At 36.5% G+C, this 144179-nt stretch overlaps 1 protein-coding gene across 1 annotated transcript; it reads left to right on the forward strand.

The window, feature by feature from the left end:
* The first annotated feature begins 1581 nt into the window (after positions 1-1581).
* On the forward strand, positions 1582-76220 carry GRB14 (growth factor receptor-bound protein 14). Its single transcript, XM_011990996.1, has 13 exons — positions 1582-1805; positions 20220-20376; positions 41927-42048; positions 43997-44071; positions 46941-47078; positions 60186-60296; positions 60488-60583; positions 66731-66811; positions 71576-71692; positions 71783-71855; positions 71971-72058; positions 74519-74612; positions 75862-76220. The coding sequence occupies exons 1-13, from the start codon at positions 1743-1745 to the stop codon at positions 76006-76008; spliced, it is 1362 nt and encodes a 453-aa protein (XP_011846386.1). The 5' UTR covers positions 1582-1742; the 3' UTR covers positions 76009-76220.
* Positions 76221-144179: the final 67959 nt, after the last annotated feature.

The raw sequence follows: 144179 nt of genomic DNA on the forward strand, positions 1-144179 counted from the left end.
AATTTTTTGTATTTTTAGTAGAGGTGGGGTTTTGCAGTGTTAGTCAGGATGCAGAGATAACACTTTGTAATATTTGAAGGCTGAATTGAGAAAAGATAGATAAGGCCAAATATTATGGATGATATTCTTGAAATTGTTAGTTACCATAGTCTTTGTTATTGTTGGCTTGCTGAAAAGTAGCTCAAGGTTACAACAGAATCTTTTGCTTCACAAATGCTAACCCCCCATCACTGTGTTAGTCGATATTTTCATTTTCTTTCCTGGTAATTTTCTTTTAAAAGATTATGATAAACCTAACTGGATAAGGATCAAATTAATTAATTCTTCCAAACTAGATCTGTGACTTTTTATATTCAGCACATTACCGCCACTCCCAACTACCATTCTGAGGGAGTTTTGGTTTTGAAATTCAAAGCAGAGAACCTTGGAGTTGTAGTGTCTCTTTTTTTCTTTTGAGGAATATGAGCTCACCATGCATATTAAACCCACTTATGTGTAAAGCAGTAAAGTGAGCCCTGCCTAGTAGCAGTCAAGATAATGCAATGGAAAGTTTGTGTCTGTGTTGCTGAGAATCTTGCTTTTGCATTGTTACTACAACAATCACATTGTAATCTAGAAATTAGGAGTTCTTCTCCTGCTGAAGGCAGTGGGTCAGGATTGAAGAGCATTGAGCAATTCAGTAAAGCTTGTCCAGATGTCAGTCCAGAAGAGATTTTACAATTGTAAAAGCTCAGATTAGTTTTAACATTGCAATCCTTTTTGTCATTTTTGCATGTTTCTTTCATTTTTTATGTAGACTTCATTGAAATTTTTTTTGTTAGTTATAGATATTTTCCGTTGTAAACCTCCTCCAGCCTCCCTCCCCTAGAAACGTTAGAATAAAATTTTCAGTTTTTATGAGAAGAAATGCAAAATGGTCATTAAAATTTTGAGAAAGCTTTGGCAGTGGTTGTTTTTTAAATGCTTTTAATGGAATGAAATGTGCTACATCACACACATTTGTGCTTTTTTAAAACTTAAGTATTCGAGATTGATACATTGTAGTTTAATTCCCTCTTTGTATTTAACACTATTATTTAAGTTTATTGTTAAAATAATATTTAACAGCATGTGATATCAAGGATAGCTGGAAGGTTTATAATACAAAAATTTTAGTGTTTAGGAAATGAAAGATATTAACATATATTAAAACTATTTTATTAAAATATAGAAATTAACACTTTGTGCCAATTCTAACCTCAGGATTATTTTTTGTGCCTCGGGTATGTTCCAATTGATCTCTTCATCAATTTTATGAATAGCATAAGTAAATTTAGTTCATTAATGTATTTATATACTTTAAATGGACCAATGTAAACAGCTTCTTATCTGCCATATGTTGAAATGCTTTAGTAAAGACATAACTGCCTGGTCAACAAAGATGGCATTGAATTGCACTGTTTTGGAAAAAAAGTTGCGCGAACTAGATGCCTGTTAATCTGGTTCTTTAAATATCATAAACAAAAGTATCAGAATGTGTTTCCAAGGACAAAGGCGGGGTTTTCCGGGCTTTGATTGGTTGCTGCCTTGTCCTGTCCCACGGCCATCCTTAATTGGCTTTGGGTAGATTGGAATCACATAAGCAGGGTGACATTTATTACTTTCCTAGTTGTTTCATTGCACTGAGCCCTGAGATTCCCGTAAAAGATTTCTTTTATTTTGTCCATGACCTACAAGAGAGGATCATTCTAAGAAGAGCAGGCATGAGTTTGAGTGCAAGAAGAGTCACTCTGCCTGCAATAACGCCAATAATTCTACAGAAAAGGGTATGTGACTTCTTTTTCCTTTTTTTCTTTAATTTTTCTTGCTGCTTTTTTCCCCGTCACTGTGTGTTTATTAATACATAGGAAGTTTTACTTACATACCCTTGAAAGAGCTTGTAATTCATTAAAGTTCTAGGTAAAATTAAAGGATATATTATTGGAATTGAACTAGGAAAAGTAATACTGCGCTAGAACATCACTATAGCTAAAGACTTTCATCTAAAAGAAGTTTGATCTCGATTTCAGGTCATTGGGATTTAGAGACTGTATTGAAACTTTTTCTTGTTTGTCTTTCTACTGTAACTTCAAGCCTCTTTGTTTTAAGTTCAGTAGGAAATCTGCTATTATGTCTTATATTTGTTCACTAAGGAATAGTTTCTTTGTTTCACCGTAATTCATAATATATCAATCTCTTCATTGTTGAATAGACTATACAATTATTTTACTGTTTAAACAAGTGTTACCAGTTTATTCTCAAGTTTCTACCCATTTCTATTGAGCTTCTGCGTATTTGCTTAAGAAAAACTTTCCATTAAATTCCCCTGTTAAAGGGCTTTCTGTTAATTATTAATGCAGTCAATCCTGTGTATGAAAATATTTTATTTATTAGTTTTTTGTAAAGATTATTTTTATGTCTCATTTACGGCATTGCATTTTACAAGGTTGTATGTGCAACCATGTCATGTAGCCGTAGTAAACTTCTCTTGTAAATCTCCAAAATAAGAACATTGCATTGGACTTCTCAAAGAATCAAATCTGTCTCACTGAGAAGGAAAGCACTAAAACTCAGTTTTGGCAATATGCTTTCCAAATGGTTTTGGTGACACTAGAAACCGTAGTGTTTATTTTTGAACTCAACTTTTAATAGTTAACTTTTAACTATCAGTGCATTCCATTAAGTCAAAGGTCATATTGCAATTTATTTGAAACATGGCAAATCTAACAGTTAAAGTGGCTATATTTTTTAAAAAGGAAGTGTCTCTTTACTATTTTTAATTTTTAGATTTTCAGCTTATTTTCTTATCCAGTCAACCATTTATTTACTGAGAATATTTTATTTGGCATTGGAACAGCTATATGATAATTTTGCCAACATGAGTTCTTTATCTTTCTTGAGGCCTTTTGCTAATTGTAAGCAAATTTAATTAAAAATATTTTGCTTTGGGCTTTAACTTTTATTTTGAATTGGACTTAGCAGTGCATTAATAATGACAATATAGGTTTGTGGACTTACCGAGGATGCGAAAAGGCATATTAACATTTATCAAGTCTATGTTCTCATGTTTGAATTCTTCTTTATCCAGTTAATACTGCAGTTTACATTGACTAAGAAACTTCTATCATATGGTTTGTTTTTGAAGACATGTTGGTATGATGGAAAGTGTACTATTCGGACTCTCCATTTACTAGCCCTGTGACTTTGGGCAAATCCAGTAAACTCTTGGAGTCCTTACTTCCTCATCTGTATAACAAACTGAGGAGTTTTCAGTAGATAATATCTTCAGTCTTATTTGTGTCTATAATTCTGTGAACCAAATATTTTATATTTTCATGGTTATAGTAAAGTATGTAAATTATTTTTATTATTTTAGAGAGATTATAAAACATTAGGAAAGAATGCTATAATGTTCAAGGAGTTTGAGCAATTAGTCTAGGAGAAATTGATTATGGCAAAACTTGGATAGAAAAATAACTTTGAGCACTATCTGATAAGTAGGAAAACAAGATTATTCTGGAAAGCTGTGGTTATTATTGGTATCACATCTGAGCTGCCAATGGTCACATCATTGTGATTTATCATGGTATTTTAATAATAAGCTTCTTGTCAAGTTTCTATTATAATATTTATAAAAGTCAAAATTCCCTAGACTCAAATCTATGCTATTTTTTTTCAATGAGTGCACATATTTAGGTGTTTATATAATTCAGCACACCGTTATTTGCTTCTCCTGATATTTTAACTCCCAAAAGACCTATTTTTGTCTATTTGATTGTTCTGAAAATCTTAATATCTTTTATTTTAGGAGTCGGGTATTTTCTGATTTAAAAATCATCCATCTGCTCTGGTCACACCATGATTAATTTTTTCTTCCAATATAAGAAGTTATTTCATACTTGTAATTAACTTATTTTCCATATATGCCATAATTTTAAATGATCTTATAAATCAGCACAAGCATTTCTCAGAGAATTTGGGGAGCAACTTCTCATTTTCCCATGAAGGCAGGTGCTTTTTCTACAGGTTTGAGGTAAAGTTTGCTCATCCTGAATGAGTGGCCCTTGACAAATAATTTATCAAATGGAATCCTAATCATTTAAAAGGCTGAGAGCATTTCTGAAAATGCTCCATAGCAATAGGGAGTAATTTTCGTATCATCTAGTGTGTCTGATCCAAGTGGCTGTAAGAGTCTCTGGTAGTGATTAGGAACTTGAATTTTAAACGTGGCCCTTCATGTGGTATGGATCTATTTTGTAGCAGAGAAAGTATGCCTTGATCTTTGAGAAAAAAAGGTATTTTGGTAGATTCTCTATCAAGTAAATTGGAAAGAAAATTTTCACTTCCAAATTCTATTAGGATCTGATTTCTCTGATTTAAGTGAATTAAGATTCTGGTGAAGAAGGCTTCCTCATGTGCCTCAGAAACAATCACATCCTCAGCAAACCTTGTGAATGAGTATGTTACCGCATCGCATTTTTCTCAGATCAGCACTAGGTTGTAGCTTTTTATTTTTTCAAATGAGAAGACTGAGTCTCTTGGGTGTTGAGTGACTTATGCAAGGTCACCCAGAAGGTCAGTGGCAGAGCTAGAAATAGAATCTAGATCTTGTGACTTCCAGTATGCTTCTCCTAGATACGTGTTACCTCCTGAAATTAATATGGTAATGAAATTGCCTTATGGTGGGTATAATTGCCATTCAAGTCTGGAATTAGCTTAGGCAAATCCTTTCATCTTCCTCTGCACCTCCACCAACTCCCTTATGCTCTAGCATAGAAAACATTTTATTCAGAAAGCAATTGTAAGTAGCCAAGTGTGTATGTGTGTGAGTGTGTGATAGAAAGTTTATACCTGGAACTCCAGATTGGCACATTACATAAAGAAAACATTTTAAGGTCCCAGAGAGTTAACATAAGGCTCAAGTACTGTAAAGTACAAACTAAGTATAATATAAAATTCACATTCTTTTATAGAAACATTACCAGATCAGAAAACCTTATGTCCATATCCTGATTCGCTGGGTTAGGCATATTTCATGTCTCTATCAGGTTAATATTTTTTGTTTGTTTGATTATTTTTTTGTTTTTTGAGATTGAGTCTCGCTCTGTCACCCAGGCTGGAGTGCAGTGGCGCCATCTTGGCTCACTGCACCCTCTATCTCCTGGATTCAAGTGATTCTCCTGCCTCAGCCTCCTGAGTAGCTGGGACTACAGGTGTGTGCCACCACACCTAGCTAAATTTTTGTATTTTTAGTAGAGAAGGGGCTTCGCCATGTTGGCCAGGATGGTCTCCATCTCCTGACCTTGAGATCTGCCTACCTCGGCCTCCCAAAGTGCTGGGATTACAAGTGTGAGCCACTGCGCCCAGCCAACATTGTTTTTAAGTTACGTTTGCAAGCATTTTTGCATTCTTCATCCATGCTACAATTACAGGAGTTGTTCATAAGCACACAAGATCCTGAAGTATCTTCTGAAATCTCAGAGGAAAAAAAGGGATACTTTTAATGATATATATTTTTTAAGATTCAAATCCTTTTGAAAATTGTAAATTCATGAGTGTAATATGGAACAATGCCATTTATGAGAAGATCTAATTCCCCATTCATATAAGAGAATAGTTCATGTTATAGTCATTTCTTTCCTCATACAATTAGAGTCATTGCTATGATTTTCTAAAAGTGATTTAGTGGAGGAAAGAACACATATCATCACATCACTATTTTTCCCAGAATCTTTTAAACATGTACAAAATCAGTCCAAACTTCCTTAGCATTTGCCGTGCTCCAGGGCCTGCCTGGCCCTCAGCCTGCCCAGCTTCCCTTGAAGCCTTCACTGCAGCATGTTGTTTACCTCCTTGTGCTTCAAACAGCTTTTTTTTTTTTTTAAGTGTGGATTTATTTATTTATTTATTTATTTATTTTTTTATTATTATTATACTTTAAGTTCTAGGGTACATGTGCATAACGTGCAGGTTTGTTACATATGTATACTTGTGCCATGTTGGTGTGCTGCACCCATCAACTCGTCAGCACCCATCAACTCGTCATTTACATCAGGTATAACTCCCAATGCAATCCCTCCCCCTTCCCCCCTTCCCCCCTTCCCATGATAGGCCCCGGTGTGTGATGTTCACTTGGACTCGGGAAGAGGAACATCAAACAGCTTTTAACATCTGTATCTCTGCACTTCTGCTGCCAGGATTGTGCTCTGCAGCCTATAGACAACTCCAGGCCCGTTTGCTTTCCCAAATGCTGTGTATTGTCTAAGTGTCAGCTCAGGCTGTGGTCTCATCCTAAAGCCTTCTAAGACTCTTTTGCTTTACATTTACTTTCATGGTGCCTTGATTTAGTATCAGTGGACACACCTTTGTCACTCATTTGTCAATTCCGCCACTACAGCCCTGTAACATCAATTTTATTATTACTTTACATGGCTGTCCATAGGTGTGTACAATGTAACTTTCAATTGCTCTATCTTGTTTATTTTTGTATATCTTGGACCACCATTCGGTTTCTAAAAGTTGTCTTTTGATTTTTGGTCTTACAACTAGATCTTAGTATTTTAAGGGGAGAAATTTTTAAATAAAATGTTTTGTCAGTTATGGGCAGAATGTAATTTCATGTAACCAAAAAACACAAAGGACTGTGGATTAAGGAGGAAAAGAGATTTATTTTTCTTTCACTTTACAAGGATCAGTCCAAAGCTAATGTTGCAGCCCCACAATGTCCTCAGGCAACTGACCTCCTTCTTGCTATTATTTCTTCTCTAGTGTGGGTCCTTTTTCCTTTTATGGAAAGATAAATGTAAATTTCCAGTCGTCCTGTTTACAGTCTTTGCACAGAGAATGTGAAGGGCCAAGAACAGGCTCATGAGTTTTATACCAGTTAACATGCCATTGTGGAGTAACCAGGAGTTTCTGCTTACGTCTTATTGGCCAACTCTGGATACAAGGAAAGTCAGGAAATGCGGGCCTGGAGTGTAGCACACTGCCCTCCTCACCAGAATCCGGATTCATCAGGAAGGAAGAGAGGAAGCGTGGATATTAGTGGGTAACTCGCCAGCTCCTCTACAAGTGCCTTGGACATACTAGACATTTAGTAAATATTTGTCTGGGATTTTTATTATTCTGGTGCCAGATATGAAATGTGGCTATGCTTTTTAAGCAAATAATATTCTATTACTTGGATAGGGATTGTAGGTATGGTAATAAGTGGGGAGGGAGCAGATTTCCTGAGCAGAAGAAGTTGTGGAAGGCCATGGATGGTGGTCTAAGTTTAGATGGTGGACTTGCTTGGAAGGTGGTAGTGGGCATTGTTACTGCTTTTTATCCAGAGTTCTCATTCTTGCTAAACCTTGATATTTCTCCTGCCCTTTTTACTTTTGTACAGAGTAACTTAGTTGTACACTCAACCAGGAAGGGGGTCACACAGATGAATGGTATTCGCATTTACATAAAATGTTTCTCTTCCTGAGCAGTGAGTTTTTAGGAAGTGTGATGTAGCAGATTATTTGTATGCTTTAGAGACGGGAAGCCCAGAGTTTGAGCTCAGCTTTATCACTCACCAGTGCCCTGGCTTTTGGAGCATTCTTTCCAAACTCTCTGAGAATCAGTTTCTCTGTCTTGGGGATGAGGATGCTTCCTCGCAGTACAGTTGTGAGGATTCAACAGGATAAATATTTAGAAGCATTTCACACACCGTAGAAGTCTAACGAACATGAATTTCCCTTTTTCCCCACCTGTGAAATGGCATGTTTTACTAGTTTCATAAAGAGTTTAAATTTCCCTATGACTGAGAATTTAAATTTTATGTGCCCTATTCTTCTAAAGTGGTTATCCAAAGATTTCATAGTAGAAAATGAGTCAAACAAAAAAATGTTTTTTCTTCATAGATTGCAGGCAGGGAGAGAAAGACAATATATCTTTCAAATGCTTGCTCCCACAGTTTTCCTTTCTGTAACTTTAGAAGGACTCCAACTTGAATTTAAAAAAATGAATCCAACTATATATGCTGATGCATACTTTGTTAAAATCTTTGGGAACATAGATTTAAATACAAGATAGGTGGTTAATTACTCCTCCTTTCAATGTCCTAGGGAGTATTAGACAGGGACTTCTGGGTTGTATGTTTGAAAGGGATAAAAGTAGGTCTAGTATTAAGACGTTGTTTCAGTAGGCAAGTGGTGTTACTATTAATAGAATCTTAGCTGTATGATGGTGAGAACTTGTTACTTTTGGTCCTCATTGGACCTCAATGCGCAGCACATAGAAGGCACAAAGTTGGTATCTAATTACCAATTAGTTGGATAAAAAAATTTGTGTAAAGGCAAGATTGAGCTCTTTAGATACTGACCTACTATTTCCTTCCTAATATTTGTCTCTCTGTTGCTTTTCCTTCATTTTTGCCGAGTTTCTCATCTTTTGGGATGAAAAGCTATCATACTCAGGCCTTTTCATTACCTTTATCTAGCTCCAACTTGCTACAGTGGGCAATTTGGTATACCCTTCACACAGAGTATTGCCCTTCACACAGCACAATAAAAAATAGCAGCTACGACATGTTCAGCTTTTATTACACATTCACTTAAACCCTCATAAGAACCCTAAATTCTTGGTGGCCAGACCCATTTTTGGATGAGGAAAATTGGCTTGGAGAGTTAAGTGTCTTTGCCAAAGCACCTTGCTCATCAATGACAGAGGCGGGACTGAGGTCCAGGCCTCTGCTCCACCTAGCACAGGAGGCTGCCTCTCAGAATTGCCTGGGCACGTGCACTCCATAGCCACTTATCACCGTGTAGCTGCAGTCATTTGTCCTTTCACCTGTAGTCTTTTCATGGGACGAATCTCACCTTTTCTGCCAATCTGCCATTTGCTCTCCTGGTTGTTTTTCCTTGCTGTGCACTCAGTTTTGCCTCAAAGACATAGTGATTCAACCATCAGTTCAGAGTTTCTTAGAATTCAACAGGACGGTAGGGTCTCTTGGGACTTATTCAGAAATGCCTTATTTTGCTTTCAAAAATTTATAATAATAATTGCTAACATTAGTTTAGTGCTATCAGTTTGCCAGCATTTTGCCCATTTTACAGTATGAGGAATCTAAAACTCATGACTAATGCTAAGTTTGGGGTCTAAGATCTGATCACAGCAGATTCCAGGGTCCCCTGTCCACTGTGAGCACCTGGGCTGAACCTCCCTGAGTACAGGTGCCGGGCAGCATGATTTTGCGCACTGTAATGCGTAGTCCACATTTGGCAGTGAAGGCTGATTAAAAATAGCTGGGCTAATGAACGGTCTCAGACTATTGCTTGGGGCGGTCTGTAGGGCTGGCTTCCCTGGCTGTGCCCCAGAACTCTAAGCCAAATATTGAAAATAATAATCTCTTTTTGGCAGAAAAAAAAGAAGCAAGACTTTTGGTAATTTCAGATTCTAAACCCCTAGAAAGGATAAAGATTTTCTACCCCTGTAGGATATTAAAAATGCTTGCCATTATGAGAATTCTCAAAGAGGAATTCAAAATTTGTTTTGGCAAGAACGGCATTGTCAGAAAGCCTCCTAATCAGACATGCATATTTGAACGTATACATTCAGGCTTTGTTTGGGAAAATACCAGGAATTATTATTTTGCAGTTTCAAAACTGAAATTTGCTTGGGTAGTTTTATCAATATTTGAAGAAAACATTTGATATTACTGTTTGAAATCCTGGCAAGAACTTCAAGTTTGAGTTCCAAGAAAGGTTCCTAGTGCGGTGACACATACGTATATATGTATACTTATGCCCCCATAATTCTTCTTATTAATGTTTAATATGTAGAAATCGTTTATCTTAAAAATTCAAATATTTAATAATTCTAAAAAAATAGATATTAACTTTGTCACAAGCTTGTGATTATATCAAACAGAAACTCCATAGGTTTAACAAGGTTGCAGTTTTCGAAACATGGTCTTGTCTCTGTTTGCACAAACTGAGAAATAAAGACTCCCTCTGCTGGCTATTTCAGTATTTGCAATTATTCTAGCGAGAAGCTGTGAAAAGTGAAAAAACAAAACAAAACAAAGGAAAACAGCCTTTTTTGACACTCAAAAAGCAAGGTGCTTTGGGATATATGTATGTATACATCTATTTATGCTCTAGTGTTTATTTTTCTAATACTTTTATCCAAGATGTCATGTAGAAGCAGCAGCTTAAAGCAGCCTAAATACTGGGCGAACAGAATGGAAAGAATACAGCATCAGGTGGGAGCCAGAAATGGGGATCTGTGGCTGGCTCGGCCAGTGACAATTTGGAGGTCTCTGAGCAGGTCGTGACTCCAGCTTCAGCTTTGTCATTTGTGAAATGGGAGGATTTAGTAGATGTTCTCCAGGAACCCTTCTAACCTTTAGTATTTTATGATTCTAACAGTATAGATTCCATTTCTTTTACAAGACTATACATGCTCTATACATGTGTTTCAGTGATATAAAATAAATATTCATGACTATACATGCTCCATACATGTCTTTCACTGATATAAAATAAATATTCAGAAAAATGTAAGCTAGTACAACCACCATGGAAAACAGTATGGAGATTCCTTAAAAAACTAAAAGTAGAACTACCATTTGACCCAGCAATCCCACTTCTGGGTATCTACCCAGAGGAAAAGAAGTTGTTATACAAAAAGGTACTTGCACATTCATGTTTATAGCAGCACAATCCACAATGGCAAAATCGTGTAACCAACCCAAATGCCCATCAATCAACAGGTAGATAAACAAACTGGTACATTTATACGATGGAATACTACTCAGCCATAAAAAGGAATGAATTAATGGCATTTGCAGCAACCTGAATGAGATTGGAGACTATTATTCTAAGTGAAGTAACTTGGGAATAAAAAATCAAGCATTGTATGTTCTCACTAATATGTAGAAGCTAAGCTATGAAGATGCAAAGGCATAAGAATGATACAATGGACTTTGGGGACTTGGGGGGAAGAGAGGGAGCAGGTGAGGGATAAAAGACCACAAATGGCGCAGTATATGCTGCTCAGGTGATGGGTGCACCAAAATCTCACAAATCACCACTAAGGAACTTACTGATGTAACCAAATACCACCTGTATCCCAATAACTCATGGAAAAATAAAATAAAATAAGAAAAGTAAATAAATATTTAGAAAAATGAAGGAAAAGTAAAATTACAAAGTGGATATAAATCTGTTGTTCTCAGTGTTGTTACTGCATGGGAATGTTAGGATCTAGAAAGTTTGTACATTATTGTAAGTTTATTAAATAATACCCCCAAAATGTCCAGGAAGGTTGAACATAGCATATTTTATTGATTGTGTGGCGCTTTAAGTTGTAAGAAGCATCATTATTTTATATACTTCCAATAAAACTATAACATGCCATTAAGGGTAAGTTACAGCCAGGTTTCAGAGAAGTTAAATGTGAAAAAAATGTGCTTTTAAAAATCAATGAAATAAGGTAGTTCCTAAAAGGGCTTCAGTTGATGCCAGACAACTCAATAATTGCAATAAAGTCTGATGTGTCTTGGGCTCTAGTAAACAGTATCTTTCTTCTCCTCACATTTTCCCTTTCTTCTAAACACTTATTCCACCCCTCCCCTACTTGTTCTTCTTTCTCACTGTGGGAACCAATTTTTAACGTTTTCACTTAGACATGTCTTATGGCTGTCCAGGGAATAAACTATTGCTTAAAAACTGAAATGAGGTACTGCAATAAGATTGTGTCCAACAGAAGCATGGCCAGTGGCGTTCTGCTTTAAATATGAATTAGCATTAGCATTTGCAGAAGTTTTCTCGTTTCCGAGATGAATTAGCGCTGCCATCTTAGTGGGAATTGCATGAGTATTAAAAACACTGAAACTTCAGAGAACACAGCTTTGATGAAATAATCGGAAACTTTAGTGTGGGATTTGTCATTTGAACCTCTCTTTATTATTCATATTGGACTTAGGTCTTAAAATAACATGTCCGTGTGTGTGTGTCTGTGTGTGGTAGCTTAGGATATTTTCTAACTTAGTTGTTAATGTTTGCCTTCTTTTGTAATGAAATTGGAGCAGTTTCTTTTGCCCTTTTTTCCTGCCACATAATAGAGCAAACTGAAAGGGCTTGAATTTCTCTCTTTGTCAAATGGAACCCCCACTTGAGTTGGAGTCCTTCTTTCTGCCTCGTAGGAAGAAAGGAGGCCCAAAGAAAGAGTACTCTTCATGGCTCTTGGCCTGAGACAAGGAGAGCAGAAAAGGTAAATAATAGAGTAGGAGGATAAAGGTGAATGGAGGGGCTTTAAGGAGGTGTCCTGAGTCTCTTCTTGCTTGCAGGCTTTTTTTTCTCTTGGTTGGAAGCCTAGATGCGGCATGCTGCTGCAGTGTCACTGCCCCAGGCTATCTAGTGTGACAGTGCTAACTTCCCTTCTGTGCCAAGTGTAGGGCATTTCCAGCAGTGAGACCACACTGGGCCTCTTTAGCCTGTTGCTGGATGGAAAATTAACGCATCATTAAACCCCATCAGGCCGGACACGGTGGCTCACACCTGTAATGCCAGCACTTTGGGAGGCCTAGGCGGGTGGATGACGAGGTCAGGAGATCGGGACCATCCTGGCTGACATGGTGAAACCCTGTCTCTACTAAAAATACAAAAAAATTAGCCGGGCACGGTGGCGGGTGCCTGTAGTCCCAGCTACTTGGGAGGCTGAGGCAGGAGAATGGCGTGAACCTGGGAGGCGGCGGAGCTTGCAGTGAGCAGAGATCACGCCACCGCACTCCAGCCTGGGTGACAGAGCGAGACTCCGTCTGAGAAAAAAACAAAAAACAAAACAAAACAAAACAAAAAAACCCAAAAAACCTCTTCTATGCATTTTGAATTCATATGCAGGACTCCTGGAAGCTCTCTGTGGATCCCCAGGAACACAGATTCTCTAATTCTGAATCTCTTTATCCAGGCATGACCCTAAAATTTACCGCAGAAATGTAATACCATGCAAATCTATAGCAGGACTGAGTTTTTACAGAGGTGGTGTGGAGATGATCCATCTTGTGACCTTAATGATAAGAGCCGTACCTCAAAGATTGTGAAAGGACAGAAAGAGCCTTGGTCAGGAGTGACTTGATGGAACTGCCTCACAAAACCCTGAGCTGCCTGCCCTGGTTTTGAATGTGAGAAGGAGATCAACCTCAATTTGGCTAGCCCATTGTAGGTAGGAGTGACTTGCTGTTATTGTAGCTGAATCCTAAGTGACTAAGTCACCATGTGGTTATTTATCCTGATTCTCTTACCACTTTGTAATCATATTCTTGTAAAACTGTCATTTTTATTATTAAATAACATTTAATTTTTAAGAATTATTTCTACATTGCCAACTTTTTAAAAAGCTACCCATCACTTGTGTATCTTTAAAAGTATTTCCTATTGTGGTGGCCCCTGGCTAGTTTGCACTGATGGAAACCAGTGTCCCACAGTACCGGGTGAAGGCACCCCCTCCTCAGGCCGCCGGGCACCCATACTTCCTCCCTGTCCTCAAAACTTAGCCCTTCTGATCTCCATTTAGTGTGGTCTGGTTACTGTTTCCTGAGCATTTTTTCTCCTTTCTTCCTCAGTGTGTTTGCTCATGTTTGTCCCACACAGGTGTTTTCTTACCTTCTTTCCTTATTCTTTCAGAATCCCAGACATAACGTGGCTCTCAGCAGTCACCTAAGCCACCTTTGTTCAGTCCACGAGTTTCATGAAAATTTGCCTAAATTTTCTCTTTGGTTCACGTGTGTCTTTTCTCCCATAGAGGTTTCCAAACTCCGTGAGGTTTCAACACTACCGTTTTGGAATTCACTAATATTGTCTCACGCAGGGCTGTGCATGATGTTTTCATTCATTACTGAAGGAATTGTTGTGATTGTCGCTGTGTGTCCCACATTGTGCTCACTGCTGGGGATATAAAGAGGAGAAAACAGTGGTCCCTGATGTCATACATCATTCTCATGGTGAAGGGCAATGCGTAGTAATTATAGTTGCACACATGCATGCATGCAAAAAGGGCCTGGACCTAAGCTGGAGGTCTTTGGAAGCTTCCTCCCAGAAATAATGGTTTATCCTAAGATATGAGGGAGCAGAAACAGTAGAGGGTAAGGAAACCATGTTCTAAGCACAAGCAGTAGCATGTGCAGGGGCCCTGTGTTGAGAAGGAGCATGACTTTTTCAAGAAGCAGAAAAAAATGTAGGATTGGAGTCAGAGGACAGGATTGTAGGGAATAAAGTTGAAAGGGGGTACAGGGATGTGGGATAAACCTGTTTGTGTCAATCAATTCTTGTAATTCTGATCTTGGTGACAGTATCTGTTTTAAGTAATGTCTTATAACTAGTTTAACACGTACTGTTCATGCTCAAGGAAAATGTGTTTCTGACTATCCCTCACAAGTGGAGAGGATCGGAGGCTTTTCTTGCAACATGATTTCTCAAAACTATATGCTTGTAAATATGTGACAGCTAGCAAAATAATACAGGATAGCAATAAGAAAGCAGTAGAGATTCTTGAGCTGTTAGGGTCTTTAGGAACAGTCTTTGTTTTTAAAATGCAAAATTTTAAAAACACAATTAAAGATTTGGAATAAGTAATAATGACTACATTGCTTCCCATTCTTTTCATTTCAAGGGAACTACTGAGTTGCTTAATTCAAGATATCTAAAAATGTCTCTTGTTATCTTAGGACACTGTGTTTCTTATTTAGAAGAATGTAAAAATTCAGGGCTACTCTGACCCTGACATAAAAATATTTTGCATGACTCAAGTACATTGCTTATCTATTAAAAATAATAAAGAAAAAATATTGAAACATTGTAAGTTATTTTATAATTTTACTGTGGTTAGATGAGAAACTTTCAAAGAGCTGTAGAAATAAGCTTAGCTTTAGGACATAGTTCAGAGCAGATTCCTGTGAGCCTTGTTTCTTATTTTTATTTTGTATTAACTATATGTTAACTATACATATATAATTAATAGATATAATACATAAATTAATGAATTTATATTTCTGTTTAAAAAATATATATGTCTCATCATGCTAAGGCCATATTTAAATGTGATATTTAAAATAAATTTAAAATGTAAAATAAATATCACGTTTAAATTATTTTAAATCAATGACTAATTAATTAATAGTAATTGAGTTGGGTTTAACTATTGAATTTGTGTTTTCCTAAAATAGAAACTTTGACACAGAAGATAACCATAGATAACTATGCCCAAATATCTTTTTCTTTCACTTTTGCTCTTTCAGTTTTTTCTTTCTCTTGCCTCATTGTATGGATTCTTACTCATGGTTTTATACTTAATCCATGCTCATTATTTTACCTGCCGAATGATGGTTCCTCTTCTCTCTCTCTTTGAAGAAACAAAGGATAAGCGAGGCAGACCTATGGCATAATTAATGACTTCCCAGTCATGACAGATCCAAAGCCCTCTTTTGCTCTGTGACATTCTCAAATGACCAGTTGACAATGCCAAGTTCATTTCAAATATTCTAGAATGAATTCACATTGAAAAGGATCTGGCTATCCCATGCCATCCCATTCCTTGAAGTCAGCAAGGAGGAGGCGAAAGGCTGACTGCTTAGCCTTTGCTCACTTTTTTCCTTAGTTAGAGCTTTCCAAATATGTTCTTAGAATTTCAGGTGATGCAGAGAAATACTAAGTATGTTTTGGGGGCAAGGTAATACATACTGACTTGACTTTATTTTGTTTATTTATTTATTTTTAGTTTCATTTTAAATATTTTGTCTCTTTTAGTCTAGAGGCTTTAAAGGCCTCAAACTTTTTTTTCTGAAAAGTTACCATTTCTTCTTGTACTTTAACATTGTTGTGTCTAGTATTCTAAAAATGGGTTGTGTTAGTTTAATCTCTTTCTTCCACTTACTTTTTATGAAGAGCAGTCTAGGGGAGGAGTTGATGTGTAAAGTGTATAAACATGCCTTGATAGAATGTCAGCCAAAACAGAGATTTGCTTCACCCACATTCCAGCATGTCTTTGCAAGGGCTGCAGTGACTACGTATTAAATTTGCATTGCTAGGTGCCATGTGCTCCTAGGGCAGTTTCTGAAGCTATAAACTACTCCAAAGGCCAAGGTTGTTGTGATTGTCAGGATTAGAGTGACACAGAAGGGCTTTCCAACACAGGCAGTGTGTACACTCTTGGCCTTCCTTGGACGCTGTATCTGTTTATGCTGGTGGGTTGTTGTAGATAAACCTTATCAGTGCCATGTTTCTCTTGCTAGTCAACTTTCAATCCTTGGATGGAACAAAATTTCTTCTTATTCTTCTTTAGGGTCCAGGAAGAATTTCTTCCTGTTGGCATCCAATTTCAAATGATCTTGTAGATAAATTGATATAAATAATATACTGCTCACTCTAAAGCAAGCTGGGAATTTGGGCCACTGCACTGGAAATGTATAATATCCCTTTATTAAAGAAATGTATAATATCCCTTTATTAAATAGCATGATTATATAATGTTTAATTTTTTTTTACCTTTTAGTATGTATAGGAAATAGAATACTAATATTTTGCTTCAGTGGTTCTTAAGAACAGCTCTGCTCTTTGTTTTTTATATGATCACAAAAGTCTTTAACTTTAACTTAGTTTTAACTCATATAGTCATGCAGTTTTTGTGATGAGTTGAATTCTTCTTAAATAGGAAGGTTTAGTATAGTAATTCTTTGGGCAAGAGGCATGTTCAACTCTACTAGAGAGTTAAGTCTTCACTTGTCTTTTCCTTTTTCATATATATATACACACACACACACACATATACACACACACACATATATATTCTTTATTGAGTCAGAGTATCGCTGTTATTGCCCAGGCTGGAGTGCAGTGGTGTGATCTTGGCTTACCACAAGCTCTGCCTCCTGACTTCAAGCGATTCTCCTGCCTCAGCCTCCTGAGTAGCTGGGATTACAGGCATGTGCCACCACTCCCAGCTAATTTTGTATTTTTAGTAGAAATGGGGTTTCTCCATGTTGGTCAGGCTGGTCTCGAACTCCTGACCTCAGGTGATCCGTCCACCTTGGCCTCCCGAAGTGCTGGGATTACAGATGTGAGCTACCACACCTGACCCTTTCATTTATTTTAAGGAGGAACAAATAGAAATATAGTGAGACTTTTTAACAAAGGCGTCCCATTCATAGTTTAAGGAATTTTCATAAATACAGAATATATCTAAGAGATGACAGAGATTTACTGCTGTGGAATATCAACCTAAATATAATTTCATTATTCATAGATGAATATGTATTTTGGATAAGTATGAGTGTTAAATAGGATTTTTAAAAAATAAGGGCTTGAAATGGATTTCAAACAAAAATACTAAGTTTTTCTCTCAGCAGGTTGTATTCATTCTAACAATGAAATATATGCAGTTATTCCAGAAACTCAAGTTGGCCTAAGCCCCTCTAAGTTTGTGCATCTCAGTTCTTGTCAACTTATGTCTAAATTTGCAGTGACATAATCTGAAGAAAATAGTGGCATATCCTGATTATTTAGTCACCTTTCTTATTTTATCCAAATTTACCTCTGGCTCTTTTCTAGCCCTTTTCTAAAAAAAATTGGTTTAGCCTTCAGAATGTCTCTAGTTTTTCATTTTCTTAGCTTCTCTGAAATAAGAGATAGAACATGCAAAATAAGAGGCGTACTTCTGTTGCCCCAGGTCAGGAGAGTTTACTGTAGGAAAACATGTGGGGGTAGTCAGGAGGTGCAGAGAACGTTTTCAGCAACCCCTAGATCATTCTTCAGTCCCCTCATTTCCTGGCATGGAATGTGCAGCAGAGAACAGAAACAGACGACAGAGAAAGCAAGAGGGAGGGGAGGGAGGTGTAGGATGCTTTTTAACAAACAGATCTCTTGGGAACTAAGAGTGAGAACTCACTCAATCCCATGAGGATGGCACCAGGACATTGTGAGGAATCTGCCCCCATGACCCAAACACCTCCTGCTAAGCTCCACCTCCAACACTGGGGATTACATTTCAACATGAGATCTGGAGAAGACAAATATCCAAACTAGATCACTCTCCTAGCAAAAACTCTTTTAAGAAAAGTCTCTGTTTATTCATAATTTATCATTGTATTACAGGAACCTACCCCAGGGTGATACATGACTCTGTTAGCCAGGCTAGAGTGCAGTGGCACAATCCTGGCTCACTGCAACCTCCACCTCCCAGGTTCAAGTGATTCTTGTGCCTCAGCCTCCCAAGTAACTGGAATTACAGGCATGTGCCACCATGCCCAGCTAATTTTTTATATTTTTAGTGGAGATGGGATTTTGCCATGTTGGCCAGGCTGGTCTTGAACTCCTGACCTCATGTGATCTGCCTGCCTAAACCTCCCAAAGTGTTGAGATTACAGACGTGAGCCACTGTGCCCCGTTATAATATTGTTAAGAGATACATAGCTTTTTCAGAGACCAAAGTGGTGGGGAAGTAATATAAATAGTTATTGAATGACCTTTAGTTTAGACAATGAAGATAATGGAAGTTGTTGGACAAAGTAGCTTTGACACATAAACAAGTCTTGGATAGGTAACATTCATTCAATGTATAAGACAATTAAATGTAGAAGACACTGTATAAGGAATTATAACTGACTAATGTTTACTGATTTACTAGAATGATATTTTAATAAAATATTTTAATAAAAAGTCTACCTATGGATTGGGAAAAAGTATTTGCAAACCATATGTAATTATAAGGGTTAATATCCAAAATTTATGAATAGCTTATACAACTCAATAACAGAAAAACAAATAACCCAATTAAAAATTAGCAAAGGACTGAGTGCGGTGGCTCCTACCTGTAACCCCAGCACTTTGGGAGGCTGAGGCAGGCAGATCACCTGAGGTCAAGTGTTCGAGACCAGCCTGACCAACATGGTGAAAGCCCGTTTCTACTAAAAAAAAAAAAAAAATACAAAATTAGCCGGGCGTGGTGGCGCATGCGTGTAATCCCAGCTACTCAGGAGGCTGAGAGAGGAGAATCATTTGAACCTGGGAGGCGGAGGCTGCAGTGAGCCAAAATTGCGCCATTGAGCTCCAGTCTGGGCAACATGAGTGAAAGAATTAAACTCCTTCTAAAAAAATTTAAAAAATAAAGCAGCAAAGGGCCTGAATAGACATTTTTCCGAAGAAGACATAAAAATGGCTAACAGGTATATGAAAAGGTGGTCAACATCACCAATCATCAGGTAAATGCAAATCAAAACCATTATGAGATATCACTTCATACCCATTAGGATGGCTGTTATCAAAAAGACAAGAGGTAACAAGTATTGGTGAAAGTATAGAAAAAGGAGAACTCTAGTACACTGTTGGTGAGAATGTGTATTGGTACAGTCATTCTGAAAAACAGTATGGATATTTGTAAAGAAATTAAAAATAGAACTGCCATATATGACACAGCAGTCTCTCTCGGATATATACCCAAAGGAGTTTAAGTCAGCATGTCACAGAGATGCCTGCACTCCCATGTTCATTGCAGCATTATTCACAATAGCTAAGATATGGAAACAACTTAAGTACCATGTCCCATTAATGGGTGTATATTTGAGCTTATATACGTAATTTATTGTATATTTGCATTACACACACATGCAGATACACACAAGGGAATACTATTCAGCCTTAAAAAATAATATGCTGCCATTTGCTACAACATGGATGAACCCGGAGGATATTATGCTTAGTGAAATAAGTCCTTTTTTCTTTTCTAGCAGAAAGAAAAATATTGCATGATCTCAGATATGTAGTCTAAAAATAAATCAAATATGCAGAGATAGAGAACAAAACAGTGGTTACCAAGGGCAGTGGTGGGGTGGAGGGAAATGAGGAGATGTAGATCAAGGATACAAAGTAGCAGATGTGTGGGATGAACACATCTAGAGCTCTAATGTACAGCATGAGAACTATAATTCATAATAATGTATTGACTTTGGAATTTTGAGAAATGAGTAGATTTTAGCTGCTCTTGCCACACTTGCAAGAAAATGGGTAACTATGTGAGGTGATAGACATGTTAATTTGTTTTACTACGTAACCAGTTTGCTATTTATTTTTATATATATATCTCATAACATCATGTTGTATACTTTAAATATACACAATAAAATTTTTTAAAAACACAAACAGGAATATTTAAGCTCTTTTTCTTGTTTTCTACCTACACAGGTGATTAAAGTATACAGTGAAGATGAAACCAGCAGGGCTTTAGATGTACCCAGTGACATAACGGCTCGAGATGTTTGTCAGCTGTTGATCCTGAAGAATCATTATATTGATGACCACAGCTGGACCCTTTTTGAGCACCTGCCTCACATAGGTGTAGGTAAGGATACAGAGTTATTGTCTCACATCATTGCTTTTCTATTTCTCGTTCAGCTCCCTCTTGAACACCAATAATTCTTAGATTTGGTCTTTTGAGGTAATTTTCCATATCTTATAGGTGATCTCAGTTCCTTTTCATTCTTTTTTCTTTTTTTCCTTCGGATCATGTATTTTCAGATAGCCAACTCATTGGTGTTTTCCTCTGCTTGATCCATTCTGCTGTTGAGAGCCTCTAATGAATTTTTCAGATCAGAGAACGTATTTCTCAGGTTCACAATTTGTTGTAATTTCAAAAAAAATCAATCTCGTTGTTAAATTTATCTTATAAATATCTGAATTGATTTTATCAATTTTATCCTGGCAATCACTGAATTTCCTTAAAGGTGCTATTTTAAATTCTTGGTCAGAGCTCACATATTGCTGTCTTGCTAGGGTCATTTACTGGTTCCTTGTGTCTGTCTGGAGAGATTGTGGTTCCCTGTTTGCTGCTGTTTTTGTGGATGCGTGTCTGTATCTTTGCACTGAAGGATTAGTTACTTGTTTGAGCCTTCTTTGCCTGGTTTCTTTTGTTTTTTTATTGGATATATTCCTTAGAGGTTTTTACCGATAGGTCATTGCCTTCTTTTTGGCTCTAGATGGCGCCTTAAGCCTAGGTTTGCCTTGGCTCTAGTAAAGGTCAGAGCACTGCACTTTCCAAATGGGAGAGGTTCCCAAAGGGGATATCCCAACACTGTGGAACAGCTGGCTAGGGGCCCATAGCCAGGGGACCTGTGGGATGAACCTCCTGCCGTGTGGTGCTGCTGAACAGCCACTCTGATTTGGTGTCTCCTTTGGCTGGGTTGCAGAGCAGAGTTTCTGGGGCTGGGAATGGTCGTCTTGCCTCCTTTTTTTTTGTCTCTGCCTGTCCTCAGGGATATTTCTCCCATCAGGCAATCACAATGCTTCCTGTGATTAAGACAGAGACAGATCTCCTGCCAGGGAACCCAAGATGGTGGGGTAGGAGGTTGTCCACCTAAATCTCACTTTTTCTGGTGTAAACACTGTGAGTTGGGGGAAAGTTTTTCACAAGCTTGTGGGAGGGGCATCGTGGTGGATACTGAAGTTTGGTTCTCTTACCGTCTGGAGTTTTTCTTCACTTTTCTGTTGCCCATGGAACTGTCTCATCTTCATATTTGAGTTCTGGGATACTTCTGGGGAAAATCTCAATGCTGTTTATTTGATTTTGGTTTTCTGTTGGGGAGAATGAAGCCAGTGGCTTCTTTGCCATTATTTTTCAGAAAGTCCTGCTTTTTCTGTTTATTTTAGTATAGATCCTATGGTGAAGATTTTCTTCAGAGGTACAAAAATAGAAAAGAATTATGAATAGTCATTTCTTTATTCTTTTTATTTTTTGTTATTTGTAGTCACAAGAGAAAGAAAGTAGCACAAAGTGGAAACAAGGATAGAAATTTTTATAATTTACACACCCCGCTACATTTAAAGAATGATCTATGGGAATTTCAGTGCTAAAACAGATCCAATTGATGGAAGAATACATTTCATAATAATTTTTATTAGCACAATGCAAAGTGTTTGAGATGTTTAAAAAAAAAAAAAAAGCTGTCATTTGGACCACGATTGGAGTCAATTGTAGCACAGACAGGTACAAGTATCCATAGCAGTGGTTCTCTTTATGAGAGTGTAGACCCTAAACTTTTCTTGAAGAAATAAGTAAGTCCTTCACATTTTAAAGACATAAACACAAGGAGTAGCCTTTTAAAAATGTTTTATTTGGAAATGCATCTCTATTATGAAGTATGAAGGGTTTAAAAAAATTCTTTTAATATGTTGTAAAGAATTTGTTCTCCTAGAGTAAAACAGGATTTGGCAACAGTTTTGTCCCCTGATTTTTTATTTTTATAGATTTGTTTTCAAAACATGTTTACATATCAGTAGATGAGACAGGAAGGAGTTTGTTATGGCGATGCCATTTGATTCTTTGAACTCTTTATTAGTTTCCTGTGGTTGCTATTCCAAATTACCACAAACTCAGCTTCAAGCAACAGAAATTTATTCTCACACTTTTGGAGGCCAGAAGACTGAAATCCATATCACTGGGTTGAAATCAAGGTGTTGTCAGGGATGTGTGTCCCCTGGAAGCCCTAATTTCTTGCCTCTTCCAGCCCTGGTGGCTGCCAGCATTTGTTGGCTTGTGGCTGCATCACCTAATCTCTGCCACTGTGGTCACATTGCTTTCTGCTCTTCTGTCTGTGTCAAGTCTCTCTCTTTCTTATAAAGCCAGTAACATTTCGGGCCCACCCAGATAATTCAGGATGATCTCCATTTCAAGATCCTTAATTTAATACTGTCTGCAAAATTTTTTTTTCCATGTGACATTCACAGGTTCTAGGAATTAAGATGTGGTTTTCTTTTGGGGGCTATAGTTCAGCCTGCCACAAACTTCGTTGCATTATATGTTTAACAACTTTTAGTAAGAAATCATCAAAATCATTTTAAATAATTTATCAGTGACTGTTCCATTAATTGCTTCAATTTGTTCAGACTTGTGAAAGAATTTTGTACATAGTCATTGGAATCATTTACTTTCTAGCATAGCTGCCAATATATAAAGTCATCCCCTTGTTTGATGCATTCGAGTTTATGCCTCAGAGCAATGTGCCAATGTAAGGTTCTGTTCAAATGAACAGCCTTTCTCTTATGAAATGGAATTAAAAATGATTTTGGCAGGAAAGGTGTGTTCTTAGAAGGCTTCATTTTTTAAAGATCTGGGAAGTGGTTTTTCTGAACACTACCTGCATTGCCTGAACTACTTAGAAAATGTTTGTACTTCTGATTTGACAACGGGTGTCCTGGGACATGCCAGAACCTCATGAAGGGGACGGAGTGAGGCCTGTGGAGAGGAAGCTAGAATTGTTCCGCAGTCTCTTTGGTTGATAGCTGATAAGCTACAATAGTGCAACTGATTTTGACAGCTCAGCCTAGATAGTTATCAATCTGCCAAGGACGCTTGCTTCTAAAGGTATGTCATACTGGCCAATACGACTTGTTGCCTCATCTTCTAGGACAGAAAAGGCTTACCATAGATTTTCTTCATGGATGTTTGTGACTAGTTTAACTTGTATTCATGATAATTAATCTCCTAGAAGTATGGTATTAATTCTCAATAGATATCTGCCATATTCCAATCTATTTCATTTAGCTCCTAATTAGCATTATATATTATTACAGTATTTTATATTCTTAAGTTTTTCTTTCGGGGGGACTTAAAATTTTTTTTTGTTATAGTCACTACCATTTATCTCTAACAAATAGCTTTGCAGTTCAGTAATAAAAATCTGCTCTGTAAATCAAGAAGTGTTTTTCACTGAAAACACTGTAAATTATTTATATTAAGGAATAAAATGTACAGGTCTTTTAATGCAAAAGCTTAAAATGGAACATTGGGAATTAATTTGATCCACATACTAAATTTAAACTTTTAGGGATCAAGTAGTAATAGAAGTTTATTTCTTTATTACTGTATTTTCTGGAAACTGCTGAAATAAAATCAAAGATAATGAGCATATTCTCATGACTTCATCAACCATGCGTTAGACCAAAGCTCATGAGAAAGAATTTTATTTCCAGAGCCTTCTTGTGTTTTTTTTTTCCTTTGGTTTTTCACTCAGATTATATATTTAAACAGAACAATTGAAAACATTAATTCTACCCCAATACTAACATGTATTAGATTTAATAGCTTCCAGTTCTTTACCGATGTAACAGGAGAGTAATCACTATTGAGGTAGTGTCATCTTCCTCAACACAAAATATAAACAGATTTGTCTTTAAAATGTTTTTTTTTTTTAGTTTTGCCTTTTTGCATAGTATATTATAATCTTGCAATATCTATTCAGTCTAATAGTGGTAGGAAGTAAAATGTTCAATTTAATTTGCATATTTAAATGAACGGAAAGAACTACAGTGGTTTTTTTCTCCTTAAATGTGATATGCAGCTGCAGATGCTCTTTGCTAACAGAATAAACCACTGATGTCTTTACTGCAAGTCGTCTGTGAGTGCTACTGATGTGAAGAACCAAAGGATGAACTATTTTCCAGAACTTTAGTGATCAGCCAGTCAGCTCTGCGTATTGTTTAAGAAACATTCTTACACTCTTTTTGTCCAAAATGATGAATTTTCAATTAAATTCAATTTGGTTTTCTGTTCCTGTGTTAACTTGCTTAGGGTAATGTCCTTATTGAATAGGGAGTCCAACATCAATGATGGCTATAGGAGTGTGGCTTTATTTCTTTTTATGCAGGACATGACTTCATTCTTTTTTTTAATGGCTTCATAGTATGCCATGATTTATATGTACCCTTTTTTTTTTTTTTTTTTTTCTGAGACAGAGTCTCGCTCTGTCACCCAGGCTGGAGTACAGTGGTGTGATCTTAGCTCACTGCAACCTCCGTCTCTCGGGCTCAAGCTATTCTTGTGCATCAACCTCCAGAGTAGCTGGGATTGCAGGCACATGACACCACACGCAGCATTTTTTTTTTTTTTTTTTTTTTTTAAGTAGAGATGAGGTTTCTCCATGTTAACCAGGCTTGTCTTCAACTCCTGAGGTCAGGTGATCCACCCACCTTGACCTCCCAAAGTGCTAGGATTACAAGTGTGAGCCACCATGCCTGGCCTGTATGTACTGCATTTTCTTTATCCAGTCCACTGTTAGTGATTCTGTGTCTTTGCTATTGTGAATAGTGCTGCAATGAACATACGAGTGCAGGTGTCTTTTTATTTATTTTGGATATATGCCCAGTAATGGGATCGCTGGGTTGGATGATAGTTCTTTTTTAAATTTTTGAGAAATCTCCAAACTGCTTTCCACAGTGGCTGAACTAATTTACATTCCACCAGCAGTGTATAAGCATTCCCTTTTCTCTGCAGCCTTGCCAGTATCTGCTGTTTTTTAACTTTTTGATAATAACCATTCTGACTGGTGGGAGATAGTATCTCATTGGAGTTTTGATTTGCATTCCTCTGATGATTAGTGATGTGGAGGAATTTTTCACGTTTGTTGGCTACTTGTATGTCTTCTTTTAAGAAGTATCTATTCATGTCCTTCACCACTTTATAATGGGTTTGTTTTTTGTTTGTTGAATTGTGTAAGTTCCTTATAGATTCTAGACATTAGACCTTTGTCAGAAGCATAGTTTGCAAATATTTTCTCCCATTCTGTAGGTTGTCTGTTTAATCTGTTGATAGTTTCCTTTACTGTGCGGAAGCTCTTTAGTTTAATTAGGTTCCACTTGTCTATTTTTGTTTTTGTTGCAATTGCTTTCAAGGACATAGTCATAAATTTTTCCTCAAGGCTGATGTCCGGAATGGTGTTTCCTAGGTTTGCTTCCAGGATTCTTATAGGTTGAGGTTTTTAATCTTTTAAATCTTTAATCCGTCTTGAGTTAATTTTTGTATATGGTGCAAGGTAGGGGTCCACTTTCCTTCTTCTGTATATGGCTAGCTAGTTTTCCCAACACCATTTATTAAATAGGGAGTCCCCTCCTTGTTGCTTATTTTTGTCAACTTTGTCAAAGATCAGATGGCTGTAGGAGTATGGCTTTATTTCTGGGTTCTCTGTTCTGTTGCGTTGGTCAATATGTCTGTTTTTGCACAGGTATCATGCTGTTTTGATTACTGTAGAATTATAATACGATTTGAAGTGGGGTAATGTGACCCTTCCAGCTTTGTTCCTTTGCTCAGGATTACTTTGGCTACTTGGTCTCTTTTTGGGTTCCGTATTAAGTGGGAGCTAAACATTGGATACTCATGGACATAGAGATGGCAACAATAGACACTGGGGTCTACTAGAGGAGGAAGAGGTGGGAGGAAGGGTTGAAAAACTAACGGTCAAGTACTGTGCTCACTTTGTGGATGACAGGTTCGATTGTATCCAAACCTCAACATCACACAGTATACCCATGTTAAAAACCTGCATATGTATATATGTATTTCTTGAATTTAAATAAAAGTTGAAATTTTAAAAAATAAATAAATAGAATTGTAAAGGGAAGGGCATAGTATCTATTTATTTACATTTAAATTCATTACTATTTTTTTTTTTAGAGACAGGATCTCACTGTTTTGCCTGAGGTGGAGTGCACTGGTGGAGTCATGGCTCACTGCAGCCTCAGATTCCTGGACTCAAACAGTCCTCCAGCCTCAGCCTCTATTATTATTATTATTATTATTATTATTATTATTATTATTGTTATTTTGAGATGGAGTTTCACTCTTGACACCCAGGCTGGAGTGCAATGGCGCAATCTTGGTTCACTGTACCCTTTGCCTCCCAAGTTCAAGTGATTCTCCTGCCTCAGCCTCCCAAGTAGCTGGGATTACAGGCACCCACCACCACGCCCAGCTAATTTTTATATTTTTTAAACTAGAGTCAGGGTTTCACCATGTTAGCCAGGCTGGTCGCGAACTCCTGACCTAAGGTGAACCACCCCGCCTCGGTCTCCCAAAGTACTGGGATTAGAGGCGTGAGCCACCACACCCGGCCTATTATTTTAAAAAATATTTTAAATACAAAAATAATCTAGCTCATTGTAAATAACTGAAAAAAAGATATCATGAAGTAAACAAAATTATTCGTAATTTCAACACTGAGCTAACTAATGTTAACATTTTTTAAAGCTCTTTAATCAGTTTCTCTACTTTAACATAGTTGCTATATGTATTAACTCTTATAGACTACCTTCTTTTTTTTCTTTTGTGCACTTAAAATATATCTTGAGTATTTGTAGTTTTTTACTTGTCATTTTACAGATTCCACAAAAATCAGTAATTCCTCTTGCCTTCTCTGGCTATGTTCCCCAAATAATTTAGCAAATATTTATTGACAATTTTGTACCAAGCCTATATTTTGTTGTAGATTCTGGGGATGCAGTATGAGCAAAACAGACAAAAAGTATTGCCCTTGTGAGTTTGCATTTTCATGGGGAGAGAGAGAGGAAACAAGGCCTAATATTTGTTATCCCATAGGAGATGATAAGCTCTGGGGAGGGAGGGCAGGAGGAAAGGGGGAGAGTGAGTGCTAGAGCAGAAGGGAGATGTACCTTATTTTTTATTTATTTATTTTGAGACGGAGTCTCATTCCATTGCCCAGGCTGGAGTGCAGTGGCACAATCTTGGCTCACTGAAATCTCCACCCCCTGGGTTCAAGCGATTCTCCTGCCTCAGCCTCCCGAGTAGCTGGGATTACAGGTGCCCACTACCTCACCCAGCTAATTTTTGTATTTTTAGTAGAGATGGAGTTTCACCATCTTGGCCACGCTTGGTCTTGAACTCCTGACCTCGTGATCCACCCGCCTCAACCTCCCAAAGCCATGGGATTACAGATATGAGCCACCGCACCTGGCTGGGAGATGCACTTTAAAGAGGCATCAGGGAAAGCCTCCCTGACTGGGAATGTTTGAGTAGAGAAATGAAGCACACAGCAGGCAGGCTGTGCAATTAAATGGAAGATTATTCTGGACAGAGGGAACAGCAGGTGGAAAGGCCTGGACGTGGCCGTGTGCTTGTGTTCAGGAAGCAGCCTCGGGGCCATTGCACCTGGAGTGGAGTCAATAAAGTGGAAGGTAATGGGAGAGGACTTCATAGAGCTGCCCCAGGACCAGATCGTGTAGGGTCTCATAGGCCAGGAAGCGGGCCTGGCATTTACACTGAGTGAGGAAAAAGCAAGGGGAGGTCTTTGAGTCAGAGAAGAATATGATGTGATTTAGTTTTAAAAGTATACTACTAAGGAGGCCAGAATGCAAGATTTGACCTTTCATTTTGCTTTTCTATCAGACTACCTGTGGCTCCCTGGAATGATCCCCACCTATCTGTCATTTCTACTAGCTGTACATGCCCCCATTGTATCATCTTCACATGTGGTCTGCGTGTTTATGAGATTTAGTGTTTGTGAGATCCTGAGGCCTCATAGGTAAGGATATTTTGACTTATAGGATAGATGAGAGTTGAGGGTTTTCTGCACTTTAGCTCACTTTTAGTGACCAAGATAAGCTTAGGCCAGTTTCGGAGACATTCCGAGTTGTTAATACATATGCTACTATAATTGCTTCTCATCTGTCTAAACCATGTCACGAACTACTAAAAGCAGAAGGGGGAATACTTGACATTCAAAATGTGGTATGTTCCTGAACCTGAAGTCTTAATTTCAGAGTTACGCTTTCTGTGGCAAAGGAAACTTTAATCTTATTAATTTTTCTCTTCTTTTTCCCGAGATAGAGTCTCCCTCTGTCACCCAGGCTGGAGTGCAGTGTGTAATCTTGGCTTATTGCCACTTCCGCCTCCCAGCTTCAAGTGATTCGTGTGCCACAGACTCCTGAGTAGCTGGGATTACAGGCGTGCACCATCATGCCTGGCTAATTTTTGTATTTTTAGTAGAGATGGGGTTTCACTATGTTGGCCAGGTTGGTCTCGAACTCCTGACCTCAAGTGATCCATCTGCCCTGGCCTCCCAAAGTGCTGGGATTACAGGTGTGAGCCACTGCGCCTGGCCATTATTAGTATTTTTAATATAAATGCATATGTGTGATAGCTACTACTAGTGTGCATAGAGTATGTATTTTCATATCTATTTACATACAGGAATACAAAGATCTAGATTCTGTCAGATTCTGTAATCTGCATTTTCCCACTGAAGCAAGTTGGTTTCTTCCCACCACAATATTTCAAGCAAATGTTCCTGAGATTCTGTGGTCGGTTTGCCTCTGTCTCACTCTACATCTCTCTCAGGAATGCTGTAATTTAAATTGTGAACCACCAAGAAAACTTTCGTATAAATGTTCCTAACCCAGGTAGTAATGAAATTACTGAGATTGAACCGAGCCAACCGAGTTCACTTTATTTATTTTGGCTGAGCAAGAGAATCATGCTAAAAATTACCTGTTTTTGAATTTGTTCAAAATATGAATTGTCTAACAATATTATGTTTGGAACTTTGAATGCAATGTCCATGTTTCATATCCTCCACCTGTAATTATTAATATATGCTGCTGAGAATTTTAATAGGCAGAGTCAATCATTGAAAACAACTAAATATCTTGATTTTGTTATGAATCTCTGAATGTCCTTATTTTGGATCATATTATTATATGGTTCTACTTGTACACACACTTTGATAGACATTGAATTTAAAATATCAGCATGTCAACAAATATTTCTCTTTTCGTGATGTAGTAAACCAGGTTTTGCAACTGGTGTGGTTCGCTTCACAGCCACTGGATGTCACTATAGTTCCCCAGATGGAGTCCTCTCTGCTGTTACAATCAGTGTAAGAGTAGGGTAGGGGAAAAACTTCAGCTTCAAGTCCTCTGAAACTTAATGGGATCCATGTTTGTCTTGCTCCCATTTTGATTCCTAATTGAAGCCATGGTATGAAGCAGTGGCAATTAACACAATACCTCAAGCGCATACCTACAGACTCCTCGGGAAGAGGAATTAATTGTATTTTAGTATCTTTGCTAGGGACAGCTGAGATTTCCATTGTGAATATCATTGTGGAGTGGCTTTAATAAGCAAAATGAATGACTGGAGGCTCTTAATGAAACCAGTTTAATGTGTGCAGCTATGCCCACGTGATCGCCTTAAGACAGAAGCAATGCACAGTGACAGTGAGGGAATGGTTCACAGCCTTCTGCTTGGAAGCTGCTCCTTCACTCTTTTTTCTTTTTTAACAAAGGAAGTACAAGTGTTTTTCCTGTTCTGGAGCTGATATGTAGTCGGACTTTCTGTGCAGTTTATAACATACCAGCCATCAGAGTTGTGACCACCCTCGTCACATCAGAAATCATTGTGAAGCCTTTGGGACATGTGGCACTGTGCTTCTTTCCATAAAGAGAATCAAGTGCCCTGACCCCCTGGGCTTTGAGGAGACATGGTGTCCTGGTAGCGCGCACAGACCGGAAATGGGCAATATTTAACTAGCAAAGATGGGAAGTGCCTATAACTAAATCTGCTTCTGATTCAGCTGATTTTTCCTTCTACATATTCTCAAAGCCTCAGCCACATAAATTCGGGTCCTGGCATCTCTCCCCTCAGGTATTATGTTAGCCTCACAACGGGTCCTCCTGCCTCTGGTAGTGCTAACATTATCCATCTGAATGCAGACCTGATTCTTTTTGCATTTGGGTCCAAGGTCCTCTGTGGGGCTTGTAGCATCTTGTGACCTGTCTACCCTTCATAGCTGCAGCCTTAATGTCCCACCCTTCCCTCCTTTTAGTTTATATGTTAGAGAACTGCCTGCAGATGCCTGCATACACTACAGTTTCTACTCAGTTTTCTTGTTTATGCTGTTAAGAGTCACAGGAAACCCTTTCCTGTCCATCTTTACTTGGCTAACTGCTGTTCATCTTCCTGGGCTTAGTTATTTTAGTTAAAAATGGAAGGAAAGTAAAATGTCAGCCTTTTCTTAAAAATGCTTATGACAATAAAGATGAAAACTCTCAGCTGTCCAAGCTGACTGATAGGTAACCTAGTGCCACAGTCCTGGGAGAGTGGGGAGAGAAAAGCAGTTGGAGGCATCCCATGCTCAGCCTTGTGAAGTAGAGTCACCCTTTCCATCTGACAGCAGGCCGGGAGACACATCCGCCTCTTACACATGCCTGGCTGCTGGGCGCAAACTGCTGCCGCTGCTCCAGGGCTGTTCCTTGAGATGATCAGGATGCTTGCTGCCACCACCCGTACTCATTCATCCCTGGGGATATTGCAAATCCTGAAAACAACAGAGAGCTGCAGGAGGCACTAAGAGTGTTAGTGATGAATTGTGTCCTGGGAGATGATGTTTCCACAGGATATACTATATAGGTAGGTGTGAGAAACAAGCAGTGTGGACAAGATTTAGATACAAGGTTGTTCAAAGTAGATTGTTTACAATACCAATTAACTAGACAAGTTAAAACCTAACAGTATAAAAGGAGAATACTATAAATGACAGTACATCGAAGGATGTAATGTTATGCAGCTTTTGATCATGCTTTTATTCTTCCTTTGAAGACTGATGTGGGTAAATGTAACATTGTGGTGATGATTGAATAAAATCAGTGTATAAATATATGTTTTCTAATATTATAAAAAGCGTATACACATACACTCATATAGAGCAAGAGAAAAAGACAAGAAGGGAATATATTGAAAGGTTAGGTGCTTATTCCTGATTGACAGGTTCAAAGATGTATTGTGATTGTAAGTTATCTGTATTTGCAAAATTTTCTTTAATGGAATGTATTATTTTAATACTCAGAAAAAAAGAAATAAACACAATTTTTAAAACTTTGAAAGAGATTTTTAAAGCCTTAGCTCAGACATCTTTCTGAAGCCCCAAGTTGGACAAAATGCACATCTTCTTTGTTGCTGTAACATTTTCTACAACTATTTTAATGGTGATCATATTATTAAAATTAGACAGTAATTCCATGGAGCCGGGACTCTGTACACATGCATCTTTGTAACCCAGGGTCTGAGACAAATAAACATGGTTTGAACTAAGTCATACTAAACTGTAAGGCATTTATATCAAAAAATTAAAAGGATGGATTACAAAGTACATAGAAGGAATAGGCTTGGAAAAGAAGCCAAAGAAATCACATGCCGTGCTCAGATAGAATTTACTCTGAGTCCTTAAAGAATGCTGTGAGAACCTTCAGATTAATGGAAACTGTCTGTAAGCTCTTCAGATATTTACCCAGTCAACTCGAGATCATATATATGCAGACATTTTGTGGAAAAATAAGGCTGTCTCTAAATATAAGTTGCAATGGTTGGGTCTGAGTTAATTGGAGACTATTTCCCCTTGCAGAAGAATGAACTGCAGGGCCTTTATAGCCATCAAGCTGAAGTGTCACAATTTTCCTATTATTGCACTTGGGGAGTTGAAGTGTCTGATGGCAATTTTCTGGGGGATCCTGCTGGTATTAAGTAGTATTCTTAGGTTAAGGAACCTTTTAGAAAGTGAGCTGCGTTTTATTCTTTGCTTCTCCAGTTTTTGTTTTGCTTGGCCAGAGACTGTTCATTTTTATCTGAAAATAAGATTGACAAAATGTATGTAGTTTCTACCCAGCATAGAGAAGTACAAGGACCATTTGTCTCCTGGAGTTTCCTGTAAAAAAGGTATTCAAAAAATTGTTTTCTGAGCGAATTAGAGGTAAAAGCCACTTTTGTTTCTTCTCTTATCAAGTGAGAGAAGAGTAGGGACTCAGGTTTCTATTTGAGCTCCACGCTGTACTTGGCAGTAGATTCAGCAAAGAAATCCAGGCAGAAGGTCACAGGTGAGCACTTTCCATTCTTGGAGGATTGAGGTTTTTAAAAAGACTTTGATGTTAAATCAACAGTTTCAGAAGAAACTTCTTGCTTTCTTCTTCTTTTTTCTTTTCGTTTTCTTTTTTTAAAGAAAGAGTTTCTGAAAATTTGAAAACAGAATTACATGTAGTTATCATTATTTGGTAATATTTATTTTTATTACCGTAAGACCTCACTGACGTATTAGAAACAAAAAATACAACTTAAGGCAATATGAAATTTTTGTTTCTGTTTTGAAAAAGCTTTTAAAATGCTTTTGAAGCTTTCTTTGTTTCCCCTTCTTTGTGATTGCTATGTTGAAGTAATTTAAGAGGGCTTCCCTCCTGTTTTTCTGCCTACATATGAGTGGTAGTTGACAATTGTAATTTACTTTCCAGTGCCCAAAAAATAAGTCAGAAAGTTTTATTTTCAATAGATTTGTATCTGTGAAGTTTTAATAACATGTTTTATTATAGTATTTGGATATATTTGGATGGATTTTATGAAGTTTTAAAATAAAGTATTTAAAATAATAATTTTGAATTCATGTGATTCCTACCTGTGGTCATTTCTCAAATGGTAACTCAAAAAGTACCCGAGTTCATTCTGGGTTTTGAACATTGCAGCAAAGAACCCCTAGTTGTGGAATTAATGTTGTTCCTTTTGATATTTGAAATATATGATAAATAACTTAGTAGGATTACTTAGTTGGTTAAAATTTGCTTGGTAGGAGAAAGCCATAGAAAGTTTAATAAGGCCTTTTGGTTTAGTGTTTTGTTTTGTTTGCCCTTTTCTTAGGTCTTGGTAATGACGTTTTTTGGCTAGACTGAGGCAAATGAAAGTTGGTTTTCAGCAACATTTCACCTCCTTTTGCAGCATTTTTATTTTCTTCTCGGAGTAATCCATCTAGTCATCTTGCATCTTCCTGTTGAATTTTCTGTCTACTAGGGCCTATATTTAGTCAGATATCTGCACTGAAAAAAGAAATGCTAATTTTATGTGAGATGTGATGAACTGATATTCAATTATGCCTCCCGGGGTTATTTGGATTATTGTAACATTAATCCTTTAACATAATGAGATTGGTTGGGGGAAGGTACAATGCATCCAAACTGGGATGGTGATACATACATTTAAAAAGAATATGTAATATAATCTCTAAAAATCAGATTCTATAATAAGAAAATTGTATCTTCATTACCAGGCTAGTATATAAGGTAAAAAAACTATAGCTGCATTCAATCCTCTTGACTTTTATTAGCTTCCTTAATATGTTATCTGAATTTTTGATAGAACAGTACTAGAAATCTTTTTTGAAGGAATGGAATGTATGTCTTTGGCTTTCTCACATACTCTGTTTCTTGATGGCTTTTTAAAAGACGTATTTTCTTAAGATTACCAGATTAGTTTCCTAGTGCTAGTAATTGCATTATGTAAATACTTGGTTTTATAGTTCTGTGACATTTTCTGCAAATCTTTTATCCTTTATTTTATTTTTTCAAGATTGGTATTCTGGTTTTTATTTGCATGTGGTCAACAAAACCCCTGACTAGATTCCACTTCTCAGTAACCATACATGTTACACTAGTTCTTTTTTTATATTCGGCCTCCTGAGTAGCTGGGATTACGGCCTTGAGCCACTGAACCTGCTTAGTTCTTTAGTTACGCATTTGTTATAGCTGTTCAAATGTAGTTTGATTTTTCAACCTTTTTTGTTTTATTTTCTTTTTTGATGCAGTCCAAATTCAAATGATTTGTACTTTCATGGAAAGTGAAGATTGACATAATTTGAAATCTTGCCCATTACTGTTTTGTCCCGTACACTTAAAATGTGATTTACTTTCAGTTAATTAGCAAATATTTATTGAATACCTTTCAAAATAAAAGAATTGGAAGCAACTAAGGTAGAGAATGGCAGGAGCATGAAAGAGCAATTTTAGTTGATATAGACAGAATGTGCAGGATATAAATAGATCCAGCAAAGGTGATAGGGAATGTCCCTTGGGTGAGAACATCTATAAAGTTGAAGCAATGTGTGCAGGGAAAAGAACATCAACTTGGGCTCAGACATGTGGTTGTCATTCACCCTGGGCACTTGGGACCTATAAATGGGGGCACTTGGGACCTACACCATCCAGTTACCATCCAGCTCCCTCACAGTCTCCACTCCACCAGTTTCCTTCAATAACTCTTTAACTCTGCCTCCTTTCCCAGAGGGCAGAGGGGGGGTCCATACGCTATTCTGAACCTCTGTTTCTACCTGTAAAAATGGAACTATAACTTGCTTATTAGATTATTATATTGATTTCCTAAGGCTTCTGTAACAAATTACAAATTTGGTGGCCTAAAAACTAGAAATGTATCCTTTCACAGTTCTGGAGGGTCACATTCTTTGCAAGAACCTTAGGGAGATTCCATCCCTTGCCCACAACAGCTTCTCTTGGCTACTAGCTTTCCTTGGCTTGTGATGATTTCACTTCAACCTTTGCTTCCCTGATCACATTGCTTTTCCTCTTCTGTCTGTGTTAAATCGCCTGCCTCTCTCTTAAAAGGATATTTGTGATTGGATTTAGGGTCCACCTTAATCCAGGTTATTTTCACCATTTCAATATCGTTAATTTAATGACATCTGCAAAGGCTTTACCATATAAGGCAACATTTACAGGTTCTAGAGATTAGGACCTGATATCTTTAGGGCCATTTACTTAGCTTACTACAGGTATTATAACAATTAAATACAATAATGAAACAGCTCTCAGACTCAGACATGCAGAAATGTAACTTCATTACAGTATTTTGAATTAGTTTCTAATACTGAGTCACCTGGCTTAAGAACAGACAGTTTATTCTTCTATTATTTGTTTGTTCTTTGTATTGTTCTTAGTCTTCTTGAGGAAAATAATCAATGCAATTTTTATCAATGAGTTCCATACACATTTAAAATGTGTTCAGTTGAAGGTTGAGACCTACCTTCACTCTTCCAGCACTCTGTTGGGACATTTAAATCCCCGAGGGATATCTGTCTAACTTTTATCCAACTGTTGTCTTCATGTTGTAGAAACTCCTGCTTTTTAAGCTTATTGCGTAATCATGATGACCCTTAGGTTCACAGTCTTCCTTTAGTCCTTCCATATTTCTTCTTGGGAACTTGGTACTACAATACTCTTGCCCCGTAATAGGATGCTATGGACTTGACATTGTTCTTAGTTATTGCTTCTCTGTCATGCTTGGTGAAGGACTTCTATTTAAGGCTGGAGTATAATTTCTAAGTCTATACTCTGATTTGAGCCACATACCACTGTTAAACCTATCTGGAATCTTACAACTCTTAGAGGGTTCTATTCAGGAAGGAGGCAGGATGTGTAAAGGGGTGGCCTGCCCCTCCACACCTGTGGGCGTTTCTCGTTAGGTGGAATGAGACATTTGAGGAAAGAAATGAGACACAGAGACAAAGTATAGAGAAAGAAAAAGTGGGCCCAGGGGACCGGAGCTCAGCATACAGAGGACCCACGCCGGCACCGGTCTCTGAGTTCCCTCAGTATTTATTGATCATTATCTTTACCATCTTAGAAAAAGGGAAGTGGCAGGATAATAGGATCATTGTAGGGAGAAGGTCAGCAGTAAGACATATGAATCAAGATCTCTGTGACATGAATAAGTTTAAGGAAAAGTGCTGTGCCTTGATATGCATATGCAAACATCTCCATAAACCTTTTCAGTCCATAAAGAGCAGCATTGCCGCTAGCACGTCCCACCTTCAGCCCTAAGGCGGCTTTCTCCTTTCTCAGTAAACAGAACATACAATCGGGTTTTACACTGAGATGTTCCATTGCCCAGGGACGGACAGGAGACAGATGCTTTTCTCTATCTCAACTGCCAAGAGGCCTTCTTTCCTCTTATATTAATCCTCCTTAGCACAGACCCTCTACGGGTGTCAGGCTGGGGGACGATTAGGTCTTTCCCTTCCCACGAGGCCATATTTCAGACTATCACATGGGGAGAAACTTTGGACTACACCTAGCTTTCCTAGGCAGAGGTCCCTGCGACCTTTGGCAGTGTACATGTCCCTGGGGACTTGAGATTAAGAGAATGGTGATGACTTTTCACAAGCATACTGCCTTCAGGCACTTGTTTAACAAAGCACACCCTGCACAGCCCAAAATCCGTTAAGTCACCACAGCACATGTCTCTTGCAAGGACAGGGTTGGGGGTAGGGTCACAGATTAACAGCATCTCAAATACAGAACAAAATGGACTCTCTTATGTCTACTTCTTTCTATATAGACACAGTAACAGTCTGATCTCCCTTTTCCCCACATTTCCCCCTTTTCTTTTCAACAAAACCACCATTGTCATCATGACTTGTTCTCGATGGTCACTGTCTCTTTGGAACTGTTGGGTATACCTGCAGACTAACAGCAGACAGAGCAGGCACACAAGGATTAATATGAAATTTATAATAGTAGTACTTCAGATGGTCTTAACCAAAGTGACAGGGTTAAGATTTGCAAGGCCATCAGCAACTCCTGCAATTGCCTCAGTTTCACAGTCTCATCTCTCTTTTCCCCACAATGTGGAGTCACTTGGGACCTACACCATCCAGTTACCATCTAGCTGCCTCCCAGTCTCCACTCCACCAGTTTCCTTCAATCACTCTTCAACTCTGCCTGCTTTCTCAGAGGTCAGAGGGTGGGTCCCCACAAGTGACAATGGAGGATTGGCTAGGCATGCTTCTTCCTAAACAATTATATTTGTCAAAAATGGATAAAGTCTACTGCGAAGCTCAAAAAAACCAACAAAATGCCTCTTTGCTATTTTTTCCTTTCTTTATAGTGTAGTATGAGGGCAGAATTCATAGTGTTTTCTTAGAGCTAGAGAAAGGTAATGGGTCCAAGGAAACATAGGTTGGCAAAGCAAATAAACAAGCATCTTTATTGATATCTTGAAATTGTCTCCAACTGCAGTTGCAAAGAATACAGATACAGTGCTTAGCACGTAGTGCTTTTAATAATGTGTACCTGTGTTTCATAATCTTGAAATACCAGCTGAGTTTACATGAGAAGTAAACAGAAGTAGGACAAATTTTTTTTTTTTTTTTAATACTTTAAGTTCTAGGGTACATGTACACAACAGACAGATTTTTAAGAATGCAGCTTCCCACTTGGTAGCTCAGTGATCACTGGATGTCCCTCCAGTTTGATTGTCTTGCAGTTTTTCTAGCTTATTGCTGGTAACACAGTCCTTCCAAGTGCTAAGGCTGAGAACCTTGACGTCTTCCTCAAGTACTTACTTTTTCACTCCATATCCAATCTGTCAGCAAATTCTGTTGGCCCTACCTTCAAAATAGATCAAGATTCTGTGTATTTTTTTTTTTTAACCACATCAACTGCTACCATGCTAATCTAAGCTGCATCATCTCTCCTGGGGTTAGTTCCAATAGCCTACCAAATGGTCTTTGTGCTTTCAGCCTTTTAAAATCAGTTTCTGCTCCACAGTGTGATCCTATTGAAACTTGTTAGTTCATGTTATTCCTGTGTTCAAAATGACTTCCTATCCAACACAGAGGAAAAGCCAAATCCTTACTATATAGACTGCAGGGCTTTCTACAACTCATCATCTCATCACCATTATTTCCTTAACTTCTTTTCCTGGGATAACCCCTTTTCCTCATTTAGCGTTAGCCACACAAAGCTCCTGGCTGTATTTCAAACATACCAGCCTTTCTCTCACCTCAAGGGCTTTTTTTTTTACTCCTCCTCTTTATCTGCTTGGCTCCTGTCCTCTTCTCCTTTAGGTCTCTGTTTAAACATTGTCTTCTCAATGAGGCCTTCTTGACAAGCTGTTGGAAATGGGTTCCTATCCCCTGTGTCTTCAGCACTTTCTCTCTCTTCCCTGCTCTATTTTTCCCTGTAAGGTTTGTCACCACTATTATGGTTTAAATATTTGCCCCTCCAAATTTCCTGTTGAAATGAGATCCCCAGTGTTGGAGGTAGGTCTAGTGGGAGGTGTTTGGGTCATGAAGGCAGATCCCTTGTGAATGACTTGGTGCCATCCTTGTGGTAATGAGTGAGTTCTCACTCGATTCGTTCACACAAAAACTGGTTGTCCAAGAGCCTGGCATGTCTATTGCTGTCTCTTGCCATGTGACACACCTGCTCCCCCTTCACCTTCCCGCATGATTGTAGGCTTCCTGAGTCCTCACCAGAAGCAAGTGCTGCTACCATGCTTCCTGTATAGCCATGAGCCAAATAAACCCCTTTTCTGTATAAATCACCCAACCTCGGTATTTCTTGATAGCAACAAAAAATGGACTAAGACCACCACTTTTTATGATTCACATTTTATTTATTATCCACGTATTCCCATTAGAATGAAAGCTTCATGAGGGCAGTTATTTTGTTACTGTCTTCTCCACTACAAAATTTTTCACCCTAAGATGAGTGTTTGACATACTGTGGACCTTCAGCAAATATTTGTCGAATGGATGAACAAATGACTAAGTTATAGCTGACTGCCAGACTATATGAATTTGTCTATAACAAGCAGAAGCAGACAAGCTTTTTGGGCAGGGTTCACATTCATACACATGTTTTAGGAGGTTGCTATGCTATCAGTGTCCATGTTAGATTAGAAGAATGAGAAAGGAGAGGTTTGAAGATTAGTTAGGCTGAACAAGAAAAGGCAAAGGTCTAAATTGAAATGGTGACAGTAGGACCTGGTGTGGGGGTTGTTAGTTGTGTGAGAGACACCCAGAGGAAGAATCCCTGCAATCAGAGAATTTCATGAGTAGAGGATATTGGAGTAGAGGTAGAGAAAGTTGCAAAGGTGAGCTGTAGTTCTACCTTTTTTGAGAGAGTGTGGTAAAAATGACAGTAATGGAGATAGGATAATTTAGGAAGAAAAAGCCATTTGAAAGGGAAAAATGTAGATGACTTTGTTTCATTTTTAAATTTAAAAAGTTTTTTGGTACCATTTAAAATTTTGTATATGTACAGTTCAGTGGCATTATATGAATTCACATTGTTGAATATTGTTGTGCAACCATCATGACTGGCCATCAATCTCTAAAATATTTTAATTTTCTCATACTGGAACTCTGCATCAATTAAATGATAACTGCTCATTCCCTACTCTCTCCAGCCCCTGGCAACCCCCATTCTATTTTCTGTCTCTATGAATTTCACTATTATAGGTACTTTGTATAAGTGGAATCATACAGCACTTGTTCTTTTGTATTTGTCTTATTTCTCTTAGCATAATAGCTTCAAGGTTCATCTATGTTGTAGCATGTGTCAGAATGACATTCCTTTTTAAAGCTGAATATTCCATTGTATGTACTGCATATACCACATTTGTTATCTATTCATTGTTCATGGACATGGACTTTAGGTTTTCACCTTTTGGCTATTGCGAATGATGCTGCTATGAACATTGGTATACAAATTTCTGTTCGAGTCCCTGCTTTCACTTCTTTTGAGTAAACAGCCAGAAGTGGAATTGCTGGATCCTATGGTAATTTTATGTGTCATATTTTGACTTTGGTTTTAGACACACTGTATTTGAGGTGGTGGACCGTATAGCAGTTAGGACAGGAGCATGGGTGAGAACAATTATAGTCAGAGATTTCACTTCAGAAAACCTGACAAATGAGATGATAGAAGAGGTGGGAATGGATTTGTTTATAGGGGGAGAAAGAAAGGAGTTGTACCAGGGACTGAGATAGAGGAGACGGAGCTAGTGGAGCCAGTCAATGGGATAGGAAAGGAGCAATCAGAGTTCGTAATAGAACCCCAAGTGTTGATATATACTTAGCTTAAACTCATCCATATTCATTGAACACTCTACGAGAACTTCCTTTTGGATGAATAAATGTCTATTTAAGAATGATATTACTTTCAAGAGTTTGGGTGTTGTAGGTCACAAATCACTACTGAATGTTGAATTTCTGAGGCATAAATACTATTTAAAAACATCCTAGAAACAATAAAACAGCAGAGAATTTCCATATTCCTTATTTGGTTGTTCTCCATTTCCTGTTTTGCATTGGTAATTTCCAGTTTCTTTTCTTTTCTCCGCCTTTTATTGAAGTATGGCATACATTAAGAAAAGTGTACAAACCAAGTGTGCACAACTCAGTGAACTCTCAGATATTGCATATACCAGAGTAACCAACCCCAAGATCAAGAAACAGTGTTATACTCACCCCGGTGATTCCCTTCATGCCCCCTACTTACTTAATATCTCCAAAACCCTTTCTAGCACTACAGATTAAGTTTGCTGTTTTGAACTTTATGTAAGTAGAATCATGCAGTATGCGTTATCTGTGTCTGGATTATTTAATTAAATATTGTGTTCAGGAAATGCAATATGTATCTATACTGTTGTGGGTTGTTGTAGTATATTTTCACTGTGTGCTTTTACACAATTTACTTATTCATTCTCATATCAGTGGGCATTCGGGTAGTTTCAAGTTTGGGGCTATTATGATTAATACTACTGTCAACATCCTCACAGTTTCTTATAAAAATAGGAATTTTGCATGCTATATTCACCTCTTTACAATTGCCTTTGCTAACTTCATTTAAGTGCCTTTTCTGCCAAGTGCCTTCTCACCCTACTTAATTATTCATTGTTATTACAAAATATATTTTCCTGAGTATTAGCTTTGAAATAATAAAGTGCCCCAAGGAATTGGGCTTCTTAAAAAAAATACCTATATCTACTTGTATTAAAATTTTCCTTTTAAAGCATTTATTTTAATTTTTCTCAGCTATCCAGATTAGTCTGGACAGTCTTAAATGCACATGAACCTGTCAAAATTCTTCATCTCTTAATGAAGTGAATTGTTCAACCTTGAAATAAATATTTTAATTTTGACACCATGGTAAGTTGGAGAAAAAAGTAGCTCCCATATACTTCATGCAGATTTGTTATCAAGCTTATATTATTTACACAGTAAGAAAAGGAAATTGAGATAACAAAGAGTACATTATGATATTTTATACGTTTTCTTTTTAGACAACAGTCTGCTTTGTTATAAAAATGAACATTAGTAAATTGAATATTGATGAGAAATTTTATCAATCTGGCTATTTCATAATTAAGTTGAAATCTGCTATGTTTAATAAAGACGCGTAATACATTTTATATGTTTGCATGTGTCTGTGTGTGTGTGTGTATATGTATATTTGTCTATCTGTCAACATACTCGTTGAAACATTCTTTACAGAAAGAACAATAGAAGACCATGAACTGGTGATTGAAGTGCTATCCAACTGGGGGATAGAAGAAGAAAACAAGCTATACTTTAGAAAAAATTATGCCAAATATGAGTTCTTTAAAAACCCAATGGTAAGTGAAATCCCCATTAATCGTTACGGAAAATAAATGAATCAGTTAAATTTTATGCAAAGGAGATAGTCACTATAAATAAAATACAGTCCTATTTGGTAAATTGTAGATGAAGACTCTGGTCCTTTAAAATTATACCCACATTTCTCATGCTAACAATGATTAGTGAACAATAATCACAGTAGTTCAGATACACAGTTGTAAAGCTTTTTGAAGCCCTATTGGTAAAGTCTGAATTGAGATGAATTTGGTTTATTTAATTTAAAAGTATTAGGAAACCTAATTTTGCCTTTTGTGAAAAGGAAACAATTTGATGTGGAAACAATACATTTGATGTGGAAAATGAATTTTTATAGGTTCTCAAACAGATTAAGAACAAGTGTTAAGCAAAATATTATACTTTATCACTTTCTACAGAATTTGGGAAATTTAAATAGACTTTCTAAAGTAAAAGCAGACTAATGATTGTTGAGAGTATTATAACTTAGCCAGAAATTAAGATTGACATGAATCTTGCTGTTCCAAATTATTTTGTTTCCAGTGCAGTAATTTTTTAACTAAGTAGAAAGGAGATAAAGACCAGTGCATTATCTAGTAAATACTACTTTCATTGTAGTTCTCTTTAAAAGAAAATAAATGTATGTCACATTCTAATGAAGACTAGGGATCTAGAAAAGTCAGAATAGCCTCTGGGCTCATTATTTTAAATTGTTTTTGTCTCTGAAGCTGAAGCATATTTTTACACTAAGTTTTGGATGATAATTGGATTGAAATGATTCTTTATGAAAAATATATGATACACATCATAATAGAATATTTTCAAACCCTGAAAGACCTCTCACGTTCTCTTTTATCTTAACCTATTAATAGAAACATAATGGGATGATCTTTGGCAAAGAAAATTAGTCATAATAAAAATTAAATAAATTCAAATGTGAAGGGAAAGTGTTTTCTTGTTGTGAGTCTTTATTAAAATCAAGAATTTAAAAAGGTATATTTAAAGAAATACTGTTCAATGCTTGTTTTTTATTTTACTTTTTTTATTTAAACAAGGCTAGACATTTGTTTTGTAGACCTATTGCAGTGGTTCTTAACTGGGGGGTGGTTTGACAATGTCTGGACACAGTTTTGGTTGTCACAACTGGTGGTGGGGAGGAGGACTGCTAGTGAGCAGAGGATAGGAATACTCTAAACATCTATAATATGCAGGAAAGCCCCCTCAACACAGAATTATTAGATCAAAATGTTAGTAGAACTGCTGTTGAAAAACCCTGTCCTAGAGGAAATATAGTAGAATATATTTTCCCAAACTTGTCTAATCATAAAATTTACCGAAGGGAGAGTGCTTATTATAAACACAGAATCCAGGACTTGCCTGGACCTACTGAATCAGAAACTCCAGGAATGAGGCCTGGGAATTCCTATTTTAAACAACTGCCCTGGGTAAATTTTATGATTAAAAAGTTTGGGAAAATGGTAGGTAGCAAGAACTAGACTTTTAGCTCCCCAGCTCGGTTTAAGTCCTGACCTCCACTGTGTTGTGGGCTATGACCTTGGGCATACTCTCAACTCTGTACTTCTATGAGCCTTATCTTTGTAAAATGGAATGGATAGTCCTTTTGTACCTGATAGACTGGTTGCAGGACTCAGGAAGAAGATGTGGGAGCAAGCACATTGTCGACTTCAGGACAGTGTTTTATAACTCCGGATATCTGAATCCACCCACATCTGCATTTTGTGGGGGCATTTGCTAATCTTTGCGCCCAACTCCAGACATTCTCATTAAGGTACCTATGAGTAGAGTCTGAGGACGGATCTTTTCAAAAGCACTTTGGGTGAATTTTAGTCACACCAGTTTAAAGAACTTTTGCTTTTGATTACTATATTGGTCATCATTGAATCTTTTCTAGCACAAATTTTGTGATAATTTACTGTGTCTTTTTGACAGTATTTTTTTCCAGAGCATATGGTATCTTTTGCAACTGAAACCAATGGTGAAATATCCCCCACACAGATTTTGCAGGTAAATATATTTTTATTAAAATATATAAATAATAGCATAATGAAGGAAAACTTTAAAGTCCTTTTTTAATATGCCCAGATTTTGAAAAGTTATGCTTTGAATTATTATTAATATTTTTTGCTGGAGGTAAAACTAAAAATAATAGCACCCAGGTAAAGAATGCCCTAAGTCAATAAAGCTCTTTACCAACATTCTTCTTCCCAGTTTTAGCCAATTTTCAAAGGATTTTGCATACTTAAAAATGTGTGTCTTAAAAGGAAACTTGCAATGTTGTTATGTGGTGTGTGTAAATATTATGTTAGTCTTTAGAAAAATCACAATTCTTTGTAAAACATAGATATTTTACCAATGGATACTCAGTATTAGCTTTCATAATAAATGCCCTCAATCCTATTTGTAATAAAATATTTAGCAAATAAATGAAAGGAGATAAAAGATACAGGATGCAAATGTATTCACTAGCATTTGTAATAGCTGTTATGGAAATCCTTGCATAGAATTGTGAAATATTCTTAGCTGAATTAAGAATACTAGTTATCTAATTAAAAATCTCCTTATTTTTGTTTCTATTGGACTCACTTCTTCCAAACTGGCGGTGGCTCGAAATGGTTATTTTCAAAGACATTGTTGTTACAATAAATGAATAATTTCAGTTATTTTATTTTTTGATAGATTTGTAGATTTTACATCAGAAGCTCTACAGTTGTTTTTCACAGGTTAATGTTGAGCAATGTCTTTATAATGGTTGCTGTGTGAGCTCAGCCCCATGCATCCCCAAACCCACTCAGTATTCCCTGATCTTTAATGAAGACAACTTTTAATATTTCCAGTATTGTTTGACCTTAAAAATATTAGGTTGGCAGAGCTATCATGGATTTTTCTGTGGGCTTTTTAATAGGTTATATTTCATTTTTGTGCTTCAGAATATTTTTGAAACATGATTAGTCCCCAGAGATTTTTCTAAAAGCTGCTTCTGTGCTCCTGGGTTTTTACAGAGACACCCCGTCAAAATGTTAGGTAAATGGCAGCAGCAGCTGTGCCCCAGGACTTTCAGATCTCAGCCCTCTGAATGCTTCACCACTGTATTACAACACAGTGGTGGGATGGAGTTTTTATTCCACCTCCTTTTGCAAGTCTTCCTATAGCACAGTTATATTGCTTTAATGTTAAATTATAAAAACAAGAAAAATCATAGGCTTTGGAATCAGATAGTCCTGCATGTGCCCCTGACCTCTTCTCTCCACTGAGGCAATGTTTCCACTTTTTAAAAGGTTTCTTCTTTTTCTAGTGTGACCTCTATGACTCTCTTTTTAAAATTTAATTGGTTTGGTTTAATAACTTGGAAAGCACTCAAACTAAAAAACCTACTTGCCTGTTTTGCATGTCAATTAATTAATATCTGTGGCTCATTAAATTAAATTTCTTTTAGTAATTTACTTTAAAAAACATAAATATCTACTATCAGCATTTCCTTGAGTAGCCTTTTAAAATGTGTTACGTTATTTTAGTTAATAAATTCCCTTATTTCAAGTGTTTTCCATTTGTTTATTCAGAGGAATTTCTACTTTCTTTTTTTTTTAATGAGACACTAATGCATTTCCACTGTCTTATTAAGGATGCTGAGCACAACCACTCAGTTGAGCTATTCCTTTTCATTGTCATTTTCTTGACCAACACATGCCCACTGTCTCAATTAATTATTACCAAGGAACAAACTATTCCAAGCCTTTGTGGTTTAAAGTACCCATTTACATTTTGCCAGCAATTTGTGGGACAAGCATCTGGGAAGAGTCTAGCTGGGTGGGTCACCTCTGAGGCACATTGACTCAGTGCTGGGGATTGAGGATCCCCTTGTAAGACAGTTTTTTGACTGCATGTCCTTTGACTCCTTGGTGTCTCTCTCTCTCTCCCATGTTTCCCCCCACTTTCTCTCTCTCTCTGTCTGTCTCATGGTGTCTCATCCTGCAGGGCTCTTCCAGTTGCATTGGGCTTCTTACCTGTGATGGTCTCAGGGTAGTCACATTTCTTATGTGACAGCTGGATTCCAAGGCCCAAGTCATGAAAAGCACCAGGCTAGTTAAGGACTACACCTAGAATTGGCAAAGGGTCCCTTCCACATATTGTATGGGTCAAAGCAATGACAGGCTTGCTCACATTCAAGAGAGTGGAGAAAGACTCCACCTTTTTGTGATTCAGTGACAAGATGACATTGCAGAAGAGCATGTGGGATGGAAGACATTGTTGCCATCCTCTTCGGAAAACGTGACCTACCACATTCACCCACAACTGAGAACCATAGATGACAAAGAAGAGATAGTTTTATTTGCTTTATCCTCCTCAAGGAGGTGAACTTGGCTCAACTTCCTGCTTCCCAATTGAAGTCAGGATTGTGGTCTTACTTATACCATAATGAAGTTAATAGGTCAACCTGTAATCTCAGGGAAAACCACAGAAAACAATGAAAAGTATATCAGGACTTAACGCTGTAGATGACGTCCAACTTTTTGAATGGACATTCAATTAGCTGATAATTTTGGTAGTTAGATAACGACATACTATCACTTAGAATGTATATTTTGTGAACTCATTTTCATTTGAAACATCTCAGGTTTTTAAAAGACTCTGATTTATTTTCTGTGTGTGTATGTGTGTGTGTATACACACACAGAGATAGAAAGAGAGAGAGAGAGGAGAGAGAGAGACACCAAGGACTATCAAAACACACACACATAGTTAATTACCGTAATGTTACATGTTATGATCCTGTGTGATTTTTACATGTTTATATTTGAAATCTTAATATGATTAGTATAAGGTTACCATATCATTGATTTAATCATAGTTTGAAAATATGTAAATTTTCTTTCAGATGTTTCTGAGTTCAAGCACATACCCTGAAATTCATGGTTTCTTACATGCGAAAGAACAGGGAAAGAAGTCTTGGAAAAAAATTTACTTTTTTCTAAGAAGATCTGGTTTATATTTTTCTACTAAAGGGACATCAAAGGTAAATTGAAGTATCCGTGATGTGTTATGAATGACATATTAAGCTGTAAGTTAAAACATATTTACTTTGTTGTATTTATTATTTTATTACTTGATGTTAAAGGTTGGTCTTTGATTTTTTTTATTTAAAACATTTGCCTTGATTATTTAAACACTACTCAGTTTTACTTCACACTGGTTTCAATGTACTATCTTTGATGGAATCTGGACACTCTTATTTCAGTACAACATATGTTACTCCTTTGTGCTCACTCTGAATTCACTCCTTTCTCCTCATCCTTGGCTGCAGAGTTTGAAGCCTGATGTAGTGTATATGTTTTCTTTTTACCCCAGGTCATACTGCTGATCTTTTCTACTTCTGAAACTCTGTTGATCAACATCAACAGAACAGAACAGTTAATAATAGAACAGTTAATAAAATGTTTCATCTGAGTCATTTATTGCTCTTTTATTATTGATTGATGGATTTATTTCAAGAGGTTTGTAAGGGACAGGAAGTGTTTGATTACATGAGTAAGTTCTTTAGTGGTGATTTCTGAGAGTTTGTTACACCCATCAACAGGCAGAGTACACTACTCATTGTATAGTCTTTTATCCTTCACCCCCATCCCACCTTTTCCCCGAGTCCCCAAAGTCCATTGTATCATTCTTATTCCTTTGCATTCTCATAGCTTAGCTCCCACTTATGGGTGAGAACATACGATTTTTGGTTTTACATTCGTGAGTTACTTCACGTGGAATAATGGTCTGCAGTTCCATCCAGGCAGCTGGGAATGCCATTATTTCATTCCTTTTTATGGTTCCATGGTCTGTCTATCTATCTATCTATCTATCTATCTATCTATCTATCTATCTATCTATCTATCTATCTATCTATCTATCTATCTCACAATTTCTTTATCCACTCGTTGATTGGTGGGGATTTGAGCTGGTTCCATATTTTTGCAATTGTGAATTGTGCTGCTATAAACATGCATGTGCAAGTATCTTTTTCATATAATGACTTCCTCTGGGAAGATACCCGGTAGTGGGATTGCTGGATCAAAAGGTAGTTCTACTTTTAGTTCTTTAAGGAATCTCCACACTGTTTTCCAAAGTGGTTGTACTAGTTTACATTCCCACCAACAGCATGAAAGCAACCCTTTTCACCACATCCACACCAACATCTACTGTTGTTTGTTTGTTTTTTTTGGTTATGGCCATTCTTGCAGAAGTAAGGTGGCATCACATTGTGATTTTGATTTGCATTCCCTTGATCATTAGTGATGTTGAGTATTTTTTTCATATGATTGTTGACCATCTATATATCTTCTTTTGAGAGTTTTTATTGATGTCCCTAGCCTACTTTTTGATGGGATTGCTTTTTATTGCTGATTTGTTTGAGTTCCTTGTAGATTCTGGATATTTGTCCTTTGTTAGATTTAGAAATTGCAAATATTTTCTCCTGCTCTGTGAGTTGTCTGTTTACTCTGTTGAGTGTTTCTTTTGCTGTGCAGAAGCTTTTCGTTTGATTAAATCCTATCTATTTATCTTTGTTTTTGTTTCATTTGATTTTGGGTTCTTAGTCAGGAAGTCTTTCCCTAAGCCAATATCTAGAAGGGTTTTCCTGATGTTATCTTCTAGAAACTTTTGTGGTTTCAGGTCTTAGATTTAAGTCTTTGATCCATCTTGAGTTGATTTTTGTATAAGGACAGAGATAAGGATCCACATTCATTCTTCTACATGTGACTTGCCAATTATCCCAGCACCATTTGTTGACTAGAGTGTCCTTTTTCCCACTTTTTTTTTTGTTTGTAAGTATCTGGCTTTATTTCTGTGTTATCTATCCTGTTCCATTCGTCTATGTGCCTATTTTTGTACCAGTACCTTGCTGTTTCAGTGACTATGGCCTTGTAGTATAGTCTGAAGTCAGATAATGTGATGCTGCCAGGTTTGCTCTTTTTGCTTAGTCTTGTTTTGGCTTTGCAGGCTCTTTTTTGGTTCCATGTAAATTTTAGGATTTTTTTTTTCTAGTTCTGTCAAGAATGATGATAGTATTTTGATAACAATTGCATTGAATTTACAGATTGCTTTTGGCAGTATGGTCATTTTCAAAATATTGATTCTATACATCCATGAGCATGGGATGTGTTTCCATTTGTTTGTGTCATCTATAACTTCTTTCAGCAATGTTTTGTAGTTTTCCTTGTAGAGTTCTTTCACCTTCTTGGTTAGGTATATCCTTAAGTATTTTATTTTATTTTTTACAGCTATTGCAAAAGGGGTTGAGTTCTTGATTTGATTCTCAGCTTGGTCACTGTTGGTATATAACAGAGCTATTGATTTGTGTACATTAATTTTGTATCCTGAAGCTTTGCTTAATTCATTTGTCAGTTCTAGAAGTTTTTTTGGGGAGTCTTTAGGGTTTTCTAGGTATACAATCATATAATCTGTAAACAATGACAGTTTGACTTCTTCTTTACCAGTTTAGATGCCCTTTATTTCTTTTTCTTGTCTGATTGCTCTGGCTAGGACTTCCAGTACCATGTTGAATAGAATTGGTGAGAGTGAGCATCCATTTCTTGTTCCAGTTGTCAGGGGGAATGCTTTCAGCATTTCCCCATTCAGTATAATGTTGGCTGTGGGTTTGTCGTAGATGACTTTTATTACTTTAAGGTATGTCCCTTCTATGCCAATTTTGCTGAAATTTTTAAGCATAAAGTGTTGCTGGATTTTGTCTAATGCATTTTCTGCATCTATTGAGATGATCATGTGATTTTTGTTCTAAATTCTGTTTATGTGGTGTATCACATTTATTGACTTGCATTTGTTAAATTATCCCTCCATCTCTGATATATAACCCACTTCATCATGGTGGATTATCTTTTCAATATGCCATTGGATTCAGTTGGCTAGTATTTTGTTAAGGATTTTTACATCTATGTTCATCAGGGATATTGGTCTGTAGTTTTCTTTTTTTGTTATGTCCTTTCCTGGTTTTGGTATTAGGGTTATACTGGCTTCATAGAATGATATAGGGGTAATTCCCTCTTTCTCTGTCTTGTACAATAGTGTCAATAGGATTGGTACCAATTCTTCTTTGAATGTCTGATAGAATTTAGCAGTGAATCCATCTGGTCCTGGACTTTTTTTTGTTGGTAATTTCTTTTATTACCATTTCAATCTCACTGCTTGTTATTGGTCTTTTCAGTTTCTATATCTTCCTGGTTTAATCTAGGAGGGTTATCTTTCCAGAAATTTATCCATCTTCTCTAGGTTTTCTAGTTTATGTGCATAAAGGTATTCATAGTATCCTTGAATGATCTTTTGTTTTTCTCTGGTATTGGTTGTAATATCTCCTGTTTAATTTCTAATTGACCTTATTTGGATCTTCTCTCTTCTTTTCTTGGTTAATCTTGGTTAATGGTTTATCAATTTTACTTATCTTTACAAAGGAACAGCTTTTTATTTCATTTATCTTTTGTATTGTTATATTTGTTTCAATTGTATTTAATTCTGCTCTGATCTTTGTTATTTCTTTTCTTCTGCTGAGTTTGGGTTTGGTTTGTTCTTGTTTCTCTAGTTCCTTGAGGTGTGACCTTAGGTTGCCTATTTGTGCTCTTGTAGACTTTTTGATGTAGGCATTTAAGACTATGAACTTTCCTCTTAGCACTGCCTCTCCTGTATCCCAGATGTTTTGATAGGTTGTGTCACTATCATTGTCCAGTTGAAAGAATTTTTTAATTTCCATCTTGATTTCATTGTTGACCTAACAATCATTCAGGAGCAGGTTATTTCATTTCCATGTATTTGCATGATTTTGAGGTTTCCTTTTGGAATGATTTCCAATTTATTACGCTGTGTTCTGAAAGAGTACTTGAAATAATTTCAATTTTAAAAAATTTATTGAGACTTGTTTTGTGGCATATCATAATGTCTATCTTGGAGAATGTTCTGTGTGCTGATGAATAGAATGTATATTCTATTCATGTATTAGAATATATAGTTATTCTGTATATATAGAATATATAGAATGTATATTCTATTCATATATTAGAATATATAGAATATAGTTGTTGGATAGAATGTTCAGTAAATACCTGTTAAGTTCATTTGTTTTAAGGTATGGTTTAATCCATTGTTTCTTTGTTGACCTTCTGTCTTAATGACCTGCCTAGTGCTGTTAGTGGAGTATTAAAATTCCCCACTATTATTGTGTTGCTATCGATCTCATTTCTTTATGTCTAATAGAAATTGTTTTATAGATTTGGGAGCTCCAGGATTAGGTGCATATATATATTTAGGATTGTGATTTTTTCCTACTGGACAATTCCCTTTATCATTATATAATGTAACTGCTGTTGCTTTAAAGTCTATTTTGCCTGACATAAGAATAGCTATTCCTGCTCTCTTTTGGTGTCCATTTGCATGGAATGTTTTTTCCACCCCTTTACCTTAGGTTTATGTGAGTCCTTATATGTTACATGAGTCTCTTGAAGACAGCAGATACTTGGTTGGTGAATTCTTATTTATTCTTCCATTCTGTATCTTTTAAGTGGAACATTTAGGCCATTTACAGTCAATGTTAGTATTGAGATGTGAGGTACTGAACTATTATTCTATTCATTGTGCTATTTGTTGCCTGAATACCTTGTTTCTTTTTTCATTGTGTTTTTTTTTTTTTTTTTTTTTGAGATGGAGTCTCGCTCTGTCACCCAGGCTGGAGTACAGTGGCCGGATCTCAGCTCACTGCAAGCTCTGTCTCCCAGGTTTATGCCGTTCTCCTGCCTCAGCCTCCCGAGTAGCTGGGACTACAGGCGCCCGCCACCTCGCCCGGCTAGTTTTTTGTATTTTTTAGTAGAGACGGGGTTTCACCGTGTTAGCCAGGATGGTCTCGATCTCCTGACCTCGTGATCCGTCCGTCTCGGCCTCCCAAAGTGCTGGGATTACAGGCTTGAGCCACCGCGCCCGGCCTGTGTTTTTGTTTTATAGGTCTTGTGAGCTGTGAGGTTTATTCTTTTTTTTGTAAGATGGTGATATGGTTTAGCTGTGTCCCCACCCAAATCTTGTCTTGAATTGTACTGTCATAATTCCCACGTGCTGTGTGTGGGACCCGGTGGGAGATAACTGAATCATGAGAGCAGGTCATTCCCATGCTATTCTCGTGATAGTGAATAAATCTCACAAGATCTGATGGTTTTATAAAGGGGAGTTTCCCTGCATAAGTTTTCTTGTCTACTGCCATGTGACATGTGCCTTTCACTTTCTGCTGTGATTGTGAGGCCTCCCCAGCCATGAGGAACTGTGAGTCCATTAAACCTTTTTCTTTTATAAATTTCCCAGTCTCATGCTGATAAAGTATGTCTTTATCAGCAGCATGAAAACAGACTAATACAGATGGAGTCTTGCTCTGTCACCCAGGCTGGAGTGTAGGGGCACCATCTCGGCTCACGCAACCTCCGTCTCCCAGATTCAAGTGATTCTTCTGCCTCAGCCTCCCAAGTAGCTGGGATTACAGGTGCACACCATCATGGTAGGTTTTCTTTTATAGGTTACCTGATGCTTTTGCCTCACAGCTCTTAAGATTTTTTTCCTTTGACTTGGCTTTGGATAACCTGATGACTATTTCCCTAGGTGATGGTTTTTGTGATTAATTTCCCAGGTGTTCTTTGAGTTTCTTATATTTGGAGGTCTAGATCTATAGTAGGCTGGGGAAGTTTTCTTTGATGATTCCCTCAAATATGTTTTCCAAACCAATTTCTTTTCTTCCTAGGGCATACCAGTTCTTAGGTTTGGTCATTTAAAATAATCCCAAACTTCTTGGAGGCTTTGTTCATCTTTTAAATTCTTTTTTTTTTTTTTTTTTTGTCTTTGTTGGACTAAGTTGAAAGTCTTGACTTTGAACTCTGAAGTTCTTTCTTCTACTTGTTTGATTCTATTGTTGAGACTTTCCAGAGCATTTTGCATTTCTCTTAGTGTGTTCTTTGTTTTGAAAAATTGTGATTGTTTTTTATTCATGCTATTTATTTCACTGAAGATTTTTCTCTTCATATCTTGTATCATTTTTTTTTCACTAAGTTGAACTTCACCTTTCTCTGGTGCCTTCATGATGAGCTTAATAATCAATCTTCTAAATTCTTTTTCTGACAATTCAGAGGTTTCTTCTTGGTTTGGATCCATTGCTGGTGAGCTAGTGTGATCTTTTAGGGGTATGAAATAACCTTGTTTTGTCATATTACCAATATTGTTTTTCTGGTTCCTTCTCATTTGGGTATGCTATGTCAGAAGGAAGATTTGGGGCTGAAGTGCTGCTGTTCAGATTCTTTTGTCCCACGGGGTGCTCCCTTAATGGGGTGCTCTCCCTTTCCCCCTAGGGATGTGGCTTCCTGTGAGCCAAACTGCAGTGATTGTTACTTCTCTTTTGGATCTAGCCACCCACTGGAGCTACTGGGCCTTGGGCTGGTGCTGGAGTGTCTGCAGAGAGTTCTGTGATGTGAACACAGGTCTCTCAGCCATGGATACTAGCACCTGCTCCAGTGAAGGTGGCAGGGGAGTGAAGTGGACTCTGTGAGGGTCCTTAGTTGTAGTTTTGTTTATTGTGCTACTTTTGTGTTGGTTGGCCTCCAACCCAGAGTTGGTGCTGTCAAGAGCACATCAGCTGCAGTAGTACAGGGAGGATCAGGTGGTGGATGGTGCCCTGGAGCTCCCAAAAGATTATGTCGTTTGTCTTTGGCTACCAGGGCAGGTAGAGAGAGACCATCAGGTGGGGCAGGGTTAGGCATGTCTGAGCTCAGACTCTCCTGCTGCGGCTGCTGTAGGGGATGGAGGTGCGGTTTTCAGGCCAATGGAGTTATGTTCCCAGGGGAATTATGGCTGCCTCTGCTGCATCATACAGTAGGTCACCAGAGAAGTGGTGGAAAACTGGCAGTTACAGGCCTCACCCAGCTCCTGCGCAGCCCAGAAGTTCAGGTTAGCTCCCACCATGCCCCACCAACAGCACTGAGTATTTTTCTAGGCAGCAGGTGAACAGGGCTGAGAACTTGCCCCAGGCTACCAGCCTCCCAAGTGAGAAAGCAAGCAAGGCTATCAGGTTTTGCACCTCCCAGCCTGCCACGGCTTCTGTACTGTGTTTGCACTCCTGATTCACCCCCTCCCCCAGGTTCTGTCTAGGAAACACTGAGTCAGTTGAAATTGTTACAAAGTTCAGCTGGAAGTTTCCTTCTTTCTGTGATCCTTTCCAAGTTCCTCTGGCAGCCCTCCCCAGGGACCCCTGTGAGACAGTCAGAAAAGGCTTCCCCGGGGACCAAGAGTGCCCACAGGCTTTTCCTGCTGCTTTTTCTACCCTGTATTTCGCTCAACTCTAAATTTGTCTCAGCTGTAGGTAATGTCACATCCTTCTCCTGTGATCTGGACCTTCAGGTTCCCCAGTGAGGGTGTGTGTTCAGGAGTGGTTGATCCCCCTTTTCACAGTTTGGGTACTCACAGTTTTTTGGCTGTCTTCTGGGCGCCCTGCAGCAGCAATCCATTTCCTTCAAAGGGTCTGTGGATTCTCTTGGCTTTCCTTGTATGTTCCTGCAGTAGTTCTTGGAGCAAAAGTTCACAATGTGAGTCTCCTCATGCTGTTCTGCCCACCAGAGTGGGAGCTGCAAGTTAATCCTGCCTCCTGTTCCTTTACTTCTCTTTATTTTGTGTGTGTTATTTTTTCTCCTTACATATATTGTAAATTCCTAGAGGAAGTTATGATGCTGTCATCAGGGATGAATAGATATATTTATCTACATACTTATATGTTTACCTATGCAATGGTTACATAGATATACATGTGCAGAAGTTCATATGCACATACATTATCACTTAAACATACATATGTATTCTACAGTGCTGCCTGTTTTCTGTGTCTAGTCTATGTCCATCATATTATATAGTCTTTGGCTGTAAGTGTTGACATTTTATGCAATGCATTGATGTCTTTCAAGTAAAAATTCTTTTGAGAGTTTTTATGGGTGGTTATTGTTATTCTATTTTCATGCATCTATAGTTGTCAGTGAAAGCACTGTTGCTTCTTTATGGGTTAAACTGTCTTTTTTCTCTAGCAATTTTTCAAACATTCTTATAAACATTGGCGTGCAGTAATTTCCCTGCTATATTACTAGGTGTGTTGAAATATAGTCTGCTAAATTTTGCTTGATTCTTAGCACACACATTCAATCTGAAAACTCATCTTTTTTTCATATTGGCAATGTACATCCATTATTTATTTGACTACTTCTTTTCCATTCTTGTTATATGATCTTTTGCATTTTTGTTAGGATTTTCTGTCTTGGCTAGTTATGACTTCAGATGCCCTATGGCTTGATTTATTCCAATCTCTGCCTTTGTATTCACATGGCCTTCTCCCTTCCTCTTTGTATGTCTCTTATAACAACATATGTCATTGGATTTTGGGCCCACCTGGATAATCTAGAATAATCTCATCTCAAGATCCTTAACTTAATTATATCTTCAGTGACCCTTTCTCTGAATTAAGGTTACATTTACAATTTCCTGGCATTAGGGCATGGGTATATTTTTTTGGGGGGTTACTATTCAACCCACTACAGAAAGCCATTGAAATGTTTGAAAAAGGGAGTGAAATTACCAAAAGAGTATCTTGAGATTAGTTTGGTCACAGGGAGCTTAAAAGATCAAGGAGAGCGAGATTGAAAGAGAGAAAAAGAGATTGAAGGGAAGAAGGCAAAGGAGGCAGAGAGGGAGGAGTGGAAGGGAAAGAGAGAGAGAGAAGTAGAGAGAGAGGGAATTGATTATAGACACAGATGCTAATTAGATGATCATTTCATTAATCCAGGTGGAAGCGATGGGGTCTAACCTAGGACAAGCAGTAGAGGGGAGAATAAAAGAATGGCCACAAGATTAAATGGCAAAAGGCCAGATTTGTGTGGCTGATTGATATCAAAGAAGAGGAAGCAGTAAAAAATGTTCTTAAAGACAAAAGAAAATTAAGAAATAGAAAATAAAAATAAACAGGAATAACATATTTGCTAGAAGGTAACTCTCTTAGAAGACAAATAGCAATCTCAGTTCTGGATATATTTTATTGAGGATGAAGCCAACAAATGGCAATGCTCAAAACAGCTAATGATGGAGACCAGATGTTTGCGTAATGGTCTTAATAGGAGAAATGGAGCTGGAAAATAGTTATACTTGACTTTTTCCCATATTTTCCCCCAACTGTTCTTGTATAGCTTCCGTCTTTCCCTCATACACAGTTTTCCTTTGTTGCTGTTCTTGCGTGTGGGTCTTATATGTGTGCATGTATTTCCTTGTGGTATAATGCTTCATGAGCCACTACCTGGCTACCATCTATGTTTGCTCAAGGCCCTGGGTCTCTACAGTCAGCACGTAGTGAAGCCTGCCAGGCTTGTGTCCTTCTCTCAGGGCAGCAAGTTCCCCCAGTCCCTGGGTTGGTCTCAAGATGCCATCTGGGAGCCAGGGACTATAGCCAAAATCCTTGGAAATCAGCCAGGTGTGGTGGCTCACACCTGTAATCCCAGCACTTTGGGAGGCTGAGGCGGGTGGATTACCTGAGGTCAGGAGTTAGAGACCAGCCTGGCCAACATGGTGAATCCCCATCTCTACTAAAAATAAAAAATTAGCCAGGCGTGGTGGCACAAGCCTGTAATCCCAGCTACTTGGGAGGCTGAGGCAGGAGAATCACTTAAACCTGGGTGGTGGAGGTTGCAGTGAGCCAAGATCACGCCATAGCCTTCCAGCCTGGGCAACAAGAGCAAAACTCTGTCTCAAAAAACAAAAACAAACAAACAAACAAACAAAAAGCCTTGGAAATCTACCTGTTCCATTCTACTGTGGCTTAACTGGCACTCAAACCACGAGACGCAGTCCTTCCCACTCTTCCCCTCGCTTTTCACTGGCAGAGGAGCCTCACCCCATGGTCACTATTACTACAAGTCCCCTAGGGACTGCTGATGTTCATCTGAGGCCCAAGGGCGCTTCAGTCATCTTGTGGTGAATGCCACCAGGTCTGGGACTCGCCCTTCATGGTAGTGGACTCCCCTCTGACTCAGAGCATGTCCAGAAATGTCATCCAAGAGCTGAGGCCCAGAACTGGGGAGCCCTCAGAACCATCCCGGTGCTCTACCCATCTGTGGCCGAGCTGGAATCGAACATACAAGACAAAGTCTCTTTTACTTTTCCCTCTGTTTTTCTCAAGCAGAAGGAATCTCTCCCCATAGTCACCATAACTGGAAATGTGCTGGGTTTCACCTGAAGCCAGCATATCTTAGGATCTATCTTAGGGTCTCATCCAAGTCCCATGGATTACTACCTGGGTATCACTGCAGGTTATTCAGGGCCCAAGATCTCTTAGTCAGCAGGTGATAGATCCTGCCAGGACTAGGTTTTTCCCTTCAAGGCAGTGGGTTCCCTTCTGGCTCAGACTGTGTCTAACAATGTCGTCTGGGAGCTACTTTCTGAATGGGGGCCTCACAACTCTGGCTGGTGCCCTGTCCTACTGTGGTTAAGCTGCTATCCAAGATGTAAGACAGAATCCTCTTTACTCTTCCCTCTCCTCTCAAGTGGAAGGAAGGGATCTCTTTTTGGAGCCATGAGCCGTGTTGCCTGGGGTTGTGGGAAGGGTAGTGCAAGGACTCCTGTAGCCACCCCAGCTGTTAGTCACTAGCTTGTGTGCCCTCCAAGTGCGTGGCTTCCAAGCCCAGCTCATCACTAGGACTTGCCTAGGAGTTGCAGTCCTTGCAGCCTAGACTGCCTTTCATGTCTATTTAGGGCCACAGAGTAGTTTCGTCCACAGTTGGGAGGCTTGCCAGAACTCGAGTTCCAACTGCTGGGATGGGCAGTTCCCCTCTGGTTAGGGCTGGTCTAAATCCTCCCTCTATGGGTAGGTGTCAGCTGAGTTCAGTCCAGTTTTGCTTTCCACTGTGACAGGGCAGCACCGAGTTCAATGCAAAGTCTCACAGTTACTGAGCTCGCCCTCTCCCAAGTACATAGATTCTTTCTCCTGCTGAGGAACAGGAGAGGGGAGGTGCTGACAATTTAAGACAGTCTTTGCTACCTCCTTCAGTGCCTCTTTCAGTGATCTGAAGGCCGCAGGGAGGACTGCTGGGGACTGCTGATGTTCACTTAGGGCCTAAGGGCTCTCCAGTCATCTTGGGTGAATGCACCAGGACTAAGACTCAACCTTCATGGTAGTAGGCTCCCCTCTAAAACCAGGTACTGTGAGTGCTCATCTGATTTGGTTCTTAGGAAGGTTTTTTTTTTTTTTTTTTTTTGGTGTAGATGTTAAATTTGGTGTTCCTGCTGCAGGGAGGATAGATAGAGCCTTCTGTTCAGCCATCTTGCTCTGCCCCTCCTAATGTCATATATGGCATTTCTACCTGGCAAAGAGACCATTTCCTATCCTTTTCCCTGAGGAGGTCTTGATTGGTTCTAAATTTAGTTGACCACTGCTGCAAGCCTTAAAAATGTGGTCAGGAATATATTTACAGAGAAATCTCTAAGTACCCTTCTCTCCACCCCCCCATGTCCGTACACATGGGGAGATGTACAAATGTACACATACTTATATTTTGCTAACCATGCCAATTCGACTTCATAGCCTTGTAGTGCCAGTAAGCCTTAGCATGTCTGCAGTGGTGGAACAAAAATCAATCAAGAGGAAAAACTCATCATAATCTTATTGCCTTCCAGTGTTTCTCGAGCTACCTTTTACTCTCCTTTGAATAACTGAACTATATTGACTTCTACAGCATCAGTGGACAGGGATGGTTTTATTCCATCTTCATAGATATCAAACATTTTCACCAGCAAATTAGTTTCTATCAAGGAATAAGATTTTTAAAGCCATGGAAATAAATGTACCTTTCTCCTTCCTCCTACCTTTTACCAAGGGTCCTATTCGGGGTCTTTTTAAAACAATTTTCTTTCCTGTCTTATTCTCCAATGGTGTTAGAAACTACAGTCATTCATTAGATTAAAATGCTTAAGAACAGTAACGTACAGAGCAACTCTTGGTCTCCCAGTTATCAGAGGTGGAGTAACACCGGTAAATGACAATGAAAGGTTCTTTTGGTTTTTGGATTTGAGTGGGGTTGCCTGTTTTGCTCAGTGTTCTTCTGTGGGGTGGTTTTTCTTTTTTTTTTCCCACTGCTTCTCAAATTTTAGTGCTTATGAATCACCTGGGATCTTGTTAAAATGCAGATACTGATTCAGGAGGTCTGGGATGAGCCCTGAAAGTTTGCATTTCTAACAACCTCCCAGGTGATACTAATGCTGCTGGTCTGAGACCACACTACTAGCAGCAAGGTTTTAGAGAACAAATGCATTTTGGTCAGTTTTGATTATACATTCAACCTCAGAATTAAGCACTTCTCCAAGTTATTAACCTATCACAGAGTAATATGACCTAGTGATTTCCCATGACCAGTTTTAAATCTCATGGATTTCCCAGAGAAGAAATAGCTGTTCATTATTCCACTTTGTGTTGAAAATCGGAAACATTCCTCTGCCAGCTAATTTCCCTGAACTCATCTATCTGCACAGACTTTCTTTCCTCCTTTTGTGAAGTTAGAGATTCCTGCAGTCGCTGCTTCCTGTGGCGTGTTCCGCTGTACACAAATGTGAGGGATGACTGTGTGTGAATGAAGCAGGAATCATTGTCTTGTCCTCTTTTATCTTCTCTAATGGCTATGGAAGCTCAAACCAAACTTCTCCCCTTTGTTGAGCTACCATTACTTGAAAGCTGGATGAGGAATACATTTCCAAAAGCCAATCTTTGCTAACTTTTTTCTCTCTTAGATTCCTTGAAATGGTGGTTAAAGAGAATTGGAAGTTTAAAACAGGACTTTATTTCTATTATTGGAAGTTAAATTATAAACAAAATTTTCACTTCTCAAATTAAATACAATTGTATCCAGCTCCTGGTTAATTAAAGATATAGTAACTTAGATTTCTTTTCCTCCTTTTATTTTTGTGACATCATACTGAGCTTCTGTTGGTCATAAGTTTTTGCCCAAGGTATCAATTATATAATAGAAACAAGCAAAAAAGATAATGCAAAAATATGTATCCATTTCAATACTTTTTTTTTTTTTTTAAGGAACCGCGGCATTTGCAGTTTTTCAGCGAATTTGGCAATAGTGATATTTATGTGTCACTGGCAGGCAAAAAAAAGCATGGAGCACCGACTAACTATGGATTCTGCTTTAAGGTACAGGCTTAATATTTTGATAGATGAATAAAGCAAGCCTCAGCCTTTTAGGTAAGCTTGAGTTTCTTTTAATTTCTTTTGAAAAGAGACAGCTTTCTCTTATATATAGGAGAATTTTAGTGGCTTTTATTTCAACAGGTGTTACCTTCAAGATATGCATTAACGATAAACAATGTGCTGTGGCCTTCTAGCCTAACAAAGCGGGAGGGCCCCGAGACCTGAAAATGCTCTGTGCAGAAGAAGAGCAGAGTAGGACGTGCTGGGTGACCGCGATTAGATTGCTTAAGGTAATCTCGCCGGAGGCATGAATTTCTATTAAATGCTGTGAGTACCATAAAAGTTAGAAAATATCTGTAATTCAGAATGTGAAGTCTCACTGGGTGGCTACATGAGAAAGAAGAAAAATAACCACCAAATGTGTATGTTTTTAAAATTCTAAATGATAAACATTTTGGAGTAGAATGGGATAGCCTAATATATTTCTCTTTCATATGTGGAGTAAGTATTCCATTTCTAGAAATGTTCTGATTTTTACTTTTGTGAAGGTATTACATAGCCAGTATAATTAAATGAAATGTCTCCTATACAAGACTAAGTCTGCATTCTTAAAATGTTGCCAACAATCCAAGGTAAAGTGTATTTTAAAACGTGCCCACCCTTGCGATATTTAATGTAACTGTTTTGTGTTCGATTTGTGTTTTATGAGTTGCTTTCTAGTTTAATAAGCATGACTCAAATTACTGTACAATTTTACTATGAATATATTTTTTAAACATCTACTCTTGTGCTAAGTGGAAATTACAACTTCCGTAAGCATAATTATTTGTTGCTGCTGAGCGATTTTGAAATGAGTAGCAATATTCTAATGGTAGACGCTCATAGGAAATAAAAGCAGAACTGATTTCTTCCAGTATGTATAGAATGCACATTTATTTTCAAAAACTGTTTGCCAGTAAATTGAGCAAAACTTAAAATGTATACTTATAACAATTATCAACTATTTCCTTTTAAAGATACTGATTTGGTAGTCACAGTTAGGGAGGAAATTACAAAATTTTGTTGTTGTTGTTGTTGTTGTTGTTGCTGAAAAGATACAATCCAAGCAATGTGCCTGTCCACATTAGTTAGTATTGCTGCTGCTGAAGCCAACAAAATACATAATTTATTGTTATTACTAAATTTTTGGTTTAAAATAAGAGCATTTAACATTTTCTAAGGTACTCTTTATGATTTATGCCTAGGCACTAATTTAATTTGCCAATATAATGATTATACATTTTACATGTGTATTATGTATATGTAATCCTTTTCTTACTACAGGAAGATTTAGATTATTAACAATGAGTGTACTAAAACTAGCTTTTCAATATAGTTAGAAATGAAAATCAGAGCAGCTGGAGCATTGTGAAGTCCTTAGGTTCCCCCATTTCACTTACCCTGAAGAAGGGGATGCAGTAAACTTTTCAATTGATTTGTAGTTTGTATATTTTCCAGGTGTACTTGTTTTTCTTCTGCCTTTGCCATTTTTACCTCTTCTGCTCTCTGTTGACTTCTTCCTAGCATCCGACTTAAGAGAGATCAGGGTAAAGAAGGACAGAATGTCATAATCAGAATTATTATCATACCAGGTTTAGAAGAAAGTTTTATTTTGTGTTCTTTCAATTTTTAAATTGAGGTAAAATTCACAAAATATAAAATTAATCACACTATTGTTAATGTGAATAATTCATTGGCATTTAGTGCATTCGGTTCCAAAACATTTTAATCACCTCAAAAGCAAACTCCACACCCATTAAGTGTTACTCCCAGACCCTATCAGTCACTAGTTTGCCTCTGTCTGTGTAGATTTACCTATTGTACGTATTTCATGTAAATGGAATCATACAGTATGTGACCTTCTGTTTCTGACTTTTACTTAGCATAATGTTTTGTGTTTCACCAACATTGAAGCATATGTTAGTGCTTTATTCCTTTTTATGGCTGTGTACTATTCCATTGTATGTATAGCCCTCTATATCTATTTACATGTTGGATAAACACAGTCTATCCATTTTTTCACTGATGGACATTTAGGTTGTTTCTACCTTTGACTATTGTGAATAGTGCTGCTATGAATATGTGTGTATGTATTTGTTTGAGTACAGGTTTTCAATTTTGGGGGAATACCTATAGTAATGAAATTGCTTTATGGTAATTCTATGTTTAGTTTTTTGAGAAATTGCCAAAATGTTTTTCCACAGTGGCTGAACCATTTTGTATTCCTACCAGTAATGCATGAGAGTTCCAATTTCTTCATATATTTGTCAGTACTTGTTATTTACTTTTTTTGGTTCCTGTTCTTGTTAATTATGCTCATTCTAGTAGATTTGAAGTGATATTGGAAGAAAGTTTTAAAAAATGATTTAAATGAAGCTTTTTGTTTAACTGTGAAACTTACATTCTTTTGCTGTTTTGGCAGATAGCCACTATGTTTACTTCTTTATGAGAGGTTTGCTTGTTTTTCAAATATTCTGCTGTTAAAATCACCGAGAAGCTTTCTGAATTTACATGTGGTCCCCGCCTCATCCTTAGGGATTCTGAATAAGAACTACTAACTTTGTCCAGCCATCCAATTTTACAGATAAAGAGGCTGGTACTCTTTGGAAGGCTCTACTCCATCAAGAGTTATGGTAGAGAAAATTACCTTGTGGTTTTTGGTTTTCTCTGTTTTCAAAACTGGAAATCAGGCTAGACTGCAAGGGGGATGTTCTTTAACCTTGTTAACCCATCTTCTTCTCTTCCTCCCTTGGGCTTAAAGTTTGACACCCAGCACAGAAGCAGGTGGTAAGCCTACTTCGTTTAATCAACATTTCACTTAATCTGAGAAGCTATTGGTTTTTACCAGGATACATCACTATTTTTATTAGCATTAGAAGGAAAAAAAATGATGCCAAGAAAATGATGACATGATGCTTTCATATCACTTATAATTTTTGTTTTATTTATTGAGATAGTTATGTTAGGTTTATTTAAACCTAGATTTTGTAATTTAATCACTTTTGTTTGCACACACTCAGATATATGTATATATACACACACACATATAAATGTATTTTACACATACACATATATATGCATTAAGTATATGCACACATAAATATAAAATAAAATATATAAGTAGAATGCATTAATTAAGGTATCTTTAAAACTTCTTCATATTCTAAACCTGGCTTTTCTGAATCACTTTCATCTCAGAGTCACAGATACCTGTATTTTCCACAGGATATGGCGTGGGGCTGTGTTCCACTAATATTGCGTATATAAGGTTTGATGCTGGTGATTTCTTAATCCCACCAAAGGTATCAGGCAATGACAAATCACTAGGTCCATAGTGAATATAAGATGTTATAGATTATAGGATGCAGTTAAATTTGTAGATGTTAAATTTTGAAATGCACATCTAAAAATGGATGAAATACACTAAAAACTTTCTTTAATTCTTCCATTTCCATGATGTTAGTTCCTGGAAGAATGTTCCCTTCTCACTATTTTTTCTCATCTTACTGTTCTTAAGGCATCTTTCAATCACAGATTCCCATGAAAGATTTTTCATTGTGTTGGTTTTCTACGACTGCTGTGACAAATTACCGCCAGGGTAGTGACTTAAAGCAACACAAATTTATTGTTCTTTAGTTCAGAAGCCTGAAATGAGTCTTACTGGATTAAATCAAGGTGTTGGCAGAGCTGCATTTCTTACTGAAGGCTCTAGAGGAGAATCCAGTTACCTTGTTTTTTGGCAACCTTTAAAATCCCCCCAGACTTCTTGTCTGGGGGCCCTTTCAACGTCTTCAAAGCCAACACTGTCACACCAAGTATTTCTCACACTGCCATCTCCCTGGTTCTGCCTCTTCTGCCTCTCCCTTCCACTTATTAAGGCCCCTTGTGATTACACTGGGCCCACATGGATAATCCAGGATCATCACCTCACCTCACAATCAGGTGATTGACAACCTTAATTCCTTTTTTCCATGTAGCTTAATAGAGGCTCTGGAAATTAGGATGTGGACATCTTTGGAGGACCATTATTCCACCTACCACATCCGTGTTTCCTGTTCATTTCAGTAATGGCGAAGCTTTTCCAGATGAGACTGGAGAGGGAGGAGGCATCTGTGAGGCCCCTTATGTGGAATCTATGAGAACCCAAACAGGAAAGAGATGATATGATCTCTTTTACACTATAAAATATCCAGATCACAGGAATCCAGGGCTTACTCCAGGTCTCACAACACAGACACACCTGTGGCATTCTAATGGTGGAGTGAGTTGGCTTCCCTGGCAATTTCTTGTCAGCAGGGCTCCTCCTGTTGGATCCGCCTGGCTGGTGCAGCTGGGCTCGCCAGATGGTAGAAGTGTCTCTAACACGTACTTTGTTTTCTTTTGTTGTCTACTGTGTTATTTCCAGAGTTTACCATTGTACTTAGTGGGGATAAACAAGGAGATACCATCTTGGCTGAACTGGGAGTGCCCTCTTTTTTCATCACACACCACTTGTTAGATACAACCTCCCACCAAGAACTTGGCCACTTGTTTTATTCTTATGTCCTTTTCTTTTATATGTACATTAAGTCTTCATATGGATCAGATGGAGACTCTCGTTTTCTCTTTGGATAAATTCTAATTACACATAGAATTATAGAATATCTGAGACTTAGACAATGGGAGATTTTCTTATGTGTAATGTGCTAGTTACATGTTGTCTCTTTTCCTTCCCTTTCAATTAGAACTCTGCTAGGTCCTCCCTAACATATTTTGGTCCCCTATCTGCCCCGCCATAGGATGGAGAAATGTTAAGGTGACCCCCGCCCTACCTCTTGTCCAGAGTTAAATGCCTACTAAAGACCTCCAGCAGCACAGAGGCAACTACCTAACACTGCAGGTACCAGGGACAATACATCTTTGAAGAAAACAGACTTATTAGTAGGTAGCAGGCTTTTCAATGCAGATAAATAAAAGGTGGCCAAGCAGCATGTTTCTTGTGAAAATGTTGGTTTGAGGTTATTATATATTCTCCAAAATGAATTTGACTAGGAATTAAGCTCCTCTGCCTTCTTTTTAAAGCTATTGTAGGCTTACAGTTGATTTGAAATAAATTTCATTAGGTCCCATTAATGTCAATCAAACCTTAAATTAAAAAATAATTTTTAGAAGTTGGGAAATAATTGGATAAGAAGTCAACACAGAGAATTTTAAATGAGTGTGGGTTTGCCTTCATGTTAAAAGCAAAATCTTGAAAACAGTGACTCCTCTAGACCCCCTCTGATTTTTTTTTTTTTTTTTTTTTTTTGCCTAATTACCAAATATATCCATTGTGCTAAAATTGCTTTTAAGGAAATAGTCTTTAGTAGAAAAACAGCTCTGTTGGAATGTTTAAATAGAATTTATCCTTCGGGTAAGATTTGCTTCCGTGGTGTCTATTTAATCTCTTTCATATAAAACCTAACTTTTAAGCTCATTATGGCTCTATGAAATGGACAGAATTGCAGAATATAGGGGAAAAAAGGCTGTTTATTCCATTGTTTTCTGTTTCTTTTCTTTCTTTTCTTTTCTTTTTTTTTCCACAAAATGACTTAAACCTAAAGGAGGTTAGCTTCCAAATTCAGATGTGGAAAACTCCAGAACAAGTTTGGTCTTGGCAGTTGGCATTCTTACTGTTTTTCAAACAAATAATCCAGTTATAATCCAGACCTGTTTTCCAATTCTGTCCTGCCAGCTCAGTCCATACGATGCTGCCTCCTGAAAGTGAAGACACTGAAATTCTTATCTTCTGCCACTTATATTGTACCTTGAAACCTTTTGTTTGAAATCAGCTTGATTCCCCACTATTTTGGTTTCCCTGAATTTGAAGTAAAACATTAATAATGGTATTAATAGTTTTGATATGAGGATGCTATATTGTCGATAATTTTCAACATAGGGCCATGTTTATGGATTTACCAAAGAGGGAAAGTAAATCATTAGTTGTTCGTCAGAGAGGTACAATAAATTTTGCACAGTGTTGCTTAGCATGCGTGTGAACTTTTTGGAATCTTTGTACCAGAAAGCACATCACCCTTCCCAAGTGAGTTTTTTTTTTTTTTTTTTTTTATCATGAGGCAGTGTACTACTCCAGGTAGTTGTGGTACAATTTGGTGCTAAGAATAATGAGTAGAAATGTCAGCTCCAGAACTCTGTACAGGTGAGCTGGACTTTAAGTTGTAGTTCTAAGTAAAAGACTTCAATTGTCTTTTAAAATATATTACTGCAGGGCACTAAAAGTTTATGTTTCAACATTTTGGTTGTTTACTTGTTTGCTTTAATTCCTTTTATATTTATATAGTATAATTGATGAAAGTGTTGATTTTCATCAATTATTAGATTAGTAAAAGTGGTGGGAATGTGTTTTATTTATTCTGCAGTATGGCATGCAGCTGTACCAGAATTATATGCATCCATATCAAGGTAGAAGTGGCTGCAGTTCACAGAGCATATCACCTATGGTAAGGACCAAATTCTTGAGCCTGTATTTTATTTTACATTTACATTATATTTGTTTAAATTATAGTACATAACAGTATTTTATAATAATTTACATTACTGTCTGTTAGTTAAGTAATTCTTTGGCACCATTCTAGTATAATGTTACATTGAATTTTTTATTCTTGGATTTTATTTGTTTGCTACCTATGTGATAAAATCATATCATTATACATAAAGTATTTAATAAAACATATGATAGTATATGTTAAAGTTTTAAATATTTGAAAGAATTATGTGTCTTTCTCTGTCATTACAACATTTGAAGATTAGATCTTAAAAATATAATTTACAGAACATATTCTTTGGCATTTTAGCTTATGTTTTGTTAATTGTTGGTTTTGATTGTGGTTTCATTTTTTTATTTTAATACTGATTCTGGGATTGTCACAATCTAGTATAAAGATGCCAGTGATTTGGAATTTTAAAAACTACAGTACACACATGTGAGCTCTTTTGCATTTTGGCTTTCTAACAGTAATTTTTTTAAGTTCCAGGTCCTTTAAAAGCCGACTGCTTTCCAGGAAACCCAAAAACCACAAGCCAAAATATAGGTCGTGTGTTACATTAACTCTAGCACTGCTTTTCAGACTTATACTAAATGTAACTTGGATATTTATTTGCAGACACACACAGGCACATCTTTTTCCTTCTTTAGGATCTAATTTTAATTTCATGTGCATTAACATAAGAAATGTATTTCTGAACTTAAGATTTATGTTCTGCTATTTTTGCTGCACTCCTTAAGATAGAGTATATTAGGAATTCAGATGTATGCACATGTGTTACAAATCAGTTAATGTGCATTTTTTTAAAATCTATATTTTCACTTAGGTTAAAAATATGCTCTTCATGGATGTGACCAGGGAAGGTGCATTTACCCCACGTGTAATATAGTAGATGAAATGCTCAGTTCTAGGAATGAAGCATGAAATAATGTTGATTATGAAACCTGATAGACTATATAGAAAAAGAACCCCAATTTTGTAGTTGCATCGCTTTAAGTTATGGAAGAATAACTTTTCATCTTTGTGTCGTATTACTTTTAAGTTCTAAAATAAGAAACTAAGGAACACAGTGAAGTTTTATAAAAGCAATCATGTTAGGATGAATATTTTTACATTTTTTCAGCTTACTTTTATCTTTCATTTCATATGTATATAAGAATAATAATGAATTTTATTATATTAATCCTTTCCTAAACTCCTCCAAATTTCTTTTAGAGTCCAAAGTTATTGGGATGAACATGTTAATAGCAGCCAAATATTTGGAGGCAATTATTGTTTAGTGTCCTCTTAATCATAGGAAAAATGGTTATAAAGGAAGTTCTTCCCATTCTCATCACCTTCAGCATACGTGTGTGGTGTTACCCTTGCCTTTTTCCATTGAAAGTGATGCTGCTGTTGATCAAGATGTGGATGACAGTTTAATTAGTGTGACTTTCCTTGTTCAGTGCCAGGTAGAGGAAGAGATACTCCTTGAGTGAGTTTGGTTGGGAATAGTGGTTGTAGGATGCAGGTGCCTGTGTGGTAAAGACCTATCCTGAGTGGCAGTTATCATAATCAGACACAGTAGTATGTGAGAATTACATCTTTAATATTATTAATTTACATGAAGGAAACTTAGAAGTTTTGGGAAGTAGTTGTGTTGACTTTGGTGTCTGTATAAAATCTCACTTTTCCAGATTATTTGGGAAGAATCAGGGACCTAAACGATGCCAGTACTCTTTACCAGCCTTTGTTGCTTTTCATCCAGGCGCTATTTTCAGCGATTAACACATAAGTTTTTAGTATACATTTTAGTATAAAACTTTAGTTATATTTTTAAAGGAACAATATTCTTTTCTTTCTTTTCCTAACTTTTCCAGGTATACATTTTGAGAAAGGAAATGAGAAAAAACTTCTCAAACCATAATGAACTTCTTAGCTACATATAGCATGTAACAGCCACCCCATCAGCCTTTGAAGTGAGAATCAATCAGCAGCAGACATTTCAGGAAGCCAAATATGTTTGGTCCTTTTTAGGGAAAACAAAAGATTCATTTAAAGGAACATTTATCAATATTGCCCTGGCTAGAGTGAGGGGATGGAGGTTTGGGGAAGGCGAGTCTACTCAAGCTCTTTTTATTCTTCACTTTTGACCTGAGGATAAACATTCTAAACCGCAATTTCTTCACTGTATTTCCCACTCTATGGAACATAAAAGAACCCTACACCAGACATATCTGTTACTGCTTTTACCATAAGCTGCCTGTGTGACTTTGGTCAAGTCACTGGTATCCTCCAGTGTAAAATGAGGGTGATGGTTGTATAATCTAGAAACCATTGCATTTCTGATGTCTGTAGCTTTGTATAAAGCAAATGAGAGAATAATATCTCAAGAAATTTTGTGCCTTCTTGCTAATGGTGGCACTGTAAGTTTATCTAAATCCTTCAAATGGGATGATACTGGTTGTCACCTAGCCAAACTGCCTGAAAAACCATTTTATGTGCAGCCTCACTAAGAATGAGTAGATGTGATCTCAAAGTGTGGGCTGGATAATCCAGGGTATACCCAGACCTATTTTTTTTTTTTCTTAAAAAGAAAGTCATGCCATTAAAATCATGGACCCATTTTTTAGGGCCTGCCCTGCTTATGTCCTAAGAAGGAAGAGCTAGAAAAGGGGACAAGTGTTGGAGAAATATAACCAACTCTGAATGTTATCAACATCGCTTTTCTATGTGAAAGAAACTGAGCTGAAAATGACCTTTTGAGTTTGTCAGATTCTGCTTTACTTCCATTTCTTTGTCCACCAATGATAAACTATTAATTTTTCATCCACTACCTGCCATTCAGTAGAAAACATTTGCTATAGTCCTGTGTTTTCCCTTAATCTAGTTAATGTAGCAAATGAAAATGTTCCTTAGTTGTAGTGTCATCTTCTTATGTATGTCAAGTAAATAGGGAACACAGGATCCTGTTTTATTTCCTGGCCTGCTATACTAGAGGGAGAAAAATAGGACAACTGATTATGTTTATTTTTTTCTTAATATAATGGTATTTTTATGTTGCCAGGGAGTTGAGATTACAGAACCTACCTTGGCATGTAAAGGGAGAGAGATTATAAGGATAAAGCTGTTATGATTGAGGAAACTTACTCTGCAGTTTGGGCAGGTGGATGCTTTTCATTAATGTCAGCAAAGCACAAGTATATCCGACTGGTCTGCAGACCTGCACAGAAGCTCACGGGGTGAGAAGGGCAAACTAAGGTGTGACAGCAAATAGAGATTACAGAGACAGCATCTGTGTGGAAAGAGCAGCTGTCAGTTAGAAAGGCTCCTGTAACAAATGAAAGATTGCATGCCAGATCTCTAGAAATACAGATGAACCATAATAAGATTGTAGGCCACTACAGCATAGTTTGAAGAGAAAATTACGAATGCTAATAAAGTGGAATATGTGATGCAGTGATAAAGGAGTCCTAACGTTTTTTGTCGATAAGGTTTTGTTTGAAGCCCACATTTGACTATAGTCTGTGTAACCAAGTCAGGTATAGCGGAATCCACATAAAGAGAGATAAAATGTTTTTAAGCCAGGGGGCCCCAGATGCAGTCTGGCTAGTGGTTTACTATTATAACTCCACTTTGGGTTTTGCTCTTCTATTAATTAGTAGAAAATAACTGTTATTTTCCATGGGTGTGTTTAAATTTCTTTCTTTTGGAGAATTTTAATTCCTTCTTGATGTTGTATGCACTGAGTGGGATTCTTGACTAAGGATTTTAACAATGGGCTTTCTTAGGATTCATGACTTGTTGTAGGATGGCATACTTGTTAAAAGATGGTTATAAAGTAGAGCACAAACAAACAAAAAGGAAAAATAAGATCCAGGTTTTGCATATTTTACTTTCAACTCAAATAATATAAATACATGAAGTAATTAGCAAAGACAATGACTTTATCACTTGTTTAAACTAAGTTTCTTTAAAGTTACCTTCTATGAGTTTTTATTCAGGCTATTTTTGCAGCCTGCATGTGGCCAGATGTATTCTCACAAGATGAAAATGTGTTCATATGTTAACTCATGGAAATTTTAAGATTATGGAATTATCGGGATTATTCTTTCTCTAAATTTTATTTTCTAAGATGAAAGTTGATGTGATAAACTTTTAAAATACATATTCTAGTTTGCTCCATAATAAAACTCATTAAAAATATGAGTATTATTTCTCAAGAAATGTATGTCAATCTAAGTTATAACTTTTGTGTATCTTGAATCTTAAAAACTAGTTGCTTCATAAGTAGATGGATTTGACATTTAATTGATGACTGATCTCAAAGCTTAATGGAGAGATCAATTCAGAAACTGTATCTTTTTAACCATGGGAAGAGCTATTCCTTTCTAAATGTAAGTTTTCCCATTTTACCAGAGAATATGAAAAGATAAGTTTGTTTTAGAAGAAAGACATACTTTAAAAGCTTTTAATCTGTTTATTCAACTCTTCAGATACCTTAACAAATTACCATTTAGCTTATTTAACAAAAATATTTTATAGCGCCATTGTATCTTGAATATGTATTTTCACTTTAAATTTTCTGCTAGCCACTTTGGGCACTGCCTTCTAGAATGGAAATGTACTGCCAGAAAAACACTGAGAGAAAAACACTGAAATTGACAAGCACTTTCTATTTCTTTGAAAGATAACTTTCAAATAATATTTTCATGATTCAAATGTGTTTCTTTTTTCCAGAGAAGTATATCAGAGAATTCCCTGGTAGCAATGGACTTCTCAGGCCAGAAAAGCAGAGTTATAGAAAATCCCACTGAAGCCCTTTCAGTTGCAGTTGAAGAGGGACTCGCTTGGAGGGTACAAGTAGCTTCACGTTCTTCAAAATATTTATGATTTCAGTTTGTTTCACCTAAAAACTTGAGATCTGTTTTCCCCTTCCTTGCTCAGAAAAAAGGATGTTTACGCCTGGGCACTCACGGTAGTCCCACTGCCTCTTCACAGAGCTCTGCCACAAACATGGGTATGTCTGTTCATAGTCATTGCCACTGAGTAGACGGATAGACATGGAAAGGACATGTAATGAGATTGCAGTCATCTCAAACAAAGCTTTGCATTCATCCATCTTATTTCTTTAGCTATCCACCGGTCCCAGCCATGGTTTCACCACAAAATTTCTAGAGATGAGGCTCAGCGATTGATTATTCAGCAAGGACTTGTGGATGGGTAAGTTTGGTATTTTTAATTTTGAGTACTTGTGATCTGGATTTCTCCTAGAAGCAGTAATTATTTATTCCACAGCCACAAAGAGTTCTTGATTTGGGCTTATCATAAAACAGAAGTGACATTGTTCTGTAAATGAGGTTGTCATTGTATTCTAACAGTATCTGTATTATACCTGGTACATAGTGTGTGCGTGGTATTTTTATATAAATGAACAAATAACAGAATAGAATATCTTGTTCTTAACCAGTGATCCCTAATATTACCCATTATGTGCTGATTCTAGCATCTCAGATATCAATTGATGGGGGAAAAATGAACTTGTTTTTAAGTGTCAATATTTTGATTTGAACATATAATTATGATTTCAAAGTATGGTTTATATTGTGACATTATGTCACCTGTTGTTTTTTAGGCATGATGCAATGTGTGTTAAGTAAAAAACTGTTTCGTATGTGCTTTGAACACTTTTTTTTTTCTGTTTACATCCCTATTGTCCTTTCTCTAAATTTTAACATCTTAAAGTAATATAAACCTGTGAAAAGAGTACCTTTCAACTGTTTCTCATGTTGTCTTTTAGTGGGGTACCATGGAATTCAAAAGAGAAATATAAAATGTATTATGAAAGGTTTATAATGTGAAGAATTTTATTTTTCTCAAATTACTCGATGTTTCAGATATTTTCTATAATACTGGCTGAATTCCCTTTCCAAATGCAGTACAAATGAGGGAGGTTGTATTGTGGTTTAGATGAGAAATGAAATCACTATCAATTTAAACAAGTGGTGATGGGATCTTTTATCTTCAAAAGTTGACTTCAGATAATGGCAAGGTTTCAAGGTGATTTAATACTGAAATTTGGATAAAAATGCTTCTTCACATGGAAGATTATTAATAGCAAGTCAGGATTTCCCCAGACTGTAAATAAGATATTTTAATATGTTTCTTTGCATGGAGTGCAGTCTTTTTGGACATAAATTTGAACAATCAGTAGAATTACAATCTGATGAAACCAAGAAAATAAATGAGTCACAAAGAATTATTAAAATGTTTTGAAGGATTATAATTTTCTTTATTTCTGAGCCCAGTATTTATAAAGTGAATGAAATGATCATATAAAAATGATAATATTTTATTTTTAATATTTTTGGTATTCTTTTGGAGAGGTGTGATGGTGCCAAGTGATCCACTAGGTGGTAGTGGTGATCTACTTGAGAATGGGAAGAGAATTACAGCTTGATTTCCCAGTGAAACGCCCCTTTGTCCCATTTCCCAGTGATGTAATGTCAGAATCTCACACAGTGCAAATGAAATGGATAACTTCGTCAGACATCTGTGATGCTTTAAATTTGGCACAGTGAGATTCATATTGGATTCACCAGTGGGGATCATTTACACAGTGTGTTTACTAACAATTAATACAAAACTGGTTTTGCATTGCACTGCCAGTAAATAAGAATCTACTTCTGGCAGCATTTTTCTCTTAGGCCATTAGAGGCCATGTCTTGTTTTTCTAGCCTGACATTATAGAGGCTTTTCTGCTGCATTCTTCAAGGTTAAAGTATGTGTTGATCGGATAGTTTTTTTTTTTTGCTTAAAGCATTTTGCTTAAACATTTGATAAATTCAAGATTTTTTTTAAAGCAATATATTCATTTCTTTCTTGCTATTGTGTATGTAACAGTTAAAACCAGAATCAAAAGAAAGGGTATCCAGTATAGAAGAGGGGGTTATTATAAAATAAAATTTTAGGCCAGGCATGGTGGCTCATGCCTGTAATCCCAGCACTCTGGGAGGCTGAGGCAGGTGGATCACTTGAGGTCTGGAGTTTGAAACCAGCCCAGCCAATATGGTGAAACCCTGTCTCTGCTAAAAATGCAAAAATTAGCTGGGCATGGTGGCATGTGCCTGTAGTCCCAGCTACCTGGGAGGCTGAGGTGGGAGAATTGCTTGAACCCAGGAGGCGGAGATTGCAGTGAGCCGAGAGCACTCCAGCCTGGGCGACAGAGTGAGACCCTGTTTCAAAAGACAAAAAAAAATTCATTCTAAATTCTTACCTTCTTTCAAAGCTTAACATGACCCAGAAGGTAAAATAACAATATGCAAATGCCTTAAGCTTTAGGCAGAATAGTTACATGTGAATAGCCAGTTTCCCAGTGCAAAGAGAATGTAGCACCAATTGTTGATGCAGACATAACAGTGTATTGTTTATTGTGATCAAACAATCTGACAAATGGGTTGTGTATTTAGCCTGTTAAAATTACATTAGCACCAATGTCAGCTTTATAGTACAGATTGTGTTATACCACATTGATTGCCAAGTTGGATAATACCACCCATTGAATACATAGTAAAGGAGTCCCCAGCTACATTTATGCATACACTTCTTGAATTTGTTAACACTGTAGTTCTATGAAATCCATGAGTAAATATAGAAACATTGAAATTCCTTCTCTCTCTTTAGAGTTTTCTTGGTACGGGATAGTCAGAGTAACCCCAAAACTTTCGTACTATCAATGAGTCATGGACAAAAAATAAAGCACTTTCAAATTATACCAGTAAGTAATTTGTGATTTCCCATTTGTATATTAGAAATGATCTTAATGTATAAGCTTTTGATCTTAATGCATAAGCTTTTGGAAACTTTGGTTTTCTTTTGGTCTTTTTATTAAATATAATTTGGGAGCTTGTGCTTTGACTATAGTTAACTTTGGCAGAAATGATTTTATGAGCCTGAATTAATATAAGAAATACAGGAATTGTAAAAATTAAATTTTCCTTTTTCTGTGAAATATGATTTAGCAATATTGTATAGACCCCATGCCACCTATTGTTAAAAGGGCACCAAAGCTTCTTTCTCCTGAATTCTACTAACAGCTCTTTAGAAAACATTACTTTAAAGCCCTTTCTCTTCTCTTTTCTCAAAATTTTTTGTTTTGTTTTTAATGCCTTTGGCTAGAAACAGAGATTCTATGGAACTGGTGAAGACTGAAAGCACTCTGAACATATTTTTAAAAGTTCTGTGCTTGGGCTTCTCTGTGGCACACAACTTGCTTTGGGATTTCTGTTGCCTCTGCTGCTGTGTGTCTGTGTGGGTGTGCCTGTATGTATGCAATGTGTGTAGTATATTGGAACTGAATGGTGTGGAATGAAGATTCAGTCTTTTTGGAAAGGTATTCCGTAATATTGCTAAATTACTAGTGCATCCTTTTGAATTGCCTCTTTTTTGGAATTATCCAAAGGCTATATAAAGTATCCTCCCTACTTCTTTTATTTTGTGATCAATGTCCCTAGCAAATATGAATTGTTTAGTACCAGAAGACTTCCCTGATTTAAAAAAAAGACAACTGACAAAATGACATTCTATTAGCATAATATGTGATTGCTTCAGAATAAATCTACTAATAAAATTATGTAAATATTCATTTTTGTGGCTAAGTAGATAACATTTAGAAAAGCAAATTAATTTCTCTAAGTGGGAGCATTAAAATCATTTACTTTTACTTGGAATATTGTAGATTTCTTGCATTGATTCAAAATAGTCATACTGTCTTTACTAACAGAATGTTGAGAGAATTAGAACTAGATGAAGTAGAGTAGCAATGCTTATCCAGGGATCAGCTGATATTTCTTTTAAATGCAAGTGATGTTACAAAAAACAAGTAGATATGCCATAACATTCTTTTCACTGTCTTTTAGTTTGAAAAACTTGGCAATTTTGGCATGTGGAGATAGTTTGCAATAGAATATGACTGTCCTTCTGTGTAATGTACCCTCTTTACTTATTTGTTGCTTTTCCTTTTGCAGGTAGAAGATGACGGTGAAATGTTCCACACACTGGATGATGGCCACACAAGATTTACAGATCTAATACAACTGGTGGAGTTCTATCAACTCAATAAGGGCGTTCTTCCTTGCAAGTTGAAACATTATTGTGCTAGGATTGCTCTCTAGCCAAACCAGAAGTGACTTATTAAACTCTTGAAGAAAAAGGACTCAAGAAAAATAATAAAAGACCATAAATAAGGGTGAAAACGTTACCATGTGAAAAGAATGTATTTTACCTGCAAGTTACAAAAAAATAGTTTGTGTATTGCAAATAAGCAAAGACTTGGATTGACTTAACATTCATCATTTAAAATTCATTAGTTAAAATTAAACCTTAGAAAAAAATTGACTTGGTGTGTTCTTGTGTGATTTTTACATTACTATAATATTTTCTTCAAATATGCATATTAAAACATCTATTTCCCTTATTTACTATATAGCAATATCAGAATTCTCAAACACAAAATATGAAATAAATTGGGGGTCAGAAATAATTATTTGTGCACTAAATTTCAATTATACTATTTTTTAATGTTAAGAAATATGATAATTTATCAATTAAAAGAAACTATCCACAACCTGTTAATGAGAGTAAAAGCTATTTTGAATTATATATTTTCTGGGTTTATGATCTTCTTAAAATGAAATCATATTTTGAGATAGTAGCTTTAAACCATTTTGAAATATGTTGATTCTTTTCCAGGTAATTTAAAAATATTATTAAATAGTTCATTATAAAATTTATACTGGTATTGTACCCATTAGTGGCATATTGTTCATTGTATTTTCTTCCATTCATTTAATGATTGGCTAGTACTACTTGTTTTTAAAGAAGTAATTGAAATGTAGAAGAGATGTATGTAATTTGCACACACCTTCTCATGGTATATAATCTGTGACAATGTGACATTGTTACTTTAACATTTCACACTTGCCCCATTCTCTTTCAGAACACTTTTTGGATCTTTTCACTAATAGATCATTAACCAAATCTATAGATGAAATCAAAGATTCACAATCTGTAAGGATACTAATAGGGAAATCTTTGTTTTTTTCTCTTTGCCTTCCCCCTTTTCAGTTTCTTACCAGGCAATATCAAGAAGGAAGCCAAAGATTTTGAAAACTTAAAATACTAACCTTCCCTATCACTTTGTTGAAACCATCTGGGAATAGTTTTAATCTAAAAATGATTAAATGATTCTTTATAAAAATGATTTTATGATTCTTTTGTTCCCATTTTTTATGGGAAGGATTTTACTTGTTCCTAAAAATAAAGGAACAAAACATCAAATAAACATTAAAATTATACAAACTATTGGCCATCTCCTCTAACTGACCTTTACGACAACATTGCAAGAAAGATTTTTTAAAGCAATATTCATAAATGCATACTTTACTTTTAAATGAAACCTATATAATTTTTGGTGACAAAACATATGAAAGCATTCGTGAAATGCTAATAAAATAATAACTGAAAAAGAATTATTTATTAAATTTTTAAAGATTTAACTTACTTTTAGCTAATGCAAGCCTAATTACTAAAACACTGAAACTTAGAATGTTAATCTGATATTATAAAATACTGGTCTAGTTTCCGCAAAGGCTTGGAAGGCACCTAGGACTTCTCTTCTAAGAAGAACAGCATGAGTGAACACACTTGCCTCTTTCAGCCTCTCAGAATGGCCCTGAGGATTTCTGATTTAATTCTGATTTTTAAAAAGACCTGTGTTTTAAATTGGAATACATTTTCTCAGTTGTACCCAGTTTAAAGAGACAGTATCAGAAAATGTACTATTTTGAATACCAAACTCTTGTAAGTTGGCCAATTTGTGCTTATCTTTGTTATTTGTGTCTCTAACTTCATAATCTAAATGTATTATTGAGGGGCTCAGATTTTATATATAATTGCTTAATTTGATCTTAAAGTATGAGTGAAGAAGCGTTATTGAGGAAAGGTTGACAAAGGGAAATCATTATTTTCTTGTTTCCTTGTTTCCTTCTGAAAATGGGTCTTGATATGTGTGTGTGTGTGGGTGTGCGTGCGTGTATTTATGTGTCTGTGTGTGAATCTAGTATGACATGAAATCTGAGAATTTCAGACACATTCACAGTTACTACACTATTAAAGTGCATTCCCTAGTAAAATGTGAATTACCTTTGGATTACTTTCCATTTTGATTTAGCCATGTTCTGTTATCTTGCACCATTTGGGATAGGGATGAAGACAAATGGTCTCTGTTTTCTCCCATTTCTGTTCACATTGGAGGTAATATACTTCACTCTCCCGGAAAGAAGCTAGCACAGCAGACTATCTAGTAAATATTGTTTTTACAGGATAAAAATTATTAGTAGTGCTTCAATTCACAACAATTGCTTGTTTCATGTGGATAACAGTGTAAGCCCTGACTGATTTGAGGAGACTAGATGGACGTTTTTGTTTTAGCTGTTTTACAGTGGGTGACATCAGTTAATCAGAGCTCCATATGGTCTCTGGTTTTTGAACACCGATCATGACAACTCTACACATGGTAGTTGTATTCTGATGGTGATGTTAGATTATTTCCTGGATCATAACTTCTCTGAGGAGGAAAGGTTGTCATGGGTAATGGTCACAGCTTGGTGTTTCAAGCTGGCTTTACCGTCTAAAATGCTCTCTATATTGCCAGCCACTTTTAAGCTTCATGGTGCCTTGTATCCATTCAGCAGCCAGGTGAAGCCTATGGACCTCCTTCTTAGAAGGTAGAAATGCTGCCGTATTGTGACCTGCTGTGTTGATTTTACCCATATAAGACCTCCAGTTTTCCATCTTGAGTTCTTTAGACAACAGAGTGGGTGATTCCTAGTGTTACAATACCTGTGGGGCATAAAGTAGTTTGTTTGAGATTCAGGGTACTTGTTTCAAGGACCTTGTTGTTACAAGGTTATTGTAACATTGAAAATTCACTCAACGAAACCTCCATGCCTATCTCTTGTGGGATGCATCACAGCGGCCCAGTCCTGGCTCCCACGCTTACCGTCTGTGACATTCATAGGAATGTGTGGTGATATGAGCCGCAGTGCTCATAACTGGGGCACTGCTTGTAACGTTGCTAACCTCCTACTCATCAGGCCACGATACAGATTTGCATAGACATCTTGGCTGATCAAATAACTATATTCAGCTAAGAGTTCATTGCAGAGATCTGCCCAGTTGAATTTAACCAGCATAAATACTTGCCGGCGATTGGGATATCATGTAATTAGTTGTTTGCCATGTTAATATACTTTGTAAGTGTGACTAATTCAACACCACACAATACACAAAACTTTAACAACTTGAGTTAAGATTTTAGCTCTGGTATTATACCTTGTAGATTCAAATTCCAAGTCATTATATACCAGCTACGTAGCCTTGGTCAAACTAATTTCTTCATCTCTATACAGGATCACTACTACCACCATCATAACCACCACTTATTAAGTTGTCTTGCCAGTCGAATCACTGGCCTAGATCTTCACTGGTATATATGTCTATTACATTAGCGATCATACATTTAGGTGCTCTACCTCCGGGGGACATTGCTCTTTCCACTGAGTGCTATTTCATTGCTACCTCTTGTTCTTCCTGCCAGGAACAATATATTGTACATTACATATTTGCCTCTGCCCTTATTTCAGTTCTTTCTGTAAGGATGCTTTTATGGAAGTAACCATGTATTCTACAATAGGGTGCTACCCAGTCCATCAGTTGGGACTGTGTCTAAAACCATATTGTGCCCATCTGTACAAGATCGTACAGATCACCATGATTTTTGCACCTGCTGATTAAAAAGATTAAGTGTGATTTGTGATTCTCACATTCATCCTGTCCCCTTCCCCCAAATTACAGTGATTGATAGGATGGGAAATACAGAAGCTTAAAAACCTACTTTAGAGTTCATGCCTGGACAGTACAGGGCATGGGATGGTGCACGGCTGGGTCGAGGAATATGAAAAAAGCTCTTCCTAGGTGATTGATTCATCTCTGAGAAATTAATAGACTTGCTAAATGAATGTGTCCTTCTGGCTGATGATACACTCAGTATACCCTGCCCCCCTCGGAAACTCTTTTGTTGTTAGCAATCTGATTAGGAGCTGAACGTTCTTGTCTTGTATGCTTGTTAAGTTCACTTCAGGATGTATTGAGTACCTATTATGTGGAAGGCACTTTTAGAGATGCAAAATTGAATAATACAGTATAGATATACAAGTGTCTATCCTAGAAGGTAGGCTGGGTAAGTGCTATACTATAAATACAATGGGAGAGAGACATTGCTTACACTTGCTGAAAGATGGGAGGAATAAAGTGGGTTCCCGGAAGGCCTGTAGGAGTTCAATTTACAAAGCCTTAGAGAAAGGACTATATGGTCTCATCAAAGGGAGAGGGCCAATGCCAGGCAGCATGGAAAGGACACATACTGAATTTAAGAGTTTTCCTGCAAATGATAGCTTCATTGTGACTGAAGTATATGGTGCATCATAACAGAGAGGAAAGTTGTGGCAAAGAGGACTAGAAAAGCAAATGGCTGCGCATTAGGGGAACTTCAAAGCTAGGCAAAGCGGTTTCTATTTTAGTTAAGGAAAAGCATAGCCAGGTACCTCAATGCTTTACTCCATTAAATTTCTACCTGGAATGAACTTTATTCACCTTTTAATCTCTACCCTGCACATTGTAAGTTCTCAAAAATTATTTCTCAAACAAATGAGTGAATTTATTCTTCAATCTAGAGGGTAGAAGCAGGCTGATAATGTCTGGAGTTATAAGAGCAACTGTGGATAAGATGATTAAAGATGAAGAAAGGAATAAAAGGAGGGTGGCGCAGCAAAGAGCGGTTGTAATAGTCTTGCCAATAATCAGGACAGCCTGTTCTAAAGCGATGGGCATGAAACAGGGATTTTATGGAGGGTGAATCATCACTGATGTCATAAACAATTGGTCGAGAGGGATAAGAGGGAACAAAGAGAAGAGTAAAATATGATTTGTAGGTTTAGGGCCAGAGAAACCAGGAGGGTTGATATTTATGGTGGTAAAAAAAAACCTAATAATTTTAACAGATGTCATTGAAATTCTTAGAGAAAAAAATGTCTTCATTCAGAACCTTTTTCTGTAGGAAAGTGAGGCTTTAAGGATCCACGCTGGAGGAAATAGTTAAATATAGAGAACTTTATTTTGTATAGGACATTAAGAATTAGGGCACAGAAGTGAAGAAGTGAGGCAATTAGAGAATAATCAAGGGGGCTAATGAGATGGTAGGAGGCAGGAACCTGAAGAGAAAGATGGTCATTGAGAAAGTAAAGAGACCATATGGCAAAAAGATTCTTAAGAACATAGACATTGAGTACACAGTATTAATGATGTTTGCTATGTAGTTCTACAATTTAGCCACCCTTCATCCTCCAATCCTGAAAGAAAACTCTTGCACATACAACTGACCTGGAGGAGTGGTTCAGGGAAAGAAAGGGTCATACTCCACACCAAAATTTAGTTGGCATGTAAAGGTGGAATACAGGCAAATACAAGTTTAGCAGAAGTAGGAAATCCAAACTACAGGACCAACTGTCAGAAACTTTGAATTGGACATCATTGGCCTTCCGAGTGGACATACTTTTGTTTTACAGAAACCAAAAGGCAAGCTGCCGTCAGCTAACATGTAAGTTGTATTTTTTATAATAATCATTTTTTAAAAAACAACTCTTCATTGCCTTAGCAAACACTCTAACTCACTCTCTGCTTTTCTCATTCATAATCTACCTTCTTGCACATCACCCCTTCTTTACTTCCTATTACTCAAAATCACTGATGTCTCCTCAACCTCACTGAAACAGATAACTTCAGGCTTTTCTTAGTTGCCTTTTCAACAACTTTGGTGCTTTGACCACTCCCTCCTTGAACTACTTTATTCCCTTGATTTCCATGTAAAAAGAGTGCTTATATTTTTCGTGTCCTTCTGGGTACCTCTTCTTGGTGTCTCTTCCATACTCATCTTCCTCTTTGCTCCCCTTAAATGTTGCAATACTTAGCTAGGTCCTACACTCAATTCCTTTTTTTAATTTTTTCTCCATCCCTGTAGATTCTTTTCTTTATTCTCATGACTTCACATACTAAGTGACTTTTAAATCTGTGCCTCCTTCCTGAACTCTAGATCCATGTACTCAGGCATATTCCAACATCTCTATTTGTACATCTTATGGTTACATCAAACTCTACATTTCCATGGATCCCTGTCTTCCCTTTAAAACTGACCTCCAGAGCTTCAGTAAGCAGAGAATGACCATTCAGTTTCCCCAAATAGAACCCTGAAAGGTATCAAGAAACTGTCATCTTCCACACCCAAATAACTCTGAGTGCTGTTTATATATATTGTTATATTTTTGTGCTGCCCTCCACCTCTATTGCCATTACACAAATCTGGGCCACTTTCTTTTCTCCACTACTACAGAAGACTCTTGAATGGTCTTTCATCCCCTGGTCTTTCTCCACACCTACCCTCCCGCCTCCACTCTAAGACAAAGTGATCTCTCCACTTATTTGATCATAGGACTTTTACCTAAAAGCTTCAATGACTTCCCATTGCCTTTGGATAAAGTCTATTCTTCCTAGCATTGGCACATATTGTTCCCTTTATCTCCAACATATCTCTTTACCTTGTCTCCAGTTCTGTGAACTCTTTTCCTTTTCAAAAGCTCATGTAATACACCACTTCCTTTGGGACAATTCCCTTGACTATAGGCTAGGTTAAGTTGCCATAGTGTAGATTCTTTCAGCTTTTCCATTGTGATACTCATCACATTGTATGAAATTCTTTGTTAATTTTTGTTTTTCCTACTAAGCGTAAACTCCTGGCAAGGAACAAGTATCTTGTTCATAGTTACAGCCTCAGAATTTAGTCAGGTGCCTAAGGTTGATAGTAAGTGCTTAATAGAGATTTGTCAAATAAATCAATATATGAGGAAGTGACACCAGTCCTTTGGAAATGTAAATTGGAAGCTTAACAAAACAGGAAGCAATATAATGTAATTTCAAAAAAAAAAAAAAAAAAAAGGAAGGTTAAAATCTGAGGGTAAAGTGATGTTGATCACTTCCTCCACAGATTTGTAATAGTGAAAAAGTTTGTCACTTTTGTAACAGTGGAAAACATACATATACATATATATGATTTCAGACATTAGAAGATTAAAATTAGAATTCAAATATACAGTAATAGTTCCCTCTCATTCATGGTTTTCATTTCCATGGTTTCAGTTTTCCATGGCCAACTGCAGTCTAAAAATATTTCATCATAACTCTTGCACTTTAGGGCCATTATTACATAAAATAAGGTTACTTGAACACAACAAACACTGGGATATCACGACCATTGATCTGATAACTGAGACAGCTACTTGGTGACTAATGAGTGGGTAATGCATGTACAGTGTGGAGATGCTCAACAAAGGGATGATTTGTGTATGGGGTGTGAGGGAGTGGGGCAGTGTGAGATTTCATCATGCTACTCAGAAGAGTGTGCAGTTTAAAACTTAGGAGTTGCTGATTTCTGGAATTCTTTATTTACACCACAATGCCTACGTCCTTCATCTCACATCATTATGTAAGCATTTTATTATCTTATATCACCACAAGAAGAAGGGTGAATATAGTACAAAAAAATATTTTGAGACATCATATTTGCCTATTTTTATTATAGTATACAATTACAACTGTTCCATTTTATTAATTATTGTTATTAATCTGTTACTGTGCCTAATTTTTATATTAAATTTTATCATAGGTATGTATATATAAGAAAAAGCGTAGTATGTGTAAGGTTTGGTACCATCACAGTTTCAGGCACCCACTAGGGATCTTGGAACTTATCCCTCACAGATAAGAGAAACTACTGTACCCTCTTACTTTATTTTCCTTTATTGAAAATTTATATTGAACTAAAACTCATTTAAAGATAACTCTCACATTGAATTCAGTAGAAAACACCTAAGAATTTTCCATTGTTTTCCTGGACCAGTGGCACAGTGTCTTCCCCATTCTGCTTTTAAAGGTAACTGGAGTCTCAATACTCACCAAACCGATAAATTCAATACCACCCTTGTTGACAATGCCTAGTATATTTATTCCCTTAATGCAATGATTCTAACTTTGTCTACAAGAATAAACATACAAGTATATCCGAGAACATTTAGAAAATCATGGGGTGTTACTACAACACATATTAAAATATATTGTAAAATAAGAGTGATTAAAACAGCATTTAAATAAAGACATTGACATGATCATTGTTTAATTGAGCTAACAGGACTTGTTTTTCTTGTAACTGCTGAGGACTCTCCAGAGAAGAAGAAATCTCATCCTTCTACCCTGACTTCAAGAAGCATAGACCAACTTTGTGATTATAAATATCTGAGCTCCCCATCCACATTTGTCTCCTACCAATCTCCAAAGATACGGTAAAATCTTATTATTTAGGATTATGGATATTGAAAGGTAGATTATCCAAACAGGAGAAAGTGTATTACCACACTATAAGAAATGGAAGTGGCTCAATCAAAAGAGAGAGTAGTCTATTTCAGCGGAAATTAAGAAACCGATGGTTGTTAGGAGCTTTCCGTGAGGATCAGAAACCTGTGCCCCTCTTACGCACAGCTCTGTTGTTGAATGGATGATTGGAGGATGCCCAGAAGACAAGATCAAGCATTTTATATTTTAGAGCAGAGACAAGGGCTTCTGTGGCAGAACTTGTACTCAGAAGTAGACTGCCTAGAACACTAAGGGTGACCTGATGGCCGAAGACTCATTTGACATCAATTTTTTTTTTTTTTTCTTTTTAGCAAAAAGATCAAATTGCTAATCACCAAAGTAAAATACCAAGTCACAGCCCTCATTGTCTGGGACCATGCCTTGAATTTCTATAATGGTGAACACTGTTGCACTCAAGTGTCATTGAGCAAATTCATCTCTTTCAAATGGAAAAAAAAAAAGAGAAACCAGTAAAAGAATCAAGAATTTACATGGAATTTAAAATCAATAAAGAAATAGTTGATTTTTAAGTTTTGTTGGGACAACTAGCATTTGTTAACTCTACTTCACTCTATGCCATAATAAATTTCAGATAGGTCAAAAATAATACATGGTATATGAAGTCATAAAGAACTAGAAAAATAATGGATGCATATATTTTTAAAAATGTGGTTCTATTTAATCATGATATTAAAGCTAGAAACAAAGTATTGAAACATACAAAATTAAATACAAAATTAAAATATTGTACTAGTATTTCTCACGCTGCTGATAAAGACATAGTAAGACTGGGTAATTTATAAGGAAAGAGGTTTAATGGACTCATGGTTCCGTATGGCTGGGGAGGCCTCACAATCATGGCAGAAGACGAAGGAAGAGCAAAGGGACATCTTACATGGTGGCAGGCAAGGGAGCGTGTGCAGGGGAACTCCCCTTTATAAAACCATCATATCTCATGAGACTTATTCAGATCACCATCAATTACCTCCTCCCCGGTCCCTCCTACGACACATGGGAATTATGGGAGTTACAATTCAAGATGAAATTTGGACTGGGACACAGACACACCTTATCATAATATATACATACAAAAGAGAATACCACAATAAATAAGGCTTAATGACAAAATAAAAATTTGGATAAAGTATTTATAACATTAACAATAAATAAGGTTAGTATTTTTGTTATGAAAAATGCCTTACGTATCAGTAAGCCAAACATGCATTCCAGTAGAAAGAAAGCAAAGAAGTGAACTGGCAATTTCAAAAGAAGTAAATATCACCAGTAAATATATAAAAAGATGTTCAGCCTCATTAATATCCAACAACTAAAATTTAAATCAGTTATTTTGGCCTAATACATTGTTACTAAGTATTGTCAAGGGTGTGGGGGAAAATGAAACATTACCGCCATGTCATTGGAGAAAATTTCAAGTGTTACATATTTTAGGGAGAACAGTTAGGCAATATTAATAGCAAAGAGATAAGGTAAATTCTCCTTTTGCCAGAAATGTTTTTTTTTTGTTTTGTTTTGTTTTGTTTTTGATATGGAGTCTTGCTCTTCCCAGGCTGGAGTGCAGTGGCGTGAACTTGGTCACTGTAACCTCCACCTCCCAGGTTCAAGCAATTCTCCTGCCTCAGCCTCCCACATAGCTGGGATTATAGGTGTCCCACCACCACACTCGGCTAATTTTTGTATTTTTAGTGGAAATGGGGTTTCACCATGTTGGCCAGGCTGGTCTCAAACTCCTGACCTCGTGATCTGCCTGCCTCGGCCTCCCAAAGTGCTGGGATTACAGGTGTGAGCCACTGCACCCAGTCCCAAAATCTATTTCTAGAAATTTGTTCTAAGGAGAAAATTCATTAGGTAATGTATCATTGCGTATTTCTCAATTTATTTACTTGTTTGTTCATGCAGTAGATATTTTCTTAATGTCCAGTACATGTTTGACTGGGCAAAACTCAGGTACATGCAAGACATGATAACTGATTTTATATCTTGGTAAATGATACAGAAAAAAAAAAAAAACATAAAAACAAATTTAAAAATAGTTCCAAGTTACTTGTAAGGAAGTACTAACAGACATAATAGAATGGGCAATGTATATTAAACAAGAGGTCCAGAGAAGACCTCCATTTACGTGGAGACACAGTTAAAAGGTTCTAACCATGTGAGAGCCATGAGGGCAAAGAGCTTTTCAGGCAGTGGAAAGAGTGTGTGCAAAAGTCCCCAAGGCAAAATGTAACACCGGGGAGACCAGGATGATTGGGGATGATGGGTAAAAAGTGGGTGGTACAGATGATAGTGAAGATACTAGTAACATTCAAACCACACAGACCCCTGTTAGGACAAGAAAAGGAGTTTGGGTTTTATCCCAAGGGCCATGGAAAGCCAGTGATGACTTATACACAATCAAACAGAAAAGATAAATTGAGATTTATATTAGGGCAACATTACTTTGAAGTTTTGTGCATAATAGTTTGGAAGTGGGCAAAGATAGACAACATCATTTATAATAGTGAAAAATTATAAATAACAAATAATTATCAATAGGGATTGATCATAACCAGATGGATGATCATGTATCTGTACACACTGATATGGAAAAATTTATACAGTTTTTGAGAACAAGTCTGTCTGTATGTGTACACGTATTCTAGGAGGATGTTCACAAAAATGATAAAAGTAGTTGACTCTGCTCTCCCTATGACATAAAATTAGTGAGGTGTTGGGGTGACTATAATTTGATTTATCTTTTTTTCTCTGTAACATTTTATGATTGGGAATACTTTTTATAATCAGGAATACAAATAATTTCCTTTTCATTCTAGAGAAAAAAGGCAAGGGAATATTATTTAGTCATCGTACACTCTCCGCTTTCCAAAATTTGACTATGTTTGCCATTTCTTAATGTGAGCTGGCATTCTTTTCTAATACAATACACATTTGAATTGTTATCTTTTCCATCTAATCTAGTATTTCCATCTGAGCATGTTACTCCTCTGTCAAAACATGTGGCTTCGTTATTTCCCATCAGTTCTCAATGGACAATGAACACACACCTTGGCAGATTCCTGCCTATTCCTTAAGGAAACAAGAGAAGTCTAAATTTAGGCTCTCTCCCTAGGCTGTGGTCTTTGTAACTCAAAGGAACTAGAGAATTTTCAATAAAACGGACCTGTTTTTATCTTCTGAGGCTAGGCTGGCTCCCAGCTTTTCATGCTGAAGGACTGGTAAAGATCACAAAGTGGCTTCAGCTTCAAACTCCCCAGTCTTCTTCCAGTGGCATTATTCTAGACATACATGAATCCTACACAGGGCCCTGGGAGTCTGAAGGTTGTTTGAGTATATTTCCTGAAAGAACATTACTTTCGTGTTGCTGTTAAGTGAAATAGAGTAACATTTTACTACAGTAAAAGAAAATAACTTACCTAAAATTGCTATCTACCTGGTTAATTTTCAGCCCCTCCAGAAAAAAAAAATAGTTTTTTCCCTAAGTGCTGGATACTGTCTCTCCTACTCTTACCATTTTATAACCCGTCCTTGTAATAGGATTTTCTTGGTTTCTCATAGAAAATAGCTTAGCCTTTGTGTTTTCTTGCCCTTGTGTCTCTTACCTTCTTGGTGCTTTTCAAAATTGTCTTTCACTCCATGTCACAATTATTAACTTAAGGCTATTACATTGTAGTTCCAAGCAAATACGCAAACTTTGTGCAGTATCTCAAGTTATCCATGGAACTTCTGGTTGATCGAAAGCTTAGTTGTGGGATTTAGAGAGATGATCATTACGATATGATAATGATGATGATGATGATGATGATGACTGGTTAAATATTAGCAAGAATGCTGAATGCACCCTTGAGTGCTCTCTGCACAAGCACAATTTCCTCAGAACTTAGAGGATATGTTTATTTAAACTTTAAAATAATCATGTAAGTAACACATCTTCATTGTAGAAAAATTAGGCAACACTAGTAAAGTAAAAAAAAACCCACAAAAAGCCAACACATCTGTAATTTCACCACCTGCAAATAACACAGTACTGCTAATGCATCAATATGTATAACGAGAATAAATTATATATTGTCTATGAGCATTTAATACTAGTTATTCTCTATCTATTTGATGTCACTTTTTCTGGGCATCTGATTTTTATTTATAAGGAATCATAAATTATCTCTATCATAAATGCACTGTCTGGAAGATTTGGAGAAATGATTTTTCCTTTTGTAAATAAGTTTTAATTGATTTGATGATGAAGTTTTAAGAATATAAAATTTCATACAAAAGGCATTATTTCTGAATCGTTTGTCCCTCTGATAAAGTTGAAGCTCTTTCCCTTGTTGCCAAATGCCTCAAAAACTTCTCTCAAAGATTCTGTTGTAGGTCTGTAAAGGGGCCTAGAATTCTGCATTTGTAATAGACATTCCAGATGGTTATAATACTTATTAAGCTTTGAGAAACACGATCTTAGTCCACCTGACTATTACTGCCCAGTACTAGTCCTTTCCCAATGCTTCACTGTTTTCACAGTTATAGTAGCAAGGCAATTTGCCAAATTCCTGTTAGTATAAAATGACAGTATTAATTTCCACTGATCATGTAACCAATGACGATGCTTTCTCTTCTCACTATGTTTTGGTTTGTGTTCTTTCAAACCCACAATCGTAGCAAGATTCATTGTAGTCACTTTAACTCTGGATACACGAAGTGATTCTCATGTATTATTGAATTTCAAGGTTTAAAATGTTAGACACACGATGGACTAAGTGTAATAGGCATATAGGTTAATCCAACTAAAGTTAACATTAAGGAAAGGCACAAATATGTAAAACCTACTGATTTTTTTTCACAAGTCTTTAACTAAAAATCCAAAGAATCAGAATAATGCTAAGGAACAGCCAGTGGATGTCACCAGCGCGCCATGGATTTGTAGAAACAAGTGTTTTTGCTGTTACTTCTCAGGAATATCCGGCTGGTGGTCTTATAGCTTCTTAACATACAATCTTTTTTTTCTTTTCCTTATAAATTATTAACTGATTCTGTACCAATTAGTTCTACCAGTGGGTAGGTTTGTTATCAAGTTAAGCTTCAAGACAAGAACCTGGACTCAATGATTAAAAATTTAGAGGCAGTTGATTAAATATGCAGATAGTCTGTGAAGCTACTTCTTGAAACTATTATATTGCCTTTTAATACAAATGATTTGTATAATTAATAAAAAACAAGTTTGAAAGCATTTAAGAAAGAAGTAAGATATTTAAAGGGAATAGGGTTAAATGCTAAGAAGTAAGATTGTCATTCAATTAAGAAACATTTACCCTAAAAGATAGTAATAGCTGCTTTGTTTTAAAAATGTGGTTCCCTTTTCAGCAAATTTCATGTTAGAGACTTGCACAACTGTTTTGGAAATTATATATTGGATCAGTGAGTGGTCTGAGGGCTAATTAAATACATTTTGTGAATTGTATACTTTTCCCTCCAATTAAAAATTGTAATTACTTCAGTGAATTTTGCCATTTGAAGATTTGTTGTGAAGTATAAGCAGTGAAGCATAGATGTCCAGATCAAATAGGGACTGCTGTTGAGATCCCTTGGCTTACAATAAAGCTACTTTCAGTTAATTATAAAATTGCCCTAAGCAGCTCTGACCCCCAAATTCTAAGTTTTAAAATGCATTTTTCTCCAAATCGTGGATTCTTCCCCGTTATGAACACGAGTCTGGAGTCTCTCCAGGTCTTTCCATTGTGTAACAGCGGAAAAGACGTTTAAACCTTTTATGCTTCTTCTTCTTCCCCCACCCTCCCCACTTGTGTTAGAAGGCAAACAAAACAATACCAATAACAGAAATAACTATTATTTTGGGAACTCTGCTAAATGTCAGGCACCACCCTAGGCTCTTTGCTCAATTTACCTCATTAAATCATAGAAAAAATTCCCATAAGGAAAGTTGTGTTATTCTGATGTCACAGAGAACAGAAAAGTAAAGTGCTGAAGCTTGCTTTGAAATCATGGGATGTCTAACTCAAATGCCTAAGATATTTTTCAAAAGGGCTCTTTTCAATAGATAATGCTGTTGCCACACTTTCTAAGGCCCAGGCATTGCACTGAATATACTCCATAGGTAGTACATTGACCAACAGCTGGCAGTACGTGCCTCAACATGAGTGCCATTGATGTCAAAGTCCAACGCTCCTGAACAGGAGGTATCAGCAAAGCCTCTTCCGGGACTCTTTGAAGTGGGCTCTGTCTGTGCTGACCCCTGGGACTGAATCTAGTTACTTACACTTTGGAGACTGAGGAGTCAGAGCCATGTAGAATGTTAATGTTTCTAAGTTAAATTTTGAAGCATTATCATGGAAGACAAAAAACTGAAGAAGATATTTTCAATCTTAACTTAGAGATGAAAAGCCATGGTGAATATAAATAATAGCCTCAAGGCCATTGCAGGAGTCTGGACTTAATTCTAGGATTGACCAACCCTTCTCATGTTAGTCCCTGGATACCCACGGTTTGAAGTGGATTATCAATTCCACTCCTGTTGAAGACATTGTTCCAAAGATTGCTTCCATAACTACAGGTTTTGCTGGGTTATCGTTAACTATGTGCTTGAATATCATCCTAAACTCAGCATGACCCAATTATATCTGTGGGTAAACATTGTGAATAGATAAAATAGCAACTTTAAAATGATTTAAAGTAGGTTAAATGCTTAAGAAATGATGTTTCTGGCTTTGTAGAATAAATATGTTGATGGGATAACTGGTTTTCTATTCCTTCATATTTCAGGGTTGGTTTATTTCTAAGATTTCGATAAAGCAGTTTTATTTTGCGATTGCTCATATGTGCTGTTTTCAAGTGTTTAATGGTGATTTCCAATAATATGTATCTAGCTATTATCTATCTATCTATCTATCTATCTATCTATCTATCTATCTATCTATCTATCATCTGTGTGTCTGTCTGCCTGCCTAATTTATCTATCTATCTATCTATCTATCTATCTATCTATCTATCTATCTATCTATCATCTATCTTTCATGTATATAACCTATAATCCATCTATCTATTATTTATCTATCATCTATCTAGTTAGATAGTTTATAAAATCTAGACCAAAAGTTATTTGCATAGGAATCCTCTTGCGGACATCTCAGTTGGAAGGAACCCATGGGGAACAGTATGCCTGAGGGAGGGGGAATGAAAAGACCATAATTTTAGGCATGGAAAGACTGGGGGTTCAAGCCCACTTACCAAGTCTGTAACTTTGGGATAAATAACTTCTCTGCTCTTCAGTTTCCTTTAACAAAAGCAATTGTCATAAAGATTGACAGAATACATACAAAACACAAGATCAATAAATACTATTTTTAAAATCCTTTTCTTTTTCCCTTTCTCTCTGGGAACATAATAATCATTCAATAAATTTTGGTTAAAGGATAAATGACTGCTACTGTATAAGCAACTTTTAAATCAATTTGTTAATTATCATCTCCTTATCATCATTTTATTATAATCTTTCAGCATCCTACCTTTTAAATTTCTCTAAACATGAGTCTGTTGTCGCTAACACCTCTCTGGGTTCTGTTGTTGCTGATGACTACATTTGTTTCTAGAGGCTCTCATGGTCCCGTTTCACATCTACTCCCCCCAAAAGTAGACACCTTTTCTCATCCAAGGCCTCCTTCACTTATTCAAATCTTGCTGTACTTCAAAGCATAACTTAAAATATATGCTTTCCATAAAACCTTCCAAGAGAAGAAAAAAAAAAGATTCACATGGCAAATAGTTCTCTCAAAATTTTACATTTCTGAGGATAGGTTGAAGTGGTCTCTTTCGAATTAGCATGCGTTTGAAACAGACTATAAGGTCTTCTTGAACAGGGAATGTATTTTATATGTTACTTTCTATCCTCTAGATGCTAAAATATATGCTGATTTGAATAATAGATACATTTCGAACCAAACCATATCAGAAAGACAGAAGATAAAATAATCTTCCTATAGTATTTTAGAAATAATTTTGCCTGTTTTTCCTCTCCATCTTTGCCAGTACTTTCTTTTTCTTTTATTTTCTTTATTTTTTTAGGAATATGTAAATAATTTCAAACCAGTTTATATGTAAGGAAATTTCCAAAGTTGTTTTTGGCCATGATTGTTTTTTCTGCCTCCAATTCATCGATCTAACATTTACTGATTGTCTATTATGTCTTAGAGACTGTCCTAGGTACTAAGGAAATGAAACGTATAACAAATAAGGTCCTTGTCCTCAAAGATCTCACAGAAAGTGAGAACAAACCCATTGATAGATAAGTATAAAAACACGGTTAGTGCAGTGACGAACTCATAAAAATAATGGAAGTATCTCAAATGGGCAAATCTAACCTGCTTTTAGATGCCTTTATTTTGAAAATGAGATGCTCTTATCCCATAACTTGCCCATGAGGATTTTAATTTAGTGATCCTATACCCTTTTTCGTATCTCTACACTTCTTTTTCCTACTAAGTTCAGAAAATCTTAAGATTTTCATATTCCATGTTGAAAATTATATGTACGTGTGTGTATGTGTCTCTGTGTGTGTATATATGTATATGTATATGCATACACACATAAATATATTTGTGTATGTATATTCCATTCACAGGTCTTCTCTATTTTATGTATAGAATTACTCTCTTGATTCCTTCATATGGCAATACTGATAATATATTTTTATTACACCACTATCACCTTTAAAATCACCAAGAATTTGGACAAGATCTATTCTGTCCATATCTATAAAGATAATAATGATTATATTTCTATTCCACTGGATGCTTTTCAAGGCATTTTATTAGAGATCTGAGTTTTGGGAGTAACGTTTTCCAGGAAAGATGTGCCATGTTCATTGCAGAGTACAATGTTCAGAATATTTGGCAAATACCATACGTGGCAATTCTTTTCACACAAAGGCAGTCCAAAATGTTTAAATAATTCTTGTCATGTCAAGGAGTGCAAATGTACTTCAGGTATGGTTGGTTGATTTTATAAATGAGTTTTTCCACTTACCATTGTTACATCAACAGACATTTCATTAAATTATATTTAAAGATTTGACAAGACAGGTCCTGTGGAAAGCAAGTTAGCTTAAATTTCACCATCTCGTCACACTGTGATTGGTCTAAGTGTGGTAGCGCCTGAAAGGGTGGGCTTAATCAGCATGAACATTTGCAGGAAGTAATGAAATTTAATAATAAATAATTCCAAGAGGCCTCGTTAAGAGGGAACATTATTATCAAACTGAATATACATGTTGACAGCTGTACCAATAAATTTGAGAGCTGTGAACATTTACCACATAAAATAATGAAGATCCTTTAAAAGACCCTGCTGCTCTTGTTCTAGGGGAAAAAATGCTTCCTGACTATGTTTTCTTTCTTTATCAAAAAAGCGGAAAGCAGTGGAGAAATAAGAGCAGTATGTCTAAATTAACTGTAAGAAAAAACATTCCTAAAATTGTTTATCAAATTATCTCTACTATCAAAATTAAAACTGTAGATCCAGCTGACCACAGCACTTTTCTTGAGGTTTTACATCTTATCAAATTGATATAGTGCTCTTGGATTTTAGTTACAAATAAGAATATAAGAAGATTATTTAATCCCTAGATCTTGATTCTGAATGCAAAACTGAACACAAACTCATTACAGTTGCTGCATTGAAGTTAATAAAATTATGAGCCTATAATTAAATGTTATGCTTGAGGATAGATTACATTATGTTTGCAACTACCAATAGTTTTCACAAAAGATAAAGGAAGCAGACAAGCTCTGTTAGATTTATCTAGAATTTCTTGTTACAGAACATGGATACATTTTGGCCTTAAATTGCACTGGATTTAAGAACACCTAGTATGCAACTTCACATAGACAACTGCCAGTATAGATAATGACAATTTAGCTAAGCGAGAAGAGAATCAAATATGGATGTTACAGTATAATAAACGAATTTGGTAAAGAGAGTCATCCTAATAAGATTAATTTTAGGCATAATTGCACAAACCCTGGCATCACTGAAGATAAACAATATAATCCTCTCAATAGGCTTTTTAATAAGTCTGTATAAAATGTTTATGGGACATGAACAAATTTTTATTTTCTTATACTGGATCCAATAAAAAGAGGTGAAAGAATGAGAATAAATATTCCTTCTTTGATTTTTGTGTTTTCTCATAAACATTTCAAATTACAAAAGACCTAGCACCGAATTGACAATTACAGTCACCAGCAAAATAAAAGATATCTGGTTTGAGTTGTTGAAAAAAATGCAGACCTGAAATATGCAAGTTCTGTATTTCTTATTCAGGACACCTTGTACACACTGCAATCTCTACACTAAAAGCATTAAAGTTATTTTTCCCCTAATTTCTGTATGTCAATCAAATATTTGAATCTATTGACACTTTAAGGCAGAGCTTTGATAGTCTGCTCCTTCTGTACCTTGTCAATCTTTTTTTTAGCCTTAAACTTGCTGTCTTCTCCAGGTTTCCTCTCTAGGACACCTGGCTGCAACCTAGTTCTACACCTTAGTAGATATTACTAGTGGTCACTAACATTCAATTTTCTCTAATGTCAGGCATATGGAAGACAGATTCCCGAGGTGAAAAGGCCCTGGAACTTTTTCTGGCCAAAAGACAAAGTATGGAGGTGAAAAGCTTGTGTGCTTTTTTACAGTTGCTCTGGACCTGACAAAGCTACTGAGAAGATGACATCTTCCAGATAGTATAGCTGATGGTATAGGATAGTAAGCCTATATCACCTGGCTTCCTGGGTGTAAAAGAGCCCTCCACCAGTTCACTTTGTACATATTATATGATTGAGAAAGAAACGTTTTTAGGTTAAACAAATTGGATTTTTGGAGTTGATTTAGGGTTCTTTTCTGCCAACCAAAACCTAGTCCAACCAAATTAATAAACGTCTTTACACAGGATATTTTCCACTCTCACTGTTCCTATCAAAACTGTTTTCGTCTTAGCTGTTCTACTAGATTAGAAAGGTGTTTAAAAATCTCACTTATACGAAAATATTCATAGATACAGATACCCCTCGGTGGTAGGAAAGAGGCGATGAGAAGCCAAAGACAAGGGTGAAGTGACAATGTTGTTACCCAAGAAAGTAACTGTTGGCGGAATATTGTAGCGCTACAACTGACTGATAGGGGAACGTAATTCAGAGTGAAAGCCCATCCTTATTTCTGTCTGTGGTTCCAATAAAAGGCTAGTGCTTCCTGAACACCTAAACCTTCACCGTTAGCTCGTGTGCATCTAAGCTCAGAAATCAGTTGCTTCTTAAAGGGTAGATAATTTTTAAAGTTAAATTTATTCAAGTGTTAATATGAAAAATAACCATAGCTCTAGTTCAGGAAGGTAAAACATGTGAGAAATGAGATAAGACATTAACTTCTTGAGTATGTAACAAGCAGAAATATTGCATACTTCCTCTCCTCAGTTTTATTTTCCACAGCAGACATTTTACACACTCTCCAAAATTAATAAGTAATATTTTGTCATATTTAATTCATGCTGTTTTTTAAAGAAGCAAAACTTTATAGCCTTTTCCCTTCTTTCCTTTCCAAAGGTAATACCATTCACAAATTTTATGTCTATTTTTGTATTTCTATCACATATATAACTACCCAAAAATGATATGTGTTATTTTCTGTGTATTAAATGTAGTTATTATCCTATACATATTGTTCTATAACTTGCTTTAAAAACAACAAAATAAATGTATTTTTGAAGTTTATCTGTGTTGGTATCTATCTATCTATCATCTATCTAGCTAGCTAGCTATCTATCTTTCTATCATCTATTGTTATATAATTCTATCTAGCTATGTGTGTGTGTGTATATTTCACTTTTGCTGTTTTTTAAGGTTATATCAAAGTTTATTTCCTGTATGTTTTTATCTGTGTTTTTATGAGGTTTGCATTATTACAAATAATTCTACAAAAATATTCTAAGTTGTATCTTCTTATGAGAGTTTTTGTTTGTGTTGTTTATGTTGTTTTTGTTTCTGTTGTTAGACTATCTACCTAGGAATTGAATTGCTGGATTTTGTAAATTTTCTGTATTACAGGTCCTGCCAAAATGCTTTTGTAGTTGGTCCTGATACTTTAAACCCCTACCAGCAGGGGTATGAGAACTTAGGTATGGGGATTACCTACATCCTCATCAACACTTGCTGTTACAGACTTTTTTTTTTGTTTATTTTTGCCAGTTGGATTGTTATGAAATAGTATTTTAATAATACTAATGGATGTGAATTTATTTTCATGGGATTGTGTTAATTAAAAATTTAAGTTTCCTCTTCTGATATTTGTTCAAATTTTTTGCACATTTTACTATTTGGTCGTATTTGTATCACTTAGAGGAGTTAAAACAAGTTTTTAAAATTCTAATTCCTGGTCAAATGTGTTTCAAATGTCTTCTCTCAGGATACGGTTTGTACTTAAACATTGTTTATAGTGTCTTTAGTGCAGAGGCTTCAATTTTGATCTGGCCCAATTAAATCATCCATTCCTTAATAACTTATAAGTGTTTGACATCCGAAGGCCACAGACATTTTATATTTTTATCTTTTTGTTTGAGATGGAGTCTCGCTCTGATGCCCAGGCTGGAGTGCAGGGGCATGATCTCGGCTCCTGGATTCACGCTATTCTCCTGCCTCAGCCTCCTGAGTAGCTGGGACTACAGGCGCCTGCCACCATGCATGGCTGATTTTTTTTGTATTTTTAGTATAGACAGGGTTTCACTGTGTTAGCCAGGATGGTTCGATCTCCTGACCTCGTGATCTGCCTGCCTTGGCCTCCCAAAGTGCTGGGATTACAGGTGTGAGTCACTGCACTGGGCCATTTTGTCTTCTTATATGTAAGTTTTAATCCTCTTAGAATTTATGTATGTGTATACTGTTGAGTTGTATTATTATTATTATTGTTTAGTATGAGAAGCTAACATCCCAATGCCATTTTTGAGTAGTTTGTTAATAACATATTTTCAATGCCTCTTTTATTATTTAACAAGTTTACCTCTATGCATACTTCTATTTCTGAGATTCTTATTTAGTTCCAGTGATCAATTTGTCTTTTTGTGTTCTATAGCCACATTGTATTAACATGGCTTTCCACACAAATCTTCTTTCTAGTGAAGCAAGACCTCTTTACTGCTTGTACTTCTTTGAAAAATGTTTGACTAGTCTTAGAGCTTTGTTCTTCTACATAGAGCTAAGAATCAGTTTGTCAAGGTGTATGAAAAATCCTATTGTGCTTTGAATTTGAATTTCATTGTATTTATAGATGATCATGGCATTTTAACTCATCTACATAATACTAATATATGTGAATAAAGAACTGATCCATACTCTAGCCTTTAATGCTAAGCAACAAGCAGCATTTATGTATCACTTCCCAATCTAATGGGACTCTCAAGAAATGTGAACCTGTGTTGGAGGTACTTTAGAAAGAAGAGCAGGTGGTGTTTAAAAATGGAAAAGAATTTGGAGAGGATTCAATTTTAAAAACAGAAATAGGAAATGAGCAAAAAAAAAAAAAAAAAAGTAACCATGGCAGAGAATGAAATGACATGAGGTGTGTGGATGGGGGAAGGGAGTGCTGGGAGGAAATCACACAAGAATGCTAGTTGCATTTTGGACCCTTCAGTGTCCTGAAATTGGAAACTTTTTGAGTGTGTTTCAAAGTAGCAACCCCTTCCCACAAATAACAAATAAATTAGTTTCAATAACTATTGCCAAGTTCAAGCTGCAGAATCTCCTGGTTTAAATGGTCTGTGCCGATGCATTCTTGTGCACCCCACTTCCCTGTCAGCTTTGTTGTTGATTGGATACTGATGAATGGCATTGCTGTGCTCCACTGCAGCACTTTATAAATAACATTGCACAGTAGATACAGTACAATGGCAATTCCTATTTCTGCAGTGATTGGACTGGTTGGAAACAAATGATTTCCCTAATAGTGGGCTTTGGATGGATACAGGTGCTGGATTCATCTCTTAAAAATGTGTCAACAAGCTATTAAAACAAGATGTATATAATTTTATGATGACTGTGAACATTTTAGGTAAAAGGCAAACTTACTATTTAAATATACTGTGCTACCATAAGTGAAAAAAAAATCCTAAATAAAACAAATTGATACCAGGAGAAATGTCAAGCGCACTGCACATATTTGTTAGATAAACATTACTGTTTGGCATTAACTAATGTTAATATTTGTGTCCCTAGTGTTCCTTTTTAATATTATTTCTGAAGAACACTTGTGTTTTATCAAAGACTTGTTTAAATGAAAGTATATTTAATTACCAGATATTTGACAAAAATACACAAGTCATCAGAATTTCAAGATTGTCTACTTACAGGAATATTTTCCCTACTAAAAATGATGTCATTAAATGTAAGTCAACCATTTACATCAACTGATTAGGGATTCTGTAATAAGAATGCCAAGTGAACAGTTAAATTTAAAAGACCCAAGCATAAATTCTGTAAGAAATTGACAATGGAGATGATAGGATTTGTAGACTTTGGTAATCATTAGAACCTCAAGGGGCTATATTGTCATTTCATCAAATTCTGCAATTTTATTGATAAGAACCAAGTAAGAAGTCTTCTATAATTCAAAGGTTACATACAAAATCATTTTAATGTCAAGGTGCTGCTTCCCTCTCCTGTCATATGGTGCTACCTCCTTCCTCTGTGCATGAAAACCCAAAAACTCCAACCTGCAGAATGTCTGAAAACTCTTTGTCTTTGTCACACTCTCTTGCTTACTAGTTTTGAAAATGTTCCTTCAGCTTAGAATGCCATTTGTGCCACCATCTAATCCACCCTGATAACCTCCTAAATTTTCCTTGCTAAAAACAAGAATTAGCGACATTCATTGCATGTTTACTATATACCAAGCACTGTTTTAAGCCCATGACATGACTTAACTCATTAAATCCTCATGTTGATCTGTCAAAGTACATAACACACCATTTGATAGATGGAAAAACTGAAACACTGAAATATTATGTAAATTGTTAAAGAAGGAGAAGCCAGATTACCAGATTAAAACCTGAACTATATCTTCAGGGCAGGATATTTTGACCACTGTGTTAGACTGGCAACACATAGGATTCAACCCAAACTTCACTTGTTTTTGCAAATCTTCTCCCACTCAGGGAGTCTCTTTTCTGAGTATCCACAAGATCACTACACATAGCACTTTCCATGGTGAATATTAATAGATTTCATTATTGTCTCTCCTACTGTGAGCATCTTGAAAGCAAAAAGCAGCATTATATAGGATTAAGAGTTTGGACCTGGGATTGGACAGACCTGAATTTGAATCCCAGGTCTGTCACTTATTCAAAGAGTGGCCTTGGCAAATTACTTAACCTATTGAAGCTCCATTTTTATCATCTGTAAAATTGAGATAATATTTGCTTCTTTATAATGTTGTATTAGAAGAATTAAATGCGTTATAATACATAATTTTTCAATGTAAATTAGCTATTATAATTATTATCTGTATTTTCTAAGTTGAGTACTGTCATAGTGGTAGATGCATTTTTTTTTTTTTGGCATAAATAGGGCTATAAGGGACATAGATAAACCAGCTTGTATTCTGAATTTACTAACTAGTGACACATATGTTTCACAAACTCTGAAGATTAATCTTCAATATACAGAAATATACCTCGTTTAACTATGCTATCTTGCAGTTTATGGTCCTCCCTTTGCCATCTTAGCTGACGCATCAACTCAGGCTACCTAGGATATTATTTAGAGCACAGGGAATGGATATGATTTTATGCATTGGTGTTTCCTGTACTGAAGAAGGATGGGCATTGAAGAATCAAGCCTTTTAAATAGCTCCTAAAGCAGATGGAAGGAGCTATTGTAGCGATCTGAGCCACTAAGTTGCTGCATGACCTGCAAGGTTTTATTCTACTTTTGCCCTTGAAAAAAGGAAAACAAAACTACAAAACTCTTGGCTTTCTTCATCCATAGGCCCTCCTGTGTACATCTGTGTGTGCAGAAGTGTGACCCTCACACTGTCTTTGTTGATAAGGATAGGGATTGCTGGCTGAGAACCACAGTAGGAGGAAGGAGTCATAGTACCTGAAATGTCTGTGTTTAAAAATATGGCCTTATACTTGTAACACTGGAGATCATGTAGACAAACAAGCAAATAGCAAGAAGCAGACAAATAAGCATGAAGAAATGACCTTCTCTCAAAATAATAAAGCCCCTCAGGAGGAAACCCACTATAGATCCAATGTCAAAGCACAAGGGACTCACCGGTATGTACATACACACACTCCTGCCTCAGCTTCCCAAGTAGCTGGGATTATAAGCATACACCACCACACTCAGCTAATTTTTTGCATTTAGCAGACACAGGGTTTCACCATGTTGGTCAGGCTGGTCTCGAATTCCTGACCTCAGGTGATCCACCCGCCTCGACCTCCCAAAGTGCTGGGGTTACAGTCGTGAACCAGCATGCCCAGCCTCTTTCTCATATTTAAAGTCTCCTTTTAAATACCATCTCAGTGAGGCATTTCCTGGCCACCTAACCCCTGCACCTTCTATTCTTTATCATTAGCTCTATTCATACCTTCATAAAACACTTTGCAATTTCAGTTATAGATTTTTGTTAGTTTGTTTATACTTGCTTATCGTCTTTCTTCTCTACTAGGCTGTGAGCTCTAAGAGGGACGCTAATCTGCATTGGGTAAGTATTCTGTAGCATTTGTTGACTGAAGAATGGACGAATAGTTCCATGAGTCAGTCACATGAGAGCTTCTTATGTTCATGAGGATCCAACAATGAATGGCCCTGACTTTTTCTCTTTGCTATGGCAGAATTGTGAGTGTAGAGCCAATTTAGAGAAGGACTTCACCTGGCAGTGTGTCTGAATTCTAGAGAAGGTAAGAACAAACTGAATATTTCATATGTATTTGTTATGTTCAAGGGAACTTACGGAATAAAAAGTTGAACAAGATGTGATCTTGGCTGGGCATGGTGGCTCACGCCTGTAATCCCAGCACTTTGGGAGGCTGAAGCGGGCAGATCTGAGGTCAAGAGTTTGAGACCAGCCTGGCCAACACGGTGAAACCCCATCTCTACTAAAAATACAAAAAATTAGCCAGGTGTGGTGGCGGGTGCCCGTAATCCCAACTACTCGGAAGGCTGAGGCAGGAGAATCGCTTACACCTGGGAGGTGGAGGTTGCAGTGAGCCAAGATTGCACTACTGCACTCCAGCCTGGGCAACAAGAGCAAAACTCCGTCTCAAAAAAAAAAAAAAAAGAAGTTGTGATCTCTTTCCTGATTCATCTTACAGTTTAGGGAGTTAGAGTTGTCCTATAAGTAGATAAGTATAGCATGAATGTGGTAGACAGGCCAGCACTTTGTGTTAAGTGCTGTTGCGTTACTGGGTGCTATAAGTGCTGTGGGAGAACATAGACGCTATTTGGCTTTTTAAAATAGTATTTTGAAGGCGGTGATTTCATGCTCTGATTTAATCTATTCTGTATAATCAATGGGCTTATGTATCTTTGGGTCTATATGCTATTGAAAAAAATCTAGAGTGGAGCTGGCAAATCCACCTGTTCACCATTCACTTATTGATTATATCAGAAAATATTTTTCAGTCTCCTACAAAGGAACAGGCACTGTGCCTATTGTGCTAGGTACCAGGGATATTGCTATAAACAAGAGAGAGAAGTTCTGTGTTGTCACAATGCCCTTACATTCATGAGAAAGATAGATGTTAAATAAGAATGATAATGTCAGATTTTGATAAGTATTATGATGGAAAGAGAGTGATGAGATTTAGAACCAGTGGCGTGGTGCGGATCACTTTAGGTATGCTGATGAGGAGAGACTTCCTTAGGGAAGGCGACATCTGACCTGAAGCATGAGGGATGATCATGAGCTGCCCATAGGAGAGCTGCAGGAAGAGCCTTGCATTCAGAGAGCATCAAAAATCAGGGCTCGAGGCAGGACAGAGCTGTGTGTGTAAGACTGTGGGAAGTCAGTATAGTTGAGCCTAGTGGGGATGGGGATAAGAGGAGGTCAATGCGGCAGAACACGTTGGACCTGTGGCTTTGCTTAGGACTTTGAATTTTATCCTAAATTTTATCCTAAGAAAGATAAGAAGAAGTTGTTGAAGTATTATAAGCATGGGATTGACAGGCTCTGATTTGTATTAGTAAAGGGTTACTTCAGAAGTAAAGAGAAGGAATTGTGCTATGGTCTGAAAGTGTGCCCCAAAATTCATATGTTGAAACTTAGTATCTTTTGTGGCAGTATTAAGCTTTGGGGTCTTGGATAAAGAAAATGTGGTACATATACACCAAGGAATACTATGCAGTCATAAAAAAGAACAGTCATAAAAAAGAACAAGATCATGTCCTTTGCAGGGACATGGATGGAGCTGGAGGCCGTTATCCTTAGCAAACTAATACAGAAACAGAAAACCAAATACCGCATGTTCTCACTTATAAGTGGGAGCTAAACGATGAGAACACGTGGACACATAGAGGGGAACAACACATACTGAGGCCTATTGGAGGGTGGAAGGTGGCAGAACGGAGAGGATCAGGAAAAATAATTAATGGGTACTAGGCTTAATACATGGGTGATGAAATAATCTGTACAACAAACCCCTATGACATAAGTTTACCTTGTAACAAAACTGAACATGTATCCCTAAACATAAAACACAAGTCAAAAAAGAAAAGGGTTGGATTCTTTTGGGAATTGATTAAGTTGCTAGGTTGTCATGAATAGTCCCTATGAAAGGGCTGGAAGGACTAGCTTAGGTTCTTCTGCCATGTGCCACCCCAGCATTTATCCTTTTTTGCCCTTTTGAGCCCTTCCACCACGTAAGGGTACCTAGGTGGCCCCATCTGTGAGGAAAGGGTCTTCACAAGAGACACTGGACCTGCCAGCACCTTGATCTTGGACTTCTCAGCCTCTAGAACTTTGAGAAATAAATTTCCATTTTTCATAAATTACTCAGTCTCAGCTGTTTCCTTATAGTATCACAAACAAACAAAGACAGTATGTAAAGAGAGGATGAGAAAAATTTTAACTGTCTTTAATGATCACTATTAGGCTCATCTTTCTATTTACATAACACAGCTCCGCAAAAGAGTATTGAGTAACTTCTACATGGCAAGCATTGTGCAAAAACAGAAAGTTATTGTTGCAGGATTTGATCTATAATATTACTGGGCTTTTCTGTGGGGACAGAACTGCCATATTTTTCAAAATTGATTTCTTCATTCAATTTCAATTTCCTTTTCATGATTAGCTAAATCGAAAGCAAATGTTTAGGGTCCTTTTAACCTGCTCACCTCAAACTCTCTTTCTCTTTCTGAAAAGATCTGTAATTTCCCAAAGTAGTGCGTGGCTGTGGCATATAGTACTTATCCCGAAGAAGCAGGTTCTGCTGGGGGTTCATGCTTGAGTCCATTTTTCTTATCTTTCTCAAATGGCCGAAGTTAACTGATTTGAAAGGGCCTCATTTTAAATTACATTCATTCAGTGAAAACAGAAATTAACACTTAGAGACATCTATATGCTAATGATTGTAGCTCAGGGAATTCACTTCTAACCTTTTCAAAAGGCACTGGTAAAGAGCCATTTCACTTGAAAGCAACTTAGTAAAACTGGTAGATTAATTAAATACCATAAAATTTCCTCAAGAATCTTTATTTCATTTATCATTTATGCCACTATTTTTTCTTTTTTATGTGAGCTACCTTGGTTCATATTGTGCCTTCTAGGACACATTATTTAGCAGATTATTTGACATGAATAATGCAGAATCCAGCGTGGTAATGTGATGCTATGAGTTTGGAAGATAGTAAAAGAACAAAAGACAAACAAAGGAAATCTGTTCATTGAGGCCACCCCTAGTTCTTGCTGCAGCTTTGTGCTTTTTTTTTTTTTTTTAAGCGTCCTCTGTCAGTGAAGCCCTGGGCAAGGGGATAAGCCCGGGAGTAGTAAATGGAGTCTAGGTACAAACTCCACTTGCTCCTTCAGCCACTTGCCCTGTGTAGTGAACAAATTGCACAGCTACACACGGCATCCTTTAGTGGCTCTCTGTCTCATTGCTCCATCTTACTGATCTGTGTTCACCTTGTCTCCACTTATTTTCATTCATGATTTCGTGTCTTTAAATTTTACTAGCAGGGAAAAGCAAGCTTTTCCCATCTACCCATGCCCTGAAGAGTAAACTCTGACAAGGATTCATTTTAGAGTAGGATACATTTTGTTGAGCTGCATGAAGGGGAGACCATGTGCCTGAAGAGGGCAGCCCCTTCAGAGGATACATTCACGAAGTAAAAAGAACTTGCTATTAATTGCACATGCAATATATCATTCTTATTTTCTGAATAAGCAACAAGAACTGCACATTTTAGGGCATGGGAGTTGCAGTCAGACCTGCTTGTGAACCCTGGTTCAGCCTGACACTAGTTGTATGACTTTATGCATATTATTTAATCTCTTTGAGCCTTTGCTTTTTCATCTGTAATATGGGGACAATAACATGGACTGGGAGGGTTAAATGAGAACATGCATGTAAAATGCTTGGCACAGGGTAAATGCTTGGTAGAAGATAAGACCTGAAGTGGTGAGGATAAATTAAATAAACAAACATTTGAAAACATTGCTGCTCTCAGAAGCTGTACCCTAGAATATGTTTCCCAAAGCTGAAATAAGGGACCTTAGACACCCAAGCTGGCAATATTGTACGACTTCTTTGCTGTATATTCTTTATTCAAGCTTCCCTCATACTTTATTTCTCTTTGACCAACATCCTCAAAAATGCTACTCTGGAGTCATCAATGTGGATCATATTAATAAATGTATCCAAGGTATATTTATTTTTATTTCCCCATTTTTTAACAACTATAAAATTGAGTAAGTTTTGACACATATTTGCACCCATAAAACCTTCACCACGATCAAAATAATAAACTTATCCATTATCCCCAAATGTTTCTTTGTGCAATTTTGTTATCCCTCACCTTTACTCTTCCACCCTATATCTTCACTGCCCCTTCCCCATCCCCAGGCAACGACTAATCTGCTTTCTGCCCCTACAGATTACTTTGCATTTGCCAGAATTTGATATAAATAGAATCATATCCATTCATACGTGCTCTTTTTTGTTGTTGTCGGTGGTGGTCTGATCTGGCTTCTTTCACTCAGCATAATTACTTCTAGGTTTATTGTTAAGGTAAACATTTTGACCCTAGTGAGGCATCATTTCTGCCTGAGCAGCATCCATTTTGTTGCATGTATCAATGATTTATTCCTTTTTCTTGCTAAGTACTAGTTCATTGTAGAGCTATACCACTAACTATTTATCCATTCACCTGTTGACAGACAGTTGGATTGTTTTCAGTTTGGGGTTACTAAACTGGAGTTAATAAATTTTCCATGAGCACTCAAATACAAGTCTTGGCATGGACATTTTTTCATTTCCTTTAGGGAAATACCTAGGAGTGGAATGGCTAGATCATACAGTGAGTGTATGTTTAACTTTTAAAGTAGTCATTAAATTGTTTTTCAAAGTGATTGTGCCACTTTACACTCTCTCCATCACTGTTTGAGAGTCTCAGTTCCTCTGTTTTCTCAACAACACTGGGTGTGGTTGGTCTTTTTAATTTCAGCTATTTTAAGAGTGATGTAATGGTATCTCATTGTGATTTTATTTTTAATTTCCCTAATGACTGTCATGTACTTCTTCCCAATCCTTATATCCTCTTTGATAAAGTGGTTATTCAAATTTTTTGCTCTGCTTTAAAAATTAGAATGCTTTCTTATTGAATTTTTAGTGTTATTTATATATTTGTATCCAAAATATATACAAATCCTAATAAAAGATTTGTATCCAAAGTATATAATATGCAATTTCCCCCCATTTGTGATTGTGTTTTCATGTACTTTATCACATCTGTTAAAGAGAAGTTCTTAATTTTGATGATGCTCAATTTTCCATTTGATCTTTTAGAGATCTCTTCCTAAACCAAGATTACCAAATTTTCTCCTGTTTCCTTTGAGAAGTTTTATAGATTCAGATTTTATATGTAGATCTATAATCCACTTCCAGTAAACTTTTTCATATGGTGAAAGGTATAACTCAATGTCATTTTTTAAATATATAGATCTTCAATTGTCTGAGTACCACTTGTTGAAAACACCCTTCTTTGTGCACTGAATTGCCTTTGCACCTTTGTCAAAAAACAGTTGATCATATATGTATGGATTTATTTATGGACTCTCCTCAATTCTGCTCCATTATTCTATTTGTCTATTTTTAAGGCCATGATATATTTTGAAAACTTTTAATTCTTGAGACAGTTTGTTGAGTGTCATTCCATCATTCTCTTCCTCCTTCCATGTACCTCAATTTGACAACTCTATAATTTTCTATTTTAGTGAAATGTAGACAAAGTGAATTTAGCCAATAATGTAAACTTGGTCTAAAGGCTCTCTTTACCTTTTGTCAGTTCTGTTTCCCACTATTCATTTTTATTTCTTTTTTTTATATTTTGTGCTTTTATGGCCGGGGCATGGGGGGGTGTGGTGGAGATATGATATAAATAGCTTGACGAACTGCTTTCTATCATATATAAACTTACAGAATCCTCAAATTGCTCATGGTGGCATGGGGAGTGGCAGTGGAAAAATCAAATAAAGAACCCAAAACAAACACTAAACCCTCTCAAAAAGATTCCTGCTAATGAATTTGTCCGTTTCTAAATTTTACCTAAGTTTTCTCTGTTGTTTGTTATATACACAGAGAGAAATATGTTCACTTTTGTTTTAGACGTGACAATAGGGGTTCTGGAAAGCAGAGGCAGGTTGGAAATCTCAGGCAGATCCAACTGAGCCTGCTTGAGAACAGGGCTTTCTCAGGTAGGATTCCACTTGTAAATCCCAGCTGTCAAACTGTGAGGGACACAGCTTCAGAGGAAGAAAGAGCCAGCCTGTGGGAGGAGTTCAGAGAGTGTGTTTGTTGCAAACTGGAAGGCAGGGGAGGTAGTTATCAGCCCTTTAATAGGTCCAAGCTGATTGGCGAGCCCCTTCTTGATGCTAATGAGGCTATTTTTATACTGATAGCTCTATTATTCCCCACTATTGTCATGGTTACATGGACAAAAGGAGAAAGCGAATGTAAACTTTCTGAATAAAGGAGATAGCATGAAATTGGAATCATTTAATCATTTATTCTAACAAAAAAAAAAAAAACAAAAAAAACCAAGTCCTTCCAGAGATGAGTTAATGAACTCTGGTTTCCTCCTGAGGCTATAATCCTCCACAGACATCAGTCTCCTCATCTGTTAAAATGAGGGGGTTGGACTAGATGATCTCTAAGGTCCCTTCCAGCACTGAAAATTCTATCACTCTATGATTATTTAATGTATTTCCTAGTGACTGGAAGTTTTGCATTTACCATATGTAGAAATGAAACAAAGGAAACCTAACTTGGAAAGTTTGAAATTTTATTTGTATCACAAGCTTGATTTTGAAGGAGATGTTTGAATTCAAGAAATTGATGTCTACTATATTTTAGACTACATATAGTCACCTGTCCATCTAGTAGCATCTAGAGGGGGTCGTGGGGAGCATGGAAGCATTCAAAAACCTCTCTGGCTTGGGTTAGAGGTGCAATTCAATATTCATGATATGTTACCAAGGAAAATAACCTGATATCTGTGCTAACTCCAATCCTCTTTCAAAATGCTTCTCAAACACAATTTGGCAGGAACACATCAAGCTAATACGGCAGATGTGGTTCTCACTTGCCATTTGTCAAAGCTGTGCCTGACCAAATCAGAATGTTTATCTGTAGACTTGAGAAGGCCCTACAGACAGTAAAAGAAAGAATCAGAATCCTTTCAGACAGATTATTAAGCAGATTATTAAGGCTGTTATATATTTGGGCCACAAATCAGCAGGGCTTTATTTTATTCTGTAATTTTTTTCATATCATAGCATCTATAGAGAATGAGCATATTGCTGGAATCAACTACCTGAAAGTGTTAGTTCATTAATCCCCTATTTCCATTCATAACATCACCTAAGTTTCTTTCAGTCTATACCTAGTGTTTCAGGAAAAAGGTTACAAATGTTGCATTAGATGCCTACAGTTTTAGCCTTAGCATGAATCACCTTCTGTAGACTTATCCTCCAGAAACTTATAATTTGCTTGGACAGATAAGACTTCAACAATAAGCACTCTTAGTAGGGGCCCAGGGGATGAGAAATGTCCATATATTAGATGCTTTCTGTGTACCAGGAACTGGGCAGACTTCACACTCTGAGGTAGGTGGCCTCATTTTTGTTCTATAGATTAAAATCCCGAGTCAAGGGAGCTAAAAAAGGAAACACACAAAAACCATGGAGGCATATCTAGTAAGCTGTGGTGATCTGAAGTTCGAATCCTGATTGATCTGACACCAAGGCCTGTCTCATTCCCACAGCACTTGGGATGACATATGCATTTCACCCCATCCCATCTGTCAAAACTGAGTCACTGATGGAGCTCTACTTGGAGTGCTGGTTGAGATTGTTTCTCAGTGCACCTCTGGGATCAGAGGGAGGTGCCTTAGTTCACTTGTGATGTAACATGGATTCTCAATATTGCCTATACTTGCCTTAGCTCTGGCTGGCTAAATAAGTGGCACACACCTAAGTTATTGGAGAAAAGAAAAGCAAGGAAATCTCATTGAGTATCCAGTGTTCCTGGAAAATTTTTCAGAAACCTTGGAAGATGAACCAGTCTTGATGGATGGGCAGAATTTGAATAAGTGGACAAAAAGCAAACCAGCCCTCTAAAAAGAACGCCAGAGGCAGAGGCAACAAGAGAGCAGATCTTTAAGGCAAAGATGGTGTAATTTTTATGAAGCTGAGACACTTGCCTTCACGCCTGTGTTAACAATGGGGCGATGGAATACACGTAGATTGTTTAAACTGGTTCAAAGCCCTTTCACATTTACACTGCTTGAACAATCTCTCTGTGTTTCATTAGTTGCCAATAAGTTATCCCTTTGTTTCTGCGTTTGGTTTTATGGATTCTATTGTTGTAATGATGAGAGCACAGGGAAACCATGTAATGACAGGGAGAAGCACTCGCTGGGGGGAAAAAAAGCACTTTGAAGCGGTGGGACTCCCAGGCTGCATCTGGGCACAATGCCAGCTTTTCTGCAGCTGAAGAACTTGCCACAGAAACAGCTGGCAATAGCTACAATTCACCTGTAATAAAGACAACCGATACCGACCACTCAGCACACTAATCAATGATTTAATAATTGTGTCAATGAAACAGATTATTCAATTGGCTTTGGGGGACTGTAGCCCCCCTCTGCAGTCATATACTGCCTTTGAGAATGGCCTAGCCTTCCCCAACTGACTCACACATTTCCCTCCAGTACTTTTATTTTAAGACTCTCCTGGTTACAACTTTTATGTCAAAATATATTGGAACATCATATGCCCCTTAGACCAGTGTTTATTGACATTTATGGAAGTGCCAGGAAATTCCAGTGAGTGAATAGAGCCTTTCCTCACTCTGTCTACAGAGGTTTGTAGAATCTGTCCCTGGTGTTAGCACTGTCCCCTTGGGGGTCATAGAATATCCTTTCTCCAAACGAGCTGCTACTTCCTGGGATGCATCCTAGTTCAGTATGACTAAGGGGGTTTGGCAAGAAAGAGTATATATTAGGCTTCATTGCATTTTGAATTTTTACTGCCTTTTCCCTCTTCCTCTGCAATACTGTGAGTCGTTCTCAAACTTAGTTAAGGTTTAATCCAATTATAAGTAAGAGTTTCCTATGGAGGATCTGGGACAACTTTTTCCTCCACATTTACTGGTGGACAAATGAAGAGACACAACAAAACGTGGAAAAGTCTATTCCTTGGCTTTTTCTTGGCACGCACAGTAGGCTGCTGGTATCCCCCATCCTCTGCAGTCCTCTTGCACAAACCCCTCAGACTGTGGCCTCGGGAGGCGTGTGGGAGTTTGGTTGGAGAGTGTGGGATGGCTGGTGGTCATAGCAGTTCTCGTGATCACTTTGCTGCCACTTCCTGCTCCGGAAGTTTTCCCACAGTAGTGCTTCTTTTTCCACTCTACCTTCTTAATCTCATACTAAATGGTTTAATTGACTACTGTCTAAGCTCTCATGTGTTACTTAAACCTAGTAGATTTTAGAATGTGAGCATTAATGATACTGGGTCAGCTAGAGTTAAGTTTTGCAGCTAGTGAGCCTATCATAACATTTGACTTTTATAAGAAAAAAAATAGGGTTATACGTAATTGCGTAATTGGCTCTTAAAACTTCTTGGTAGGTATGCAGGATCTCAAATAGGAAGTCAAATAGAAAAAGAATCAGAACCTACCCCTAACCAGCAAGGGTAAACTAGCTTATTTATTTATTTATTTATTTTAATTTTTGAAACAGGATCTCACTCTATTACTTAGGCTGTAGTGCAGTGGCGCGATCATAGCTCACTGCAGCCTCAAACTCCTAGGTCCAAGCAATTCTCCTGCCTCAACATCCTGAGTAGCTGGGAGCTCAGGCACCCACTACCGTGACAGGCTAATTTCTTATCTTCTCGTGGAGACAGGGGTCTCCCGGTGCTGCCCAGGTTGGTTGTGAATTCCTAGGCTCAAGATATCCTCCTGCCTTGGCCTCCCAGAGTGCTTGGGTTACAGGCATGAGCCACTGCAGGCGGCCCCTGCATTGTTTTAAAAATGCTCCTTTACTCTCACTCTCCTTATCCCTGATTTATCCTGGGTTCCATTAATGAAGCAGCTGATCTGTGAGAAGACTGTGTTCCTTTTAGGGGCATATGCCTTTTAATGGGTTTGCTCAGGGCCTAAAAAAGATTCAAGACACAAAGGACTGGAATCAGTAAGGTTGGGATTTCAGGCAGTATGACAGGTATCGAGGGGGATATACTGTTGGCCAGAGGCCTTGCCTGACACCATTCACATTTCACAAAACAGACAGTTGTCTACTCCATAAGCAAATGGACAATATCCTTTTCTTCTTTTTTCCCTTCATAATTTTGACATAAACCATGCAGTGGAAAGCAAGTACTGACTGGAAGTATCCATTATGTATGGGGGCCAATTTTATTAAGGATCTAGGAAATACCTCCCTCGGTGGCATATTTAGAAAGTAATATTGGCATCCCGTCTGCCCATGTTATCAGAGAATGACATGTCAATGTCTTGATGCCTGATCTTAATTATTCACTCTCTGCCATTTCCAGAGACCTGAGATGGCTTTCGTCTGTGCTGACACACGGAATATAGTGAAGAGCATTAGTGGATTCCAAGTATGAATATGATAACAGAGAAGAGAAATTATCTGTATGTGCAGATATATAAAATTACATATAAATGTATAGACATATATAATTATGTAAAGGTTGCTCCATCAAACCAATTTAGAGGAATCTAGCATAGGTGGTGAGAGTGCCATCTCATTCATACGTGTACAAGACTGTAGTGACTTTTCTTTCCTGATCATCCCCCAGAGAGCACATTGGATTACTTAAATATTACCTGTTAATATTTATGCAATGTTTCACATTATATAATTTGTAGAGTATTCTTTTGAGGATAAAATGAGGAGATAGATATGAAAACACTCTGAGGATTGGAAACTGGAAGATACATTTCATCATAATTATGATTGTGATTATTTTCATGTTATCCATTCGGTTTCACGTTCTGGATTACAAATTCCCAGGGAGTAAGGCTGACATTAGTCGGTTTTTCACTGTGAGTAGTTAAATGGCACAATCATGAACAAGGCCCATCACACAGCAAAGCAGAAGGAACAGTGAATTGGAAGCCAAGGAGCTTGAATTTTATTCCCAGCTCTGCTGGTAACAATCCACGTGCCTTGGGCAAATCATTTAATCTCCCTGGGTCTTTAAGTCTTCATCTGTAAAACGAGAAAGTGAATCAGCCAATGTTACATCCAGCTCCCATCTTCAGAGATTTGTGGTTTTTTTTTTTTTTTTAAAAACTCTCATCAGGGAAAGTTCCTACTGCAAAGTCATTGCTTTAACCACAAACATTAGTTGGGATCAGCTCGTATAACATCGTGTAACATGTTAGGTTGTCAGAATTTCAGAAAACTCGAATATTTTCCAGAAATTGTTTCAATGCCAACAGGCTGTTATCTGTGTTGCTGCCAAGACATTATAATGTGTGGGAACAACTAGTAAAAAGAAAAAAAAACCTAAAAACAAAAGCTTGGGGGAAAATCTTTTGCTGCTCAATGAATCTTGTTTTTGGTCTGATTTATCTGACTACAAAGAAGTGGTAAATGAAAGTTTTTTTTTCTTTCTTTCAGCTTTTTCTTCCCCTTTCCTTTCTACCTTATCACCTGAGCCCTATTCCTTGGAGAAAAATAGGATCGTTTTAAAACTGCTTTGATAAACTAACTGGTTTAAGTTAGTTGGAGAAAATACAAATTTCTACATCTCTGAAGGTCTGAATAATAAGGTGATATCCGAACAGTAATGTGAAGAAAGTTGAGGGAGCAAGACTTTATTCCCATCTGTGTTGGGCAAGAGCATCAGGCTGAGGGAAGAGCAAGTGCAGAAGTCTAGAGGCATTTTTTGAGGCAGGAGAGTGTCTGGTTGCAGGAATAACAAAAAGGCCAGTATTTCTGGTGTCAAAGAGAGAGAGAGAAAAAGTAGGAGAGGATGGCTGAAGATGAGGAGGGGGAGGCAGGTTTTATAGGACTTCGTAGGACATTAATGAAATGGGGAATCATTTGGGTTTTGCCAGAGGAATGATTTCCAAGTGTTGTTGCAATAGGATATTTCTGGCAATAAATACGGAGTGCAGCTAAGAGACAATAAGAATAATCCCAGGTATGGATAATGATATCTTGGAACAAAGTGGTAATGGTAGAGTGTTGATAAGTGGTCTGGATCCACTTTGACAGAGGAGCTAACATAATTTGTTGATAAATTGGAATATGAGAGAAAGAGAGAAGCCCAAGATGACTCGGAGGTTATGGCTTGAGAACTTAAAACTATGGAATTGTTATCAACTGAGATGAGAAAATGAAGAATTTGTCTTCAGATATGATTTTGATGCCTGGATGAGGAAGAAATGTTTCTTAAATTCTTACTCAGTAAACCTGTATTGTGTAATTATTTTCGTTCATATTTAAATTTAGAAAGGAAACTTAGAAATGGGAAAAAAAATCTAAGACTCAGCCATTCTTTTAATTTCATTCATGCATTCATTTATTCATTCAGTTAATATGTGCTGTAATCTCTTACACATTAAAATCACCCTGCTAGGTGCTGGGAGACATAGAAAATTGTTCAAATGTGAATTATGTTGTCAGCACACATATAATTTATTAGTAGTACCTGATAGAGGGTAGAAAGGTGATTCGTTAAAACAGGTAAGGTACCACGACAGTTGGATATAGGCAAGTGACTATGGGGAGTGGTACCCTATGAGATGACCTTAAAAATGGGTTGACATTTTATAATCCTGGATGAAGGTTGCCACATCACCAAAGTCAGAAAGACTATGAAAGAGGAAAGACATTTTCTTGTCTGTTAATGACTTTGTGAGATTGTTGAAAGTAATTTGAAAGAACAATCTAGATGAGACTCTCAAGAAGTTCTGAGAATTAAGCCCTAATTCTCATTGTATGTAACACATTTACTTATATGTAGCTAGAATGGAATTAGTTATATGCCATCTTTGGGAAGATTAGGAAAATTTTTCCATGCTTGAGAAAGGCTAATCTAATCCCTACAAGTCCTAAATTCAAGGTTATAGTTATGTAAAACTTAAATTCAAGGTTATATTTAACTACAATAGAAGAGTTCAGCTCCTTGTCAAACCTCTGTATCTAACTCCATAAGCAAATAAGATGGCGGTAGGCCTGATGTCTGTTGAACTTGACATTGGGTGAGAGGCTGTAGGTAAGGTAAAATAACAAAAGAAATAAAAGGAACTGCTCTTACCCTTGAGGGTCATGTAATCTAGTTGGGAAGGCAAACACAAGGACGAATACGTAAGAACAGTTTTATAGCATGATCTAAATACTGCCCAGTGATATCATAGTCTTTGAATGTGTACAAAGTATAGGGTGCTAATTTGCATTAAGGAATAATGAAGGTTGGCTGGGCTAAATTAGAGAGGACATCCTTGAGAATCTAGATCTTAAGGAAATACTGGCAAGTCATTGATTAGTCAATTTTTAAAAATTGACATTTGAGCAGAGATTTTATGAGCTAAATGATTGAGATTTTATGGGAAGGCTGGTACACAGAAGGCTTTCCTTAATTTTTCGAGGAAATCTTCATGTACAAAAATCTTCGCTTCATTTATGTTTGTACTCCCAGAGTCTGCAGGATTTTCCTTTCCTGAAGGCTGACATCTGTCTAATACTTGAGTTGTGAAAAATGTCCCTTTTGATAGGCTCTTTTCATTGACAGTTAAAAAATTTCTTTTTGGAAAGCACTGAGTGCTGCCTTCACAAAATGAATAGTCTAATATGATGAAAACGTTCAAGGAAATGCAAGATCCCACACAGACAAATCCCTCACCCTGTGTGTGTGGCTAACTGACTGATAAAGCTGTGTCTCTCAGGATGTGGACATGGTGAGGGATTTTGAGGAATGGCTCTTTTTACTCTGCAGGGGGCTTACTCCTTGGAGCCCTCCATGCAAGAAACTAGAGGCGTCCTACACACATTCAAGAGAACAGGGACCCACACTGCATTTTTCCAGTGCCAACTTTGTGTAATATGTTGCCAAAACCAAAAATTTGTAATGGTAAATATCCAAGGCTTAATGTCAAAGGGGAAATGCTGTTGCAGGTGGAGGAGGAAAGATGTGCTGTTTTCCTTCCTTCTTTCTTTCTTGCTTTCTTGCTTTCTTTCTTCTTCTTCCTTCCTTCCTTCTTTCCTTCCTTCCTTCCTTCTTTCTTTTTTGAGATGGAGTCTCACTCTGTCACCAGGCTGGAGTGCAGTAGCACCATCTCAGCTCACTGCAACCTCTGCCTCCCGGGTTCAAGTGATTCTCCTGCCTCAGCCTCCCCAGTAGCTGGGACTACAGGCACACACCACCACACCCAGCTAATTTTTGTATTTTTAGTAGAGACAGGGTTTCACCATGTTGGCCAGGATGGTCTCGATCTCTTGACCTCATGATCTGCCCGCCTCGCCTACCAAAGTGCTGGGAGACTGTGCTGCTTTCAACAGGCATGTTGATTGAGGCTGAAGAAAAACCTGACAGTGCCCTGTGTTACCTGAGCACGGGCACATTGAAATATCACATAAGTGATGCATAGCATTTAATGAGTCGGGACTGAAAACTTTAATTTGCTTGTAGGGCTTTTTATTATTTTATTTTTTGTTCATTATATTTTCTGCTCAGTCTCTGTGGATGTTCTGCATTTTCATCATCAAATGACTGGCTGGCTATTTTTGTCAAACAAGAAGCCTGAAACCATCAAGTCTGAGTGTGGAGACAGTCTGCCTGCTCTGTCAACAGGATGAAAGTGAGTCTCAGGCTTTTTTTAATTACAAGGATAACATGTTCGCTCATCTAATAATGAAGATGGTTAGCAATTTTAAATTTTAATAATCAATTACTGAAAGTAATTCTCCATTAAACCACAAGAGAGCCATTAAATCTCAAAAGATGGAACATGCTGTATGTAACAGTAGCAAATTTTCTATTTTTAAATATCATTAGGGAATATCTGATTGTTTCATTTCTCTGCATTTCTTTTACCTTTTTCCTCATGCAGACCATCTCATTTTCTGCAGGAAGACAGCGCATGATCTTATAAATAATAAAAGAAAAACCTTGCAAGACTTGATCCAGGGGTGTGAAATATGTGCTAAGAATGTAATTTATTTCAGTCTGGCATATTTTGACTGCATAATAAGGAAGGTGACTAATTAATATTATACTATGCTGTGGGCAAGGCAGCAGAGTGGGCTGGTCCATGCTCCTTTCACCTCTGGAGACCTGCATCCAAGCCTTGGAGGAGTTACATCCGCTGAGCAGGGCTTGGGGGCGGGGAGGGGGAAGCGTCAGATGTCTTTTCTCGGCTGTGGAGACCCCTGTCCATATTCTAAAACTACCCTGAACATCAGCTTCTGCTCTGAGGAGATGAGGGAAAAGACAAATGATTGCTAGTTGGCTGTTCAATTTGGCAGACTTATATGTCAGGGGGAGAGAGCTCCGTGACAGCTTCAGCTGCTCTAGCTCTAGCCGGGCTTAGCTCTCTCACTTTCACCCCGCTGAAATCTTTGGAAAAACATGGAATAAACAGTGTGTATCTGTGTGCATGTTTGTGTGTGTGTGTGTGTGTGTGTGTGTGTATTCAGGTAGCATGTTGGATAGTGGTGACCAGAAAAACAGAAAACGATTTAAAATCAAATTAGGTTAAATCTCCATTAGAAGCAGCTGATTCCATTTCTACAGTATTTGAATCTCAAAGAGTAGAAGGGTACTGTGATAAGACCCTTGGTTTGCTTTCAGATGATGGGAAGGCCACTTTGAATCTAACCAGTTGCACTACACTCAGCACCAACTGCCATCTGGTCTGTGGGATGCAGAGAATTTCATTGCTTCAAGTGCCATAAGCAACAGGGCCAGAAATGGGGTTCTTACCACCTCATCATCTTTGATTGATTTTCTGATGGGGAGTATGCCCGTATTTCTGAACTGTGCTGACCTTTCCAACAAGCAATCCCCTGCTTCCCCCAGAAGGGACTGAAGCAGAAACTGTGCCAAGTCAGGCAGAATTGGGTGGGGATAGGAGTAAGGTAAGCCCAATTTCATGACACGGGTAGTTAAAATGCAGTTTATTTACAATTATTCAGAAGATATTTCAAGTTTCTTGATATTGTAGTGTTCTTGTTTCTCTCTCATTCTGCTACGTGGAATTTAATCATGATTGGAACCATCAGCAGGGAGAAGATGGTCTGGTGGAGATAAGGGAAAAGTAGCTGACGTTGAGTAATTTTGATCTTTATGGGCACAACTGAGAGATGCTTTGGAGAGGAAGGTTAAGAAGAAATTACTGAAGTTTAGATTCTGTTGTGAGTTTCAATTACCTGGTTATGATGACGAATCCATGTTCTACCCATCTCCTAATATTTGCAAAACTGAGATCTTTGTGTGAGAGTGATGTGTTCCAACTGGGGCATCATGTCTGGATCGCATAGGCAGGTTTCAATGGCCAGAAATCCTTTTCTGGCAATAAAAGGAGGCAGTGGAGTCCTCATTAGTGGGTTTGGTTCTGCTTGATATCTGACTGCAATTCTTGCATGTTCTCTATCCCATTTTCCACAGAAACAAGTCTGATCCCTTAAAAGAACATGTAATAGAAAATACTGCTTCTTTTATTTGAAATCTATATTTAGAAACAAATTATAGCTCCTTACGCTGTGGTTTAGCCGAGTGGCTATTTTGGGGTCATAAGAATCCCCCAAAGCTAGCTGACAGCTAATGTGGGTTGGGTGTTTTAGATTGGTCCCCAGGGTGCACACAGGTAAACTGAGCAACATACCTTGAGTCCTCAGCTATTTGGGTTGGAGGTCAGGCTGTGGACCCCCTCCCCTAGGAATCTTTACTACTGCAGAGTAGGAGAGAGTGAACTCTTAGTGGCTTCCCTACAGAACAGCTGATACTCCACAGACAGTTGGAGGGAAAGGGCAGTGCCAAATCCCCCTTACTGCCCCAGAGGAGTTTGGATTGTTCCCTGGAGGAAGAAAAAGTCACCGCTGGCACAACTGAAGGTGGGATTCTATTCTACAGAGCAGACGGAAAAGTCAGCAGGGGGCGACTCCAGGGACTCCTTTGCTACTTGCTAAGAAGCAGAGAACAGAATAAGAGCAAAGCCTTAGGGAGGCCTAAGCTAACACCCAGTGGAGGAAAGGAGAGGCAATCAGGTAGCCTTTCTAGATGGCTCACGGTTAAAATCACAGAAAGAAAATATAGGAAACCTCTAGCTGTAGGTTCCTTGCTTACTGATAAGAATTTGAATGACTGGTGAAGATCAAAGAGGTAGATAGCAGCTCTACGTACACCAAAATGGAGGGCCTCTGATTCAAGGCACCAGGTTTGCTGCACTATGAAATGTGTACAGTGAAACAAATGATTTTACACTGAGGTTCAAAGCAGCAAGAGTGTGAGATAGTGGCGAGGATCTGGGCTTTTGTAGTTGGACAGTGCTGAGTTTGAGTTCCAACTCAGCCACTCAGTAGCCCTGTGACTTTGAGCAGTTTACTTAACCACTTTAAACCTCATTTTTCTCATCTGTTAAATGAAGATTAAAATAGGGCAGGATTTCTCAACCTCAACACTATTGACATGTTGGACTGGATAATTTAAAAGCCCCCAATTCAATGTAGGGGCTGTCCTGTGCATTGAAGAACGTTTATCAGCATCCCTGGCTTCCACCTCTCAATTGTCAACAGGAAAACCACTGCCCACAAGTTCTGACATCCAAAACAAAACAAAACAAAACAAAACAAAACAAAACAAAACAAAACACGACTCCAGACATGCCAGATATCCCCATTGGGCAGTATGGACACCACTGAAAACAACTACAATAGTTTTAAGGTAGAAATAATGAGATTGTATGCAAAGCACTCGGCATAGTATCTGGCATATAATAATTGCTCAATAGATATTTGTTGTTATTTATACCCGTTGATAAAAATGTGAGATGTATTTTTTATTTGATATAATTAAAGCAGATATTAGGAGATGCCAATCACTCTCTCCATACACATGTGAATATTCCTAATTCAGAGTTTCAACTGACTTGGTGCCTTTTGCTTTGAACAAGAGGAAGCAGGTTAAAAAAAAGACCATTTTTGTGTGTGTGTTCTCATTCTTAGTTCATGTGCAGTATGCAGATACACTCACAGCTCACCTGGCAGAGGGTCTGCATAACAGTAACTGCATGATTAATTGATAAACACTGCAGTGTTCATAGCATATTCTGGAAGAACAATTACAAGTTCCCCAACGTAATAGATGTTTTGATTTTGAGTAGTTGCCCACGATATCCTGACTTAGAAAGACACTTATGACAGTTATATGTAGGCTTCCATTAAAAATTTACTTATATTGTTTCTGAACCATAGAATATTCACTTGTTTCGTTGACATAATCTAACCAGGAAGAATGGTACTCATTTCTGTTTATCATGCACATTAATGTCTTATCTCATTTGCTATTATTTGATAGCATGTACAATAATATCATCATTCAAAATGCTATTCTTCTTGCATTCAGTGATTAGAAACAAAATATGCATCGTGCACTAAGTCCTGGCTTCACATCAAACTCTCACCACTTCTTCAGCAAAAGCAAACTTCAGGATACTAATAAGAATGGGCATGACTAACCAAGGTAATTTCTTCCTGAATTAATCTTAAACTCTTTAAGAGTCATCAAGGTTTTATTTCTTTGGCTCCAGATTGAACTGTTGAATTTTGCAAAAAGCATTAAAAGTTACACAAGGGGGATTAAATTAAAACAAAAGATACAACTACCCTTAAGACCTCATTGAAGAGAGTTGGAGAAAAATGTATCTTTTAGGCTCTAAACATCAAAAGATACATTTATACATATGTAACTTTTGTTTAAAAGCTTTTGTGTGTATATATATATATATGTATCTTTTTAAAAGAAATCTTCGGGCTAAGAAAACTCACCTTTCAACTTGTATTGGAAATATTTGGGTTTGGTCCTCCTATGTAATTGTAGAGTATAATTCATAGAGTAACTTATAAAAACATTAATTTGACAGGTACTCATGGCAAACACTTTGGGCAAATGGTATATTAGATTAGAATTTGTGTTTCACTGAATTATAAAAGTAAGTTGAAGAACCAAATCAAAACAAAGTTGTTTTTATTTCATTTAAATCTGCTATGTGATATTCCAGGCCATCTGTCAATTTCCCTGGCTCAACTTTCCAGCTCTTGTTTCTTGTACACTTTTCTTAGCCCCCAATATAAATTTTCGTGCTTACTTACCTTTTCATTTTGAACATCATTTTCATCACTTTCTTAATTCTTTGGGTTAAAACACATCCTTCACTTTCTCTTTCCAAGCCATACCTGTTGCTTTATTCCTTAGCCTTCATTTCTTGGGTGGATATTTTTTACTACATTATTTTGTACTGGTTTGTATATTTTGCTCAGCAGTTTTATACCAATTGCATGTGTTTTGTATCTTTCCAAGTAGACTGTTATGTCACGGAAAGCATAGACTGCCTTTGGTTTCTGTTTTTCTCGAAGTACCCACCAAAGTGTTTTGGATGTATGAATATTATATTGAACTATTTTAAAATAAGTTTTAATGAGGGGCTTTTAATTTAAATGCTTAAAATTATATGATAACTCTACATAACCACCAATACCAACATTAGAAATACCATTATTTAGAATGGTACACTTGTTTAATCCGGTTTAATTCTCATTTTGCAGATAGAAAAACTGAATGGATTAATGATGCAGGCTGGGCGCAGTGGCTCATACCTGTAATCCCAGCATGTTGGGAGCCGAGGCAGGCAGATCACAAGGTCAGGAGATCGAGAGAATTCTGGCTAACATGGTGAAATCTCGTCTCTACTAAAAATACATAAATTAGCTGGGCATGGTGGCGAGCGCCTGTAGTCCCATTTACTTGGGAGGCTGAGGCAGGAGAATCACTTGAACCCAGGAGGCGGAGGTTGCAGTGAGCAGAGATTGCACCATTACACTCCTACACTCCAGTCTGGCGACAGAGCAAGACTCCGACTCAAAAAAAAAAAAAAAAAAAAAGAAGATCCAATTGGTATAAACTCAGTGATTCAGTGATCAAGCCAGAAATGTACCCTATTACCCTATTTTCACCTTTGACTACCACTCTCTTCCCCATTAGTTAAATGTTACAAATGAAAAGACATGCTAATCTAAAATAAATATAATGATAAGAGGGAGGTCACCTTACATCTTCTCAGAGAGTTACTATATAGCGTGCTAGAGTTAAGCTCATGCTTTAGAGGCTCGCAAATGGCGTTTGCCACTCCTTAGCTGGGAGAACTCAGATGAGTAACTTAAACCTCAAGCTTTGTTTATTCATCTGTAAAATGGGACTTATAATTGTACCTACATCTAAGCACCAGCACATCAGATATATTTTGCACGGCATATAAAAATCGATTAGCACCTGTAATTATTAACACTCTAGACTCTAAAGTTTTAAAATAACTTTTAATTATGTTAATTTAGTGTGTTTTTAGAGATATTATATATGGATATCAATCCATATATTTTATTGTATACTCTATAGTGTATAGAGTACTCTAGAGTATACCTTGACAAGGTCCCCAGGGAAATTTCTTTTAATAAAATACAATTTTTTTTTCTAAATTACCAAGAGAAGAACATTTTACATCTGAGTTTTCAGCTTAGATAATTTTGATGTTATAGATACTTTCACTTTGACTTTCAAGAGAATGCTTAATGTTCTCATTTTAAAAATAGTTGTCAATATCCTTAAAAGTTACTTTATAGATTTAGTCACATGTCTCCTTAGAGAACTTTTTTCTTTTGAAAAGTGAAATGATGGTAGAGAATACTGAGGGAAATTGCTTATTTTATTCTCATGTAGCACAATATTCTTATAGCTATTCCTTTAAAGTTATAGATTGAGTAGAATATAAAATTCACGTGAGGACCAAATCATAGATTTCTTTTATGAATTCCATATCTTATCTGTTTTAATTTCAACCTATACCCTTTTTCTCAGATAATTAGAAAAAATAACTTTCTGGAAAATGAGTTATATAACATTATTTTTTAAACATTTGCTATTATCTAAATTAATCATCTGAAATATTATATTTTGTCTAGCATAATCAAACTAGATAATCAAACTAGCACAAATGCCTTTTCTTGGTCACAAGGAGGTTTGAAGTATGACTATACCAGGGCAAACTCTGAGTACTCTACATAAATTAATATCCCCAAGGAAAATGCATTATGCTTATAATTGAAGTTAGCATTTCTAATACCACCATTAATGCTGATTGAATCTTAAATTTGTATTGAGATCATTTAGTTGAAGACACTATAGCTCTTAAAAATTCATGTCAAGTATACCCTATAAAGGTTAATCTATAGTCTTGAAGCTATTTCTTAGGTTTTGACAATCTGGAGAAGGTCAGATTATGAATCTATGCAAAAATATAAGCCTAATTTTTTTATCAGTTAAGAAGGATGCCTATTTTATGGAAAGATGGAGACTGGCAATTTAGCTTAAGGGTTTTATTTATTAATATAAGCATCGATAGACCTTTTAACAATATTACCCATTTTAAACTCAGTTTTATTTTGTTAATTCAGAGTTTTTCATTTTAAGGCATATTTTTTCTACTCTTTGTATGTAGAGTTCTTGTGATAAGTGACCTCCTCCAGCCAGTCGACTTCTTTATGTTCTCCTCCTAATTCTTTCACCCCTTTTTCTACATAAGTGGTTGACATTGTTATCTATTCGGTCACTCTATTTAGAAGCTTTTTTGGGGGTCATTCTTGGTGCTCCGTTTTCCCTCCCTTAGCCATATTCAATCAATCTTTGAGTGCTGTCTTCTCATAAATAGCTACGGAAGGTATGACTGGCATCTACATCTTTTTATTCTCCCTACCATTGCTTTAGTGTAAACAACAGCTGTGTAACCATTAGGCTGAACCATATGAAATTGTCAATATTGTCAGACAAAAATACTCAGATATTGACAACTTATTTAATTCAACCTAAATTATTTTCCTTTCTCTTTTAAAAATCCATTTGTTTCACACTGCAGCCAGAGAAGTCTTCCCAAAACACAAATCTAAGCGTATCTCACCCCTGTTCATCCCCTTTAACAGTTTTACATTGTTCCCAGGATAGGGCCCAAATTCCTCTTTGTGACCTACAAGGTCCTGCACGAGCTTGTCTCTATTGATTTCTTCAGTAGCACTTTTTGCAACTTTTCATCCTTGCAGTTTTTCTAGGTTGTATATATCTGCTCTTTTGTATATATCATTTCTTCCACATGGATTGTCTTCACTGCCTCTTTTCTTGGCTTAATCCAGTTGATCTTTTAGATCTCGGTGTAGCCAATACTTTATCTGCCTCTCCGGGTGTGAGTTAGAAGTTCTCTTAGGTACTTCTGTAGCATATTTAATTTAATTTCTTGTTTACTTTTCCATTTGTCTACTTAATATGCTTCATGAAGGCAAGAGCTATGTCTTTCTGGTTGAACCTTGGGTTTCTAGTGCTAACTCATGGGAGATAATACCTTCTTGGGCAAGTTACTTAATCTCTCAAGTTAGCCTCAGTTTCCACATATCAAAGATGAAGATACCTTCATAGGGAGGTGGTGAGAACTACATGAAATAACACAGGTAGAGTAGGAATTTTTGGCAGGTTACTCTTAGATGACTGTGCTTCCCCTGACCATCCACTTCCATAGTATTGGTTTGTTTCCTTTCATTTGAGAGTTTTATTTTATCACTAGAGAGGAGAGATTTGGTGTATGATGTAGGAAGGATAGTGCAGGATGGGAGATAAAATGTAATCACCTTTCCAACCCACTGCCAACTCATATTTTGGGGCCTAGCTTTAGACGACTATAGAGAAAGAGGCAGAAGTGGTGGGATTCTTCAAGGCTGCACTGTACCTAGGTGATAACGTGGGCAGAGTTTGGAAGGAAACACTTCTGCCGTCTGCATGGGACTCAGTGTTTTGTGACTCTAGAGGACTGAGACCTTGAGTTTGCCCAGGGTCAGATTATAGGGATTTATTTTAAGACTATATTTGACAGTTAGGAAGGCAGCATTTATCTCATGGGAATACAAAACTAGTAAACATACTCTGCCACTCTTTGCAGAGAACAGACTTGGATTCAAGGAACTCTAAGGGACTTGTGTTTTATGGGTCATTTCTATGTTGTCAATGGCACTGTAAGACATTCTTAGGGTTTTTTGTTTCCTTTTGGTCTTCTCTTTTCCCTTCTTGCTGCTAGCTGGTTTACTCACATTCTACTATATGTTTCCCTTTTTGTATGTGGAAGCTTTGACTTAGTCAAATCATCTATTTAGAGGTAAAATTGTCTTCATTATGGCTTAGAAGATGAACTAGGAAGCCAGCTCATCATTTGACTTTGAAATTAATTTCTAATCCTGTGCTCGTGGAAAACTTTATTATATTTACTTATTTATTCACTCCATTCATTCAACAGATACATAGTGAGCATCTCTTACATTTCAGATATTCTTCTTGGTACTACTAATTATACCTGTATACTACTACTACTACTACTACTACTACTACCACCACCACCACCTAAGATGCTCTACACATCAAAGTCCCTGCCCTCAAGATACTCACATCATAGCAACATTCAAACTACTGCAATTAACACTGAAAATTGAAAAGAGACTGAGACTTGAGGTGGAACTCTAATAGTTACCAGTGTGATCTTACTTTGAAAGAGATCAGCAAAGTAATGGGTGAAAGCATGTTTTCAGGAGTCCTTGACACAACCCAGTGCTTTCCTTCTTCCCATTGATTGCTTATAGTCTATTCTTTTGTATTACCTCAAAGTACAATATATATTCCTTGTTCCTTTTGTTCCAACGGAACTGCTCTTTTCTGTGCCTTGTTGTCATACAGGACCAGTTTCCCTAGGTCATGAAGAGTTCACCTGCAAAGTTAATTTATGGGCAGGGGAGCACTCATGAATTGATGCATATTTTGTCGAGGTAATGTATTTGCATTTTCAGCAGTGAGTTTCTATCATCTGAACCCAACCCCCTACAAAGCACTTCTATCGATAATTTCAAACTTTTTTTTTTTTTTTTTTTGGTGGGGGTGGGCATTGCAGGGAGGGTTAATGGAGAAACAATTTGGTTGACAGGCAGACTTTTATTTGCTTCCTAAATCTCACCATCTATGTGAACAATTGAAAAATACTTTCTTGAAACTCTGATCAAAAGAGAAATAAGCCAGAATTCTATTCTTTTATGCCAACTGTTGCTTATTTCCTTCATCCTTTATAAAAGGAAAATATTGGGAACCTAAAATATTGTGAGATTATTTCCGAATTGCACTCATTAAAAACATAAAATATGTCCTTCTTGTGTTTGACATTATAAAGAAGGAATCTTGGGTAAGACCTTTGAGTGGGATGGGAGCCATCATCAGTGAATAGCTGTTTAAGTACGGAGATGCAATCCAATTACAGCGCTGCATTATTTATCATCAGGCTGTTACTGCCATTCCCCTTAGCATTGTTTTACCTTAAATATCGGTACATTTATTGCCTTGGACCCCAAGATTCACCACTCTGGGAGTTGTTGGTTGCTATGAGGGCAGAGACTGCTTTACAAAGCAATAGAAGCCTTAAATCGTGGTGTTTCCCAGCTGTCATTCTCCTGTCATAGCCCTCTTTAAAAGGGTTTGGGGTTCTCCTGTCATTACATATGCATAACTTCCATTAGCGTTAATCACATGCTCCATTTTAGAGCTGTTTTGGCCCCTCCGGTTAAATGGGCGTTTAAGCAGTTTTTAATGCATTATATGTACTTATTTTTTAAACGAGTATTATATGCCCAATTGACTGGAATGAATACAAAGTCCATCAGGTGAATACAGATTTATAATTGTTTTTAAAGCATGTATTATTTACTCAACCAACCATGACAACCCTTTTGGAGTCATTCCAGCTGAGAGGGAAATACATGTATATGTCAATACCAAATAAAACTGCATGAATTCTTTTACTGAGGTTCTCTCAGCTTAAAGCTTAACTGGCTAGTCATTTTCTTTCAATCTCTCTCTCTTTTCACGAACAAATTCTCAAAATCTTGTTCACTCTTTTTAGCTAGCATTATCATCATTTGTGAACTAGATGAAAGCTATACAATGTCTCATTCAACTCAAACAAATGCAACAGATTCAGCAAGATGTATTGTGTGTATGTACATGGCATTGGGCCCTTATACCGAGAAAAAAAAGATATGCCCAGTTCTCAAGGCAAATATAATCGACTTACATAAATAATAGAGGTTAATAAATGATTTTATATTATAAACGATCAAATTTGTTTAAAAATGTGCTGATAGGCAGATTCAAGATAAATTAAATACTTTTCCTCTCTTTTCAGATATACAATTAAATTCCACTCTGCTTTTTTCATAGAAGTAAACATGTTAGATGTCTTTTCTCCCTTCTCTGATTTTGTAGAATTATCCCCAAATTGTTTTCCAAGCCTTTATTTTCTATAATTGTAGTGTCTTTACTTTTTACAATAATAATAGGTTCACTGTATAATAGGACACTGGAATTCATTATTTATTAACTTTCAAAGCTCAAGAGAGCTACATCATGCAAATTCAGGCAATGCATTCAGAACCTATGCCAAAGGAAAGATGGTTGCCCTAGACCATAATGTAAACCATGTTCTATGGTTGGTGGAGCTAAAATCCCTACTAGCTTTGAGAAGAAAATATATTGCTTATTACCAGAAAAGTTTAGTACATAGAACTTCCATTTCCAACTGAATGATGTTTAAGTATTTTAAAATTTCAAAGGCACTTTAGGAAGACACTGCTAATCTTTGTAGTTCAAAAATGAATGCATGAAAAAGAATATATTTATTAAGGTGATCCACACTGTACATATGTGAGGATTGTTCTTGTGTTGTACATAGACTCTGTTAGCAGAAATTGGTGACATTTCAACTCTCTGTTAGACTTGAGGTCAGTCTGAGACTCTTGCTAGTAGAATCTCCCCATGTGACAGGATGTATTAGTCTGTTCTCACCCTTCTAATAAAGACATATTTGAGACTGGGTAATTTATAAGGAAAGAGGTTTAATTGACTTACAGTTCCTTATGGCTGGGGTGACCTCAGGAAACTTACAACATGGAAGGGGAAGCAAGCACATTCTTCTTCACATGATGGCAGGAAAGAGAAGACACAGCAAAAGGAGGAAAAGTCCCTTATAAAACTATGAGATCTCATGAGAATCTCACTAATTATCATGAGAACAGCTTGAGAGTAACTGCCCCCATGATTAAATTGCCCCCACAGTGCCCCTCTCAGGACACATGGGGATTATGGGGACTACAGTTCAAGATGAGATTTGGGTGGGGACACAGCCAAACTATATCACAGGATTTTGAGCCTAGGTGTGTTGCTGGTGGCTGCTATTGTCCAGTGGTTTCCCAGGGGGTGATTTGTTTATGGTTTATGGGAGATTGTTGCAGAGGAAATCTAAATTATGACAATATGGTTCAGAACTGAGGTAGGGATCGGTAGAATGCAATCTCTTTATTTGAAACAAAAACATAAATTTACCTTCCTAAAATGTTTCCTCGGGGAATTATAATGAAGTAAGTTGACCTTATTTAACAACAGATTTGATGCTGAAATTTTTAATAATGGATAAATTATCAGTCCAGCAAGTATATTTACATTTGTCTTACTTAATTATGGATTAATGCTGTTCCACGCCTGACAGTAAAGGCTGTTTAGTGTAATATTGTTACACATTTTATATTACTACTTTTCTTTTGGGTTTTCCTGTTATTTAGCTCCCTTATTCAAATCTATCCATCCTTTCTTTGATATCTATTTTTTTTCTTTTTTTCCATTTTTTTTTCATCCACAAACACTGATTGGAAATTTGCTACATGTTCCTCTCTGAATTAGGATCTGAATGAAATAATGATTGAAGTCTTTAAAACTATCATAGTCTAAGGATGCTCTCTCTCTATATATAGATATATAAAAGATAATAATACAGTGTAATGAGTGTATAAGTATAGTTTTAACAAAAATTTCTGGTAGGACAATGTTAGTTGGGATTCCTTGGTACACTGAATTTTAAAAATTTTGTTTGATAATGGACTTTTTTTTATGTGTTAACATTTAGCAGAGAAAGAGTCTTTCTTAAATTGAAGAAAGACATTTCCTTGGAGGAATCAAAACGACTCTATTAAAAATTATTGGAGAGTGCCTCAATGCCTTTCTGAGTGAGTATCTTGCTTAAATATATGCATTTTTAATAATATAAAATATGTAGTAATAAATCCATAAAAGTATTATATGTAAGTAAAAGCTTGAACTCACGTTGAAAGTACTGTCAGTCAGTATCATTATAAAACCTAAACAACCAAAAGAATAACTTACCAAATAATAAAATTAAACTTTATATATTTATTGTAAAAAGAATTGTAAAAAATACTTGCACTACACTTACTTCTCACTTAAAAAAAAAAAAAAAGACTTTAAAAACTGTCCATAACTTTGAGGAAACATTGCTTATAAATAGTATGAAACCATTTTTTTAACCTCCCACATCATAAGTATATTTTCTTTACTATTTTATAAGGAACTGACTTTCTTTCTATGTTCTTGTTCTATAGTGTGAAGTCCTTTGTGAATGAGCCACATTTTTTACTCATTCAAGTCCCTACAGCATAATCACATAGATTAACTGACTTGGATCGTTAATTGTTACACTTGAAGAACTCCACAAACTTGATCAGAGAGGTGAGTAGGAGTGTGACATTGACCATGGCATTTTCTTTTCTTTGTTGTTTGTTAGCTTGTATTTTAAAATTGTTTTCTATTCCCTGGTTATTTTCCACTTGAAGAACAATATTACTGAAATGTTTTATTAGAAATAAACTACTTCCACATTTAGCAATCTCTCAAAATACTGAAGCATTTCATTAGCTGGAATAAACTCCAGGTTTCACTGAACTCTTATATTAGTAAGGCTGCAAAGTGACATCTTCTTCCATATGCCTTCTATGCTGCCAATAAAATGAAAATAATTCAGTAAATAAAAAGCATGGACATTAAAGCAGTGCTACAGCTGCATTTCAGAAAAATAATCCAGATAAAATGTTGATTTTTATATTTATTGATATTAACACTTTGAGCTTCTCTTCCCTCCTTTACACAAATGGTGGCTTCAATGAGTACTTTGCTTACAATAGAACGCAACAAAACAAAGAAGACCTAGGCAACTAAAAAATACTTAAAAAATAAGATAAAACGTTATGTGACACAAGATTGTAAAAAATGTTTTCACCCCATTTTTCTTCCTACTTTCTTTTTTTTGAAAATGCCAAGTATTAAGGTATACATATTTTATATATATTTTTAAAGCATACATGTGTTGTTCTCTGTTCTTAAACATTTCTAAATGTGTATTTGTTAAAATATTCAAAACCTACCAAGCTAATGCAAACCAAAAGAAATCAGTTTGGTATGGCAGACGTATTCTCGAAAGTAATTTCTTTGCAAAAATCAGAAAATACATTCAGGCTTTCAGAGAAGAGAAATAGCAAATGCATTTTAAGGAGTTGAAGCATTCTCCCTTTCTGTCTCTCTCAGAACCCTCTGAAATCGACACTGCAGCTGAGCTGATTTCATGTTAGAAAGCTGTCCTGAATACACACTGACACAGGGACCCTGTGAAGGGATGGAGAGCTGTCTGCTCTCTCACACATGCCACCACACACTCTCAGGTTCTGCATTGTTTAAGAAGACTGAGTGAGTGGTCGTTAAGCTTATTCTTAAAATACAGTCCAGATAAGATGAATGAAGACTCAAGCACCTACGTATATGTCGAGGCTGGAAACAGTTTACCTGATATTTAGTTTTACATGCATTGGAAAATACAGAATCACTGCCTGTATCTTTACTGGTTAAATAAACATTCTGGTGAATATTGTGATTGATTCAGGCCTCCCCCCCAAAATATAAGTATAAAAAGAGAGTAGATGTGCTTTAAATTGGTGTGGTTGGTTTGGCAGGTGCTTTCTTAACTCCCTTGCATGGTATAATGAAGCACTGAGAAGAATCTAGGGTGATATAAAGAAATAGAATTCCTATATATCTTTATTGAATGTGACACAATATAATCAAAGAATGCACATAATTAAGTGCTATAGCTTGAAGCATGTTTGACACGGAAATTCTGCTTTTTTAAATTATTATTTTATGTGATTGCTTACAGATTAGTTCTCTATTTGCTCCTAAAGAATATACTTAAACACTCAATCAATGAATAACCTACAGCAGTTTGTTGTAGATTCAATAATGGGGAATGGTGCATTGTACCAGGATAGTCAGATATACCCATAGGGAGTGTCAGTGGTCAAAATGCTTCCATTGCCAGAAGGTAGTCTGAAAATGGTCTGGAAATTCAATACAGCATTGACCCTATGTTGTATACATGATCCACAGTTAGTTTCTCAAGCATACGTGAAGTTTTAAACAGAGCTATTAAGAAAAAAAGCTAGGAATTAAAAAAAAATCTATTTTAAACGAGTTTTTTTGGTTGAAATAGTTTTAAATGTATTAGTTCAAATGAGCAGAATAGCAAAATCTAATCATTTGTATTTTAAGTGGATCTAAAATTATTTTACTTTAAAAATAATTTAATAAAATAATTTAAAAAATTTAAAGTTACATACAAATATTTCTATTTTTATATGTATAGTTCATCTCTTTCACCCTTCTAAAATCTGATTATCAAGCAGCAAATAGTCACACATAAACACACCTTTGTGATGTCTATCTGATTTCTATACATTTTTTCCTGTATTTCATCAGTGAGAACTGATAAGTAGAACAAGATAAGTAGCAAGATATCTAAGTAAACAGATTAGAGCCATTTACCTAATGTCACACAAATGTGTTTGCTTTTTCCTACATTCTGAGAATCGCCAGTATTTAAACTGGCAATTTTTATTTAAACACATATTTTCAATTTTACATTTTCTAATTGTTAAGTGGTTTCATTTTTGTAGTTATTCCAAATTGCTGTAAGATGACAATTTTTTTGTTAGTGTGAAGTTGGAGTAAGATTAGGAATTAGAATTCCTACTAAAAGAAAAAAGAAATAACAGAAATTGGAATATTCTTAGGTTTATAATGATTTCTTATCTTCATTTACTCAGAGTTCCTTTGCAGAGCTTTAATAAATTGAGAATGTACATTAAAACAACATGACATCAGATGAATCTTAGCACCTATTTTGGAAGTTGTAGGTTTCTCATTTTCAAAATTATAAAGATAGCTCCATTTGCTTTTTATGAACTGCAAGTATACTTGAATGTATTATAGTAATGTCTGTGCATACATACATATGTGTCAAGATATACGTTCAGTGTTTCACTTGGGGATAGTAAATAAACAAGACATAAATTTCACACACTTTTGAAGCTGGTACTAAAATTTCAATTTGGCATTTACAGTTATTTGGTCAAATGACATGGACAAATCATAAAATCATCCTGTGATGTTGGTGCTGTGAATAAAATTTTCTGATGAGCTTTAGACAGTATCTCATTGATTTTTATCATGCAATTTTTATATGTTAGATTTTGAAAGTGCTTGATAATGATAATAACTTGAATGCTAATTTTTTTCTGTATTGGTTGACAGGCTTACCTTTTTTCAGCATATAAAGTACTTTGGGAAGTTGCATTAAATCTTATAGCTTATCAATTAATACAGTGGTTCATTAAGACCTCTTCACAAAATCTGCATAAGAAAAGTGCTGTTTACCTAGTTACAGATGGAGAAATGGTGGTATAATACAAGTTAACTGATCCACATACTGAAATAAGAGTTAGTTGTAGCTAATCATTGGTTTTTCTGTTACAATTTCTTCTATTTTAAGATGAAGACTATGCTAATCTATCAAGTCTGATCTTAATCTTATGAAAGATGTAAATATTCACAGTACAAATGTTTATGCTTGCATCTTATGAAAACATCTGTATGTAACATATGCAAGGTGCCTGGATTTGGGCTAGGCCCATAGTTAGATGTGTAACAAATGCTAACTCTCTCTCTCTGTTCTGCATTCTACATTTTTGTGCCTTTTTTTTTTTAATGAGAGAAGACTACATTTTTAAATTTGGATAAACCAACAGAGAAATTACAGTGTACATTGAAAATAACACAGCCTACGGAACAAAATTTGCATGAAGACTCACCTGATGCAAACTTTGCATAAGGACTGAGCTGAAGGGGGTATAAGGACTAAAAGTACTAGAAAAATTTCACTCGTACACTGTCGCATAATCATAACCTGATAGCAATACTCCTTAAGCTGGTTCTCTGGTTTACAACTAAGTAGGTTCCAGGAGGACAGGGCTGTGAATTTGTCCTGTTCATAGTTGTTTATCCAGCAACGAGCACAAAATACGTGCCCAGCAAATATCTTTTAACATGAATGAACAAAATGCTAGATTTTCCCTTTGTTTTTATCTTTATAAAGACATGTAAATAAATTAAAAGTTTATATGATCTTGTAATATTTTAAAAATAATCAGAACATTCTATTTCAATTCTGGCTAAATTATTGTTATGATTATTGCTTTTTTCTAAGACTGAAGCTAAAGCAGTTCTACTATGATTATGATTCAGGCTCCTTGTGCTGAGGAATCCCTAATCTGCATTTCTTTTTTTCTACTCCCCCTTGTTGAGTGATATTATACCTAGCACAATATTCCTGCCTCAACTATGGAACCTGTTAGGGTTTAATGATCCTAATTTATAGATCCTCATTTATGACGTAGTACTTGTAAACAAAGACTTTTACATTGGTGCGTGTGAATGAGACCTCCGGAAGAACTTTTCACATACTTAGAAATGAGTGCATGCTCTACTTTCACTGATGCAAATATGTACTAAGAGAGAAAAGGAAAATAATCTTTCTCTCTCATTTTTTTCCCTTTTCTGAAACCTAAAAGCATTTTGTTTTCTAGAGCTCTGTAAAAGTTCAGCACATAAAAGGTTAGGAGCCTGACTTTTTTCTGTCGTGTATATCTTTGAAAAATTGGTTTATGAAGAGTCATACATCATGTAGCCGGACATATGGGAATAGTTAAAGATTAAGGTAAATAGACAAATTGAACTGCTTTAAATCATTTTCCTGGTTTCAATTTTATGAAAGAGCTTATGAACAAAAGCTGACATTAAGCAATCACAATAGGCTCTTCTATATGTTTTAGACAGTGGTAAAGACTTTAGTGTCAGAGAGTGTTGCATCACCAATAGTTACATCAATTTGATTGGTGTCCAGATTTCAAAAATGTTACCTTGTCAAACCATAACCTTTTCCAAGTCTTTCATTTGTCATTGTTTTGTAGATTATATCATTTATTTTACATTACCTGTATCAGAAAGCATGGATCATGGATTATAAGATTTTTTTATTATATGCTGGTTGTTTTTGTTTTTAAAATAAAATTAATACTGTAGGCATTTGTGTTCAAAAGGGACTAATCAAATATTTTGGAAGGAAGTTTGATTTCATGTAACAAACATCACTGTAACTTCACCTAAAGAGACCTTTGGTTCCTTTTTGCTTAAAAATATATTTCAGAACCATTAGGAGAACATTTTAAATAAATTGAGTAAATATACTGAACTTTTCAAGGTATCTAATACACTAAAATCCTGTGGAGAGAAGCTGGCTGCTTGACTTTAAGGTAAGTCCTAGGAATTTGCCCAGTGGCATGGTGACAAACCCCTACTCTTATGAAAATTGCTATGAGATCTTTAATGTCCACACAGAAGAGGAAGGATTTGAGGTTTTGTGGTCTCATTTGAAAGACCCCTACATAGTAAACTGCATGGAACTCAATTTATCTACCTCAGAAAGAAGAGAAGGCTTTGTAGCTCCTGTACCTATAAATCTAAGAAATTCTGTGAATATATGCCTTCATATTCATGCAGCACCAATTCCCTTCTTAAAAATAATAAAAATAACAAGGTCTATGATCATCACATTGATACAGATAAAAATCTATTAACTTTTCATCATTATCACAGCTCTCCTATCAAAGTATAGACATTCATGGGGCAAGCTCACCTCGCCTGGTAGCTGTGCAGAGGTAGATGAAGATCTTTTACATACTTCTTTGTTGGTTTGCCTTTTATAGTGTATGTGCTTGATTTAGGAACTGCTGATGGTAAAAAGGTAATTTAAGAAGACTATAAATATTTGCACAGATATGTGAACCCAGCTGATAAGACATCCGGCTCAGGTTTTCCCATATTCTGAGCCTTTGCTGAGTGACAGGACAAAAAAGTAACTTCTAGAAAATGTTGACCAAGTTTAATTCAGAGCCTGATCTGATTCTATGTGAGGTAACACATACTTTCATGCCCAGTCTGGAGACTGTTACCTATAAGGCATTGTGCACGTGTTAGCTTTATTTTCTTTCCATTCTATTTGTCACTAGAAAGATACATAAGAAATAATCTAACAAAGTTTGCTGAAAAATATCAGAATGTAAATGTATAAACTGTTTCTACATAAGAAATTTGGGTGTAAAAGAGGAAAACACTATCACATATATTTTGATACAGTTATAGCAATGTTGTGGGTTGGGAATTTCTCTGGAATTCGGTGCCTCCAGCAATTTTGTCTTCAGTCTTTCCTTATCGTGTGCTTAAGCACAAAACTGTTTTGGTTTGGCAGTTTTGATTTACGTAAAGGCTGAGATTTTTGTTTTTTAGATCAGGTTAGCTAAGTAGTTTGTGTCTATAAATAGCATTTATGATTGCCTAAAATATTACTATAAATCCATAGTTTTGAATTCCTCTACTACATCTGTAGTACACCAACCCGGAAAGATATATCTGTGATTTAAAATTGAATACACATGTCTTTCCTGTACTTGATATTTATGACCATGAAATTATATTTCAAAATAGAAACAAAACCAGTGTTTTACAGATACTCTTTCATTTTCTCAGCAGGTCCACTGTAGTCCAATGTATGCAGGTTCATTATGTGATTTATTTGTGAAATGAAGGGAGTTAAAACTAAGAGCAAACACAAGTGATCATTTAATCATTTGATAGGGTCTTTTTTGCTCACCTTAACAACTGGTATTGATTAAAACAAGTCAGATTAATTAAAAATTTGAATTCAGAGATAAAGTTTTTTTTTTTTTCTTTTTCACTGTTACTGGAAACAATGTAAATTCAATCTTTCATTGTACATTATGGCTTTGGGTGTGAAGTAACCTTTTTCTTTAAGGTGTTGTCATTAGTTAAGTTTTTCTCAGTTATCCCAGCAATTTATACAATTAACACATATCCTGAAATATCCATAAAATTTGACAATGTATCACTGAAGTAATACTCTAATAAAGTTAATGCACTATTATAACTTAAAGAAAATCTTAGATCATTTTAAATTTCTCCAGTATGCTTGATCATAGAATAATATTAAAACATTTTTAAGTTTAAGAGCACATTTAGGTCACTTGTGATGACAGATATACTTTTTAAAGGTTCTTAATATTGGCCTATAAAGCAAGTGTCAATGAGCTTGAGCTGCATACAAATGACTTTTCTGCCTTCCACAAGGTTCTTCAAAGCTGTGGCCACTAGAGGGTGCTCTTGGAACTAATACTAACAATGAGAGGCCTAAACTTGTTCTTTCAAATCAATACTATCAAGATCCAAAAATGTTTCGAATGAAATACTATATCGTTATTAGTTTTTAACACTGGGCTCTGTGCTTGTCAGCAGCCCAACTTCCAAAACAAATCACAAAAACAGTAATTAAAGCAAAGAGCTCCATAGCTTGACAATTACTTGTTGTTAAAATCAAGATTCTCCTCTTCTACCCTTTTAAGTATTCTCTCACTTTTTATTCAGGATGTATACGTTTTTATAAGTGACAAGGAAAACGGGCTTGTCAGGCAATTAACATTTTATTTGGAATGTAAATGCGCAGAGTCAGAAAAGGTTGTTTCTTAACGGAAATGTATTGAGTCTGCGGTCCAACTTTTCTCATGGTATTTGTGAGGTATTGTGGGCATTCAAGGATGCTTGCACATGAGGATACAGCATCCTTATAAATGTGTTTTATATGAAATTGTAGAATCATCACCCCCCCTTCACCCCCTGTAGTTATTTATAAAGGCATCATTGGCAGTTGCCTTTCTTAGACCTTCACTGCAGGCATGATCAGACTCAAGCAGGCAGCTATTTCTCTTTAATTTTCCACAGCAAGTCAGTAATGCTTATGATTATTGTGAAGTCAGGAAAAGTTTAGTTTCATCAAGTGACATGTAGTGATACAATTAGTTACTTAAGCACTTCTCATAAAATGTTCCACCATGGAACCTAGTTTGTCAGATGCAGCTAAATATTAGCATCTCATATTAAACACAAGCGTAAAGCTGCCTCGTGGAAAGCACAGCTGACAGCTCTCAACATGAGCTGAATGATCATTCTCAATTGTAATCGATTCTGTAAGTACTGAACACAAACCCCCAGGCAATTGAAGAAAATAGGATGATGAAGGACTGCAAACTAATATGTTACACATCTTCATTGATTAGACATTGATTAACCATTATTTTCCTGAATGACAAACAGCTAGTGGTAAAGTAACTGAGGCTTGTGATTTATTTACATCTTAGACAGAGATGACTTCTTTATTCAGCTGATTGTGAGCTAATGCTAAACCAGGAGATAGCGATAGCTAGAGAATCCAGGCTGCTGTTTTCTTTTTCTTCCTTTTTTAAAAAGAAATCCTCTTGGGCAGCCTTTCTAGATTTCTGGAATGTTTCTATTAGAAACAAATTTAAGTAGATTTTAAAATGATCAGCCAAATTCCAAAATACAGAACATTTACCTGTGGTATAACTACATTTAAAGGGAAGATCATTTTATAGACTTGGTATTTACAAGCATATTGATCAGTGTTTATTGAACTTTTAATTTAATTGTCTCTTCTCTTCAGTGCCTTATTGGCAATTACACACATTTTTAGAATGAGCCAATTAAGAGTTTCTATGTGTCAGTTACTTATTTTTCTTTTGTGAAGCATATTATTTTAGAACTATGAATCTATTTAAATGTGATACATGTAAGGAAGCAAATATTTTACACTTTAAATAATTTTGGTTCACATAAAACTTGAATACTATGGAGAACCTTAGATTTATGTAGCAGTGTTGTAATTCTTAAAGCTATTTCAATAGATTGCAAACAGTATGCCCAATGGAAAAATTTGCTCTTGAATTTTCAAGCAATCTTTTTCCTATTATAATGAAGGAAAGAGAAAGATACTCAATGAAATGAACTGGATTAGCACTAAGTAAAAACTAAATTGTAATGAGACTAGCTTTTTTTTCTCTTTCTTAAGTACTCCGCATTTTTAAGGTTTGTGCAAAACATTATTTATAAGCAGAAATAATTAAGATGTTCTGGCATTCTTCATCATAATGGTTATGATAAAGACTTTTGATGTTCAAAAAGCATAATTTGCCTCTCCATTGGAATTTGATTGTAAATTAGCACTAATTAATGTTCACTTAAGTGTTACAGATGTGTGCTCTATGTAGTTAGTTACCAAAGGGGTAACTGTAGAAAATTTGTTCTGTAAAACTATATTAATTTAGAGTAATGATTAGAATGTCATTTAAAAAAAATAAGAGAAATTCACTACCATTTCCAGTGTTACAAGCCAATTTTACCATTTATACAACTTAAGAAAAAAATTAGTAAACCATATCATTTAAATTAATATAGAGATGCATTAAACACCACCCTATTAGTTCTTCAATTATTAGACATGTAATTGTGAAATTTCATTGTCTTTTGCCTTTTAATGTAATTCTAACTCTAGGCTAATAAATCAGATCTGTTATTTATGGATATTGCCAACTTTATCATAATAAATATACGAATATGCTTTTCCCCAAGCAATTTTTGTTAGTCTCATCTAAGAAACTGGACATTTGTGTACATGTATGTTAACTCAAACGTTCCAGCTAAAGATTTATCGCACAGTTTTAGGACTTAAACAATGGGGTAGAGAGAAAATTGTGTGAAGTTTAATTCTGTATTTTTAATTTTGAAAATTAGAAAGCTAGTTTAGTTGTTAAAGAAACCCAGCTTTACTTTAAGGGAAATAGACTTGTTAAGTTTTAAAAGAGGAAGATTACCTAGTTGGGAAAACATGTGGTGCTCTGACTTTTACAAAGGGAGCTAAGTATAAGCTTGACTCTCCGAGTTGCCCTTAAAGTAGATCAGTGGATCCATGCTAATTATAAATCACCTCTTTAGTATTATTTTTAAGGGCTGATCTAAGCTCCCCCCTTAGCTTTTTACAGTACTCAGAACTTAGGAGAGGAAGAGTGTTGATTGGCTAGTGGAGCGTGAAGAAAGAGCAAAACAAAAAACCATCCAACAGCCATATCCCGGAGGGAGCTTGGAACCCCAGAAAGAAGTCTAATAGTGTGCTGTTTCCTTGTCCATCTGTGTTCAGGTGAGAACACCACAGCAGGGGTCTGTGTGTAAATGTAAAACTCAGAAACCTAGAATTTTGTAGAAGCAACGATGATGTGATATTTGCACAGCAACTCATCTTTGGGGAAATAAAAGACACCTCCTCTGGTGTTCGCCGTCTTTTCCTTTGAATGAATGTGAGTGTGTGAGTGTGTGTGTGTGTATGTGAGAGTGTGCATGCGCGTGCGCTTATGTGGATCTGTGTATGCTCCAGTTTCTTCAAGCATATTTAATATCTTTAAAATTTTAAATGAAAATGTAGCTGTCAATTTTAAACTAATTTGGATGGACAGCAATAAAATGCAAACCTCACTTCAAATTAGAATTTTCAGTGAGGATTTCTAATGGAAAGTAATTGCTGACAATAGGAAATGACAAATTACTAATTACTTAGTTCAATTAGACTTTTGTGCCTTTGGTCCTAAGTGGCAAGCATACAGCAAATCTTGCACTTTTATAACAATTAATGACACTAAAACTATTTAAACTGCCAACAGATGTGAGTAAGAAGACATGAATTGAAACTTACTTAATTTACATACTATCCTTATTTTATATCAAGTAAATGGTGTTTAAGTTTTATGCTACAATTAAATATTACTGGTACAGTGCAATTTTCACAGAACTTCATAGGGCAAAATATCACTGTTCAAAAGCTGGTCAGTGTTAATGCTTCCTTTTCTCTTATCACAGCAGTATTTCTCTTTAAAAGACTCAAGAGTATGAATTTCTATCTATATTGTATTCATGGTTACACATCCGTGTTAATTATATAGTGGCATCCTTGGTTTTTGCTTTTTCTCTATTTTTTGTCTATTCCGTTCATCTTTAATTTCCTAACAATCTATTTAGAATCCATATATTTTCTACTTCCCTTCTTTCCCGTAAGACTAAGTCAGGTGTGGTTTTGCGAAAGGATTTTGTTGGGAAGTTTAGTTGCATTAACTATCTCTGTACTGTTAACTTCTGGCTGTAGCTTATAGAGAACTTAATTTGCTATTCCCAGGGCTATCATTTTTTTTTTTTTGTAATTTTGATTCTTCAAATATAGAATTTAAAAATATTTCCAGTTGTAATCAGAAAGGTTTTTTTTCCCTCCGTAGGTCTGCAGCTCAGTACACAACTGCAGATGCATGTGTAGTAAAGAAAGAAAGTCAAGGGATCCAATTATGTTTGCAATGATCAGTTTCCCTATTAAGATTTTAAATATATTTATTCTTTTTTCAAAGAATGTAAAAAACTATTTATCAGTGAAATGAAAATAAAAATGCTGATCGGTGGTGAAGCAAATTCACCTGGCATCTTGTGCCTGTGGAGTAAGGGGAATGCTTTTAGGAACTAAACCAGCAATAAAAATAAACTTAAAAGGTTGTTATAGTAAAACAAAATACAACACTGATACAATTAAAGACTTTAAAATCATTGCATATGTAAGCAAAGAAGTGATCCACATGTAGAAACCCAAACTGGCTATTATATTCCAGAGTTTTCCTCTGGGAATTTCTTCAGCTCATGAGATTCTCTGCACGTCATTAAGAGTTCAGGCATCAGATACTTAATCACCTTTTTCTCAGTGTCCTGGATAAAACTGCAAACATCCTATCCAAATTAAATGTATATTTCTTATTGAGATGGCATGTATTGTGTGTCATATTAGTATTGAGAGTTCATTATAATTGGGGGAATAGAAGCTTTTTTTGTTCTGCTTTTCTTGTAAACAAGAGAAAATGTAAATATGCTTTGTTTTATCATATGGATGCAGAAATGGGGGCAAATTGGAGAGTTCTAAAACTTGAGAGCAAACATATTACAACAAGTACTTTGTCTAGGGCTTTGGCTTGATTTTTGCAGGGTTTTTCAAGACGTGCAATTAAGCTATTGTTTAGAAGCAACACGGTAAACTAGATCCAAATAATCAAGGGTAGTTTTTGGACAAACCTCTGTTGTTTCACCACAGCTGTAGTTTTCTTTTCTCACGAGTCCTGTGAACTTTAAGGGCTAGAAATATAACAGAGAGCATACTAGATAATAGAGGAAAAAGGAAAAGCTTAGGCAGGGGGTAGGATGCCTGGGCAGGGACAGAGGAAAGAAAGACTTTCACAAATCACAAGAAAAATGGCACTGGCATTGTGCCTAAAAAAAGATAACGTGGAAAAGAGGCAATAGCAGCGATCGACTTAGCAAGTATATTTAGAGCAAGAATGATAGAAGAAAGAAGTGGCCTAATTAGAAGAGAGGGAAAAGGAGAGAGAGGGAGCGGGAGAGGGAAAGGGAGAGGGAGAGAGAGAAAGTGCAAAGGAAGTATAAGAAAAAAAAAACAGAAAGAAATAAGCCTAGGGAAATTAGCAAAACATATACGAAGCTAAGGATATATCCTCACTTGTGCCACAATACACCACGAAAATAGAATGTTTCGGTTGATTTATACATCCAAGGAATGGTCCTGTCTTTCTCAGTTTCCATCATCATTATTGAGACATAAACAACATAAAAATATCACTTTGATAATCTAGATTTCTTTTGTGTGGTTACCTGAGGAATTGAAAGGTATGTACTATCTATATATTATGCTTTATGAAATATATAAACTTGCCATATGCCTATTTCCATCTAATTTATATTGTGTACATGACTTACACATGTTCTGTGCTTAGTGAAAATTTTGGGAAGAAGGTTTTTAAGCTCAAAGAATTTCGAACACAATCATTTTTTAAATAGAACAAGCACGTTGAATTTCTCAGAAGATTTTGAGACAATTGTGTTGTACAGGTTTTCTAAACTTGATATTTTAACATTATATATAAATATTTAAATATATGTGGATACTTAAGATTATACGTATGTATTTATATATACACATATATATGTATAACTATATGTATACCTCTGTGTATAAAAGCTTATAGGAAGGACATTTTCTCGAGTTGCATTTTTTCATATAAGACCTTACTTAGATGAACATGCTATTTTTCCAATTACAATTCAGTTTAGGAATACCCCAGCTTGATTCTTGTCATGTGTATAATCTTTCTAGACAGGCATATAGAAGTGTTGGAAGATTGTTGTCAGCCATTTCCTTCCTCCCTCTGTTCCTTCTTTCTTCCCTCCCTATCTTTGGGACATGTAGGGCCTCTAAATGTCTAACATGGCCTGTTTGGATGGGTTGCCCATTGGATGGATTGAATTTTATTCTAGATATGAATCTATGACAATATGGGATGAGAGGATCAGGGCAAGATTTTTTTGAAATAATCTTTGGAGGTGCTCTAGAATATTTGGTAATTCATATTATTAAAGCAGATCATGCTATGTAGGTATGGCCAGCGATACATATATTCTTGACTGCTGCTTCAGGTTCAAGATATGAAGACTTTGTCTGCTCCATTTAGTAATGTCTTGATAATTTGTGTAATATGCTCCAACCTGGCTTGCCGTGTGGATAGGTGATACCATTTAGGAAACTGATTAATCACTTATTGTAACTATTGGACATCTTAGTAGAAACTTTCCCAATAAGAGGCAGTTTTTGATGTACATTTATCTCTTCATCTATCTCCCAGAAGCCAAGGTCTAAAGTAGCAGGGATTAAGATACTACCAATTGGTTAACATTTTTGTTTTCTTGGAAATTGGTATTTTCCTTCTGGAGAATTTTTTTATGTAGACTCAAAATAAAGAAGGAAAAGCTGAGGAATATCATGTGTTTGTCCTTGACAGTGAATAGATTTTACTGATTAGGAGAAATATATATATGTAACATACACATATATATGTACATATGTACATATATATTAATGATTAGTAGAGTGATATATATGTAAAACAAATATTTATATCTTGTATGAAGTTGGTGCAAAAGCAATTGCGAATTTTGCTACTGAAAATAATGGCAAGAACCGCAGTCACTTTTGCACCTAAATGCTAATAGTAAAATATGTTTGTCAACTTCCATATATCCCTACAAATTTACTAAGGCTAATTCAAATTTCCCATACTTATTTCCTCAAATAATTGCTTATATACCATAGGATATTTTGATTTACTGAATGGCAATATATATAGATATCAGGTTCAAAATCTTTATTTCCATTGTCACCATTTTTATTCCTACTGTGACATTAACAAAGAAAATATATTACTAGTGTGATGCAAGTATCTTAGTAAAAAAGGTATGGATTTATCACAGACATAGCAGATGGAATCTGAACTCACAAGACATGTTCTTTCAAGGAACATTTTCTCAGTTTCTGCGGGTTTCTGGACTTCAAAAGTGACTCCTCAGAGAATACTTATTGTGCTAGCAACTTCTAGTTATTGTGCATTTTTGTGCATTTGTTGATAATAGTGACTACTGTGCAGAAAGTAGCTTGACTTACTTTATATTAAAAGAAACAAGGCATTGCACTTTTGCATAATAAAAAGCCAAAATATTTGGCCAATAAGCTAAATGTGCTTTTTGGAATTTGAATTATTTTAAATTATGTTCTATTTCTTTTAAAGTAGGGAGATCGAAAGGTCTCCTGACAGATGGGAATCCCTATGTGAGGGCATCTTTCTAGAGATGAGGGGCAGGTGAGGGAGACTTGAAGGAAAGAAATATATAGTGGAGTACTGCGTTTCAAGTACAGAATATTTATTCTAAGCATCTAGTCAGATTTTTTTTCGAATAAATAATAAATTTAAAAATTTCAACTTCAAAAACATGAGGTATAGTTTTGCTTTATTTGAAAAAAAATAAAATTGAATGTTTCTGTTTTAAACAAAAAAAATTCTAAAACACAGTATCCATTCATCAAGCAGCCTCTGGAAGTTAAACACACAGATTGAAATGTACAGAACTCTGGGCTAGAATTAGGAAAGAATTCTACTGCTATGCCTGCCATGACTTGCTGTGTGATTCTGTGCTAGAATATTCATTATAGGATGAAGATAATAATATCTACCTTTTCTACATTTGGTATTGTTTTTAAGATCAATTGAGGAAATATGATAACTACTTGGCAAAATATGATGAGTGATTAAGCATCAGTAGAAATTTCGTTTTTATGTCTTTAGTGTTCACTAAGATATTTTAAACTTGCTACTATTGAAGCATTAACACTGAAATGATTAAATACAATTTTTTTCTAAAGAAAACACTCAATATTAAATGATGCTTCTAAATTCAAAGCATCTTAAAATCGTAAAAAAAAAAACTACACAGAAATACAGGAAGCATTCACATTTAAAATTTAAAAGAGGGGAGGGTGAGAGAAAAGAAATGAGGAATAAGAGCCAAAGAATAATATTCCTAG

Source organism: Mandrillus leucophaeus, unplaced genomic scaffold, assembly GCF_000951045.1.
Source record: "Mandrillus leucophaeus isolate KB7577 unplaced genomic scaffold, Mleu.le_1.0 Scaffold389, whole genome shotgun sequence".
In the NCBI taxonomy this organism is placed as follows: Eukaryota; Metazoa; Chordata; class Mammalia; order Primates; family Cercopithecidae; genus Mandrillus; species Mandrillus leucophaeus.

Bases quoted from the DNA above. Each gene is read 5' to 3' on its own strand.
- GRB14 (XM_011990996.1), top strand. From the start codon at position 1,743: ATGAGTTTGAGTGCAAGAAGAGTCACTCTGCCTGCAATAACGCCAATA. The intron at 66,812-71,575 runs GTAAGGACCAAA...TCTTTTTTCCAG, and splicing joins CACAGAGCATATCACCTATG to AGAAGTATATCAGAGAATTC. The intron at 74,613-75,861 runs GTAAGTAATTTG...TTCCTTTTGCAG, and splicing joins AGCACTTTCAAATTATACCA to GTAGAAGATGACGGTGAAAT.